The following is a 121,896-nucleotide window of genomic DNA, read 5'->3' as shown; positions in this document are numbered from 1 at the left end:
CAAAGCCCAGGCTGACACTCCAAGCACAAGTGGTGTTATCGGCAGCACCCTCAGCTGAACCAGGACTCTGCAGTCTAAGCAGTTAACATAAGCTGTTAAAGAACAGCAGGGACAGTTGGGCTGAATGGCCATTACCACTGTGAACAAGGTCTTTATTTGCATAACCCCACCTCCTCACTTTGGTTTGCTCTTTTTAGAAAAGCACTTGTCTACACGGTGAATTTGCAGAACAGAGAGAGATGAACTTCCTGCACCATAAATAGTTGTCCTGAGCTGCCATCAGCCATCTGTGTCCCTGAGGTTACAAAGCCAGAAGGGTAACTGTGTCACATCAGTTACTGAGCTTGTTTGTCTGAGCTTGCAGACTCTTCACTAACCAACCACTCACCGCTGGACAGCGAGAGTGTTCCGTCTCCCTGGGTCCACAGCAGTTCTGTAATGACAAACTGGTATAAGGAGTCTGCATGTAGTCTGCAGAACATCCCACAGACCACAGGATGTTCAACCACACTTTGTGCCTAAGCAGCTTCCTTTTCAGTGTTGCATTATTACTGCTATTCTTCACCTTGAGAACAAGCCAACAAGATTAAGACAGAATTTAAAAATATACCTAACCTGTCTTTTTCAGAAATGTACCTTGTTCACATTATCTACACAGTAAGTCCAGGCAGGACATGTCGTGCTCTATGTTCAATGTACCAAAAATTCAATACGTTCTCTCAAAATGAGTTCATGCCACATGCTTCCTCCTTAAACAATGCAGCCATGAAATGTTTGAGCGGCTGTGACACAGTGTTCCAGTCTCATGTTCTCTTCATCAGTACAACTTACTGGAAGAAGTCAAGTAGAGTTTATTGTTGTGTGCACAAGTACAGAGAGGTACAGGTACAATCAAAGACTTGCAGCAGCATCACAGGCACGTTGGTACAGACAACACACAGAATATAAATTACACGGAAATTATACAAGACAGCGAAGAGAGAGAGAGAAAAAACATCCTGTTTTGCACAAAGACACAATCAGAGACTTGTGTGTGTCGACCTGGTGTTGTGCAATGTGACTGAATTAATTCATGGCCTCACAGTGAAGGTATCCTGGGTTTCAGTGATCATAATGTTACATTCAGATTGTGGGTCCAAGATTAGTATTTTAAACTTGAGTGCCACTGTGAAAGCATGGAAATGGGTAGCTAAGGTGAACTGGTTAGTTAGGTTAAGGGATCAACCAGTCGAGATTGGGGAGACAGTTAATTGGATGTTACAGAATAGATACCATCCAATGGGAAAGAAAGATTCCAGGGGGTGGACCCAGGGTTTAAGATAATTTCAAACTTAATTAAAAAATTGATAAAAACAGTAAAGGCTGGAAACACTCAGCAGATCAGGTGGCTTCTGTGGAAGGAGAAACAGTTATTGCTTCACCTTGAAGATGAAGCGTTCTGATGAAGGGTATCTGATCTCTACAGATGCTGTCTGACCAGCTGAATGTTTCCAACATCTGCATTTTTAACTTTCAATTAAAGAAAAAAGTATAGAGTTGCTCAAAGACAGGTTGAGGGGCGGAAGATTATAAGACATATAATAGGACAGAATGTAAAACACGGCAAAGAATGACCATAAGATATAGGAGCAGAATTAGAGTCTGCTCCGTCATTCAACCGTGGCTGGTTTTTACCCAACTGCATTCTCCGGCCTTCTCCCCATAACCCTTAGGTCCTTGATTGATCAAGGGGTTATTAATCTCTGCCTTAAGTACACCCAGTGATTTGGCCTCCACAGCCCTTTGCGGCAACGAATTCCACAGATTCACCACCTCTGGCAAGAAATTCCTCCTCATTTCAATTTTAAAGGGACATCGCTTTATTCTGAGGCTGTGCCCTCGGATCCTAGACTCTCCTACTAATGGAAACATTCTCTCCACGTCCATTCTATCCAGGCCTTTTGGTAGGTTTCACTGAGATTCCTCCACCTCTCCACCTCCCGCACCCCCCCCCTCCACACCATCCTTCTGAATTCCATCGAGTACAAGCCCAGAGACATCAAAATCTCCTCATAGGTTGAGCCTTTCATTCCTGGAATCATTCTTGTGAACCTCCTCTGGACCCTCTCCAGGGCCAGCACATCTTTCCTTCAATACAGTGCCTAAAATTGCTCACAATCTTCCAAATGCAGTCTGACCAACGTCTTGTAAAGCCTCAGCAGTACATCCTTGCTTTTATATTCTAGTCCTCTCAAAATGAATGCTAACATTACGTTTGCCTTCCTTACTACTAATTCAACTTGCAAGTTAACCTTAAGGGAATCCTGAACTAGGACTCCCAAGTCCCTTTGCACCTCTGATTTCTGTATTCTCTCCCTAATTAGAAAATAGTCTACACCTTTATTTTTCCTACCAAAGTGCATAACCCCACACCCCTCCTCTGTATTCCATCTCTCCCAACCTGTCCAAGTCCTTCTGCAGACTCCCTGCCTCTGCAACACTACCTGTCCCTCCACCTTTCTTGGTGTCATCTGCAAACTTGGCCACAATGTCATCAGTTCCTTCATTCCAGATCATTAACATATAAAGTGAAAAGTTATCCCCACACTGACCCCTGTGCAACTTCACTAGTCACCAGCAGCCATACTGTAAAGGACCCCTTTATCCCCACTCTCTGACTTCTACCAGTCAGCCAATCTTCTATCCATGCTACTACCTTGCCTCCTAACACCATGGGCTCTTGTCTTGTTTAGCAGCCTCGTGTGTGGCATCTTGTCAAAGACCTTCTGAAAATCTGAAGGATTAAAATGACTAAAGGATTAATGTGGAAAGAAATATTAGAGTTCAAGATAAAGCTAGCCAGAAACATAGACAATAGGAGTTTCTATAGATATTTAAAAATGAAGACAACAGCAGTGAGTGTCATAGAAAGCAAACTGGGAAATTGCTAATGGAAAACAGGAAATGGCAGATATGTTGAACAATTATTTTGCATCTTGTCTTCACTGTAGACGATGCAAGTAAAATCTCAGAAGTAGCTGTAAATAGGGAATTGGAGGGAGGGAGGGAGGAACTCAAGAAAATTCCAGTCACCAGGGCAGTGGGACTGAGCAAACCACTGGAGCTGTGACTGGCCACTCTCCGGGACCTGATGGACTTCATCCTGGGTCTGAACAGAAGTGACTGGTGAAATCATTGATGCATTGGTTTTCATTTTCTAAAATTCCCTGAACTCAGGGAAGGGTCCATTAGTTTCGAAAACAGAAAATGTAACTCCTTCATTCAAACAAGGAGGGAGTCAGAGAGCAGGAAACTTCAGGCCAGTTATACGTCTGTCACAGGGAAAGTGTTAGAAGCTGCTATTAAAGACATTACTCAGGGAAGAATTCAAGGTAACCGGGCAATGTCAATGTGGTTTTGTGAAAGGGAGATGTTTGAAGTAGTAACCTGTGTTGTGGATAAAGGGATTCCTGTACTTAGATTCCCAGAAGGTGTGTGATGAGATGCTGCATCAAAGGTCATTGAGGAAGTAAAAGCTCATGGTGCAGGAGGTGACACATTGGTGTAAGGAGAAGATTGGCGGGCTAACGGGAACCAGAGAGTGGGCATAAATGGATCTGTTACTGGGTGGCAACATATTAACGAGCAGAGCCCCAGGGATGGGTGTTGAGCCGCAACTGATAGAAATACCGTGGATGAGAAACTGAAGGTTTGGTTGCTAAGTTTCCTGGTGATACACAGATTGATTGGAAAGTGTGCCATGAAGAGGAGATAAGGAGGCTACAAAAGGATATCAAAGTAGGAATTGCTGGAAACATCCAGTGGTCAGGTCATCTGTGGAGAGAGAAGCAGTTAACCCTTTCAGGCCGAAAACTCTTCATCAGAACTGGGGAATTGAACTAAGAACATAGAACATTACCACACAGTCCAGGCCCTTCGGCCCACGATGTTGTGCCAACATTTTATCCTGCTCTAATATCTATCTAACCCTTCCCTCCCACATAGCCCTCCATTTCTCTATCATTCATGCAGCTATCTAAGAGTCTCTTAAATGTCCCTAATGTATCTGCCCCCACAACCTCTGCCGGCAGTGCATTCCATGCACCCACCACTCTCTGTGTAAAAAAAAACTTACTCTGACATCCCCCTTGTACCTTCCTCCAATCACCTTAAATTTATGCCCCCTCAGATTAGCCATTTTCGCCCTGGGAAAAAGCCTCTGATTGTCCACTCGATCTATGCCTCTTATCATCTTGTACACCTTTATCAGGTCACCTCTCATTCTCCTTCGCTCCAAAGAGAAAAGCCCTAGCTCGCTCAACCTATCCTCATAAGACATGCTCTCCAATCCAGGCAGCATCCAGGTAAATCTCCTCTGCACCTTCTCTAAAGCTTCCACATCCTTCCGAGAATGAGTCGACCAGAACTGAACATTATACTCCAAGTTAGTTTCAAACAAACAAATTATTTGCAAATTGCATTGATTGTGGGGGAGGGATGGATAGGACAAGGGGAATCTCTCTGATAGGATGAGGCCATGATTGCCGAGTTTACAGAGATATCTGGGTGAAAGAGAAGCAACAAGCACAGGAATATGTTAAAACTGTGATCTGACCTGGGTAGCACAGTGCAACAGTGGGTAGAACTGCTACGTTACAACTCTGAAGACCTGGGTTCAATCCTGACCTCAGGTGCTGTCTGTGTGGAGTTTGCATGTTCTCACTATGACCCCAGATGCTCTGGTTTCTTCCCACATCCCAAAGACTTGCGGGTTTAGTGTAAATGGGTGGTTGATGGTTTCTGTGCTGTATGATTCTCTGATTTACTGAATTCAATTCACACTTGCAAAATCCACCTTGACTTTCCAAACTTTGTACTGCTTAGAGCAGAACTTGGATCCTCCATCTGCCTCCCATCCCTGAGGGATTTCTAATCCTTTGTAGGTGCATCAATTCTTCTCTCCCTCACACCTCCTTGTCTCTCCCTTTTTGCCAAGTCACTCAGGACCTCCAGCACTTCTCATTAGAACACAAGGTTGACTCCAGAAATGCAGAAAAGATCACAACCCTTTTCTTTCAAAAAGAGAATGTGTCCTCAGGGTTTGTTGATAAATCTGTGCAGAGTTAGGGAAGGTTTGATGGCTGAGATGCAGGGAGGATCCTTTAACTGATGGCAGAGTGCACCACAAATGGCAGATAGGCACCAGTATGTCCAAAGGGAATTCAGGAAAAACTGCCTCACCCAGAGAAAGTGGACACAGGGAGCGGTCCAGACAAACAGCATTGGTGTCCCCAAGGAGAATATTAGGGGCATGCTGAGAGGAGGAGAAACTCCAGCATGAGGAAGAGCAGTGAATGCCCTGTTCTGTGCTGAGAATCCCATGTTATCATTTCACCAACACAAGGCATCATCTCTTTTGGGTAAACAAATGTGACACTGGCAGCTGTAATGGGTTTGTGACAACATTAATTCACAAAATCTAAACATGCAGTTTCCACTGCAGAGCAATATAATCGCACAGTGAATCCATCAGCCTGCTCCACATACAACTGAATCGTGGCAGAGCTGAATGTTATGTCTGTCTCCGCAACTCTTTGATATGCTTTACCCAACAAAAATCCATCCATTTTGAAATTTCTAATTGTCCTTCTGCCAACAACCACTTTGGGAAGAGAAATCCCAAGTCCAGACCCAAGATCCAGTTAAAGAACATTTCAAATAAATGATCAGATCTGTTGGCAAATTCCAGCTGAGAAACTTAATGCAAACAGCAGACCAAGCATTCAATGCACAAACAGGAACAACCTGTTACAGAATTAATATATCATATTTGGGGACAATATTCCAACCTGCTGCAAAACATCTGCAATTTCTCAGAGCTTTAACAATCATGGACAATCACAGGACATCATAGTAATTCTGAGATTTTTTTTCTGCTAATTAAATATTTTAATCTCATTATCATACCTGCATTCACCAATAACTACAACTGCTCCCCCACGATTATAAAATACCATTTGTGCTGCTTCTGAAACTTTGCTCCCCTCAGCGTTTAGCAAAGCAGCCTTGTTTTCCCGGTATCACAGTCATCAGGTCTCTCCACATCTGGACATTGGGGAGGGAGGCTTTCTGCCGAGACAGGAAATGCTGAATTAAGACAGGAACCAGACATGAAGTCTGCCTCTCCCGCACTGTTCCTCCCGTTCTCATCCTCCTGTAAAATTCTTTCCATTTTGTCTTTTCTGATTTTTTTAATTTAACAAAATAATTCCTTACAAGTGAAAGAGTTCAATTAAAGTGGCAAATGAAATATTTAAAGTTGATTTCAAATCTAACCAATTTGTTTGTTAGTTAAAGACCAGCAGGCACAGGCAATATTTAATGCTAATTGTAACTGGTTAGTAATTAGCTACACTTCCCTAAAACACCTCTTGACAGCTTGTTGGATCAGCCCAGCAGCAGAAAACAATTCACCAAACAAGTTTTTGATAGATTTAAGTGATGGGCAACAGCTTTGAGGTCAAATATCTCACAGAACTGCCAAGAGGAAGGAAATACTTGTGGGAAGTTGCCAGCAGCAGATCTGAAGACCTAGCATAACTGCACTGGTGAACGTAGTTTCTAATATGAGCAAGGGATACTGGGGAGAGAACAGTACAGGCAGAAGTCAAAAACAGCCCATAGGGAGCAGGCTATTCAGCCTGTCATTCCTCTGCTAGCTCCCTGGATCAGGATTTACTCAGTCTCTGTACATCCAGCCTTGTGTTTGTCTCTCTCACTGACAGAAACAATTGAAGGGGGCCTTTAATGCAGAGAAACTGTTCAAGGTGCAGGACCAAGAATACATAAACCAAGAAGGTATCAGTGGCAAGTGGTCAGGGAGGTGGGTTTGAGGAAGAAGTCCAGCAGTTTCCAGAGCTCGGGGCTCAGAGCACCGACCCAGACACCTGGCGTCAGAACAAAGTTTGGGAGGGTGTCAGTTTGCAGGATGTCACAAGAAAGAGGGAAAACCAGGACTGCATTGGAAGATAAAAGGTGATAATTTGAAAATCGATTCATTCAGGGATTGAGACCCAGCACAGCAGGATATGGAGATGGAGGGGTGGGGGTGGAACTGGATTGCTAACAGGGGCAAAGTGCTCTGGAGGAGCAATAGTTTGCCCAAGGTGCAGGAGACAACAGGGTAAGGGAGAACAGGGTGTGGGTATAACAGGTGGAAGGGGTTGGTTTCTGAGCGAGCTGATTAGGTGGTGTTTGTATAGGTTGGGGGGAGGGGCTGTAGTCAGGGTTGGTGTTGAACATACGGAGCAAACAGTTTGGAGCACCTCAATACTGTAGCTGAGGAAGGAGAATGGGTATAATACTAGGAGAACACTGCAAGGTGAATGGGAATAATAAAGGGAGGAACTTGTACTGCTTCCAGGAGCGGACAAGGTGGAAGAGCCCAGAATAGTGGGTGAGGTAGCTTGCTAAACAGCAGTGATCATTTTACACCCTGAAGCTTCACCTGGCTTTAGAGAACTTCCCAAGGGGCAGCATGAAGAGGGGGTGTGACCTTAAGGATCCCCACAGCATGAGGGGACAACATTATTGGTCCTCTGTACCACAGGGCAGTAGAGACAAACCAGGAAGTTATAGGCCAGTTAGCCTCACATCAGTGGTAACGAAATTATTGAAGGTTCTTGGGGATAGGATCTACTCACATCTGGGAAAGCATAGGCTTATTAGGGATAGTCAGCATTGCTTTGTGTAGGGGAGGTCACACCTTAAAACTTTACTTTTTTTGATGGGGTGAGAAAGATGATTGATGAGGTTAGGGCAGTGGATGTTATCTACATGGCCTTTTAGTAATGCTCTTGTCCAGGTCTTTCATGGTAGGCTGATCCAGAAGATTGAGGCACAAGGGATCCATGGAGACTTGGTAGAATGGATGCAAAATTGGCACAGGATAGAAGACAGGGTAGTAGTGGAGGGGTGTTGTTCTGAATGGAGGTCTGTTTGTGATAGATATATATTGGAGGTCAAATGTAAGAGGAAAGCATACAGCAGATGGCAGGACCCTTAGGAGCACTGATGTACAGAGGAATCATGGGGTGAAAGTGCATAGCTGCCTGAAAGTGTCAACACACGTAGATAAGTGGTAAAGAAGGCATACATCATGCTTGCCTTCATTTGGGCAGGGGGGTAGTGGGATGGGGGTGATTGAGTATAAAACTTACAAAGTCATGTTGTAGCTGTATACATTTGGAGCATTGCGTGCTGTTCTGGTCACCCTATTACACTCTCCACCATCCCACTGAATGCCATGGACTTCTGGTGCTGGGTTGGTTTACCCACATTCCCAGAAAACAGAGTGGTAGGTGCCTGGAATACACTGCCAGTGGAAGTAGATACGACAGCAATGTTTAAAAGGTATTTAGACAGGCACATGAATAGGCAGGGAATGGAGGGATATGGACCACATGTAGGCAGATGGGATTAGTTTAAATTGGCATCATAGTCAGCACAGACATTGTGGGTTGAAGGGCCTATTCCTCTGCTGTGCTGTTCTATGTTCAGTGCTGGAGGAGCCTCTGTGATGCCTGCATTACCCAATAGGAGGAGAAAGTGAGAGGGGGAACCAAGCTGGAGGGAGGGAGAGAACTGGAGGAGGGAGTGAGCTGGAAGGAGGAGGAATTGGAGGGAAGGAGGAATTGGAGGGAAGGAGACCATGAAGAGGGAGGTGGGTTTTCAGGTGAAAGGCTGCAGAGATCATCAGGAGTAAAAGGGAATAAGGCCCTGGGCTCATGGGATGGGGGTGGGGGGGGAAAGAGGTGTTGGGGAATATGGGTAAACAAACCCAGCACCAGGGCTCTCCAACAGCAGAATCAGATCCTTTCGAGCACCAGAAGTCCATGGCAGTGGAGAGTGGAGGATATGGAGAATGTGGCCAGGATCAGGGTGGGTTAGTGGACTGGATATGGTTGGGGAGTCCACATCTGTGAGGGGACTCAGAGGTGCCACAACTACGACCATCTGCAAGAAAGGAGACATATCCATATGTGGTAACTGCAGAAGGGTCCCTGTGCCATCTGACGCAGGGATCATCGTCACCAGGGCCTCCACAACTCTTTCCTCCCATGGTCAAGGAGCTGCTCCTCCTCAAATATGCCTGGATTCCATCCATCCACAGGCACTCAGGACATGACTTTCACATCACACCAGCACCCAGAGAAGTGCAAGGAGCAGCACCAACACCAACACCACACATGGATCTGTTTTGACCTGATTAAAGCCTTCTCAAACCCACAGAAATCAGTCTGTCTGGTCCAGGACAGCAAGCAATCTGTGACCCCAACCACAGCTCTACAGCATACTTAGGGATAGAGGAATCGGGGGAGGGAGGGGGTAGTGGGACAAGGGGGATAGGTGGTAAGTGGGCTGGAGGGAGGGCAGGTTAAGTGGGAGGTGGGGATGGAGTCAGTGGGCCAGGCAGAGACAGGGAGCGGTAACGATGGGGAATTGAAGCAGACACTTACTGGGAAGGTAGACACCCCAGCCCCAGGTGGGGCACCCTGCTGCTAGCACCAATGCTCTGGGTCACCGACTGCTTTGTGTTCACATGGGCTCGTGCACAGCCAAACTTTGTTTCAACAGTAAATGAGTTTTGTGGGCTCTTGGTGGCCCTGCTGCTCCTTCTCTGACCCAAGAATGGCCCTCCAACTCTGAGGAACCCCCATGTTGTTGCCAGCCAGCACAGTTGCCAGTGGTTAGAAGTCCAGCGTTAGTGGGAATAGGGTAGAAGTGGGAACTGCAGTGGGTGAGACAGAAGGCTGTGGGTTCAATCCCAAGCCTAGAAAAGGAGCAGAAAATCTCAGCCAACACTCCTGGAAGCATTCTGAAGGAGGAGTACACCACAGGGGCTGCTCTTGATGAGATATTAACCCCTCTTACACAGACACAGGAAATCCCCAGCACCATCTCACAGAGGAGTGCTCGCCTGTGTCCCAGGTAAAGTTTATTCTTTTGGATCATCCTGACCGCCATACGAACATAAAATCATCATCATTAGGTCAAATGCGAACTCATTCTTTTGTTAACGTGGCTGTCAGAGACATCACATTGCAGGAAGAAGCACTGACGTCATCACAACATCATTTTATTATGTGACTCTGTACAATACAAACAGAAATACAGAGATGGGTAACGTGTATACAGCTACATGTGACTCCCTCCCTCCCCTCCCACCCACCCTTCTCCAACACCCAGAGGCCATGAATCCACTGAGCATGGAGATGCAAGCTTGACTGCCCTTATAACTGAAGGTGCTTTAATGGCTCCAGAGCATACAGGAAATGCAGCACTTTAGTCAGTTACAATAAAATGCAAGAGAACGCAAGTTCTTCATTCCTCCCCCACTTCCTAACATACAAAAGCTATGCTTTTTTTTTGAATTTTTCAGCATGTTGCTGGGCAATAAATGAAGTATCTAAATTAATTGTTACAATAAATGAAGCAATTACAAAAAGTTAATGTTTTACTAGAGAACATTAATTATTGAATGAAAACAGCAAAAATCTAAGACAACACATTACATAAGTGGCTGAGCCTGTTAGTTTAAATATTTCTGGAGGTTTGGGGACAAAACTGTGAAAGGTGGAAGAGGAACAGATGTTGGTCAAGAATGAGAATGAGTTGGACAATCTCTGCTCTATCTACATTAGATAGAGTGGTATAACTTCTTAAAGCACAGTATAACTACAACAAATTATCGCACTGTTTCTTCTAACCGCCTTTCAAAGTTCTTACATCTGTGGAAGAACAGACAATATTCTGTAAATGAACCACCAGAACATGATTGCATAACAGGAATACATTAATCTGCATAAAAAGGGAGGCATCAGGTTCTTAAAAAAAAAATTCAGATGTTGTGTCTCTACATACAATACACCCCAGGTAACGCGAGACTTGTCTAACTTCCTATACCAGAGACTACAAATAGAAATTAATGTACATAGTATTAAGTTGGCCATTTCACATGCTAATACATTAACATTATATAGAGATAATAGGTGCAAAGTTGAATCCTTTCAAAAAAAAAATTATGTCCAGGGCTGGCAAATTGGCAAGTACATAATTGGTGGCCTTCAAATGTTTAAAAGATCTTCCCTTTCTTCTTGTTCTTTTCCAAGGTCCTTTGAAAGAAAACAACACAAATATCAGCATGCTACAGTGGAACAAGCAAAAGAACCAACGCAGATTTGAATCAGGATGGCCTTGCCGATGTCTCAGGACCAAAGTACCTGACCTGGTCTCGGATTGGTGCAGACCTAGACATGTTCAGCTACAAAGCAGGCAGGGAATCCCTCCTCCTATGACGGGAGGTAGCAGGACCCAGCCGGACCTGCCAACTGGCCACATAATACAAAGCAAGTGCATTCACACTCAGTGGCTCAGTGAGCGGCTTTAGTTCTGCCAGGATATTGTGGGGTCACATCTCACTCCCAGGAATGCAGACCCATAGTCTGTTACTGGAACAAGAAGCAGGCTACTGGAGAAACTCAACATCTGTGGAGGCAGAGGGATGGTCAACACTTCAGGTCAAGACCCTGCATCAGGACAGAGTGTAGAGGGGAGATATTTGGTATAAAGAGGAGGGGTGAGCCAGGAGCTGGCAAGTGATAGATGGCTCCAAGTGGGGAGGGATTGATGGGCAGACGGGAGTCAGATGAAGAGGGAGGCAACAGAGACTGGGAGGTGATAGTGGAGACTATAAAGTGCTGCAGATGATGGAATCTGATAAAAGGAGGAAGGTGATGTGTGTCCAGATAAGGCAGGGATGGTGGACAGTGTTGGGGAGTCCAGTGGATGGAATGTATGGGTGATAGACAAATGGAACCAGGTGGGGGGGAAAAAAAAAAACTGGAAAACGGGGCTGGGGGGGCTGGAAAGAAGGGAGTGAGTGAGTGAGGAGAACCTGGGTGGATCAGGAGAGAGAAAAGAACAGGGGGTGTTGGTTACTCGAAATTGGAGAAGTCAATGTTCATGTTGCTAGGTTGTAGACTACACAGGTGGAATACGAGGTGCTGTTCCTCTAGTTTGTGTTTGCGGAAATGGGAAGGGGAATTAAAATGGCTAACAACTAGGAGCTCAAGACGGCCATTGAGGACTGAGCACAGTGCTTAGCCAAGCAGTCACCTAGGCTATGGCTGGTCTCACTGATGTAGAAAACGCCACATCGAGAGCACTGAATGCAGTAGCCAAGGTTGGAGGAGGTGCATGTAAATCATTGTCTCACTTGGAAGGACTGTTTAGGGCCCTAATGATGGTGATGGAGGTGGTGGAGGGACAGGTGTTACACCTCCTACAGCAGGGGAAAATCTGGTGCTGCTGTCTGAGGTGACATGGCTTCGATGAGATATTAAACAGTGACCCCATCTGCCCTCTCAGGCAGATCTAGAAGATCCCACAGACCAGCCTGGTCAGGAGTTTCCTTCAGCCAACACTTGGAGACAAATTCTTCTGTCATTTTCACACTGTGGGAGCTTGCTGTGCACAAATTGGCAGCAGTCCATGCTCCAGAATGGGCTGAAAGCCACGATCAACAGAAGACTTTCCACCTTTCATTCGTGGCCATTGGAGATGTGCGTAACCCATTCAATGGGAGACCATTAGTTCCTGTGTTCATTGCAACAAAGGGCAAAAACACAAAGAAACTGAACTTCTGCCAAATCCTTTCTCCCTGCTACATGTCAATAAACTCAATGTAAATATGATAATAAACTCGACTTGACGACATGTTAAAAAGAGCATCAAACTTGTAATCATAAATCATCAAACTTACAGTTCTGTGAAGGGCCTGTGATTCAGTGAATGCCTGAAGTCTGTGACCCAGTGATTTACTGAGCCCAGACCTGAAGACAATGATGATTAAGGTGTCACCACAAAGCCAATGGTCAATGATCAAGAGTTCGTTAATGGAAATCCAGGACAGAGAATCTGACAATCACCAAGTTTATGCTCCAACAAACACTGGCTGTCTAACTTTGACAGAAGCACTGTCATTTTATGGCTGTCACACAGAACACAACAGCTGGGGTGCTGCCTGCAGTCTCAATACCTAACTACAAGCATGATATTTGAGCCAAGGCCTATAGCATTCATTCATAGCATTACAGAGGGAACAAACTAGTAACTGGACAGATTCCGGATACTGAGGCCATGTCCACTGGAACTAAGGCCTGGATTTGATTTATTTTTTTAATTACTGAACGGTCTAATAGAGACAAGAGGACCTGTGTGGGAGCTAAGAGTTCAGAATCCAACAGACCCAGGTGCTCATTAGGAGACAAGGAGCAGCTCTGGCTAGACCTCCTGGAATGGCTGAAACAGGTGGTGACGTGGCTCCACTGGAAGTGGGGCAGTGGATTGTTTTGGCCTACTGGCCAAATTCAGTGCCCTGAACTGCCACACTCCAAGCACTGATGGATTGAGACATCAGTGGACTGAGCAGAGGGAGGGGCAGGTGCCCAAAAAGCTAACACATAAGAGCTGTGAGTGTGATAGTGTACCTGGTGGAATCCAGCTTTTGCTGCTCCAAGATGCGTTGCTGAGCCTCCCAGTTCTGCTTCTCGTCTTCAAACTGGCGGCGCTTCTCCTCAAGCTCTTTGTGCTGCGCTTCTAAATTCTTCTTCATTTGTTCGTGGCGTCGCTGGAGCTACAAGGCAAGGCATGTGAATTAAACGATGTTCCCTCGCCCCACCTGACAGTCAGTGACAGTTCACACTTTACTGAAAGCCCAGTCCTCACTTCCCAGACTGAAGGCACAAGGCCTAGTTCTTTCAGTGTTAGGCCCAATTGATGGGGGAGCTGAGGATACCCTACCCCCTTGCCAACCTGGAAAAATTACAATGTTATTTTAAACATCCTAATTAACAAACACAGCGACCAACTCTACAAACTGCAGTCTGGTACAGAGGCTCCAATGCACAGAATCGCAAGAGACTGCAGAACACTACCTCATTATTATTTTTGCACTGTTTATTTTTATAATTTATAGTAATTTTATGCCTTTGCACTGTACTGCAGCCGCAAAACAATAAATTTCAAATCATACAAGTCAGTGATAATAAATCTGATTCTGAAACACAAGTTGTTGGTTGGCTGTACCAACATGGATCTAATGATCCAAAACAAGGGTTACAGTACAAGTAAACATAACAAAAGCTGTAGCTTTGCCTACCCATTAGCTTTTAAACTGTTATCAACAATCGTACATGCGACTTGAACAAAGAACCTTTCCTGAAAGACCACTTCTCCAGTTATTGCACTTCAACATACTCAAAGTTTCATTTCAAACACCGAGATGTTCTCAACTCAAACAGCAGGACATACCGAGATTACTCTTTACCCTCTGAAGACAATAAATAGAAGGCCCGCGAGCCTGCTACATATTTATATCATAGCTTCTGACATTTCACCAAAATCATGTTTCTTTCTTCTAAACTCAAACTGAAATGTCACCTAAAATCCAGGATTGGTAAAAGTGCCTACAAAGTGGTTGGATTCTCAAGACACTCACTAGTTCACTGAGTTTAAGATCCCACAGCCACATCCTGTCTGCTGCCTTAACTGCCCTCTGAAGAGACCTGGCAAATACTCCATTGTATCAAAGCACCACAGAAGGCTGCACAGATTGAAGTATTTCGAGGAGGCAAAGGCACTTTACAAGGGGTGATCAATAAACACTGGTCTAAGCAGCACTCACAAAGCAAGAATTACTTTTTAAATATGTGCCGACAAGCTCACAGCTTGATGGATATTCCATCGGAATTGATGGAATCCGTGCATCAGACAAAAAATAATTCAGAAGTACAGAAACTTTACATGATCATTCCTTGGCAAATCAATACAGCAAAAGCTCTTCTGAAGTCTAGATGTGCACGTTGCTAATCGCAGTATTCTGAAGTGCTGTTACCTCTGCCTCGGAATCTTTCAGCTTCTGAATCTTCTCTTTGACTTTCATTTCGAAGACTTGTTCCATTTCCATCTCCATCTTCTTCATCTTTGCCACGTGTTCTCTCCGCTCTTCCTCCATCTGGGCTAGAGGGCTTCTGTAACCGGTAACCAGAATCAGTTAGCTTCTCAATGCACACAGCACATGCAAACCAAATGAAGCTTTAGGAGAGATGTGATTTCATTGTTTCAGAAGAAGCCAAATCAAGAAAAGGTTTGGTGCACCAGGCCACCCTTTCAATAGATACCACTGTGCCCTGACTTTACTCCAAACTCATAGGGAGTTACATACCTCTGGAGAAATCACACTTCTTCCCTCCAAAATCAGGCTGAAGGGTGGGAAAATCTTGTCCATAGTGAACAACTGATTAAGTGCATACGTTTACGGGGGCTTATTTAGTCCTTAAAGTAGCTTTTCCTTAAAAGAGCTGCCCCAAAGTTCACTGTCCTCTAATTTCCAGCTATTCCAAACTTTAACAAGCACTTGGAGACACAGAGGAGAGGGGGAGTCAGTCTGGTACAGGCTCATGATTAAACCGTCCCTCAAAATGCAGAAAGGGGAAAAAAAGAGCAGTTAATAGGAGGGAGATCAAACATGATCATAACTTCAATCAGCTTTCCCACTGAACTTAACTAGAATACCACACAGTATTCTACACTAAATGCACAACTGGTATGAAGACACAAGAGACTGAAGATACTGGAATCAAGAACAAAAATCAGAACTGCTAGAAGAACTCAGTGGGTCGAGCAGCATCTGTGGAGGCAAAAGATGCAAGTTGAAATTTCGGCTTGAACCCTACATCAGGACTGACGGGAAACAGGAAAGGTTGCCAGGATATAGCAGTGCAGGAGGGGGGTGTGGTATAGAGGCTGGGAAAGATAAACAGAAGATGAAAAAGGTAACCCACACCCCCAGTGCTCTCCTCCCCCACACACTCACCAGACCACCAAGTTCTCTTCTCCCTTTGTTCATCCCCCCCCATCCATTCACCCCATCTGGTTCCATATGCACAAAATCCCCTCCCCATCTGGCTCCACCTAACACCCAACCCCCTTCACACTGCTATATCCTGGCAATCTTTCCTGTTTCCCCTCAGGGTGCTAATGCAGGGTCTCAACATGAAAAGCTGACTTGCACCTTTTGCCTCCACAGATGCTGCTTGATGCTCTGAATTCTTCTAGCATTGTATTTTGTACTTAATTGATAGGGTCAGGATGGGAAGGGGAAGGAAAAATCTTGGATAACAATGAGCTCTCACTTGGCCAGACACAAAGAAAACCTCCTGATTTGTTTATGAAGATCAAGGTCAAAGTCAAAGTCACCATTCACTTTAAAACTGTGCCTTGAGGTTTTTCCTCAGACAACTGCTTTCAAAGTTAACAATCAGAAAACAAAAATCACATCATCCCCAACAGCCCACCAGTCAGACCTGATGAAGACAGAGGAAAATGGAATGCAAAACCAGTCAGCAGAATCCTGAAGACAAAGTCCCAAGCACATCCTGATGGAAGGACTTGGGTACAAGAACAGAACAGAGGTGACAGTAATAAACAGAATAAGTTGTTCTGGTTAGTGCTGGGATTACACCATCTTATGTCCTTTGACTAAAGTCACGTGATTTTTCTCTCTCCCGGATGCCCATTGGAAGAATGCAATCATAACACGGTCATTTCCATTCCAAATGCAGTAACTGCGGGATCATTTGCACCTCACTGAATCCATTCAACAGAAGGGAAATAAAAAGTAAAATCTTCAGAGTAGTGCGATACAGCAAAAGCAGGACTATTGGTTTGGCCACCGCTCCCAAAAAGGACTTGTCGAACTGTAGAAAGGAGCAGGAAAGCAAAAAGCAGTTCAAGGGCTCAGTGACACACAAGCATTCAAGTGGAAGCTTCCTCATCCTTCCTACCATGGATTTGATGGGAGTACACAGTTAACCAGCAGAGAGATTACATAGTTGATTGCTCCAAAAATAAGCCTGTTTAATTCCCACTATATAATTCTACAACACTTCAGCCTGAAGTAAGATATTTCAATTTTTGTATTTTCATGCTTGATGTTCGATTTGGATAATTCAGTTACTTTCCCTGCTAATTAGATATGTTTTGACAGAGGAAATTTTTGGAACAAGCAGCTTCCATCTTATTAGGAGATAACACCAACGAGTCCCACCCGATGTCGGAAAGTTTATACGTTCTTGTCCAATGGAACTGAAATTCAAGTTGTTGCTGACAAATGTTGAAAAAGTTGTTTCAAATAATTTAAACAACCACTTACATGCCTTCAACTGTGTCAAATCTAAAAAGAAAAACAGATACACAGACACTTAGGTTGAGGAAAACACAGGAAAACGTTAAATTACATGGAGAGGTTATAAAGATGAAATAAAACATTTAAAATCTGACCTTATGCAATTTTATTCGATGGTGCAAATAAGTTAATGGAGAATATAACTCATATCTGTAACATTCTCAGATTTTCCATGTGACGTGCAAGGTATCTGATGTGGATCTATTCTGTCCTGCACAACATACAACTCAAAATACATAGCTAGACTAATTGAATTTCAACTCAAACTCCTACTGGGACAGTAAACAATGGGAGAATACAACATCACAATATAATTTGCCTTAATAGTCTGCTGCGTGAAGCTTGATAGAAGAATGATTACACCTTATGACATTTATAGGACTTTAAGAGCTGTGAAGTTAAATTGCAGCATATTACCTTGCACATCAGACACTCTGAGAAGGTTGCTGCTTGGTTATTTAATTCACTCTTCTCATTCCAAATTATTACAAGTTTTGGTGGCTTATCAGTTTGAAAAAATTATTTCAGCTTTAAAAAGACAGTATTTCTTCTGAGTGTACTCATTCAATTTAAAGCCGCAGCAACCTCCAAATTGAAAACATTAAGAGTACTTGAATTATTGTATTTGTCAATATTTTACAAGGTCATGGAAATTTAGAAATACTGTCTTCAAACTCCATGTTTTTTAAAATGTGTATTTCCTTTACAACATTCATAAACAAGAAAATGGTTAAGATTACGGTTCAGATTGTGGACCAGTCAAAAAAAAATCTAAACAAGCAACAGTCCAAGAACTCAGTCCCAAGATGTATGCCATCTTAAAACCACAAGTGAAACTTACAGGTGCTTCAAGCGTCAGAGACCACAGGCATCACAATGCTGATCATGGGGCTCATTGCCTCCATTCAAAATGCCTAACAAGTCACAATGAATTTCAACTATAGCAACTTTAGACTGGTGTGATACAAATGGCGCTCGGTAAACAAATCTGATATTGAAAGGTGATTCAGTTTCAACCTCCCTTTTCTGAACTGTGAGGAGGAATTTGATATATTGGAACCACAAGGTGGAAAATGAGTCCATCCCAGTGTAGTCGTGTTCTCTGACCCAGGAAAAGCAGTGCTGATTTCTCCAAAGTTTGACTTTTGTGCCAGGATAACATTTTGCAGGAAGAACATAGTTAATGAGAATGTGGGGAGAATAGAAAATGGGATTAATGTAGGTTGAAGACAGGTGGTTGATGGTGGACTCAGTGGGCCAAAAGGCCTATTCCCATGCTGTGTCGCTATGACAATTAAAGCAGCATAGGTGCATTGACTGATGGGCTCAGACTGCAGTGCTCTCGGTAGGAATTTGCCTGTCCAGTGAATTGCTCTTGTTTAAGTAGATGGCAGAGGAGACTATGGAATGAAATGATTAAACATCTCAGTGGCTTGTGATACCAATAGATATCACAATGTTATTCTGAAGATTATGAATCCGTGCATTAATCCTAAAACTGGTAAGAGTGCTGTGTTTCATTTAAAAGTAACTCCACGTTTTGAATAAATGCAGATGGACAACACAAATTGAACTGCAAGCCCCTCCTTACAGGCAAGGCCAATGTATAAGAAATTTTATACTTGCTACTTGTACATAAAAAAAATTAAGCCAACAATTACCACGGATATATTTATCTCAGTGAATGATGCGAAGAGCCAAACTTTTGGGAAGCCATACTCTGGGTTAGAAAAATGTTTCTTGGAGGAGTGGAACAAAGACAAAAGTATTTTAAGCCAGGAGTTGCATAAGGTTCCCAGATGTTTGCTTACTGAAGACACCATTTTGTACACCATGAATGAACAGAAAGAATTTCCTCCAGATATGTAGAACAAATCCTGCAAACAGTTTCTGTAAAGAAGTTAGTTAAAAGGTTAAGTAAATGCACAACTGTAAAGAGAATAAAAGGTGTCTTACTTGGTTAACTGTCCTTTGTTTTTATTGTTATCAACGCCATTGTATGTAACTGCAGCCAACTTTCTGCTCCTATAGTTTTCATAATGAACATTGTTGGTTACATCCTTCAGGTCCTGCATGTGGGTTCTGTGTAAAGTAGGGAACAAGGTTATGTCTGATGGACAATTTATAACCACCGAATATCTTTGCAAACCAAGTTCCACAAGTACTGCCAATATTTAACCAAGGTGATTAAAACAGATTTCTTTTTACCTTGGATATATAAAGCATTCAAGGTCACAATAACAATAGATTAAAATTCTACTTCAACATATGCTACCCTCATTCAAAATGCTCACCCAATGAATCATATTTCATTCCAACATCCATTTCTGGTGGAAATATTTCTGAACAGCTGACAAGCTGAGACAAATTCCAAGGTACTCCATTGGTAGTTACCAAAATCTGTTAAAGGCTGGCAAGAGACTCCTGTTTGTCACAGAAGCTCCAGCAGTACTCATACATATCAGCTGGCTGTGAGTTACCCTACAATCAAAGTCTTAGGGTGTGTGTGCCAGTAGGCACATTTGTGCTGAGTTGCAACATTCACTGTTCATCCATAAACTCTTCATTTATTCTCTTTTAAAGATGAAGCAGGATACAAATAATGCTTTGACCATTAAAGACTTCAAACTTACAACAAAAAGGAAGCAAGACTAAAGTATAGAGGCTTGGTCAGAGCCAAGCATTTTAGCTGAGCCAGTTTTATAACAGAAGAGTGTTTGTTCTAACTCCCTATTTATACTACATTGCCAAAGTAAATTGCATCAATGTTCAAACTTATCCTTAGAGATATTCCCTCAATTATATCCACTCAAAAATAATGGGCATTGCTCGGAACAGACATGGCGCCTGATGAGCAAGGATATAATTTAACTTCCCAAAATATACACAAAGCAAAAAAAAATGCTGTCCTTTGCTTTCTGCTTTCCTTCCTTGTACTAAACAATTTTGAATCACAAAATCTCTAACATGGAAAGGATAAAAGCGTCTTTTGTGACTGTGTTCAACACTCCATTTGCAGGACACCCCTCATATTGAACACATTCTCACTCCAATTCTGAAATGTTGGTGAACATGTTAATTTTCAAAGTCCTACCTCCCTGAAACACTTGATACCCTCCCAGAAACACCACTATTTATCAAACACAGACCAAATGCAACTGTGAAATCAATTAAAGACCATGTTCAACTTGCTTATAAAAATATTCAATTCCAAAGTCTGAAGCCATTACCAATTTAGAGTAGAATAAGATATAACACAGAATTCCTGTCTGTCAAGGATCTAAAAAAAAGGTTGGATTTGGGAGACAACATTGTTCAACAATTTAAGCACTTCATTTAGTAATTCTTCATGTACTGTACAGTCACTTGCAGCAGCTTCTGATTCTCCCACATGTTGGGGGAGTGGCATGCTGCAACTGGTTAGAGTGCAATGTATTATTGAACTGGAGCATTACACCTTGGGATAAAGTTGAATGGCTAAATATAGTCCTTTCAGTTCCCCCAAACATGCCTTTCACCTCCCTCCTTATCACGCCACCCACTCCTCTCTCTACCTTTTCCCATCAAAGTATAGTCCTTTAAACTTTTATTCAGCATTTGTGCAGAGCTCCAACCCGTCTAGGTCACGTTGGATTAACTGCAGTCTGTGCCAAGACCATAGTAGTTCAATCCTGCTCCCTCTATGTAAAAACCTTTTTCACAACATAAATACATCCAAAAGTCATTAGAAAGTGACCAGAACCCCACTGAACAACCATTTCCATACATTAAGCTGTAACAAAGATAACACACACCAGTGGATTTGCAGACTGGAAAATTGCAGTAGAAATTCATTTCTTGGTCGAAGCTAACTTTTCCCTCAGACTGTTACCTTTAAGACTAAGACATTCAACCAACAATAAAGCACAACAAAAGTACAGCAGGTATATGAAATATGAGGGAAGACCATTGTATAAGGTTAATTCCCTACTGTTAATATAGCATGGCTTTCATAAATTGTCGGTATATTGCTTCTAACTGCAGAATTAACTGTTAATAAGATATAGAATACTAATGGAGTTTTCATTTGGAGGGTGAGCTATGGGTGGAAAACAACAAATTGTCTTTGTGCTAAAAATTACTTCACAAATATAGACTAACAATGATCCATAAATGTTAATCGAGCTTTTTGTACTCAAACATTTTTTGCATCAACATACGTGACATACTTGACTGCTTTTGAAATTCTGAAACAAAGAATAAATTATTGATGAGAGAATGTAAATGGATATAGCTGACGGAGGCAATCAGATGCAGTTTGATAGCTGTCAAAGTTACCCACTGTCATAGCAGACAGCCCTGAAAAACAGAATTGCAAAGGACAACCTAAGAGTCTTGAATTAAGGTCTTTAGAAATAACCGATTCAGGACAAATTCTGATTACATTTGTCGACAGAATTACTGGTATTATTTCAGATCACAATCTAGAATTAAGTCCTTTTTTTTGTTCATATGTTGCTGCTTTGAACAATACCGCTGGAAGCAGCTTTCAAAATGTGCATTGAGACTCAGTATTAGATCAATTCCCCCATAAATCTGGCCAAATAATGCCTTAAAGCTATTCTGGAGTGAAATAAACAAACAAGAGGACATATTATTGCATGTTGTTCACATTACTGTGCTCATTCTCCCAGCACGTGTAGAAGCCTTACAAAGCTACTACTTTTACAGATACAAACGCCCAGCCTCCCAAAACAGACTGAGAAAAACATGTTAATGGGAAAGGCACACTTTTGGAACTGCAAAACTTAAAACTGAGGTTGAGAGTAACAAATCATTTGCAAATGGTTACAGACTTAGGTTACTTTGGGTTTTCATTTTAATGAGGGTACAGCTGTGAAAGAAATACTGGGATGATCTCCTAGAGGCATCAGAAGACCTTATATGGGTTTGGGAATGTGTTTGCTACACAGCTTTGCGGCATAAGTCATAGCAATAATGGCTGACTGACCGTACTGCTTACGTGAAGAAGAATTTCCAGCTCAAACATAATTCTCGTCCAGGCACAATGTCAACTATTTAACATGAAACTGAAGTCACCTGTTGGCCAGATAGGCATGGTTGCTTTGAATTAACAGAAATAAATCTTAATGCTGTCAATCATTCTCTCCGTTACAGGAAGGCTGTTCAATGGAACGTAGCAATAGGCCACATTATGCTACAAAGCCAGAGTCTTTTTTCCCCAAATCAATCCTCTAATAAATTGCCCTCAGGTGCCAAAGGGACATGATTAGGATGCCACATGACATTTATGGTTGCAAGTTGATATTTTTGGTGGTTGTCACTGACTGCAGCTCTATGCCAGTGGAATGTTGTGTTCAGCTTCATATCAAGTAAGTTCTATGTTACATCCAGCAGAAGTGGTGACTCACAAATGCTGCTCAGTAATTGATGGTCATGGCTCTGGAGGCTAGTTCTAGTTGAAAACTTCACATAAATTGTTATGGTTCAGTTCTCGACCATGTTGCATTTTATGCGAATGAAAGACAATGTCCTGATTTAATCACCATCTTGAACTGGAACTAATGAAGCTTGTAGTGCCACTGGGATTACTTCAGTTTTCAATGACAAGCCTCTGCTGCCACACTGCACCATTTTCCTTTCATCATGTGGGGACAAATTTTAAAGAGATATAGGAACCTTTATTTTCCCACAAAGAATCAACTGCTCAACAGCTGAGGTTGCAGGGTATCAAAGTACGGAATAATCAGAATGAGACTGGAAATGCACTGCTGGGTGACCAGGAAAGAGTGACTTCTTGGTATTGAAATTGCTGTTCTCTCTCTGTCTCTCTCACACACACACACACACACCAGGAGGGGCATATATTTTATGAAACTAGGAAGAATCATTAAGAGTAACAATAAGTTATTTATAAATAACTCAGCTTTCATTGGAGGCAGGACTGCATGACTGCTCAAGAAGACCCTGTTCATGAAACAAGATGTATGCTGCCAGATTTAAGAAATTATTAGAATTGCAAGCCCTACCTGTAAAAGAGAATAACAGGACTAGCTTAAAAATTACAGACTGTTGATCCCAACACTTACTGCAGGTAAAATGCTGGAGGTTATTCTGAACGGCACCATAAATCACCTAAACACAAACCTAATAGGGCCAAGAGGCATGACCTTGGTGAGGAAAGGTGTTCAATGATTGTGTTAAAATGGCAAAGTCTGTGGCTAAACTAACTTGCTTTGATAAAGGAAAAACAGTAGCAGCTATTGAACATAGAACACTGTAGCACAGTACAGGTCCTTTGGTCCATGATGTTGTGCCAACCTATATAAACCTACCCCAGGATCAATCTAACCCTCCCCTCCTACATAGCCCATAACCCTCCATTTTTCTTACATCCATGTGCCTATCCAAGAGTCTTTTCTGTCTTTACAATATTTTTTATTGAATCCATGAAAAAAAGAGTACATGCATCGAGAATAAAAATACTTCTGAATACATTGTATTAAATCGTACTGAGATTACAATACCCTGAATTAATAATCACATATAGTAATTAGTTAATAAAGGAAGAAAAAATTGAAATATTTTATTATAAAAAAATCTACTTCCACTACCAAAACCCGAAGCTGTTAGATGGAAAAAAACAAGGAAAAACTTTTAAAAACGTAACCATGTCAGCAAATATCTGCATTTTAGTCTCCAAATCAGAGATTTTGAAAATAATTCAAAAAAGGTCCCCACAGGGTTTGAAAGTCTAGGTTAGGTCCAAAAACTAAACAGTGAATCTTCTCTAGATTTAAGTATGACATAACATCCTGTAACCATTGAGCATGAGTAGGCGGAGTAACTTCCTCCCATTTAAGCAATACAGCTCTCCTGGCTATAAGAGAAATAAAAGCCAGAATATGCAAGTCAGAAGCCTTCAAAATTATATTTTTTTCTCTAACAATCCCAAATAGTGCAGTCAAAGAATTAAGTTTAAAGTTTATTTTGAAAAGTACAGAAAAAGTATGAAAGACCTCTGTCCAATATTTTTTAAGACTCTGACACGTCCAAAACATGTGAATTAAGGAAGCCACTTCATTACTGCATTTGCCACAGTAAGGAGATATGTCAGAATAAAAATGGGATAATTTATCTTTAGGCAAGTGAACTCTACGGACCACTTTAAATTGAAGGAGAGAATGACGAGCACATAATGACAAAGTATGAACCAACTTGAAAATTTCATTTCAAGTTTCCTCAGAAATTGACATCTGCAAATCTTGTTCCCAAGCGTTTTTAATTTTATCTAGTGGGTCCTTACTCATTCCTAGTAATCTGTCATAAATATTAGATATTGAGCCATCCTGAAAAGGTTCCAAATTAAAAATGTTCCTATTGTATCAGTCTCTACCACCACCCCAACAGTGCATTCCAGGCACCCACCACTCTGAGTAAAAATCCTACCTCTGACATCTCCCCTAAACTTTCCTCCACTCACCCTAAATGGATGTCCTCTGGTAATGGTCATTTCCACCCTGGGAACAAGGTGCTGGCTGTCCACTTTATCTATCCCTCTCAATCTTATACACCTCTATCAAGTCACCTCTCATCCTCTGTCACTCCAAAGAGAAAAGCCCTAGCTCACTGAACCTTTCCTCATAGAACACGTTCTCTAATCCAGGCAGCATCCTGGTAAATCTCCTTTGCACCCTCTCAAAAGCTTGCACATCCTTCCTATAATGAGGAGACCAGAACTGAACACAGTACTCCAAGTGTGGTCTGACCAGAGATCTATAGAGCTGCAACATCACCTTGCGGCTTTTGAACTCAGTACCCCGACTCATGAAGGACAGGACACCATACGCCTTCTTAATCACCCTATCAACTTTTGCAACAACTTTGAGGGATCTATGGACTTGGACACCAACACCCCTCTGTTCCTCCACACTGCCAACAATCCTGCCATTAACCTTGTACTCAGTCTTCAAGTTCGATCTTCCAAAGTGTGTTGCTTCACACTTTTCCGGATTGAACTCCATCTGCCAATTCTCTGCTCAACTCTGCATCCTGTCTATATCCTGTTGTAACCTACGACAACCTTCTACACAATCCACAACACCTCCAACCTTCGTGTCATCTGCAAACTTACTAACCCATCCCTCCACTGCCTCATCCAAGTCATTTATAAAAATCACAAAGAGCAGGGGTCCCAGAACAGACCCCTGAGGAACACAACTAGTCACCAACCTCCAGGCAGAACACTCTCCATCTACTAGCACACTCTGTCTTCTGTGGGCAAGCCAATTCCAAATCCACATAGCCAAGTCTCCATGGATCCCATGCCTCATAACTTTATTGATGAACCTACCATGGGGAACCTTGTTAAACACCTTACTAAAATCCACATACACCACATCCACTGCTCTACCTTCAATTTGTTTTGTCACCTCCTCAAAAAATTCAATTAGGCTCAAGAGGCACAATCTGCCCCTCACAAAGCCATGTTGGACTATCCCTAATAAGACTTTGCTTCTCCAAATGCTCGTAATTCCTGTCCAAGAACTCTCTCCAATAGTTTATCCACCACTGACGTAAGACTCACTGGTCTATAATTACCAAGATTATTCCTATTATCTTTCTTGAACAACAGAAACACATTTGCCACCCTCCAATCCTCTGGTACCACTCCTGTGGCCAGGGAGGACGCAAAGATCATTGTCAGCACCCCAGCAATCTCTTCCCTTGCATCCCATTTTAACCTAGGGTATATCCCATCCAGCCCTGGGGACTTACCTATCCGAATGTTTTTTTGGGAGCTCCAAAACTAACTCCTTCTTAACTTCGACATGCTCCAGCACATTAGCCTATTTTATGCTAACCTCACATTCGTCAAAGTCCTTCTCCTCAGTGAGCAATGGAGCAAAGTATTCACTTAAGGACCTCCCCTACCTCCTCCACCTCCAGCCATGTTTCCCGCTTTATCTCTGAGCAGTCCTACCCTCACCCTAGTTATCCTCCTGTTCTTTACATACATATAGAATGCCTTGGGGTTTTCCTTAATCCTACTCACCAAGGCCTTCTCATGTCCCCTTCTAGCTCTCATAAGTCCCTTCTTAAGCTCCTTCCTGGCTACCTTATAACACTCCAAAGCCCTGTCTGATTTTTGCTTCTGAAACCTTAAGTATGCTTCCTTCTTCCTTTTGGCTAAATGTCCCACCTCTCTTGTCATGTGCATTTAAGTGACGGAAAAGCATTAGTGGCATGAATTGATTAATATTTCCAAAACCAGTAAATAATATTCATGGTGATTAAATTAAGTGACAAAGTGGAGAGTCAAGTTTTCAGGGATTAAAATAGCTTAGAATATTGGGCTGAGAAATGATATTCAATAATTAGGATGTAAACCAATGATATTTAACAGTTTTATTTGTGAATAAGAAAAGATGATCGTCTCTGTCTGAGGATTCAGTGTTAGGCAGTCAGTCATTTTATTTTCCTGAACTGAACTTTGGGATGGAAATGCACTGCCAGTGAATGGCTGAGGCAAAGACTTTTGGTTCTTTACAGGAAAAACAGCATTAATTTTTCAAGGTAGAGAAATAACTTGATCTTTGCCCAAACTGGGACCAAAGATGAATTACAGAAGTGAGATTAGGGTGTTGGCTGTTGACATCAAGGAACACCGGGTAAAACTGAAGTCAATGGGCATCAGGGGGGTGGCACTCCAATGGACAGAGTCATACCTCGCACAAAGGAAGCTGATTGTGGCTAAGAGATCAATCATTCTTCAGCAGTTCTTCATGGCAGTGTCTCAGTCCAACCATCTTCGTCAATGACCCTTCTTTCATCACAAGGTCAGAAGTGGGGGGTGGTCACTGATGATTATACAATATTCAATTCCATTCACAGCTCCACAACAAATGACGCACCATGGCTTGGTATGGCAACTGCTCTGCCTAAGACTCAAGAAACTGCAGAGAATTGCGGACACAGCTCAGCACATCACGGAAACCAGCTTCCCCTCCATGGACTCTGTCTACATTTCTCGCTGTCTCAGTAAAGCAGCCAAAATAATCAAAGACTCTACCCATCCCAGACATTCTATCTTCTTCCCCCCTACCATTGGGCAGAAGATACAAAAGTCTGATAGTATGTATCATCAGGCTCAAGGACAGCTTCTATCCCATTGTTCTAAGATTATTGAACAGTCCCCTAGTACGATAAGATGGACTTTTAACCTCACAATCTACCTCATTATGGTATTGGTATATTATTGTCACTTGTACTGAGGTACAGTGAAAAGCTTGTTTTACAAACCGATTGTACAGATCAATTCATTGCAAAGTGCAGTTACATTGAGTCAGTACAGGACTTGCACCTTATTGTCTGCCTGCACTGCACCTTCTCTAACTGTAGCACTCTATTCTGCATTCTGTTATTGCTTTTCCCTTGTATTACCTCAGTGTACTGTTGTAATGCAATGATCTGTATGGATGACATGCAAAACAGTTTTTCACTGTACTTTGGTATACGTGACATTAATAAACCAATTTACCAAAATTTACCAGAAGTAGTCCATGCCTACAAGCAACAGGACCTAGACAACATTCAGACATGTGCTGAGGCAAGTGGCAGGTAACATTAATGCCACGAAAGTGTTGAAATTACCATCTCCAACAAGAGCCTAATCACCAACTCTTAGCACTTAACATCATTACCATTGCTGAACACCCAGATTCAACATCTTCGGGGTCAGTGATCAGAGACTCACCTAAAGCAGCCCCATAAGTATTGAGGCTGCAAGAGCAGGTCCAAGGCCAGATAGCCCATGGCTAATGACTAACCTCCTGACAATACAAAAGGTTGCCCACCATCTCAAGGCACAAGTCATGGAATCCTCTCCACCACTTAAATGGAGGAATAATGCCATGCTAACTCTCAAGAAATATTTATCATTAAGGACAAAGCAGCCTACTTGATTGGCAAACAAACTACCACCCTCAACATTTAGAATCATAGAGTTATAAACCATGGAAAAAGAGTCCCTTCAGCCCAACTTGTCCATGCTGACCAAGGTGCCTTTCCGAGCAAGTCCATTTGCCTGCATTTGGGCCATATCCCTCTAAACCTTTCCTATCCATAAATCTGTCCAAATGTCTTACATGGGCGTATGTCTGACTGTCAAAGGCTACCTCCCAATACCCCCACCAGATATAATGATCAAAGGAATGATACAAATATACCAATTGTTAAAAGCATTGACAAGCTGGATCCTAAAACACCGCTTTCCAAGACCCATGTCTGGGATGCATCTCAGCATGGCTAATGAATGTTGGTCTTCACTGCAAGGAGAATCAAATAGGGAAGGTTTGATGCAACTTTACAGGATACTGGTGAGACTGCACCTGGAGTACTGCATACAGTTTTGTCTCTGTATTTAAGGAAGGATGTACTTGTAGTGGAGGCAGCGCAGGGAAGTTTCACTGGGTTGCTTCCTAGGATGAAGGGGTTGATGTTTCAAGAAAGGTTGAGCAGGTTGGACCTGTACTTATTGTTGAGAAAAATGAGGGGTAATCTTGTTGAGGGGGCTGACAGGTGATGCTGAGAGGTTGTTTCCCCCCAGTGAGGGTATCTTGACTAGGTGGCATAGTTTCAGAATAAGGTCCACTTCAGATGGAGATGAGGAGCAATTTCTTCTCTCAGGGGTTGGTGAATCTTTGGAATTCACTTTTCCAATTGAGGAAGTCAATGGATATGGGGAGTGCATGGGAGAGTGGTATTGAGGCCAAGATTGGATCAGCTATAATCTTATACGATGGCAGGTGAGGGGCTACTGGCCTACTCCTGCTGCTAGTACTCTGCTGAGATTACAGACATTTACAAAGAGTGAGGAAAACTGGGAATGAACTGCCCTAATTTTAAAATCAATCGAGATAAGAAATCAATGGAAGGATTTAGGCATGAGCTGTGTGTTTCATTACTGGAACTCTTGGGACAGCCAGCTGAATAGAAATCATCTTTTCAAATACTACACACTTATGAGCCAACAAAATACAAGCAATTCATAAAGCATGGTTTTTAAATCGTTAAGAGGATAATGAAGGAGGAGGAAATACTAAGATGCAATTGAAGGGAAGTTAATCCCCGTCACTAAATGCACCTGCTTTGCAGGTGGTTTAAAACCAATCTTGAAATTCTTTATAGTTTTATTACAACAGCCAGCAAAACCCCAAGTACAGATGTAAAATCCATTATAACCTTGTGCACTTTTAACAGATGATCTTCTCAGAGATTAGCACAAGGAAATTTTCAATGCTACTTTGGAATCCTTTTTAAGCAAAGGTTTTGCATGAGAAAATTACATTAGCAGGCTCCAAGTGACAATAAGCATCGACTATTATACTTGATTCTTACCTTATCAGCATGTTTCGTAGAATTGTGAAGTCACAGTGCTCACTATTTTCAACTGTAAGAGAAAAATTTGTTTTAGAAATTAAATACTGCACATTTTCATTGAGTTATATAGCACAGAAACAGGCCCTCCGGCCCAACTTGTCCATGCTGAACAAGATGTCTATCTACAGTAATCCTATTTGCCTGTACTTGGCCCATATCACTCTAAACCTTTCTTATCCAAATGTCCTTTAAATGCTGGAATTGTACCTGCCTCTACCAACTCCTCTGGCAGCTCATTCTACATACCCACTACCCTTTGCACTTATATGCAAATGCATTTATATAGTGCCTTCCACAACTTTAGGATGGCTTAGCATACTTTGAGGTATAATGTTAGAAGAACAGCAGCCAATATCCACACAGCGAGCTCCCACATGTGGTGTCTACAGTCATGTAATCTGTTTTAGGAACATCAGCTGAGACACAAGGATTGATGAAGGCTGCTGTGCAGATGGTGCCAAGAGATATTTTTCTGAGAAATCAAAGAGTCTCAGTTTAATATTTCACCAAAAGATAGAGCCTCTTCATTACCAGAACCATGGCAATACTCAGATATTTGTGTTTAAGTCCCTGGAGTAGAATTGTCCCTATAATTTTCAGACTCAGAGGTGAGATTTTTTTTACTCTGCAGGAATAAAGCTGTTGTTGTACAAATGCACTTTGGCAAATATTTGAAATACAGACCAAAATCAGTCATTGCCCTTGTACAACAATTTCCAATAAATGGTCATGCAAGGGACATTATAAAGAAAATGCATCAAAAGAAACTAGAATGGTTCTTGCCTAAGTGGTGTGCTTGAAATGGCACACATTGCCTACAAGTCCCAGGGAGCTCCAAGCTGAGATCTAACTAGGCTGGTGGTAAATCAGCCAGAATGATAGAGGTTTCAATGTTAAGCTCTCACTGAAGACAACAACATTTTATTGAAATGATGATGCTCTAAAAAGTAGCCCATTTAGCCCCTCATGCTTGCTGGAAAAAGCACTGATATCTACTATAACTGGTCTTGAACAATTCACCACAGCAACAGGACACATGAAACATTGGTCTGCAGAATGAAATCAAGAACCAAGCACTTTAAATTCATTTACATTTAGTCAATGCAAATTCTGACTCTACATAACTTAACACTTGTTTACCAAAACAAATCGAATGAAAGGTGACCCAGAATATTAATACACCTTCTCTCTCCACAGATGCTGCCTGATCTGCCAAGTATTACCAGCAATTTCTGTTTTTTTAAAATCAAAAGCGCTTTTAACTCAGTCAATAGAAATGTAGCTATCAAAGCCCTGTGTGCTTAGCTTGCTAGGCACAATTATGACTCAAACAATATTAATACAAGTTACGAAAAAGGGACCATGAAACACTTTTTTCCCCACAGAAATAGCACAAGAACAAGCAGAAATCCAAGGTCAGCCAATGAACAATTGTAAAATAGATACATGGTTGAATAAAGTTTCAATGATCAATAAATGCAAAACCATCAAACCTCCTTGGAACCAGCTCATGCCATGCTACCTGCTCAGTCTTTTGCCTTTTCAAAGCCACAATTCATTCAGGGTACAGTAACAGAGGCTGAAGTGCAGCTTATTAAAAGGATGCTAAGGCAGAGATTATTTAACTTTCCTCTGTGGGAACCCTCCAAACAATGAGACACCCCAAAATAAAAATAAACTACATTTATCACTGCAAAATAGAACTAATGTTAAAACAAAAATATGAATAAATAAGGAAGACAAAGTCCACAATACTTCTGGGATTAGCCAAGAAACAGAGGGTATGAAGCACAAAAAAAAGCCAGACGTGAGAGGGGCAAATGCTTAGGCAGTATACACTGGCTTGTCAAGAACCTTACCTCCACAGAATTTGATGACAGACACTGAAACCAGCACACCACAGCTGATCTGGTTGGAGAAAGGAAGCAGCCTTTTGCTCCTCTACCAATTACAATGAAAATTACAAACCAGATAAAATTAATACTGTGAGTCTCTAAACAAAAGTTCAAAAATGAATGAATTGCTCTGGCAAATTCAACAAGGTGAGAAAGCATTGAAATCACAGTAAATTTGAGTGAATTCTCCCTTGTCCAATCTTCACATGGAAGATTTAAAACGAATAAGCTCATCTCCTCCATACCATTCACAAACAATCTATCCGTGGGTTGCTGACAAGCCAATTCTTAATTGCCCAGAAGATGCTGGTGAACCACTTTCTTGAACTACTGTGGTGAATCTGGTGACAGAACTCCCATTGGGCTAGAGTTCTAGGATTTTGACCTAGCGACCATGAAGGAACAATATAACGTGCAACTTGGAGGCAAGTGATCTCATACATATGTCTTCCTCATACCACCTGTAATAATACAAAATTTCATGCATGGGTTGCCCTAATCTCACAACCATCTCCATCCATTAGCTAAAAATGAATCTTTCAGCTTAAAATTTCCAGTTATGAGTAAATCTCAATGCTGACCATGACAAAATACTTCACTTACTCAATTTCTAACAGGGCATTATAGAGAAGGACATTCTTCATGACCCTCTGCGACAAATAACTGCCATGAGCATAAAATCTTCACTGCAATTAATAACTTATGTACAGTGTAAAAATTAGTTTATTAAATCCAATTTGGATATAAAATGACACAAAAGGTATACAAAAATCAGCCTTTGGCGTTTGGTTAAAGTCAACACTAAAGATTCAATGAAAACCTCACTTCCACTAATGACAAAGGTTCTGCCAGAATAGAACTGGAAACAGAAACAACCCAGCTCCTGCTGGGTGCAGACCACAGAACAAACTGTCCATAAACCCAGCCTATGCTGTCAATATTACTCTAAAGGACAGATGATGTTGATAACAGAAATGCAGCTGAAGAGTAGGCTCACAGGAAGAGTTGAATCCCCCTGCACAACCTTCACAAGGAATACTTGCACCTTCTCAAATACAGATAAAGCATAACACAACAATTCCCTGCTGCATTTTGCAATTGTCAGTGCACTGTTTCTAAAGATGGTGAGCCTCGACACGACATTCTATGGCACCCTTCCCAAAGTGTCACTTGACTCAACCTGCAAACCTGGCAGCAAACAGGACCAATGAACACTGAAGACTTGAATCGTTCTTGATCTTTACTGAAAAAGCCTACTAAAAAAATTCACATTTTCACACTGATAAAATTGTTGGCAATTTGTTTTATAATGTCAACTATGCATTTTGTTTTAAGAATGTGGATTTTAAAATCTGAACATTATGCCTCGTCTACTGACCTATCGCATCTGTTTGTGGACACACGTCCACAATAACTGTTTAAATAACGTGGATGGGGGAATCTATGTTAATAAAAAATGCAGGCTGCAACTGACAATTTTGAGCATGTAGGTATTATTTACTGTGATTGTCAAGTTGGCTGCAATTTATAATAGAACTTGAAAGTTGACACATTGCCTAGATTGATTAACGTTGCCAAACAATGACAATAAAAAAACTGAACTGAACCAAAGATGAAACTGAAAAATTCAAGCCCTAGTTATAACAAAAGCTCAATTCTATAGCCACAGTGTTAACTCTGTACATCATAGAAATATGGGGTGCAAGGACAAGCCAAAGAACTACAGGGCTGGTGAGCCTAACATTGTGGTGGTAAGGTTACTGGATTGGATTGTGAGAGACAGGATCTACCTGCATTTGGAAAGGCAAAGACTGATTAGGTATAGTCAGCATGACTCTGTGCATAGGAAATCATGTCTTAGGGATTTGGTTTGCATGCCCACAACTTCCTAACCTGTACGTCTTTGGTACGTGGGAGAAAACCAGAGCACCTAGAGGAAACCCATGCAGACACGGAGAACATACAAACTCCTTACAGACCGTGGCCCGAATTGAACCCAGGTCACTGGCACTGTAAAGCTACACTACTGGAACTGGGGGTCTTACATTATAAGGAGAGACTGGATAGGCTGGGGCTTTTTACCCTGGAACACAGAAGGCTGAGGAGTGACTTTATAGGTTTATGAAATCATGAGAGGCATAGATAAGGTGAATGGTCAAAATCTTTTTCCCAAGGTAAGGGAGTCTAAAACTAGAGGGCACAAATTTAAGAAGAAAGGGTTTAGATTCCAAGGAAACCCAAGGGGAAAGTTTTTCTCCACACAGAGGGTGGTTGTTATCTGGAACGAGCTGCCAGAGGAAGTGATAGGGGTGGGTACAATTACAACGTTTAAAGAACATTTAGACAGGTATATGGATGGATAGATAGGAATAGTTTAGAAGGATATGGGCCAAACACAGTCAAAGTGGACCAGCTCAGGTAGACAACTTGGTTGGCACAGATGAGTTGGGCCAAAGGGCCTGTTTCCAAGTTGTATGACTCTAAACACAACTAGAGGTCATCAGATAGGTTGCTTGCAACTGAAGGCAGGAACTTGGGTCAAATCTTTCTCAAGGTTTACACACCCGCATTAGTTCTCGTGGATGAGATTAACAAGCCTTGATGTACAAGGATAATTTTGCTTTAGAACTGGCTCAGTATTAAATTGGGTGCATCTACTTAACAATTTATTAGATTAAGAACTGTTTGTTGCATATCAGCACCCAGCAATAACTGGAAGAATTTAACCACAGATTCACAAATTTTCTTTAAAGCAGATTTATACCACAGTCAACTAAACAAATTTTATATCCATCATGCTATTAGAGGTCATATGAAAGCAAATGATCATATGCAGGGCAAAGGATATGTGAAATTCAACTGTAAGTGATTATTCCATCTTTCCAACAGACTTAGATTTCCAACAACACAAGATTACTAATGGCAGTCCAATCACATCTCCATCTACCAGAAGTCTCGGTCACTGCCCTTTCAGTCCAGTCACTGCAAACACCAGGAAGCAACAGCCACCAGCCACTCTCTGAACTACATCTTCACTCCAACCTACAGATAAGATACAATCTTCCAATCTCATTTTGCCACTGGTGCAGCTACTTCTGCACTAAAGCCAGGGCATTCAATTTCCTGACAGCAGAACACTTCAAAGACTGGAAGTATTTCCTCTGCAGCTATCCCTGAAAATAATGTTCTTATAGCCACTACATTCAACTCCTACGTGCAAAGAGATTTTTGGCTGAATGAAGATTGTTTGCATTAAGCCAAAAGGATATGGATTCTTTGCCAGCCTTGCTTCTTAGCAGAATAACAGAATGCAACTAACATATGTTTTTTGAAACCAGATAACTTGTACAATGATAAATTAAACAATGTACAAAGTTAAATACAAACAAAATAAATCTGTTGCCACTGAACAAACATTTAATTTAGCTATATAAATAGGAAACTGACAGATCAGAACGTCGAATATTGTAAGATACAGCCACAAACACACATCCTCCACAATCCGCCTTTAATCTGAGAACAAGGCTCATCCATGTGTCATGTACGGCCCCAACTAACACACACATGCAAGATTTGGTACTGATATGGGGCTTTATCAATTGAAATGGCTTCTTTCATTTCCTGTTGCAGTTGGTTTAGTTCATTTGCTGCACTTCAAGCAAATTAATAAACTACGACACCATTAGCAAATTATTTGCAACTAGTTCCATTTAAGGGTCTTATATAATGTCATTCCTCACTTCTGGGAATCCACTAGTAATGAACAACACCCATCAGGTAAATTAGACCCACAGTCTTTAAGCAGAATCTAAACAGGCTCAACTGAAGCGTTAGAGATTGTTATTAAGAAGAACTGTTAGAAAATTTCATTTGATTTGAACACTTATCACACATATTTAGCAGCTATACTCTTGGATCACTAAACAGAACAATTTGGAAAACAGATTTTTTAAACTGAAATATTAAGAAAGCATCATGGAAAAAGGGTTCCATTAAGTCATTGAGTTGGAGATTGGTATACAGAATTACAGCCAACAAGAACATTTAGAACATCAGCTACAAGCCCTGTTCCATTTCCCTTCTCCCTCACATCTTTGTCTGGTTTTCCTTATTTATGCCATTCATCCCAACAACTTGTGGTGCTGAGTTCCACATTTGTGCATACTTTTGGGTGGTCCAAATTATGCATCAGAGCCTTATTTCATTTTGTTGACCTTGCAGAATATGGAGCTGATTAGCTGATTAAAATTTCAAAGCAGCTTACAATAGAATAATTACACTGGTACCCCTGCTTAGCGCTACCCAGGTTCATTATAGTGCTCTTCAACCTCCAGTCCCAACACTCAGGAGGTATATACTCTCTATTCTTTAACAAAAGACATCCTCACTGTTGTGGCAGGAACCTTGCACCAATCCCTGCCTGCCCCCAACTGCTGCATGGTGCTATGCTGGGAATCAGGGTTCAAACAGCAATCACTGCAGGATGAATTCTATCATATATCAATATGATAGAATTCACCCTGCAGTTTGAGAGACAGAAGATAAAATCGGATGTATCAGTATTATAGTTGAGTAAAGGTAACTATAGAGGCACGAGAGGGGAACTGGCCAAAGTTGATTGGAAGGGGACTGTAGCAGGGATGACAGTAGAGCAGCAATGGCAGGAGTCTCTGGGAGTAATTCGGAAGACACAGGATCAGTTCATCCCAAAGCAGCAGCAGCATTCTAAAGGGAGGACAAGGCAACAGTGGCTGAGAAGTCAAAGACAGCATAAAAGCAAAAAAAACGGGCATACAATATGGCAAAAATTAGTGGGAAGCTCGAGGATTGCGAAGCTTTTAAAAACCAATGGAAGGCAACTAAAAAAGCAATAAGGGGAGAAAAGATGAAATATGAAGGTAAGCTATCCAATAATATAAAAGAGGACACTGCAAGTTTTTTCAGATATATAAAGAGTAAAAGAGAGGCAAGAGTGGACATTGGACTACTGGAAAATGGCACTGGAGAGGTAGAAATGGGGAACAAAGAAATGGCAGATGAACTGAATAAGTATCTTGCATCAGTCTTCACTGTGGAAGACACCAGCAACTGCAAGAAATTTGGGAGAGTCGGGGCAGAAGTGAGTGTAGTCGCTATTACTAAGGAGAAGGTGCTTGGGAAGCTGAAAGGTCTGAAGGTGGATAAGTCACCTGGACCCGACGGACTACACCCCAGGGTTTTGAAAGAGGCAGCTGAAGAGATTGTGGAGGCATTACTATTGATCTTTCAAGAATCACTAGAGTCAGGACTGGTTCCAGTGGACTCGAAAATCACACGTCACTCCACTCTTTAAGGGAGGGAGGCAAAAGACAGGACATTATAGGCTGGTTAGCCTGACTTCAAGTGGTTGGTAAGATTTTAGAGGTTTTGCAGTACTTGGAAGCACATGATAAAATAGGCTGAAGTCAGCATGGTTTCCTTAAGGGGGGATCTTGCCTGACAAATCTGTTGGAATTCTTTGAGGTAGTAACAGGCAGGAGACACAAAGGAGAGTCAGTGGATGCTGTTTACTTGGATTTTCAGAAGGCCTTTGACAAGGTGCCACACATGAGGCTGCTAAACAAGATAGGAGCCCATGGTATTAAAGGAAAGGTACTAGCATGGATAGAAGATCGGCTGACTGGCAGAAAGCAGAGTGGGAATAAAGGGGGCCTTTTCTGGTTGGCTACCAGTGACTAGTGGTGTTCTGCAGGGGTCCACTACTTTTCACATTTTATGTTAATGACCTGGAAGGCAGAATTGATGGTTTTGTAGCCAAGTTTGCAGATGATACAAAAGATAGGTGGAGGGGCAGGTAGTGTTGAGGAAACGGAATGTGCGGAAGAACTTGGACAGGTTGGGAGAATGGGCAAAGAAGTGGCAGATGGATTACAGCGTAGGGAAGTGTATGGTCACGCACTTTGGTAGAAGGAATAATGGCACAGACTATTTTCAAAATGGGAAGTGAACTCAGAAATCGGAGGTGTAAAGAGACTTGGGATTCCTACTGCACGATTCCTTATAGGTTAACTTGCAAGTTGAGTCAGTAGTAAGGAAGGCAGATGCAACGTTAGCATTCACTTCGAGAGGACTAGAATATAAAAGCAAGGATGTAATGCTGAAGCTTTTTAAGGCGTTGGTCAGACCACGTTTGGAGTAATGCAAGCAATTTTAGGCCACATTTCTAAGGAGGGATGTGCTGGCATTGAAGAGGGTCCAGAGGAGGTTTAGGAGAATGACCCCAGGGGTCAAAGGGTTGACTTATGAGGAGCATTTGATGGCTCTGGGCCTGTACTTGCTGGAATTTAGAAGAATGAGGGGGTATCTCATTGAATCCTACTGAATATTGGTCTGGATAGAGTGGATGTGGGGAGGATGTTTCCCGTAGTGGGAGAGTCTAGGACCAGAGGGCACAGCCTCAGAATAAAAGGACGCCCCTTTAGAACGAAGATGAGGAGGAATTTCTCAAGTCAGAGGGTGGTGAACCTGCAGAATACATTGCTACAGACGGCTGTGGAGGACAAGTCATTGGGTATATTTAAAGCGGAAGTTGATAGGTTCTTGATTAGTAAGGGGGAGAAGGCAGAAGAATGGGGTTGAGGGGGAAAAATAACAGCCATGATCAAATGGCAAAGCACACCTGATGGGCTGAATGGCCTAATTCTGCTCCTATGTGTTATGGTCAATCACCCAGTGGCTCACTATGGAAAGGCTGTCACTTCAGGGCTGATGTTCCTGCCCCATCTGTGGGAGAGTCTGCAGATCTCAGTGCCATTAGCCACCTCAGAACCCACAAACCGCAGTGAAAACAAGTCATTCTGACCCCAAGGGACGGCTGAATTATTCCTCCCAGTTTTGAATACTGCATTCAGTGCTCTCAATGTGTTATCCTCCACAGTGCTTTACCACTTTGTAGAACACCCATATTCAGTCCACAAGGATGATCCGAACTTCCAGTTGCCTACCACTTCAATTCTCCACTCTGCTCTGCTCTCAATCTGACCCATGACTTCTGTCTTTCATTTTGTTTCAAAGCTCAACACAAGCTTGAGTACCACCACCTCATCTTCCCTCTGGGCATGTTTTAGCCTCCCAGACTCAATGCTGAATATAGCCATTTCAGCCATACATTTCACATTTCCAGCAGTTTCTTTCCTCTGCTCTGCTGATAAGTTCAGATTTCATTCACTGTATCCTACATGCATCTCCTCCAGAGCTTTGACCACAAGCTTTCAAGACTGCCATTTCGTCACTTGTCTGTTCTTGTCGCCAACCTTCCCTTTTGTCCTCTCTGCTTCTTCTCACTTTCTCTGCAATGTGGAACAGCCTCTTTTCCCTGTTCTGATGAAAGGTTATCAATCTAAAATACTGCCTAGAGACACAAGAGTGCAGATGCTGGAATACAGAGCAACAAACAAAATGCTGGAGGAACTCAGCAGGCCAGACAGCATCTATGGAGGGAAATGGATAGCTGACGTTTAGGGTCGAGACCTTTCTCTCTCCATACACGCTACTTGAACTGCTAACTGTTTCCAGTATTGTTTTTAATTTCAGATTTCCAGTACTGCAGCATTTTTGACTTAATTCAAAGCCAAATATAAAAAATTAGAATGTAAGCTAACATTAATCCAATCTTGAAGCTCAGTTATGTGGTGACCTTCTTGCCCCTCAAATATTAAATTAAAAGTTATTAGAAAAGGTTTGCACTACTGATAAAAACAGCCAGAAAAAAATTACATGGATAGGAAAGGTTCAGAGGGATATGGGCCAAAAGCAGGTAAATGGGACAAGTTTAGATGAATATCTTGGCTGGCATGGACCGGTGGGCCCAAAGGGCCAGTTACCGTGCTGTACGACTCTATGACTGATGCAAACCGAGTACAACCAAGATACAGAACTGCAACGTTAGATCTAGAAATGTGAGAAACTTTGAATACAAATCAAATTTTAACCACATTAGTATGGAAGCACCCGATGCTAAAAAGACATTAACTGAAAGTCATGAGCAATAAATTTTCAATTGACCTATTTTGTACAACAATTAAATTTAAATATTAAATTCTTCAATGTTTCTATTTTTTTTAATATTTACCAGTGATGCATTGAAGAGAACACCTCCACGCTATCTCCTGTAAATGGCTTTAAGGACAGCAAAACTGCTTTCTTTGAATTGATTTTCAGTTAATTCAGCTCACTTTTATCCCTAATTATGCAAGACACCACTCACACCTCCAAACCAGAAAATTAATGCCTGGGTCCAGTCCAAGGATTGGTGCACAGAACTCCAAGTTGACATTCCAGTACAGTAGAGTGAAAGTGTGCCAAATGTCCTGGCTAATAGTTAAGTTTCAGTCAACATCACTAAAAGATTTTCATTAACATATTACTACTCAAGGGAGCTTGGCATGTACAAATTCACTGCCATGATTCTTAAATTGCAACAGTGATTACTGGCTATAGTCCTGATGTTTGGCCATCCAGAGGTCATGAAATGTACTATAGAAAGGCAGGTTTTTCAGTAAATTACAATCTGACAGTACAAGAGGCAGAAAGACTTACCTTCTGCAACTCCCCAAGGATACTGTCGCCCCCTGACACGTTTTCCATTCACCTCTATGATAGTATTACTACCTACAACAGCAAGAGGTAAACGATCCTGGAAAAGATGAGCACAAAAATAGTCTAGAATAATTCATCATGCAAAACTTAAAAGCAGTTTTAAGTTGGTAGCTAAATAAACTTGTCAGACTTAAACCTCTGGGTCCCAATTGCCACCAAATTTCACCTTGTGATAAAATGAGCATACATAATTTTAAAACTTAAAAATGAAAAGAACAGATAAGGGTTACTGCAGGATTTTTATAATCTGCTGTTAGACGTCAGCTGAAGAATAGGGTCCCTCTTGGGTACCACTTTACGAAGGACATCAAGGTCTTGTGAATGCAGAGATTTAGTATGGGTGGGTGAGGGAGCTGCAGTTATGCAGCCCGACTGGAGAAAATTGAGCCATTTCCCTTAGTGCAGAAAAGGTGAAGTCTTAACTAATGCGTTATAAGTTATGAATTAAAATAAAGGGAAAGTGTTCCTACTGACAAATAGTCAGTAACCAGAGGACACAAGTTTAAGGCAGGCAAAAAAATGAGATGATTTTTTTTTACTTTTGACAAAGCTGGGAGCTCTCTGCCTGGGCACTGTAGAAGTAGCTGCAGTTTTAGATTTAGACAGACCCAGAAGAAAAGAGCAAAACAGAACAATTTCAGGTGGCTGAGTTTTATATACTTGACATACAATGAATAGCAGTTTCTAAAGGAAAAAAAGCTAATAGGAATCCACTTCTGAACCAGTGATTGCTGGCTTTGTATTGGTATTTTTCCATTCATTTATTCATATTATGCAAGTGGTTATTGAAGTAACTAGTAATAATTTTGCCCGTTAAAGTGTGACACACAGATGGAATGCTGTGAAAGTTATTTCTTAGAAGGCAAACTTTCAAAAAATATTGGCTTTTGAACTGTTAAGTGTTGATGTTAGAAGTGAATATTTTCCCAACAGAAAGGTGTTGCATTAGATTACAATTTTCAAAAGCAACCACTAAGAATGAATTTTTAAAACGATACAGGAAACTAGCCATTTGCCAGACTTTTGACATGCACACTGACCAAAGTAGGTGCTAAACAAAACAATCCTGCTACTCAACACAACACTCCCCTGTTTCCTCTGCCTTGGCACTCCAATCCCTCAGGCGAGGATCTCCCCACCTATCCATTTAACTGTCATACTCTTTCCATTCCAAACACCAGGCTTGTCTGCAGTACCAAGATCTGCGGCAGATCACATCCCTTCCCCCAGTGACATCACAGGCTCTCTTTAGATTAAGGGATCCATCCATTATTAATGCACAGATTTTATCCTTCCCACTGGAAGGCAAGTGGAAGATTTTTTCTCATTTGAAGGCAAGAACAAATCTGTCTACAAGCCACATGAGATTCTCCCGATAGATTAGAGAATGGTCTGCAATTCCAAATTAGACAATTGCAAACCAAGTGGCTACCAAAGCTGGAAGAATTTCTTCTAGTTGAAATGCATTTACTTGGACAGATTTTGCCAAACTTAATTTCAGTTTTAAATACCATTATTTGGCTTTATTTCAAAGCTTGCATGAACTAATTCTCTCTTCTTTGTATTTGTTCACAGCTCAGCTCATTTACCAGCCTTCTATCTTCCATATGGCTTGCTACTGAAAATGTCATTGTTACAGCTGCTCCTTTGGCTTCCCTCCTGTCACTATTCAGTATACCAAGGAGCCAGTCTCCTGGGACATGAATCTTTTACAAGCTCAATAGTTAACGCATTTCTATTTGGGCTGATTTTTAAGCTAATGAAATACTGCAGTTTTAGGGCATGCATGTGGATGGGAAAAATGAATTGCACATTTGTTATATTATTAAATCAAATATTCTGATAGTTTCTCTCAAATAAATGCAATTGCATTTTACAAGATCCTTAAGCCAGGTGTTATTTACAGCACTGGTTTGTGACCAAACTGCTCCTCCTTGGAAATTAATAAATCCACAAAGGCTAATGATTACCAATTGAAAACGTAAAACTTTCAAAACTTCTCCCATCAAAATCACTATAAAGATTGCAAGGTTCTGCATTCCATCAAATGTCCCCCTTTATTTTAGGTCATCTCTATGCAAGCTGTTGCACACTTCATCAACATGGTATAGGCAGGAAGAACCCTACAGTTATTGATATCCTACCTTAATCTTCTTTACCAACTTATTTTCTTCTTCATCATCAGTTTCTGGGAATTCATATATCTTTATTTTGTGCTCTTGGATTTCTTTCATCACCTGCAAAACAGTTACTGAAACATTAACCAAAAACTCAGTGAAGTTCAGATCTGTACCAGCATGCAAGTTGATTGGATAATTCAAAGAGCCAGCAAGACCCTGATGATCAAACGGCATTCTGCTGAAATGCATGTTTGAACAAAAACATACTCAGTGGGTCAGCCACTCTGTGTAGTTGATTAAGCTCATTGCAGCTTGCTAATTCTCTGAATGTTTGCTTTGCTACGTCTCTTCAACAGTACAATATTTTGACCCACTGGGGATTTCAGTGTCAAACTGCTCCAAGTTAAACTGGAGTGATTTGTCCCAGACAAAGAGGATTGGAACACCAAAATTACAAGAATCTCCACTGTACCAAAAGTCATTACTTTGAATTTGATTTTTGCTTCTTTGACTGGGAGGTCAATAATAGGTGTTCAGGTTTTATTTCCAAGAAAGATTTCTCTGAATTCAGTACTCTGCTTAATATGAGAAGGTTGACAGATGGTCCTTGCAGATGAAAACATATGTTACTTGATGTGACCATAACACTGTGAAGAACATAATTATTCAAATTTATGGCAGAGAAGTAGCTATTCAGCCCATCTTGTCCAGGACAGAATGAAGCACACTTGTGTCCTAGCTTACTTGGTTAAATTGCACACACAAAATGGTTTTGCCACAGCCTCCCGCACAAGACGAGTCTTAGCAGGCAAAGCAACTGCCTTGGCAATGAGGCATACACTGTGCAGATTGTCATTTTACACTAAAAAGATCCATATCCTCCAATAAACCTGGGTTAGGAAATGTTCTGAAAACCAGTTGAGCCTGTCTTCTCACCTGTCTCTTGAACTGTTGGCATTCTTCTGGAGTGAGGGTGTCGGCTTTGGCAATGAGTGGAATGATGTTAACTTTCTCATGTAGGCGCTTCATGAATTCAATGTCCAAAGGCTTTAGTCTGCAGAAATGTTACACCTAAATTAGTAAACTGTGGATACACCAACTGAGTACATTCAAGGCTGACAGAGATCAATGCTTAGACCCCAAGGGAATCAAGGGCTTTGGGGATTGAATAGGAACATGAAGTTGAGGACAAAGATCAGATCATGATCTTACATACTGGAGGGGTTACATAGCCTTCTGCTCCTGCAGGTCCATGTTATTCCCTCATTACCTGAGCAGATCAATTCTCCCACTAAACACTGAAGTCCAGTGGCAAAAAGATCATGGCTGACCTTTCATCCAAAGGCTACTTCCCTCTACTGACTCCAAGCCCCTTGATTCTTTGTCCTAGCTTGCATCAAAGTTCTTCCATGTTGGATCTTCATTCATCCGGTCAAGTGCAGAATATTCCATCATGCACCTGACCTGTGCTTTGTAGAAAGGGGAAAGGCTTAGGAATATTTGAATTTCCATACAAAAAGCCTTGACATTCAACTTTAAATAGAAAATAAAAACTTTTAAAAAATTAATTCATCTGCATTATTTTGAATACATGTTTAACTGTTCTGAAACTGAGGCATTTAAGAGTTAACTACCTTGTGGATCTGGAATCACATATAGGCCAGACTGGGCAAGGACTGCAGATTTGCTCCCCTGCAAGGACACTGGTGAACCTGATGGGTTTTTACAACAATTCAGGCCTATCACATGCACTGTTACTGAAGTAGCTTTTTTCTTTTAAATTGCAGATTTCATTACTTGAATTTAACTTCCTCAGCTGCCATGGTGGGACTTGAATTGGTGTTCTTCAAGCAATGGTCCAGAACTCTGGCTGCTAATAAATCCAGCTGGCCTGAGCTACTGTTATACTGAATGGAAAAGAAAACCACAGTACAATAGGTCATTTATCAACCATTGCAATGTGAATCTGTGAGCTCAACACACTGTTGGAGAAGGGGAGCCTCACCTGAACCATGCCCCATAATCCACATTTATCGATGATACCAAACCAGTGACCAGTAGGAATCTAGTAGGGAAAGTGATGAAAATTTGAAGCCCAAGTTAAAACCAATCTCAAGCAGTTGATTGTCAGCAGTACTGTGCAGCGTACAGAGACTGATTAAAGGCAGACGAACACAGGGCAGTTATCCACAAGAATTTGGAAGCGTTCCCAGCTACACCGATTTAAAGTCTTTGCAGTATTAAATATTCCTTTGGAAATATAACCTGGCAGAATAGTAGTGAACGAGAAGTTTGAAAGGAAGTGGGTAAGATCGCCTATTGTTGAGCTCCAAACACTCAATGGATGGGACTGGGAATAGGATGGAGGGGTTACTGTTGTAGTTCCAGCACAACTGATTCCACCAACTGGGGATCAGAGGCAAACCACCAGCCAGTTTCCTATCATGAACACCACCCAAGTGATTGCATCTGGAATACAATCTTCAGGAACGACAGTAGCAAATCAGGCAAAGAGCAACAAGCCTGCAGTACAAAGAGAAAATGAGGTTGTAACTGGCAGAATCAATAAGGGCTAATCAGTTCAAGCAGTGACTGGACTTTCAGAAGACCTTTGATACACTGCCATACAAGATGTCATTAAACAAAGTGCACAGTTTGGGAGAAGGGGGGGGGGGTGGGGGTGATGAGAATTCTGGTTAAAAGACAAATCAGCAGGAATACATGGGTCATTTTCTGGTTGGGAGGCTGTAACCAATGGGATGTAGCTGGGATTAGTGCTGTGGTTCCAGCTGTTCACAATCTATATCAATGACTTGGATGTGAGAAAGAAATGTATTCACATATGCTGATTAGAATCAGATTTATTATCACTGACACATGATGTGATGACACAAAGTTAGGTGGCAATGTGGGCTGACAGGAGGATGCAGAGAGACTTCAGTGGGGGGTAGAATGTGCAAGGCAGATATCATCCACTTCGGTATTTTGAAATGGTGAGAGCTTAAAAGGTGCTGATGTTGAAGACAAATGGGTGTCCTTGTACATAAATCACTGAATGTTAATGTGCAGGTTCAGCCATTAAAAAGGCAAATGGTATGTTGTGATAGGAGTGCAATGATGGTTCACCACATCGATTCCTGGGATGGCAGGTTGATCATAGGAGGAAAGATTGAGCAGATTAGGCCTGTAATCTCTGAAATTTGGTAGATTGAGAGGCGAGCTCATTGAAACGTTAAGAGCCTTGACAAGATAGATGCAGTGCTAACATTTCCCCTGGCTACAGAGTTCAGAATCAACAGTGTCTTTGGAATTCACTAACCAAGAGGCTGTGGAGGTTCAGTTGTTGAGTATATTCAAAGCAACATCCAAAAATCTATACACAATTTTATAAACCTCTAAAGTCATAACGCAGCCTCCTTCACTCCAGGGAAAACAGTCCCAGTCTATTCAATCTCTCCTTGTAACTCAAGCCCTCCAGTCCAGGCAACACCCTTGTGAATCTTTTCTGCACCATCTCTAGCTTAATGACATCCTTCCTAGAGCACGGCGATCAGAACTGCACACAATATTCTAAGAGTGGTCTGGCGAATGAAGGCAAGTATGCCATCCATATTCTTCACCATCCAATCTACCTCTGTTGCCATTTTCAAGGAACTATGTACTTGTAACCTCAGGTCTCTGTTCAACACTCCCCAGGGCCCTGCCATTCACATTCTATGCCCTGGCCTGGTTTAACTTCCCAAAATGCTTCACTTCACACTCACTCGAGTGAAATTCCATCTGCCGTTCCCTTGCCTAATTTCCCAGTTGATCAATATCTGGTTGTAATGTCAGACAACCTTCACTGTTCACTATACCACGAATTTTGGTGTTATCTGCAAATTTACTAACCATGCAATGTACCTTCTCATCCAAATAATTAATGTACCTGAACAAATGACACAGGACCCAGCACCAAACCCTGCTGCACACCACTGGTTACAGGCCTCCAATCTGAAAAACAACACGCCACTGCCAACCATGCCTCCCATCACCAAGTTGATTTTGTGGCTCTGCCCAACTTTCAGCTGATTCATGTCCCTCTACTTCTCTGGCTTATCCCTACCACCCTTCTTGACTATAGGAACAATAGTAGCTATCCTCCAGTCTTCCACTACCACACCTGTGGCTATTTTCTGCTAAATTTCCAAAGCCCCAATTTCTTCCCTGACTTCCCACAACAGCCTAGGATAGATTTCATTGGGTCCTGGGGATTTGTCCACTTTAATGTGCACCATTATCTCCAACACTTCCTCTTTATGTGTTGACATTGGTTAGGCCACACTTGGAATACTGCTTGCAGTTCTGGTCATCACATTCAAGAAAGGATGTGGTAGCCCTAGAAAGAGTACAGAAGAGATTCACCAAGATGTTGCTTGGATTGGAGGGCTTTAGTTCCAAAGAGATTGGATAGGCTCGGATGTTGAAGCAATGAAATGGTTCACTGTGGATTCATTCGTACAATGATCCTGGTGTGAAGAAGCAAATACAAAGACAGACTTTTTAAGAATACAGGAGATTAGCAACTGATTTGATAGAATTGTTTGAAGGTATGGAACAGACCAGATATTGCCGAGACCTGGGACTCAACACTTCCCTCTGTAACTAGATCCTTGACTTCCTAACCAACAGACTGCAATCAGTGAGGATAGGCAGCAATACCTCCAGCACGATTATTCCCAACACTAGTGCCTCACAAGGCTGCGTACTCAGCCCTCTACTTTACTCCCTATATATTCAGGACTGTGTGGCCAGATTCTGCTCTAACTCCATCTACAAGTTTGCAGATGATACCACTGTAGTAGGCTGTATCTCAAACAATGATGAGTCGGGGTACAGGAAGGAGATAGAGAGTTCAGTGGCGTGGTGTCATGACAACAACCTTTCCCTCAATGTCAACAAAAGAGCTGGTCATTGACTTCAGGAAAGGAGGCGGAGTACATGCACCTGTCTACATCAACTGTGCTGAGGTTGAGAGGGTTGAGAGCTTCAAATCCCTGGGAGTGAATATCACCAATAGCCTGTCCTGGTCAAATCACATAGATGTCACAGCCAAGAAAGCTCAACAGCGCCTCTACTTCCTCAGGAGGCTAAAGAAATTTGGTATGTCCCCCTTGACACTTGCCAACTTTTATCGATACACCATAGAAAGCATCCTATCTGGATGCATCATGGCTTGGTACAGCAACCGCTCTGCCCAGGACCGCAAGAAACTGCGGAGTTGTGGACACAGCCCAGCATGTGCCCTCTTTGGACTCTGTCTTTACTTCTCACTGCCTCAGCAAAGCAGCCAGCATAATCAAAGACCCCATCCACCCAGGTCATTCTCTCTTCTCTCCTCTTCCATCAGGTAGAAGATACAGGAGCCTGAGGGCACATACCACCAGGCTTAAGGACAGTTTCTATCCCACTGTGATAAGACTATTGAACTGTTCCCTTATACGACAAGATGGACTCTGACCTCATGATCTACCTCGTGACCTTGCACCTTATTGTCTACCTGCACTGCACTTTCTCTGTAGCTGTGACACTTTACTCTGTACTGTTATTGTTTTTACTTGTACTACCTCAATGCACTCTGTACTAACTCAATGTAACTGCACTTCCATACTGTACAATTGGTATGCAAGACAAGTTTTTCACTGTACCTCGGTACAAGTGACAATAATAAACCAATACCCTTCCTTTTAAGGGAGTCCTGAATGGGGAGGGAAAAGTGCAAGGTTAAACAAGAGTTAGGATTGAGTGCAAGATAGGAAAACATCAATGACTGAAGACCACATCAACACTGAGCACATTTCTGAAACAAATCAGAAAATGCAAGAAACACTCAACAGGTCAGACAGCACCTGCGGACAAAGATGCAGTTAATGTTTGGGTCTGAGACCCTTCATCAGAACTGGAAAGGGAGAGAAATGCAGTAAGCAGGGAAGATGGGGATGTGTACAACAAAGGGAGCATCTCTGATAGGGTTTCCAAATGACTTAATGGGGCAGTTATAAGCACAATAAGCTTGTCTGTGTAACGTATTGTAAATAGTGATGCCTTGCGACTTCCCAGCATGCCAGACTATACAGATAGAACAAGAAAACTGAGCTAACAGGATGACAGGCAGAAATGGCCAGTTCTGATATAGACAGACAGGCACAGTGATCTACATAATATAAAATTTTCCAACTTTTAAAGTCCAGGAGGCTGCAAGGTGCCCAGATGGAAGATGAGGTGCTGTTCCTCAAGCTTGAATTGGGCTTCATTGTAATAGTGCAGGACACCACAGATGCAGTGGGAAAGAAATGGTGAATTAAAGTCAAGCAAAAAAAAACTGCTGGAGGAACTCAGTGGGTCAAGCATCTGTTGGGGTTGTGGGGGGGGGGGGGGGTAAGGGAAGAGGAATGGCAAATGTTTCGGGTCGAGACCCTGCATCATTAGTGGCAGGCAAGTGGAAACTCAGGATCACCCGTGGACTGAGTGCAGGCTCTCCACAACATGATCACTCAGTCTGCATTTTGCTTCCCCAATGTAGAGGAGGCCACATTGTGAACACTAAATGTGTACACTAGATTGGAAGGATCACTGCTTCACCTGGGAGGAGTGTTTAGTCCCTGAATGGTGGGAAGGGAAGTGGAAGGACGGGTGTTTCACCTCTTTCAGCTACAGGGGATTTTCTTTCCTGAGCATCTTTCCATTGGTTGTTAAAGGGAAGATGGCAGATATGAAACCTGGTAGATACATGGGCTACAATACTTTTCAGGGGAGGATGAAAATCAGCATAGACTGGTTGGGTTATGGAGCTTCTTTACATTTTCCAAGTTTTAAGTTATTTTAACCCCTTTTTAAAGGGTTTATTATTGATTCTGCTGTAAAAACAGTAGAACCAGAATGGATTCAACACCTTAATTATTCAGCTGTTGGAAGTTATTGCAAATGCACAAAATATTTTACCAACCCGTGGCCTGAAGGAGCAATAAAGTATAAACAACAGTGGACTCTGCTGTCTGGCATTTGGCGTCGGTTCACACGGGATTCAGCATTAAGATAATCTTCAAATTTGCTGTCTATGTGATCGATGACAGGCTGCCAGCTAGAAATCAAACATCAATAAAATGATCAGTTAGTCATGGTCCCAAACACCAAAACAAAGACAGCTTGCTCAACAAATCACAGGCATGCTGTAAATTTGATGAAACTTGTCAAACTTGTACAGGGTACCCCCGTGTTATGGCAGTACAGGTAACAGAAATTCGCTCTTACAGAATTCACAAATCACTACCCAAAAAGTTGAGATACAGAATAAAATTCGCTCTTATGGAATTATCAATGAAAATAAACACAAAAATGAGAAAGAAACAACAAATTGTTACTTTTTGTCTCTCAATACTGTGGGGCTTTGGATATACCGTCACCATTGACTAGGTCGGCAGTCATAGCAGACTCCTTCCTTTGCCCCAACCTCTCCAGTCTGAGGACACATGAACAGACATCTCAGAGTGCAGCGCTGCCGTGCTCTTCATCTGTGAGGCACTCTCTCTGATATGCTGCACTGTGGGGAGCCACAGTAACCATGGCCAGTGATCCCTTGGCTTTTAATCCACTTCCAGTCACTGCACTCTAACCCATTATCCCCCAAACTCCTCCTACACCACCTTTTTCCAATGAACTCTGAATCCTCAAATCCCATCCCTTTCCCTGATATTCTCACTTTCTAAACCCTTTCCTAATACATTGGCCCCAGCTGTTAAATAACGGAGCTGGGTCACTTTATCATTAGCAATAAAATGACTTAATATGACAGAAAAACATCCTGTAGGGATGCATCTCTGCTTATAACATGGAATTCAACAGGAAAAGGGGGTGTGCATTATGGAAGCTGTGATACAGACCCTTCTCTAGCAATGCAACTCCTCTGTCATGTGCGTGTGGTGGAGTCGCCTGTAAATTTTACTTTTAATTTCTGGCAACTTTAATCAAGGGTCATTTCTTTAAAAATTACTCAGGAATTCATTGTGGCTTTGTCACCTCTAGTTTATTCTTTGTCCTATTTTTCACCCTGTAAACTTTGTGATCCAAAATTCTAATTTCCAATCTTAAACTACACCTAGCCCTGTTCACCTATCCCCTTCTGCTCACCTAATATCAGTGGCTCCAAGCTTCAGTTTTAAAATTCCCACTGTCACATTCAGTCTCTTCCCTCAAACTTCTGTCTCGCCGTTTTGTAATCATTACCAACCCTACAACCCTCTGGTGCATGCCTTCAGCTGCCTTGACCTTAAGCTCTGAAATTCCAAGCTCTCTAAACCTCTTCCTATCACTCTCTCCTTCTTAAAGGTGCTCCTCGTAATCTAACACTTTATATTTAGTGAAAATTAGACTAGTGTTTATTGCCCAACAATGCAAAATGATTCAAAATTAATGCCACAATTGATGAGTGTTGTAACAATACAGAAGGTCCTTCAGTGCTACATGAGTACATATGAGAAATCTTTCCCAGAAATAAAATTGACAGATACAGCAATTATGATCCAGGTAATCCGAGATCTCCTTTATAGGAGTGTTATGGTAGAGATCTGCTTTCTGTTTTATTTCACTGAAGCAGTTATTTTTAGCTTCAAGAACCTGAACCTTTCACCACTTCTACAACAGAGCACACAGATGGGGCCTTGGCTTTAAAATATTGACTTGGATTTGACCTTGAACATCATTTCATACACACTTTGAGCTTGAGTGCTCTCTGCTCTAGCAGGTCATAAGCAGTTGCCTAGATCACCAATGCCCCTTCAGAAATACATAAGCTGTGAAATGTTCCATATAAATGCAAGTTTATTACCTAATAAAAACAAAAAAAAAATGCTGGAAGCACTCAGTCCTGATGAAGTCTTGCATCTGAAACAATATTGCTGCTATCTTTCCACAGATGCTGCCTGACTTGCTGTGTTTCAAGCATTTTCTTTCTATTTCAGATTTCCAGCATCCATAGATTTTTAAAAAAATTTTATATATAAAGCTTACCAGTTACTGTTGTCAACAGCATCTCCAAATCCAGGTGTATCGACTATTGTGAGTAGTAGTTGAACACCACCTTCTTTAATGAATACTTTTGACTGTTCAACCTGTTAAAAACAAAAGGAGAAAAATATAAAAATCTACAAAACACTTCCATGTCTCAAGAGTTCTCAAAGGGATTAAGGATCTTGGTTAAGCTACTGACATTTGCTTAAGTAAAGTTAGGATTGCATCATCCCTAATCATTATAATTTTTATGGAAACCAGCTCATAATACCCTAATTTGACCAGATCATAACTTGAAGATGTGGACTAGAAACTCACTTCCTTTCGATGTGTTTAGTTATCTCATGAAGACTAAATTAGCCTAGGATGCAACAAAGGTTTGAAAAATGTAATTCTAATGAAGATCTTCCTTACTCCACAATCAGGCTGAATATATAGGAGGTAATGATCCAAAGTAGGAAATGTTCAATCACAAACCTACTCTATAAGCTGCCATCCTGCAATTCAAGAGTAGATCGTTCTCACTTTCCTCTCTTCTCCTTACTGACCGTGTAGTGCTCTGCTTCTATAAACAACAGACCTCTCTGGGACAGATTTCCTTTCTGTACCTAGAAGAACCACCATGCAGGATAACGGAAACTACACCAGGGTTAAAATGAATGCCTTGGTACAACTGTAAACAGTGAGAAAGTTACTTGATAGTTAAACTTTCTTCAAAACGACGATTTCAGATGCTTCTTTTGAAATGCAATAGAGATGCTCAAAGTGTTAAACTCTGAATTTGACCCCTTTAGGCTGAAGACATTGTCCTGAGGAATTCCACCAGGGACTGAGATGATTAGTTTGTACTTGTTGGAAGTTTCTTTTTTTCTCTGGCTGACTCTAGCCAATGGAGAGGGTACCCTGACCCACATTGGCTTTAATTGTACCATCTTGGGCTAATGACTGCTAGAATCCCAAATTGCTTATTGTGTGTTGTTTGGCAAGGTAATAGTTCATCAGGCCTATTTAAACTATTTATCAGACTATACTCAGGCAGCTTTCCATTTTGTCAGATACATGCCACTGTTGTAGCTGCATTGCAGCTTAGCTTGGCAGTGGAGCACCAGTCGACTTGTGACTTGGCTAAATGCAGCCAGAATCTTTGCTGGGTCAGTGCACAAGCCATTTCCTAAATGAATCAAGTTAGCTGGGGAGTGGCAATAAGTGGTGATGAAAAGTTCAAGAGAGCAGGTCGTGAAATTCTACTCGACATCTGTCAGAAAATGGTTGTGAACATTTGATATGGTGGTGGCATAGTGGGTAAATTACAGAACTATCAGATTGTCATAAAACCCTACTTGGTTCACCCATGTCCTTCAGGGAATAAAACCTGCTTTTCTTATCTCACACACCTTCTGATATAACCTAGTGAACCAGATGAACAAGGGCAAATAGGAATGGGCAATAAATGCACCTTACTAGCGACACCCAGATTCCCAAGAAACACACCACTGGCATCAATTTGCAATGGATGCACCCTTTCTTTTGTAAAACACTCAATGTACAGGCAATGGAGAATAGCGGTGAACTTTCCTTTTGTGGATACAAAGCTAAAGCAGTGATCTGAGAAAATGGAACTTGAGATCCTGGAAGTGTCAGTGATCACAAAACTGACACGTTAAGAAAAATTGCATGAGGCAAAAGAATAATAAGTCATAGAAATGTTATTACTCCAAATATTACAACTTTAATTTCCTGCTTATTTTCATCACATAATGAATGGATTAATGACATTTACAGAAGCAGCTACCTGCACATGGCAAGTCAGAGTTCAAATATTTAAAGACAATGTGCAGCATGTGAGTGCAACTTGGGCAAACCCAGTGATCTTTTAAATCTTAAAACTGGACATTTCATTCATAAATTCAAGTTTTTTTTTGTAGGCATTTTCCTTTCAGTCAGGCTGTAAACCTGGTCCAAAAAAATCAATCAAATAAAACTTAGTTCATTCAGGGAAATTCTTTACTAATATTAGGTCCACCTATCCAGTTCTTTTAAATGTTGACACAAGAGAGCAAAGGTAAACAAGTTCTTGGTCACTATAATTTACAGAACTCCTTAGTTCTGTATTAACGCACTCCATTCCACACAGACTACCTAAGCTGCATTTATTTCTAATATTCTAAATGAGAATATATTTAATGATCTGTTGGTACATTAGTTCAACTAATTTACCAAGAGAACTGAAACTATTGGTTCAAGTGATTCAAATAGTTTTCCAATCAAACCCAACTTGGAATTAAGTGAAAACAAGCAGTCAGATCTTCACTTCCCTCCAAGATATTTTTGTTCACAGTCTGCACCATTTTTCTCACTCACTATCACCTGAGTACAATCACATCAAATTGGATGACCAATTGCAATGGCCAGTATTCTGGAGGTGAGATAATCACAGATAATTGCTTAAAATAACATTTAAAGTCAGCACTACAGATGGCTTGCAGTACACTGCATTTCTGAATCAATACTGGTAGAACACAATGAGGACTCAAATCCAATGCACTTGTACACCATATTTGATATCCTCGGGTCCTCCACTTCAAAACGTTCACCATATGGATGAGGCTTTGTAAGAGCACCATCTTTACAAGGTTACAACTATTCAATAAGCAGGGCCACATTTTTGCAGGCGATAGCTTATTACTGAACCATTAATGAAAATTATTAGTGGCAACTACATGGTTATTGCACAATTCCGACAGAAGAATAGTCCGATGTAAAAATTGTCAAAGTAATGAAAATTTAACAAGCAAATTCTGTTCTTCAAAAGTTACAACAGAAAATTTCATATGCAGATGAAGAAATGAAATATCTAATATGGTTTTGCTGCAATTTCAATCCTTTATTGAAGATAGAAAAATGGTGATGGTCTGTAGTTGCTTCATTTGCTTAACATTCTGCAAGACAAACTTCCATCCTTCCCTCAGTATAGGCCAACCTTCCTGTTACCACAGCTGGAACTAATAAAAGTTGAAGTACAAATAATGCTTGCCAATCCTCTTACACTGTGACACACCACAAGGATAAAGTTATAACCAGTAGGACAAGACATCAAGAAGCAATGTGACTTGATATTGCAAAACTAAACATCCAATGCATCATTTATGGCAAATATGTAGTTTTAGATCTCCATGTAAACATTCAAAGCAAAAACCTCCAAATCCAATGGAGCTTGGTTGTCACACCATACCTTCTGCTGATAAAAAAATCAATCTAAAGCAGGAGCAGAATCAAGAATTTAAAAAAAAACTTAAGTTTCAAAAATCATTGTGCTAAATGTCAGTTTCTTCCAGAAACTATTCAAACACTGCAGAAAGTCAACGCATCAGAGATATGAACATAGCTTAAGGGCTGTGGTAACCAGAGATAGGCCACTAAGTTCTTTTCATGTACTGTGCAATTTAACCAATTGATTTCAGATGGCAATACACAAATTGGACAAACTCATTGGAGGGAAATGGACAGTTGATGTTTCAGGTCAAGATCCTTCATCGGGACTGGAAAGAGGAGAGGAGCCATATAAAAAGGTAGGGGAGGGAGGTTGAGCAAGAGCTGGAGGGGGTGGAGCAAGAGCTGGAGGGTGATAATTTTTCCCTTTTGATGCACTAGCTGCAGTTATTGCATCTAATTACCCTCATGAGGGAGAGAGATTGCTTGCTTGCTACCCATTATCTGATATGAAAGGATGCAATGCAATACCTACATTATTTTATCTTTGTGATGAAAGAGCAAAAACAAGGAATCAGGCAGGACATGGCCAGCTGAGGTGGGCCTTTCAGCACCTGCTTTGGTGAAAAATCATAGAAAGTGATAAGCAGTTAATGGATCGGAACAACCTCCATTTCATGTGTTTTTTTTACACCCTGAAGACGCTTATCCAGGAGAAACAAGATATATAGCATCGAAACAGTAGCCCATGTTCAAATACTTCACCATTAATCTTGCTTTAATGGATTTATATTATTGACAAGGAAATTTCCATAAATATAGTTACTGACCAAAACCAATTGCATAATTAAACAATTATGACTGTGGACCACATTAAACTCTTGACCACACAATATTCGGTGGTTACATCACTTGGATGAACTCCCTCTCAGGATCATTAGACTGGTCAACTAATCTCAAATGGACTTAACTGTTGCTCCAAACACTCACACAAACAAAAATGATCAAAATGTTAATCTGTCACAATATTAGATTACAACAAACTGGTCATTTTGGTTGAATTCTGGATGTTATTGTTGGATTCATACAGCAAGATGAAAAGGCAATGCAAATGAGTTTGTGTAATCTACAAATAAATCTCTGATACAATAATCAGTGGCTGAATTCAGCAGCACACAAGAGGGAGTCTTTGAACCATGAGTGCAAAGTCTTGCATCACAGATTCCACAAAGCTCCTTTATTCAGTGAATTCCAAGGTTGGTTCAACAACATGGCTAATGATGTTTCACTCTCCTCATATCAGGGTAGACAATTACCCAGATCTGTAAACTTTACTGAACATATGATTCAATTCATAGCTCCTGATTTAACATTTCCTTATCCTCCCTACCCACCCTTCAACAACAGATTTCTCACTACATCACTTGGATGAACTCCCTCTCAGGATCATTAGACTGGTCAACTAACCTCAAATGGACTTAACTGTTGCCCCTAGACTCACTGGTTACTCCATGGCATAAATCAGACGACACATTTCCCACAACACTGCAGTTTGATTTAAAATGATCAACACTCAAAAGGACTTCTGCAAATTTCTCACTCCTTCCCCACGAGTCAGCTTCTAAACAATTGTTTTGAATGTTGCTTGTGTTAGACTTTTCTCCCCCCAATCAATTTTCACAGAGGAAATTAAAAGAGTCCTACATTTATCAAGCAAGGCTTCTAAACCCCACATGCATTAGGGCCACCATACATGGGAAAATACGAAAAGCAGAAACAACTGGAAACAATCCAGAGAATGTTCCTATAAACAACAGATTCACATAACAATCCCTGACCATATTCCATCATCTGGTTTTCACATCATTCCCATGAGAATCCTGGAAACCAGAGTCCAATTCTTGGCATTCCAAGCTTACACTGTTCAAATCACAGCACTCTCCACTATCATTTTACTTTTGTTAAACTGACATTACAATTTTTCAGCCCTTCAGAATGCTTCCACTGCTAAAGCAAACAAACTTACATTTGAGATATTTTTAGCTAGTCAATAATAATCAAAGAAAATAGTTTAGTTCAGGTCAAAGATGTTAATGGGTTAGGCTGTGGGAAATAAATAAGTCTCTTTTTAAAGGAAAAATAGTTGACATTCATGTCACTGAACCAGCAAGACCAGAGAATTGCAAACAAAGTGCTATCTTAGTATTTCCAGATGCCATTACGTGCAACTCTGCATTTGCATCATGCTAAACCAAGTTGTTCAGGCAATATATTGAAGGCAAGATCATGTCACATTCTTTACAAGGGTTAACAAAAGGAGCTAAACAGCTGATGGGCATCAGTTCTTCATAAAGTTACTAACCAATTGAAGTACTGAATATACACACACGTCAACAACAACGCTGGGCAAGTTTTAAAAGAAACCCACAGACCAGGAAATGGCTCATCAAAATTTTGTTACATTTATCCAAGTGTTGGAGATTCATTATGGCTCAGATATGCAACTAGGTCAAAGGAACAAAGTGGCTCATTACTAAAAGGGTATGGGAAACTTGAAGCTTAAAATCAAAGTGTTTTACTACTGCAGAAACTTGGACTGATGTCAACATCATTACAGAATTTCCACTGGGGAATTTGTGGCTGTTAAGTAATAACAATTATCCTCAGTGTTACACTATCAAAGCTAGAGTGATCTTTATTTGCTCCCTCTGTAGACGTTTACCATTCTGTTTAGCCAAGTAATACAATGCTCTGATTGAACAGGCTGTAAACAGGAGTAAAACAGGCTGATAAACTGGAATATGTCGATGTTAAGGAGGAGGATGTGCTGGAACTTTTGAAAAACATTAGGATAGATAAGTCACCGGGGCTGGATGGGATATATCCCAGGATACTAAGGACTGTGAGGAAAGAGATTTCCGAGCCCTTGACAATGATCTTTGCATCCTCACTGGCCATAGGACTAGTACCAGATGATTGGGAGGGGCGGGGGGGTGGTGGCAAATGTTATTCCTTTGTTCAAGAAAGGGAGTAGGGATAACCCTGGGAATTATAGATCAGTGAGGCTTACTTCAGTAGTGGGTAAATTATTGGAAAAGATTCTTAGAGACAGGATTTATGAGCATTTGGAAGAGCATAGTCTGATTAGGGATGGTCAGCTTGGCTTTGTGAGGGGCAGGTCATGCCTTACCACCCTGATTGAATTCTTTGAGGATGTGTCAAAACCCATTGATGAGGGTAGAGCAGTGAATGTGGTGTATATGGATTTTTGTAAGGTGCTTGATAAGGTTCCCCAAGATAGGTTCATTCAGAAGGTCGGGAGGCATGGGATCCAGGAAAACTTGGCTGTGTGGATTCGGAATTGGCTTGCCCATAGAAGGCAGAGGTTGGTTGCAGATGGAGCATATTCTGCCTGGAAGTCAGTGACCAGTGGTGTTTCACAGGGATCTGTTCTGGGACCCCTGCTCTTTGTGATTTTTATAAATGACTTGGCTGAGGATGTGGAAGGGTGGGTTAGTACGTTTGCAGATGACACGAAGGTTGGTGGTGTTGTGGACAGTATAGAAGGTGGTTGAGGGTTACAACAGGACATTGATAGGATGCAGAGCTGGGCTGAGAAGTGGCAGATGGAGTTCAACCTGGAAAAGTGTGAAGTGATTCACTTTGGAAGATCGAATTTGAAGGCAGAATACAGAGTTAATGGCAGGATTCTTAGCAGTGTGGAGGAACAGAGGGATGTTGGGGTGCAAGTCCATAGATCCCTCAAAGTTGCCGCGCAAGTTGATGAGGTTGTTAAGGCAGCGTATGGCATGTTGGCCTTCATTTCTCGGGGATTGAGTTCAAGAGCCACGAGATAATATTACAGCTCTACAAAGCCCTGGTTAGACCACACTTAAAATATTGTGTTCAGTTCTGGCCACCTCACTATAGGAAGGATGTGGAAGCTTTAGAAAGGGTGCAGAGGAGATTTACCAGGATGCTACCTGGATTGGAGAGCATGTCTTAGGAGGATACATTTGGAATGGAGGAGGATGAGAGGTGACCTGATAGAGGTGTACAAGATAAGAGGCATACAAGATAAGAGGCATAGATCGAGTGGACAGCCAGAGACTTTCTCCCAGGGTAGAAATGGCTAACACGAGGAGGCATTACTTTAAGGTGATTGGAGGAAAGTACAGGGGGGATATCACAGGCAAGTTTTTTTTTAAACAGTGTGGTTGTGGGTGTGTGGCACACGCTGTCAGGGGTGCTGGTAGAGGCAGATACATTAGGGACATTTAAGAGACTCTTAGATAGGCACATGAATGATAGGAAAATAAGGGGCTACGTGGGAGGGAATAGTTAGATTTATTTTAGAGTAGGCTAAAAGGTCGGCACAACGTGGGCCAAAGGGCCTGTACTCTGGTGTAATGTTCTATGTTCTAAACTGTTTCACGACTTGTTAATTTACAGGATTTATTCCAGCAACTTTGTATGCCATATACATAGCAAATCATTAAAGATTTGTGGTGCCAGCCACAGGAATTGGAATGTAACTACTGTTTGAAAATCATGCCCATTTTAAAATCAAACCTCAGAGCAAACAATTTCATTCTAGTTAGAAGACATGGCTATAGTGGTACTACAAATTGAAATGGTACCCCAAACAAAAGTAGTAAAAACCTACATCCAATTTGCAAAAGATCCTAGTTAACTAATTACTAAAGATCAACATTAACTTTGTAATTGATGCACTACATACGGTGACAAGATTTAGAACCTGCCACTGCTTGGTTAACTCAGAATCATTTCAGGGATTTCCAATTATAATCTAGAGCCTTGCCTCATGCAACAGTGAAATACCTGATGATAAACTTCTTTGAAAATTAGTTTTACTTGTGCAATATAGACAGTTCAAGTGAGACTCCATGTGATGCCCATGGCTATGGGAAGAATAAAAATGGGATTAGCATAGGATAAGTGAAGATGAACGCTTGGCAGCCAGTCTGTGGACTTGGACCCGTTTCCATGCTGTATGACTGTGACTAGAGGTCACATGCAAATGCTGGTAGGTCATCTCAAACTGCGTTAGTAGCTCTCTGATAACATTCCCACCCTGTGATAACATTCCCACTATGCTAAAGACCAAGACACAAACCCAGTAATGAGCAAGAAAATGAAATCAAGATTGTGCATCTGCATGCAGCTGGTGTTAGGAGTGTGCTTGTGCATGTTAAGTCCATGCACCCAATCTTGCTTTTCAATCTTGGGCCTCCTTGCCAAGTGACTAAGACCTGGCCAGTCCATGTGGTAGTTGGTGTACAACATCCACTCCAAATTAAAACAAAATCAGCCAGGGGCATTATGGGGAATCTTTTTCAAACTTTATTATTCTCAGTAATTCAACACCATTCTACATCTGCCACAAAACTGTAATCCTAACCAACTGTTCACCATGGACCCAATCCCAGTGCAGACAGAGGTCAAACAGGTCTATATGATTACATCAACCTTCTCAGTCTTTCTCGCTGCAATTCTTCACCCCATCTCAAGCAAGCTTCCTGCTCAAGTGGAGTTAATCTACATGACTAAAGGTAAACTGTTTAACCTTCATCATCTCCACTCCAGAACAAAGATTATTCCAACTCTTCATTGATTTACAGATGTAGACAAAACCTACATTAGGTCTTGATCTCCAACTCACTGCTGACTCCTTCACTAAAACAAGGAGGATAGACTTTGCATAAAACACTAAGACAAAAGGTCCTTTACCAATCACCCCTCAATAATTGAAGCACAAGGCAGATCCCTGGAAAATGTGGATCATCCCCATATCTAGGGAAGCATCAATTCAGCACTGCTTCTGGTATGCCAATAGTCTGAACAATGTTCCTCAGTCAGCTGAAAAGACCAAGACCTCAATTAAGGATAGACAAATGCCAACATTGCCAGTAATGTCCATATCCCTTAAACGTTTAACTGAAGTGCCAGCACAAAGCAATAGAGGAGGACATGGATGCAGAGACTTGTGCCTCAAAGACTAGTCAAGCAGCTGCTGTAGAAGCTCGCTGTAAAACTGCTTCCCACAAGATACGTGACAAGTTATTCCATTCTCAAGCCAATAGGTGGTGGAACAGTGAAAATAAAATCCAAGGTCAGCAGGGCAGTACATTCAACCTCTGCCCCAGTCATGGCCACAATGTCGACGCAACAAGTCTGCATTTCTCAGGATGTGGGAGTCAGTGCAAGGCCGGCATTTATTGCCCGCCCCTAATTGTTCTCAAGGTAGCAGTACAATGATGCACCTTCTTCAATCACTGCAGTCCTCAATGAAGGCATTCCCATGTTGCTATTGGGAAGATAATTCTAGGTTTTGGACCCAGTGACAATGATGGAACAAGGATATATATTTCCAAATTAGGACAGTGTGCAACCTAAAGGGGACTTAAACTTTGGGTCAATGTTGATGGTGAAGAAATTGGCAATGGTGGTGACAAGGGGAAATAATGACCTTATTGCTCAGGACCTATTGTTGCTCCATCACAGAGACTGTGAAAGGAGCAGAATGTCAACTCTTGGTGACCAGCACCATGCCACATCCCTCAGTGAAGGGCTGCCATCTAATGAATCAGATCAACCATGACCTTATTTAGCAGGCATTAGGGGCCAAGTAGCCTGCTCTTGCTGCTAATTCATATGTTAGTGTTAATGTTCACATGAAGCAGGTGAAGAAAAGCACACTGAAGACTGTCCCCAAGAAGCCACTATTATCAGTTATTTTCCTTAATGCAGAATAAGACCTGCCCCTCAGGCTTTTGCTCTGCAGACTACTGAGCTTAGATTTTCAGGTTCCTTGGTCTATCCATTGCTATCTTTATACTGAATGTGGTTACCCTCACTTTGCTTCCATTTAACTCTTGTATCCACATTTTGATTAAGGATTAATTTTACATACAAGTATTTGAACAGAGAAAATGTTAGACATCCTTTGCCAAGTTTTAGATCCCATGTCTTTTCTACAAGTTCCATCTATGTATTGAAAGGACTTTTCTGTAAAATTAGTAGTCTCATTATCACATTCTTGTGCTTCTCTTAAACAAAAAATGGGGTGTCATAAGCTGGTCAGCTTTAATATTTGATTTGCAGCCAAACAGTGTCTGATTCTTGGACAGATAGAGCAATGAAGGAACAGTTGCCATGAAAGTTCAGATATTAAACATGATTTTTGAAGAACCACAATGAAGCTGAGAAGATCCACATCAACCCTCCTTCTATTCACCAATTGTAATATTATTTTATGAATTACTTCTAGCTCCTTCAGTGTGCAATAATTATGCAAAAGTCTTTTTCCCAATTTATAGCCAGAAGTTTATTGCCCACATTCTGAGTAAGGGAAGAGCAAGCAACAATTAAGACTGCTAGTAATTCACTGTGACTGATGTTAATATGGAGGTGGCAAGTTTGGGCAGGGTGTGGCTCAGATTTAATGTCTCAGTAGTGTAATTGGCATTTTCTATCTAGACTTAAACAGCTTGTTAAAAATGCATGTCTATTGATAAAATTACTCCTCCGCCTTCTTTGAAAGATGGTCCAACAAGTGTTTTGATCTTTTCATGTGTGATGTAGACTTCTTTACTAACTTCAGCTCATACAAAACTTCACAAATTATATGCATAACAAAAGGCACAACTTGATTTAATGCCAGCTTCATTTGTGTAAATTTTACAAAAATATTTCACTACAAATAGGCATTAATAGCATCATGACAGCTTTGGGCCCATTGTACTCCCCTGAGCACCTCAAGATAATTGGGAGGTCAGTCCCTCTTTCCACTTTATAGTAAGAACACCAACGTCCCAGTCCACATAGAGTTAGGAATTCTGTGGTTAGAAGTTTCTGCTGGAAGGACAAATCCAAATGGATTTATAAACAAGCTTCTAAAAAGCTACAAACTATAAATTGTTTGGGAGTCATAATTTGATGCTGCATTAAGTTGTGCCACTCCAAAAACTGCAAAATATTATTCCGCCAATGCTCTCAAATATAAATACGCAGACAATAGAAAGAGCCCATTAGAACACTTATACATTTATCTGCAGTGCAAGTTGAAAAAGGCCTGTTAAAGTGAGAGCACTTCCAGAACAGGATGGGAGAAAGGCCCCTCCAACTGGTTCAACAAGCCTGTTGCTTCAGAAGCCACAGCCAAATCGAACCTTGAACTCCACCCAATTCATTCAATTTCAAATTCACTGGCACCTAACAGAGCACCAATTTGCTCTTGGTTTTCCAGTCCAGACACTCAGAGGTACATATCCTCACAAATCTGTCAGTTTTCTTTTTGAAGAGGTAACCAAGAGGATTGATGAGAGCAGAGCAGTGGATATCGTCCATATAGATTTTAACAAGGTCCCTCATGGAAGGCTCGTCTGGAAGGTTAGATTGCACAGGATCCAGGGAGAGTTAATTAAGTGGGTACACAGGGGACACAAGAGACTGCAGATACTGGAATCTGGAGCAACAAGATGCTGGAAGAACTCAATGGGTCAGGCAACATCTGTGGAGGGAAATGGACAGTTGAGACCCTTCATCTGTATTGAAAGATAGAAGGGAGATAGCCAGTATGAAAAGGTGAAGGGGTGGAGCAAGAGCTGGCAAGCGATAGGTGGATCCAGGTGAGGGGTGATAGGCAGATGGAGGAGGGAGCATGGAATTGAATAAGGGAGGTGGAGAGGGTAAATGGGAAAAGTGTGTGTGGGGGTGGGGGGGGTGGGGGGGGAGAAAGAGGAACCAGTGGAAGGAATGTGTGGGTGATGGGCAGATGCAGTGGGAGGGGAAAGAAATGGTGATGGGGGCTGGGCACAGGAATGAACTGGGTAGATCAGGAGAGAAAACAGGAACAAAAGGGGAGAAGACTACCTGAAACTGGAAAACTTTCAAGCATCTCATATTCTGCCTGGGTAGTCTACAACCCAGCAACATGAACACTGAATTCTCCAGATTTTGAGGTCAGGGCAGGGAACAGAGGGAGTAATCCATATTGTGACTGAAGCCACACAGGTCAGACTTGCACCCACGTACTGGACCCTTGCCCCAATTGATCCATTTGTGGTGGCATTCACATTGTCTTGGGTGAAGCTGTTGAATAATTTGAGATACAGTCATGACTAATTCCTTGTGTTGATTACACAGTCCTGCCTTTCCAACAGCTTCAGCTCTACTTTCAAACCATTTACCCTAGTGTCTTGCATGAATTTTCCTCCTTTCAACAATGAAAGCTATCTGTAACAAACTCCATACACTTTTCACCCATTCCATCCCTGATCCAACTACAGTCTCAGATGAACCAAACTGTTCAATCTCTAACTCCAAACTGATCCAAAACATTATAGTACCCTACCCCAGACAGAGGTCTGCCTACTCATCATCTTTCTGCTCATTTATAAATACAATTCACTTTACAAATACACTTTTTGGAATTCTCAGAATTACTCACTTCTTGGCCTTGCCGTTATGTACCAACAGCTTCCTCCAAACAACTACCATGCCTTTGGATTTTCAATTGCTCAGACCTCCTCCTCTTGTATCATACCACTTTCACTCCCCCACTGGGAACTGTCAACAGGCAGAAAGGCACCAAGCTCAGCAGCTACCCATGTAAACAAATCCACAAGATCTTGGGATAATTTCTCCAGCTCAAAGGCTTTATTTTGCTCTCAATAGGATTGGGTATCAAACTTTGTTGCTTTGAAAAAAGACTATTCTTCAATCTAGAGCCATTTTATGCTCAGTCTTGTTCACATGGCCACTTCTTCTTAAAATAGTTGCAGCACGATCCAATGTCAGTTGATGCCATTGAGAATGTTGAATGATTATGGTGGGAGGGGAGGAAAAATTCCACGTCAACTGATCTTGGAACATATCAAAATGAACACTTGTATAGGGATCAGTCATTCAAACAGTGTAGCAAAATGCCTCATGAATGGTTTATGGAAACTATTCAAAAGAAACTTATGCAGTGCTTTTGAACAATGGCTGCATTTTCCATCACAAAAGATTGCACAACTCAGCAAGAATTTTGAAGATTACCAGTTACTTCCTGCAGTATTTCTCATGAACAAAAATAAAACAGGTCTCTTGTAACTAATATAAATGTGACATTTCAAGTATATCTCATTTGCAGAATATTTACTGCCTATCCTTAAATTCAGTAGGCCACTTTTTTAAGCCATGGGGCTCCCTCAATGTTGTTAGATTGGGAGTTCACGGATCGTGAGCAAGTAATAATCAAAGTTAGGAATGTTTGTGAAATGAATCAGAATCAGATTTATTATCACTGTCTTATGGTGTGAAATTTGTTGTTTTGTGGCAAAACAGTGCAAAGACAAAATTACTATGCATTGCACAACTTACTTACTCTATTAAAAAAAGGAATAATGAGATAGTGTTTATGGTTTCATGGACCGTTCCAAATTCTGATGGCATAGGGGAAGAAGCTGTTTCTGAATCGTTACCTGTGGGTCTTCAGGCTCCTGTACCTCCTCCCTGATGGTAGTAATGAGAAGAGGGCATGTCCCAGATGTTGAGGGTCCTGAGTGATGGGTGCCAGCTTCTTGAGGCACCACCTCTTGAAGATGTCCTCGATGGTGGGGAGGGTCGTGCCTGTGATGGAGCTGGCTGAATCTACAACTTTCTGCAGCCTCTTACGATCCTGCGCATTGGAGCCTCCATACTAGGCTGTGATGCAACTAGTCAGAATGGTCTCCACTGTACATCTACAGAAATTTGCAGGAGTCTTTGGTGACATATCAAATCTCCTCAAACTCCTAATGAAGTAGAGCTGCTGGCATGCCTTCTTCATGATTGCATCAATGTGTTGGGCCCAAGATAGATCCTCTGAGGTGTTGACACCCAGGAACTTGAAGCTGCTCACCCTTTCCACTGCTGACCCCTTAATGAAGAGTGGTGTGTGTTCTCCCAACTTCACCTTCCTGAAGTTCACAATCAATTCCTTGGTTTTGCTGACATTGAGTGCAAGGTTGTTGTTGCAACACCACTCAACCTGTCTCACTCCTGTGCGCCTCCTCAAATTTGAAGGCAGACTTAAAGGGCATTTCCTTTGCTGCCTTTCTCCTCTAAGGTATGAAGAGCAAGTCTTAGCAAGTCACTGCATCAGATGCTTACCTGGTACACACTGCAGCCTTAGGTGAAAGGAGTGATCTTTAAGGTGGTGGACAGGCTGCACATCAAGCAGATTTTTCCCTGAACACTGCTGAGTTTATAATATTATTGCAGCTTCAGACACAAACCAAGTATTCACTCAAATTACATGAATAAAACCAAACTAAATGCTCATCTGAAAATGTTGCATTTTAACACATCCATCAGTGCTGTTAATACATTTTGCAAAGTAAACCAGTCAGCACTTTTCTGGAGTAATCTCATGGTGGCAGCTTCCTTTCTTCACAATCTGCCAATAAAGAGCTCTGATGAATGATCAACATGAACCCTTAACTGTTTCCCTCCACAGATGCTGCCTGATCCACTGTTTACCATCCATTGTACATCTTATTTACTTTCTCCATTTGCTTCACAAACTTTAAGCGTGGTGTCCAGAAATGTAAAGAATGGAGTATGTATTGCTGAAGGCAGTTCTTAAAATGAGGCCTCCCACTCCAGGACATCTGACACGTCCTCCTTTAGGAAACTGCTCCCCTTCCACCCCTCCCACCCACATCTCCTTCACTTGCTGCACCCCTGCTCTTACCCCACCTCCCCTCAGACAGAACGGGGATAGAGATCCCTTGGTCCTTACTTTTCACCCTACCAGCCTCAGCATCCAGTACATCATTCTTTGACATTTCCGGGTGGTACAACATAATCCCACCATCAGTCACATCTTCCCCTCCCCACCAATTTCTGCTTTCCACAGAGACCGCTTTGTCTGTGACTCCCTGGTTCACTCACATCTACCCCCACCCATTCCCCCTCCCTCCCCAGGAACTTTCCCCTGCAACTGTAAGTGTAACACCTGTCTCAACACCTCCTCACCCACCTCCACCCAGGGACATAAACAGCCCTTCCAAGTGAGGCAGAGATTTGCATGCACTTCCTCCAACCTTGTCTATTCCATTTGGTGAACTCGATGTAGCCTCCTCTGCATTGGCGAGATCAAGTGGCAGACTAGGTGACCGCTTTGCCGAACATATGCACCCTGTCCACTGTGGCCATTTGGAGCTCCCCATTACAGGCCATTTTAACACCCCTCCCCTATTCCCACACGAACATGTCTGTCCTGTAACGCCTGCACTGCCAGGGTAAGGCCAATTGCAAACTAGAAGAACAGCACCTCGCATACTATGTGGGCCATCTACAATACGACTGCTTGAACATTGACTTCTCCAAATTCAGGTAAACCTGCTCCCCGCTGTTCCTTTCTCTCTCTCCTGATCTACTCAGTCCCTCTCACAACACACCCTTCTTTCCATGCCACCCAGCCCTCCATTTCCTGGTTTATTTCCCTTCCCCCATCTCCTCCATCTGCCCATCACTCACACACTCCTCCCACTGGGTCCCCTCCCGACACTGTTCATCTTCCCACCATACCTCCCTTATTCGGTTTGTCTTCCTTCATCATCAGATTCCATAACCTAATTTGTTTGTTGCCTCCATCTATCAACTTCCCAGCCACTATCGCTATCTTCACCCTTCTCTCCCCCACCTGACTCCATCTGGTAATCAGCCCCTCCTCAATTGGACCCACCTATTATTTGCCAGCTCTTGCCCCACCTATCCCTCTCACCTCTTTATACTAGCCATCTCCCCTGTAACTCTTTCAGTCCAGGTGAAGGGTCTTGAACCAAAATATTAACTGTCCATTTCCCTCTACATATGTTGCCTGACCCACTAAGTTCCTCCAGCAATTTGATTTTTGCTCATGAAGTATGAAGTCAGAGGACAAAGTAGCCAGCAAGGTCATTAAAAATGCTAACGTGATCCCAGGATCATTTCTGGAGGTAAACAATTCAACAGTGAACTTGTGGTAGAGGACCCAGATTGGGCTGTCCAAGATACAAGGTTCTTGCCTACATATAGTTTTAAAAAGACACAGAAGCACTGAAGAAACTGGAGGAAAAAAATTACATGAATGGGATCAGACTTGATGTTACACTATAGGGAAGACTAAAACAATAAATAACTTGCTGGGAAATGAATAAGGGTCCTAGATGCTTCGACATTCCAAATTATGGACCATGAAAATTAGATAGTCACTAATTAACACAACAGGGAAAGAGGAAGAAAGTCCTTTAGCTGGTAGTTAATAGCAGTTAATATGTGGAACTCATTACCACAGGATGTGGTTGAGGCAGATAGCTCAAACGCTTTATGAAGGAAATAGTGCAAGAGAAACAGGAATAGAAAGCCCTGCTGAAAGGCTGAGATGAGACAGATGGAATGCGAGAAGAGTCACAAGCATTTACTCTGAGACAAACTAGTTGATGAATGATGCACATTGTGCTGTGTATTCAATGTAAAATTTGAGAGAACACAGTGCAGTGGGTGGGAACAACCTAACCAAGATCTAATTCTTCAAGGATAAGAAAACAACAATGTTTTACATCTCAAATGTTTCTTGATACTGATACAGACTTTTTAATTATATGACATGTTAATTTATGTCAGACGTCAAATTTAATTAATTACCACTAGTATCTGCTACTTACTTGTTATGATACATTATAATCATAGTGATTATACACTGTCTGTTCTGGCTCTCTACAAAATTTGCACCACTGGTCAGGTACAGAATTTAAGCTGAACATGCAATCATGCACCATCCATTGAAGAATGCTAATATACCCACTACATTTAATCCCTGGACCTTGGACTCAGACTACACAGAGCAATCTAAATCTTAACTAAAAAGTAGATTGAATTAAGGGCCGACAGTCTGTTTAAGGGTCAGTCTGTAGTTATTGCTATTTGTCTCAATTTTGGATTCAAAAGGAACTTTAATTCCTTCATTTTTATCTAAATAGAAGTAACAATGCACATACAAACATCTTCCTCAATACATAGGCTATTATTAACAAAAAATTTTTAAAAAATTAAAAAAAAATTGATGGCCCAGCATTGTTGGACAATTAAACCAAAAAAAATAAATGCTTTGGTGCAAATGGTGCTCAAGTTGTTCCCTCAGGGACTGAGCAAATGCAAGGATATGCAAATAATTTATTACAGTCTTAGCCGTCGGAACAAGCATTCTTGCAGCTGCTTTTGTACCATCGCAAACAAAATATCCTAATTTTGCAAAGCTGTGCAACTTCTAATGTACTTAAAACTGGGCTAGTTACTGATCATTTCAAACGGACGGTGCACTGATTCACATTAGTGTAACAAATTCCAATGCACTATAACTGACAGAACTCAATGCTTAATAGTATCCAAAGCAAGTAAATTAACGGCAAGTGGAGTAAGATTCTCCAAAATCATTTCTCCCACATATCAATTCTTGGACACGCATTGATTTCACACCACATAGAGGCTATCAAAATAGCCAAGTACAGTTTTAAAACCAGGGTTAAGAACCTGCACACTGCATAAATTGAAACTTAATTTGAATACACTTCATTCCTGAACTCTTGCACACAAAAGATTAGTGAAAATGGTTTGCAGGTTTAACCAGAATACTTGAGTAGAATTTTGTGTGTTCAGTAATGGAAAATTAAGCAAGGGATAAGGTTGCTTGGCAGTTATGTTTACTTAACATCTCCCATGTGTCTTCAAAAATTTGTCGACCCCACAAATACCACTTCCGCTGGTCAGAAATTCCAAATAGAGGTTTGGCTGAATAGTTTGGCTAATAGAATTTGGCAGTATGGCTGAACAACTTTACTGCAGTTTTACAGCAATAATTTCCCAATAGATTTGCAACACATCACCCCAAATATTCAGCCACATTTTGTGCCATTTAAATTTCACAACTCAAATAATCAGTTGCCCTCACCCAAGTGGAAATTCAAAGGAAACACACCAAATATGGAAAAGCAAAAAAAACTGCAGATGCAGGAAATCTGATGAAAGGTAGTGGGCCTGAAAAGATCTCTCCATAAATGCTGCCTGATCTGCTGAATATTTACATCATCTTATTATAAACATTGTGTTCCTCTTAAACAAAATGAGATTTTCAAAAGCTTCACTTGTGAAACCACAGGCATCAATTTGAGTCATATTTTTCCATATTTATGTAATTATGATGCACAGGTAAAAGTTTGAGCCAAAATTATAATATGCCTAAATTTTACGGCATTGCCCCGGACATTCTCCTTTCCCCTCCCATTGTCAGAAGAAACAAAAGCTTCAGAGCATGTACCACCAGGCTCAAGAATAGCTTCTATCCTGCTGTGATCAGACTACTGAACAGTCCCCTAGTATGATAGGATGGTCTCTTAAACTCACAATCTAGCTTGTTATGGCCTTGCACCTTACTGTCTTGCCTGCACTGCACTCTCTGAAACTGTAACTCTATATTCTGCATTCTGTTATTGCTTTTCCCTTGTACTACCTCAATGCACTGTTGTAATGAAATGATCTGTATGAATGGCACGCAAAACGGTACCTCCACACGTGACAATAATAAACCAATTTACCAATCATTAAGGTGGATATGATGTTTCACTCATTCTTAGAGGATTATTTCGTTCCACAGAATAATTTCAACATTTTATACCAATGAAATTTTAATCTGTTTAAAAGCACATCACTCAAATTCAATTTCATACAATATGAAACTCAGCAAATGTAAAGATCAAAACAAAAAATACAACTTCATAAATTTCAAGACAATGGAGATGAACTGAGATTAACTGGAAGATACAACTGCTTTGAAGAAAAATGGAAAATGTTTCCAATTATACCACTTAAAATACATTTTACCCCAGGGGAAATACAAAAAAAACCAAAGTGAATGTGGAAGATAGTTTAAAATAAAGTTGGATTTAAAAAGCTGAGAGAAAAAAACTAAGCTTTGATACATATAGAAATAGCTTTAACAGAAATGTTCGGAATACAAACTGGCATGGTCTTTTGGTGAATAGAACCCTGCCATACTGGATCATTTCCTTGGTTGAAATACTGGTACAGAGCCAATGTTTCACAGTAACCTTGGCCAGCTTGTGCAATTATTCCCTCTGGGATCAGTTTTACCATCATGACTTTTTAACCTGTACATCAGTGGGCAGGCACGGTAATGTAGCGGCTAGCGTAACACTTTACAGCGCCAGCGACCCGGGTTCAATTCCAGCCACTGTCTATAAGGAGTTTGTACATTCTCCCTGTGTCTGCGTGGGTTTCCTCTGGATGCTCCGGTTTCCTCCCACATTCCAAATACGTACAGGATAGGAAGTTGTGGGCATGCTATGTTGGCGCTGGAAGCGTGGCGACACTTGCGGGCTGCCCCCAGAACACTACGCAAAAAGATGCATTTCATTGTGTTTCAATGTACATGTGACTAATAAAGATCTCTTATGTTATGAACTGCCAAAATTCAGACTGCAGCTATCCACTTATTCTGGTGATTGTGCCATTGTGACTCAAGCTTGTTGCTCTCCTATCCCAGAAATCATACTCCCCAACAATATGAAACTTAATGGATCACTGCCCAAAATGTATCATCAACTAAGTATCAAGACTGTCTTCCATTTGTACAGTTCCACTGATTCTCAGGAACTCCTCCTGAATGGTAAACCTCAGACGAGATGCATTACCTGGAACTGATCACCAACACAAAAAAATATTACTGAAAACTGTTGAGAAAGCTGGAAACAGAAATGACCGATCTTTAAACACTCTGGCTCTAATAAGTAAGCAAATGCTCCAAAAAGATATTGCGCTCTCATGAGCTTACTCATCACACACCAAACTAGCAGATACTCATCTGTACACTGTGTCCTTTTTCAGACATAGTACAACCTACCTGCATTATTCCCCCTCTACCTTGATTTTCCTGATGTTGTAGCAAGTGCAAGACAGCACATTTTGACAGCAGTTAGCTTGAAATCATTCACTACATGGCACTTTTTGAGACAACCAATAAGCCAGTCCATTGCCATTCCTTGGCCTTCGCTAACAGAGGCAAAAATAAGTGGATAGAACTGGGCTGATTTTTGGGCATGGGCAGGGCATTCAGTGGAATTGGAGAGAGAGAACAGGGCTAATTATCATGGTCTTCAATTGACACTTTATCATGTCATTGCATGGTCTATGCTGGAATTCACTACCTTTATCATTCCTGAGTAATTCCTGGGATGAGAGGATTGCCGTATCACGAGAGGCTAGACAGTTTGGGTCTGTATTCTTGGAGTTCAGAAGAATGAGGGGTGACTTTACTCAAACATAAAAGGTCTTAAAGGGGCTTGACAGGGTAGATATTGAAATGTTTTCACAAGTGGTAGAGTCACAAACAAGAGGACATGGCTACAAAATAAGTGGCTAGTCATTTAAAACTGAGGTGCATAGAAATTTCTTCTCTTACAGCGTAGTGAATCTCTGGAATTCTCTACTTCTGATGGTGGTGGAGGCCAGATCATTAGTTATATTTAAGGTGGAGATGGATAAATATTGAAAGATCGAGGAATTGAGAGTTATGAGGACTGGCACAGAAGAGGAGTTGAGGTCAACACAGATCAGTCATGATCATAGTGAATGGTGGGACAGGTTTGAGGAATCTGTTGACCTACTCCTGTTCCATTTTTCTTATGATCTTATCAGTCATTTAGACAAACTACCTTCAGTTACATAGTGCACTTAGCAAGACAAAAATATTTCAAGGCACTTCACAACAACATGAAAAATATCCAAGTTTGCTAATGATAAAAAGTTAGGTGGTATATTAGCGATGAGAGGAGGTACAACACTATAAAGGAATTTGATTTAATAAGAAAGTAGTTTATAAATTATGTGCTAGGAATCAAACACATTATCTATAATAATTAAAACTTTGTATAGCACACCAGAAATAGACTGGCAGTTTAAATGCACCTATGGTAAATAACAAATCAAAAATGTACACTTTTGGGTTGTCTCCAAGTGTGCCTTGTTTTTGCCGACAGCTACATTCATTTGAATAGTTGGAAATGTGTAGACAATTGGAGCTGCAATGAGGGTTGTAAGTGTGAGAGCAGTTCAGTGCAAAGTACTGCAGGCTGGCACTGACAAGTCTGGCTGGCGCAGAAACCAACAATTGTCTCCAGATAGACAAGTTTTGTTTGTTCTTCAATCAATAGAGAGGCCCTTTCTTGGTGGAATGTTACAATATTTCACTTCATCACGACCCAACTGATGAGTATTTCTGACATTTGAAATCCTCAAAATATAGGCTGGTATTCAGATAAACCATGGTCCTTTATTCAACTGATATCTTCAGATAAGCTGTATATTTTACATGCAGCTGTTTATCTTCCCAAAGAACCCATGTTCCATTAAATATAGCTTGCAAAGCCAGTCTTAAAAGTTGACAAAACAAAAAAAAACTTCATAAATGCAAGCATCATATTTGCAAAGATAGACTTTCACTGTTTTGTGAATTAAAACATTCATTTCACCAATGAATGCTCTCTATAAGACACCCAAGCAGGAACTCTAAACTGCAAGATGAACACAAATGCAATCACAAATGCAGGCATTACATATTGTGAAATAAAACTTCCTTTGCACTGCCCAAGATTTAATTCCCACCTTCCTCTGCTATCCCTATTGCACAAAGTTTGAATTTTCCATACCACTCATTAAACCACTTGAGTAGAACTGCCAATTCACACCCAATTTGGGTAGCATAATTCTCTTTTGTAACACCCTGAAGCTTAATTTCACTTTAACTCACTGTATTCAGACTCAGCAGATGCAAAACCCAGAAGATGAATGAAAACGATCACCCACTTCTGTAAAGGAAACCCTCAGATCTTTTATACTGCTTCATACCAACAAGTACCACTTTCAGAACAAATGAATGACTATCCAATCATAGTTTTAAACAATCAAATTCACCAAAAGCAGAAGCAACCATCTGCACTGAAGTTTTACTAATAGGAGTTTGAGGAGATTTATTATGTCACCAAAGGCTCTTGCAAATTTCTACAGATGTACAGTGGAGAGCATTCTGACTGGTTGCATCACCAACTGGTACAGTGGCTCCAATGTGCAGGATCAAAAGAGGCTGCAGAGGGTTTTAGACTCAGCCATCTCCATCACAGGCACAACCCTCTCTGCCATCAAGGACATCTTCAAGAGGCAGTGCCTCAAGAAGGCAGTATCCATCATTAAGGACCCTCACCACCCAGGACATCCCTTCTTCTCGTTACTACCACCAGGGAGGAGGTACAGGAACCTGAAGACCCACACTCAACGTTTCAGGAACAGTTTCTTCCCCTCCGCCATCAGATTTCTGAATGGTCCATGAACACTACCTCATTATTCCTCTTTTGCACCATTTAACTTTTGTAACTTAGTAATTTTTATGTCCTTATGTCTTCACTGTACGGCTGCCGCAAAACAACAAATTTCATGACATATGTCAGTGATAATAAACCCAATTCTGAATGGGCTGACTGGATAACGAAGGGGAATGCTGAAATCCAAACCACCCAACAGTTGATTGAGAAATGCAATGGGATCTGAATTACAAGATAGAACAACTCATATCATTCTGATATTTTATGAACAAGAGATTTATAACAATTTCAATAAAAGGTCACAAGCAGCACTAAGAATCCAGACGCGAGTTAACCTTTAGGCAGCGTCAGGGCTGACCTTCACTGTTGCAAGTAGGGATCAAGTTAAATTGTCCTGTTACTTAATTTCAAATGTCCTCTGGTTGAGCAAAGAAATAATTATTCATATCACTTATTTTTAAAGATGCAGAATTTTAAGTTGCTAACCATGAGCAGTTTATCATACTTCCTCCAGAGCCAATACATCACTGCCTAATTATCCTTCTTTAGGAATCATTAAGTTTCATTTTGTAGCCAACTGTCAACCTACAAATTATACCAAAAAAATTTTGCCTGACATTTTAGAACCAATGCACCAACCCTCTGGTTAATCTCATTCTCAGCACAAAATCAGCAAGAATCTACCTTGGATGTCTCCCTCAGACAGAACACAGGCACTGGGGAACTCCCATTTATTTGCTCAAGCTTGTTCTGCCCTTCATCATTGTCAATCCTCTGTACATCACAACCCCATCAACCTTCCTTGGCCATGTTATTGTCTTAGAAAATCCTGTCAAATTAAGCCAGCATCTATCGCTTTGTGTGACAAAATGTTCTACACATATATAACACTTCTTTTGTGGAGTATTTTCTAACTTCTTTCCTGAATGGCTTTGCCCATCTTTGATACTAAGGTTACAGCAAATTGAACTGGATTTCTCACTGTCATAATACTTCCATGCACCCCAATAATTTAATAAAATAAAATACTACAAATCCCCTCTTGAAGCCTTGTAATACCGCAGTCCGGACATGGTTTAACTAGGGTAATGCAATGCAGCAAAACTAAGGCTAACATTCTATTTTCTATTACAATCATAAACTTAGCATTAAACAAATATTAAACTTGCTCCTCTTTGATACAAGTAGAAATGCCCCAACCCTGCCATGAAATCTTTCTGCCACAATTTTATCTACTCCATCTCTGTAATCTTGTGCTGCCATTCACACGACTGAATACACCACTAACCTATGTGCTTATCTTTAAAATTGGTTGTGTCTCTAATGGTTATCCAAGTCATTGATATAGTGAATTGTTGCGGCTTCTGCACAAATCTGTGGTCACCTTTACTCACTTCCACAGTAAAGTCCATCATCCCTATTCTATGCCTTTAACCACCTAACTAATGTCTGTTTTAGGTAACAGACTCTTCTGTGCAGTCTTGCTAAATGCATTTTAGAAATCAACATCAGCTATGTCCAAAGCTATCCTTAACCATGACTTAGTTCCTTGAAATAATTAGGTTTCTGATTTATGGCTTCTTTATAAATCTACTTCAGCTCTTTCTAAGCAGCATTTTTTTTTGAGGACTCACTGAACGCTAAATTTTATTAACAGTTGTGTGACTTTTTCTTCCCACCTTTTCAAAAATAATGTGGCTACGTTTACTATTTTGTGAAATAAGGGGAGAATTCCTAATTTAAGGGCACAATAGAAGACTATTGTTTAGCATTTGTTACTTCCTCCGCTGTTCCTCCTAAAGAACAAGATGGAACCCAGCAGACCGTGGCAACTTGCCACTCTTTAGTCCCATTAATTTTTCTAATATTGTTTCTTACATACATCGAGTTCCAGTCCACGATTTGTCATTTGTTCCTCTGGAACATATATTAGCTTCCTCTTCTATTGTGCAGATGAAGTAATTATTTAACAAGTTTCCTTATTTTCGTTTGAAATATTACTCGCACCCGTCTCCAAAAGGCTCTACATTACCTCCAATACAACATTAAAATGCTAATTTTCATATTCATTGCATGTGGTCCTGTTTTCAAAGTTCTTGGTTGTCTGTCTCCAAAGTTCTTTATCCCTGTCCCAGTCCAAGTTTACATTTACTTTGTTACACATATCTTTGCAAAGTGGAGCTCTATCCACAAGTATTGAATAGTCTTACATTAAAGTAAATTGGTTTGTGAACACTTCCCGACATTTACTGTATCTATAGTTTCACCCAATAAAAGCTCTCACTAATTTACTTTCGTCAGCCTCCATCTCACCCTCAAACTCTGCTTTACCAAAATCTAGACTTAACAACAGTTAAGTTTTTCATCTTCAAATGTTAATAGATGCTGCTTCATTATCAGACTAATAACAGTCCGGCACATTATTCATCAATGCAACTAGTTTGGCTTGAGGTCCTTCTGGTTCCAGAACTCAAAAAATTCATTACATTTCTAACTTGTGACACACTGTTCCTCCCAGTGAGAATTTAGGTCTTCCATTAAAACAACTTTACCTTTACTACAAGCCTCTTTGATTGACATTAATATATTATGCCACTTAGTAGCTGCTAACAGGAGGTCTGTGGACAATTCCTATTAAAGCCTTTTAATGCCCTCCTTCCTATTCCTTAATCCAAGCCATTCTAAAATGAACAGCTGGTATAAAAATTGAACAAAGTGTGATACTTCAGTGAACTTCCCCCCTCCAAATTGGAGACCATTTTCTAGGTTATTATTTATTCAGCTAAAAAAAATCCCATCTCTTCATCTTGCCAAGTAACAAACTTGCCAGGCCAGATTTAAACCTGGTTAGAGTGCAATTTGAAAAGAGTCTGAAAATATTCCACATCCATTGGTTTACAAGTTAGTGAAAATTTGATATTTGGTTTTATTTTTAAACTACAGAGAAACCTCCAATGATATCACAGGCATTGGAATGAAGACAACATGAATAAAATGAATTTAATCTTTCTTGGGCTGAAGCCTACTTGTGCCAGACAAGACTGGAGTTCAGAGACTCCACAATGAGGCAATGTCTGGCAAATGCAAACAAGGGGTTTGGCGAATAAGAGACATCCTACTGAATTGGTGCAGTGACGTGTATTTTGACAACACCCCAAACAGACTTTGAAATCAGGCAAATCTATAGCACAAAAAGGAATTTCAACATATGGCGTCTTGGCATTCATTGCACCTCTACCCTTTGGATACATTTATAACTATTACGTCAAGTATAGAGTTTATGGGCAAATACCTTTTTGTCTGAGAGTCCCAATAGTACACTAAGTACTGGGTCTACATGAAAGTTCAACAGTTAATTTCTGGGCACTGCTAAATACTGGCACTTTTTCAATAATTTTTTAATGCCCAAATGGAGAACTTAGATAGCATTTTAAATCTACAGTGCAGCAAGTTTTCAACGAATATTATAATGGCATAATGTCTTCCAAACCTCCGATAAACTTGCTTCTCTCATTGTAGACACTGGAGATTTATATAAAAGACAGCCTGCCAACAAATTAAAACAGGGACACCCACCCCATCACTCAATGTTCTTAAGGACATAGGTCTGAACATCATTGCAAAACAAATTCAAAACAAGTTAAATACTTCCAACTCAATGTAACTGAAAACATTTTCTTTCAGTGTAAAAATAAACAAAGTGTTAAGTGTTTTACAGGTTGAGGACATACCATGACTGTTTTTTTGATCCTATGTGAAGGGCCTGGGTACTCTGAAGAATACAAGTCTGTCAGAAACAAAGAGTTGATGAGTGTCGACTTTCCTAATCCTGATTCACCTGCAACATAAAGAAAAGGTTCAGTATCATGCAACTCATGTTAACAACTTACATGCATTCCCCATAGGTCATTAAGAGTCTTAACCCTCTTATGCTTTTAACTCAAAAAGCATTCAGTTTGCAGTAGCGTGATTATTCAAGATCTAAGTTATGTGATCAAGTAGATGATTAGAATTTCATCGATCATCCTAAACCAGCAATTTAAACTAATCAATAGCCAAACTACTATTTACTTTACAAATTATTGATGTTTACCATCAACTTAAAGATACATTTCCTGTCAGACAAACCCAACTCAATGAAGGTTATCAACCCGAAATGTTGACTGTTTCTCCCTTCACTGATACTAGCTGATCTGCTGAGTATTTCTATTGGCCTGTTTTTAATTTCACACTTCCAGCATCTGCAGGTTTTGGCTTTTGGATTAATGCTCCATAAGAAGTGGTCAAACATCCAAAACACCTGCAGTCAAACATCCTAAATATCTGCACAAACAAAATCAAAATCCTCGTCATACGTCAAAGGTCTTCCAACTACCTGACTTCTTCCAAAGCCCCAATGAGTTGTTTGGTGCTTTACTTAGGTTATTTAACTTCAAAGTAAAGCATGGAAATGAAATAAGTGTTATTGCCAAAGTAAATTTCAGTGATCATAGCTATTCCACTGAAGACCTATTATTAACTTTTAGCCAGGTTATAATGTTGATAATCAATAGTGCCTGGAACATATTTGGGAACACCAGTGATTCAGTGCAGAGTTGGAGCAGAATCCTAACTAGGTTTTCCTTTGGTTTCCACGTGACAAGTTCCCATCAGGTCTGGCCATCCCCTTTCTCCCTAAAACCCTATCCTCTGCCAAGCGAGGAGCAAAAAGAATCACACCTCAGTCACTTTTTGCAACTCTCAAACTTGGTAAGATAAATCAAAGATTCAGCACATTGACAAAATAAACTTTCATTGGGCAAATTCATTTAAAGCTGAAGACTGGAAAAACTAAGGTAGAAAGATTTGATGAAAGGGTAAACTGCAGGCAGAATGGAAGGAAATGTGCAGAGCAGCAGACCCAACCCAGATTAGCAGGACCACATGGCTTCCTTCTGTAATCTACATTTATTTAGTGCTATATTAGTACCGCCAAGAGCTCTGAGTTTTTGTTTAACTCTTCAGCGCAAAAGAATACCCCACAAACACACTGGTAAGGGTCCCCATTCCTAACTTCTGATATAGAGTTAAATGCAGAAATAATTATAAGGTTTGTTAAGACTCAGCCAAAGCTTCACCATCTGATTATCAACCCCAATGTTTTAAATTACTTCAGCAAATTCAGTACCAGCCAAGCCCAAAGGGCTGCTGTTCCCGTTTTGTGCTGCACAACTATGACCAGCATCTTTTTACCTCTCCCTATTTTAAAAACCCTACCTTTCTATTTTTTCCCACTAAAGTGAATTTCACATTTTTCCATTTCCCATTCCATTTGTCATCTCCTTGCCCTGAACCACCAAAGCCTCTCAGCATCCTCTTCAAAGCCCACTCTGCCAACTAGATTTGCATCATCTGCAAACATTATCCAATCATTGATAAGGTTAGTGAAAAGCTGCACCTCAACACCAATCCCCTCAGGAATCCAGTGGCCACAGCCCACATCCTTAAAACACCTATTAATTTCTACTGTTTTTTGTCTGTTAACTAATCCTCAATCCAAGTCAGTATATTACTCCCCACCCAATGTGCTCTAATTTTATTTAATCTCCTCTTACGTGGCACCTTAATGAAGGCCTTCTTAAAGTCCAAATGCTTCATTTGACTGAAGAAATGTAATCACAACTATCATTTCAATTAAAACAGTTCAGTTATCCATATGGAATAATTAGAACAGGAACCTCAGCTCCAGCACCATATTAAATAAAGTTACTAAACTGTTCTGAAAATGTACCTTGCAATAACCTATGAATGAAAGTATAGTGCCACATCCAAGGTGAAACAAGTCCCCACACCTCCATTCTAATCTACCAATTACTTTAAAATGAGAAAATCAAGGAAATTTCAGAACTAAATTGTCAAGTGCCTGGCACCAGAAAATAAAACATTAAAATTTATTAAAAATAGAAATAAGTACTAATACTGAACTATAATGTGAGAAAATAAAGAAAGGTGCCTTAAGCAAGTTATTCTGTTATAGACTAAACTTCACGCACTTTATTTTCCCCCTTGTAAGCATACAAATTAAATATAATTCCTGAAAGCTTGGCTCTATAATTTATAAGCACTATAATTTATAAGCAGTTTACTTTCACACTCAAGAACACAAGAAATAGTTCTGCCATCAACTGAAGATAGCAAGGATGCCCACTGAATATACCTGCTCATTAATAGGATCATTCTTATGGACCAATTACAAAGTAAATGATTGAAGATTTGGTGATGCTGCTTGTTTTGGGGAGTGGGGGGGGGGGGTGGGGGTGGTGCTATACCAGCTTACACATGTACTCCCAGAAATAAGCTGCATTATGTGAAGATGCAACCTGAAATTGTATAAATGGCTGATCAATAGCAAAGCAGCATCAAAATAATCTTTAAAGCAATTCCTTTATTCAAGGAACACGTACATACAAGAGGCAAATGTTCACCCAGTACCCTTGCTACAGCACTGTTGTCAATTGCATTCCAAAAATTCTTTCATTTTTAATCGGTGCCAAAAACATCCATGTCTATCCAGCAGAAGTTTGCTGGAGACATTCCTGGAACAGATTACTAGACCAGATTGCGCCATCGATGCTTGAAAATCCAAACAAGGCTAACATTCTTGTGTGGTCAGCAATTTGACCTGAACCATGAAGTAATGACAAATGGTGATGCATTATCAAAAAACTGCCAACAACCCTCATTAGTCTATTGAATGTATTTCAGCAACTTCAGAAACTGTGTACACTCAGTCTCAGCATGGATCAACTTGTTAGCTTAACCACCAAACATATAAACAAAATCAGTTGAGCTATTTTAATAATGGACAGCAGTGATCTGCAAAACTTTGCATACGTAATTTGATACTTATGCCAAAACAGCTATCCTACCATTATAGAATTAATGAGTTTGAAGAGGTCAGAGAAACTGTACAGCAAGCATTACACTAAAGATAGGGCCCTATTTGCACCCAAATACATGGATATAGAATCAGGACACAAATCAAAATGACAACTTAGAAGAGTCTGCTTAGGCTTGAATATACTATATACCAAAATCTTCTCGATGTTATTATTAATTGATCTGCTACCTGATTAGCTCTTTACCCATATCAGAGACTCAGCACATCCAAGTTAGAGTTCTATGAGTCTCATGCCACGGACCTGAGTGCATCAACTTGAGCTATACTTCAATGACATGGCTCACTGAGTGTAGCTTCTTGTAAGCAGTATTACCTTTCACCATTCAAACACATAAGAGGTTGCATTGCGCTTTCCCCATACCCTGGCCAAAATCCCTCAACCAACATTATGAAAACAGCTTCATTGGTCATTGATGTGCACATCATGTGGAACCTTGTGTACAAAGATAGCTGCTGCATTGCCATGTACTATAACTGTGACTAGAATTCAGGAATAGTTTACTAATGAAGGATCCTTTGCAACATCTGAAGGGCATGAAAGATGCTACACTTGTACAAATGCCTTCTGTTTTGTAACAGACCCCAGGGCTCAGTCTAGGGCAGCGTATCACTTGTTTGGAGGAATTGATCAGGGTGATTATTTTCTAAATATCTTTATACTAGTTTATCTATTACAACTGTTAGTCCAAGAAATGGCCTGATAGAATCTTCAGTGGACTTGAGAAATGGAGGGAAACTATCTGTTTGTTCCAGGATTTAGAGTAATACTTTCCCATATGGCTGCATATTCCAGCAGATGGTTCATTACTTAGTCACAGTTGGGAGGGAAATATCCCTCTCATTATCGATACAAAGAATGAGGCAGTTGAAATAGACTGAAGTATCCACAGGCAGGAAGCTCAGGTCACAGGTATGGTTTCCAAATACAATAAGTAGTGCCAGGAACTCAGGCTGCTGTTCAGCTCAGCTACGTCACATCCAGTTGGCTTGGGAAAGCGCAGCTCTTCAAAAGGAGTTCAGCTTTTCCTATCATGGTATATATTTTCTGCTTTTTCTTAAGGTTCCATCAGTTTCCACACAAAACTATTTCATGAATGGATAGTTATAAGAATGGTTGTAAAACAGAACACATTTAGAAGGCTTTGTTGAAACACCTATGGTATTTCAATATCTTAATAGAATTAAACAAACAGAAAAAAGTTGAAAAATATCTCAAGTCAGGCAGCATGTGGAAAGAGAAAAAGTTAATGTTTCAGGAGCAACAAAATCTGCTGGAGGAACTTGGCAGGTTAAGCAACATCTGTGAAGGTGGGGGACAGATTGAACCAGGTAGAGGACGGGGAAGGGATGTGGAGGTGGATGATAGAGGCAGACAAAAAAAAGAGGCAGATGGAGCCGGTGGGGGTGGGGGGGGTGGTTTGGGGAGATGGGAATGATGGTGGAGACAACTGCTGGAGGGCGATAAGTAGGAACACAGAGAGCTACTGGTGCCAGAATCTGATAAGGAAGGAAGGTGATAATGGGACCGGGACCAGATGAAGGAGGGGGTGGGGCAGAGAGCCAGTTGGTATAATTTGTGGGTGGTAGGTAGATGGAATGAGGGAGGGGATCCCCGCACTGGTAGCCTTTGTGTTCCCACCTATCACTCTCCAGCTGTCTCCACCTTCATCCTTCCCACCCCTCGTCAGTTCGCCAATCACCACTGGCTTCAGTCTCACCACTCCATGTTTTTATATCGCTATCTTCCCCCTCCACTCAGTCCTGATGCAGAGTTTCAACCCAAAATGTCGACAATTCCTTCCCCTTCTTCCCCCACCCCCCCCAAACAGATGCTGCTCAACCCAGAGTTCCTCCAGCAGGTTGTGTTTAGTCTTAAAATAGTGTTTGAAGCAGTACTTTTGTAAATGCATCATTTAAATCTATATTCACATCAGTTTCAAAACTATTTTTGAAATGAACCACAAATGGAATCTCAAATAAATCACCATATGATTGCTTATATGGTTCTAGAGAGAAGTCTTACTGTAGCACTTCATGCACACCTTCAAGCTTTGACAGGATTCCCCTTGAAACAGGTTGAACAAGCCTCATATTGTGCTTACAATGCACAACTGTTTTTAAATGACCATTCTGGGAAGGTGCAGATCTAGAGTCGAACTCAGCCTTCGTCCTACCATGACTTTACCTTCAATTTAGGATGCTACTGAATTGAGTGACTTAAGCACCAAAACTGTCAATATCCATTACTCCAAATTGAAACAAAGCTGGGACGGGGATGAGGCTGGGAACACTGAGATTAGATGCTAAACTTGGAAGTCTCAAGCATTATTTCCCAATGCTAACACTTCCAGATCAGTTATTATAAAGTTAGATGCAGAGAAAGCTTCATAGATATTATAGCATTTCCTTTAAGACCAGTTACCCTGCTTGAGTGACAGTGAAAACTATTGCTGAATCAAGGCAATTTGCACTACAGATTAATGTTCACCAGAAATAGGTTAAGACAACTTCAACTCTTCACACAGGGCCTTTTGAACCACAAGGATCCTGGATCAAATGGGTTTTGATGTTTCAAACATGGTTTCAAGTATAGTCAGCATGCCAAGTCCATGATGTAATCTTTCCCTTAAACATAAACAGTACTTTTGTCTGCAATATACACATTCCGCAGAAAATTCCAGAGGGAAGAAAATGGATTTGCGTTTCAGCACAAACACATGTTCAACACCTTGGTTGTATTGAACGTTACACAGAGTAGAAAACTAAGGTGTAATTAACCCTCTATTAACAATGAACTACTTACTGGTCATTATTGCCTGAAATTCTCTATAGATAGTGGAGAAATCCCAACTGATTGGAAAACCAAAAATGTAACACCCAATTCAAGAAGGACGGAGACAGAGAGCAGGAAACATGGGCCAAAGTCTGGCATGTGTCAGTTGCAAAATGCGAGAATCATTGTTAAGGCAATAATAGCAAGACATTTAGAAAATCATAATGCAATCAAGCAGAGTCAACATGGTCTTATAACAGGGAAATTCTGTTTGACAAATTTATTAGAATCCTTTGAGAATGTATTGAGGAAGCAAATAAAGGGGAAAGAAAGAGGTCATGTTTGGATTTCCAGAAGGCATCTGATAAGCTGCCACTTAAGAAGTTACTGCTCAAGAGAAAAGGTGTTGGGAGTCATGAAGATGATTGTGTAATGAACAATAGAATCAGGATAAACAACTGATTTTTCCATGTAAGCAAGCTGTAATTAGCAGTGTCCCACAGTTCTGAGGCCTCAACTATTTGAAATCTATATTAATGGTTTAGATTAAAGGACAAGTGCATTGCTTATGATACTAAGGCAGGTGGAAAAGCAATTTGTGAGAAGAGTGTCTGCAGAGGGATATTTCTAACAAGCTTGTGACAGCTGGTATGTAAAAAGAAAATCCACACACAAAATCCACTTCACAATATGAAGATCTGGACCTGGAATATCCAAACCTGCATGAACAATCTCAACACCAACACACCTAAATACTGCTCTGCTTTCATAGCTTGGCCACAAAGGCTTTGACATCCACACTGCTGCATCGAGTGAGATACAGCCAGGGGATGGTCAGTTTTAAGAGCAAGGCAGTGGTACATCTAGAAGGGCAAACCAGAGAGCAACATCCTTCACGAAGTGAGCTTTGCCGTCAAGAACAAGCTTGTCCCGTGCCCCAGTAATTCTCCCTTGTGGAATTGGCAAATGCCTCTGACCCTTCAGCTCAATAAAATGGAACTAATTTGCTGTCATCAGTGCATACACCCCACCCTAAAACCTTTAGCCATGTTGGAGGCACAAGATGGTTTATAATTTAGATTCATATCATTGTGGACAAGGTGGGGCAGGGCACAGGGGAACAAAGCTGGTGACTGCCAAGCACATGGTGGGCAGCAGTAACCTTCAACACAACCAAGTTGTGGAGAAACCTACAATATGTGTGACGTACCAAGGAAGGAGAGGCTGCTGACATTCAAGTGCCCTTAAAGTGGTCATATTATTGTATTTGTAGGTTGGACAGTTTTTGGTGACTGGTGTAACCATAAAGTGGTCTATTTATTGAATATGCACGCATAAAACAATTTGCATATGATAAAAATCACTGGTGGATTTAGCCTTGAAACCTGCACACAGAAAAGCAGCAATGGATTAATGCGCACACAACTTGCTTATATGTTTAACAAGATACAAATTTTAGGTTATTCCCATTTTACAAAGCTTAACAGTAGCACTCTCTCAGATCTCTCAAATGCTATGAAATAGAGTTCCAAAATAGAGTTTTTAAGCATAGCCTTGGCTACTTCATGGCAACATAGGAATTGCTGGATGAGAAAACGCTAGAGTCCATCTGAATTACTGCCTACCACCTTGGTAATTCAAATACCAACACAGCAAAACTAGCAGACTTCAGAAACTGGTGATATTCAATACAAGATTGCTTACAATGATAAATTCCATTTCTCAGGATGGAAGTCTCACAGCATTCAAAGCCTAGAAGCCTATAGCAATTCTACTCATGTTTCTCACAACCTTCTGAAGTTTGCAGCATTAGCAAGATTAAATGCCTATCAATTCTGCTTACTCATCTTACAGCTGTACTGTTATTTTAGAAAGCTTTTTGTAGCCATAATAAAAATGTTGAATAAATCTAGACAACTACTCCATGGACAATTCCTTGCTGAAGACTAAAACTGTCATTCATGGACAAAATCACATATTAAACCATGATGCATAGACTTCAAACAGCAACATAAAAATGTGCATTCGGATCTGTCTGCCTGAGGTTGCAAGTTCAAAAGCTACGAGACTGCTTTCAAAGCAGAGAATCATGCTGGTTGGGGATGGATTAGAGAGATTTCCAGCAGATGCAGAAGAGTCATGAGGTCTCTGAAATAAATGCTAGAGTCATAGAGCACTACAGCATAGAAACAGGCCCTTTGGCCCATCTAGTCCATGCCAGCCTGGTTTTCTGCCTGGTCGCATCTACCTACACCCAGACCATAGCCCTCCATACCTTTCTCATCCATGCACCTATTCAAACTTCTCTTAAATGTTAAAATTGAACCCGCATCTACCACTTCCGCTGGCAGCTCATTCCACGCTCGCACCACCCTCTGAGTGAAGTAGTTCTCCCTCAGATTCCCCTTAAAAATTTCACCTTTCACCCTAAACCTATGACCTCTAGTTCTAGTCTTACCCAACCTGAGGGGAAAAGCCTGCATGCATTCACCCCATCTATACCCTTCATAATTTTCTATAGCTCTATATATATCCCCTCATTCTCCTACGCTCCAGGAAATAAAGTCCTAATCTATTCAACCTATCCCTGTAACTCAGGTCCTCAAGTCCCAGCAACATATAAATTTTCTCTGCACTCTTTCAACCTTATTGATATCTTTCCTGTAGGTAGGTGACCAGAACAGCACATAATACTTTAAGTTTGACCTCACCAACATCTTATACAACTTCAACATAACATCCGATTTTAATACTCAGTTTATATTTAGTCCAATCAAAATAAAATTTTGCTAACTACAGTAGTGTGAACCAGTTCTTTGCCAAGCAGGTCTCAATGGCAACTTCCAGTTTCAGATAGCTTTCCATTTCACATCAGAAAGCAGAACAGAAATGACTCTGCAAAATAAATCCCCAGAGCCTGACCGAGTGCATCCTAGGATTTTGTGGGAGGCTAAAGGAGAAATTGTGGAGGCACTTACAGAATTTTTGCTTCATTGCTAACCACTGGTGAAGTTCCCGAAGACTGGAAGGTGGCTAATGCTGTTCTTTTTTTTTAAAAAAAGAAAGGTAGCAAGAACAAATCAGTAAACTATAGGCTGGTCAGCCTGACGTCAGTGGTGGGGAAGTTACTGGATGGAATTCTGAAGGACAGGATCTATCAGCATTTGGATAGACAGAGCCTGATTAGGAGTGCTTGATTAGGTTCGTCAAGCATGGCTTTGAGAGTGGAAAGCCATGCTTGTCGAACCTTTTGCAGTTTCTTTTTGAAAAGGTAGATGAGGGTAGGGCAGTGGATGTTGTCTATTTGGATTTTAGCAAGGCCTTCGAAAAGGTCCTGCGTGGTAGACTGATCTGGATGGTTAGGTGCCATGCAATCCAGAGAGAACTAGTTAGGTGGATTCAAAATTGGCTCAAAGTAGGAAGCAGAGGGCGGTGGTTGAAGGTCATTTCTCAGAATGGAGGCCGGTGACCAGTGGTGTGACACAGGGGTCAGTGTTGGGACCCTTGTTATTCGTTATTTATACAAATGATTTGGATGCAAATGCACAAGGCTTGATCAGTAAGTTTGCGAATGACACAAAATTAGGTGCTGTTGACAGTGAGGTTATCACAGATTACAGGGGGATCTTGATCAGTTTGGGAAGTGGGCAGAGGACTGGCAAATGGATTTCAATACAGATAAATGTGAGTTGATGCATTTTGGAAAGTCAAACCAACGCAGGACTTGTATTATGAATGGTGGGGCACTAGGGAGTGTAATGGAACGGAGGTACCTAGGAGTACAAATGCATAGTTTATTGAATGCATAGTTCATTGAAAAAGGCATTCAGCATGCTGGCCTTCATCAGTCAGGGCACCGAGTATAGGAGTTGGGACAATACGTTGCAGTTGTACGAGTCATTGGCGAGGCCGCACTTGGAGTACTGCGTACAGTTTGGGTCACCCTGTTATAGTAAAGACATGGTTAAACTAGAGATAGTCCAGAAAAGATTTATGAGGGTGTTGCCAGCACTAGAGAGCTTGAGTTATAGGGAGAGGTTGGACAGGCTAGGTCTTTATTCCTTCGAGTGTAGGAGATTGAGGGGTGATTTTTAGAGGTTTATAAAATCATGAGGAGCACAGATTAGGTAGATGCTAACAGTCTTTCCTCCAGGGTAGAGGAGTCCAAAACTAGGGGGCATAGATTTAGGGTGAGAGGTGAAAGATTTAAAAGGGAGTTGAGGGGCAACTTTTTTTTTTACAAAAAAGCAGAGGGTGGTGAGTATATGGAATGAACTACCAGGGGAAGTGTTGGGGCAGGTACAATAGTATAATCTAAGAAGCAGTTAGATAGGGGAGTTTCACCTTGCAGGAGTCAGGACTTGGAATGAAATTTGGACCTGGCAATCTGAAAAGAGGTGAGTCTCTGTGCTTGTGCTTAGGAGTTTCACCTTGCAGGAGTCTAAAAGAAGCACATTTTGCAAGTTGTTAATAGTTGATTGGCTCATTGGCTAGTTAACAGCAGCCAATAAAAAGAAATTAGTGTCAAGTGGAGAGGTCATTTTGGAGCAGCCATTGTTGAAGAGTGCCAGTGTTAGAGTGGGGAGCTGAGACTTTAGCAAGAGGCAGAGGCTAAGGAGTTGGTAACTTGGAGCGAGAGCAGGACAATTGAAAAGGGAGCCTCCTTGCTTGCTGGAGTTTCACTTGCAGGAATTTAGAAGGTAAATCAGCTAACTGTTAATAGGTGATTGGCTAATTATCAACAGCTAATAAAAGGAAGTTAGGCTCAAGCAGAGTGGCCATTTTGAGAGGGGCTGCTGTCTGTCTAAGTGTGGGCTTTGTGAATACCAGGCTTCAGTGAGGAAGGTGAGTAATGCTAAGGCGAAGGTAGATTCTTATTTTTTTTCCTGTCTATTTTCCCTCAAAGCTTTTTAGTCATAGCAGGTGAGCTCAGGCCTGTGTCATGCTCCTCCTGTGCAATGTGGGAACTTGGGGAGGCTGCCAGTGTCCCTGATGACTGTCTGCAGGAAGTATGTCGAGCTGCAGCTCCTGATGGACCACATGACAGCACTGGAGCTGTGCATGGATTCTCTTTGGAGCACCTGTGATGCTGAGAATGTTGTGGATAGCACATTTAGCAAGTTGGTCACACTGTAGTTCAAAGGCCCAGGGAAAGAAAGGGAATGGATGACCTACAGGCAAAGAAGCAGCAGGAAGGTTGTGCTGGTGTTCTCTGTGGTCATCTCCCTTCTAAACAAATATACTGCTTTGGATACTGTTGGGAGAGATGGCTCAATAGCAGTAGCCAGGAACATGGCACTGTGAGTGGCTCTGCTGCACAGGAGGGCAAGAAAGAGTGGTAGGGGATTCCATGGTAAGGGGAACAGACAGGAGCTTCAGTGACCATAAACTGGACTCCTGGTTGGTGTGTTGCCTCCCAGGTGCAAGGGTCAGGGATGTCTCAGACCAGCTGCAGGGGAGGGTGAACAGCCAGTTGCCATGGTACATGGAGCTACCAATGATATAGGAAAAAAGCAGGATGAGGTCCTACAAGCTGAATTTAGGGAGCTAGGAGAGATTAAAAAGTAGGACCTCAAACAGTAATAATCTCAGGATTACTACATGTGCCAGAGTAGGAATAGCAGTATATTTAGGAATGAATATGTGGCTTGAACAGTGGTGCAGGAGGGAGGGTTTTAGATTCCGGGGACATTGAAACCAGTTCTGTGGGAGGTGGGACCAGTAAAAACCGGATGGTCTACAGCTTGGCAGGACTGGAATCAACACCCCAGAGGGATTGTTTGCTAGTGCTGTTGGGGAGGGGTTTAAACTAATGACAGGGGGAGGGGAATCCATGCAAAAAGAGAAGCCAAAGCTGAGACCAGAGCAAAAGTTAGCAAAGAAAAAGTAAGAGTGGAGTACAATAAAGAAACTCAAAGGACAAAGATTACTAGATTCTTAAAGGACAATGAATGTAAGAGTACTTTATCTGAATGCCCATAGTATTCGAAACAAGGTCAGTGAACTTCTAGCACAAATCAATACAATCAGTATAATTTAGTGGCTATTACAGAAATGTGGTTGCAGGGTGGCGATGAGTGGGAATTAAATATCCATGGGTATCAGGTAATACAGAAGGAAGGTAAGGGAGGTGGGGTAGCTCAATTAAGAATGAGATCAGTGTGATTGAGATAAAAGATCTAGGGAGCAGAATATTGAGTCCATCTGGGTAGAGATTAGGAATAGTTGGGGGGGGGGGGGGGAAGAAAAAAATCACTGGTGGGGGTTGTCTATAGGCCACTGAATAATAGTGGCACAGGTAATAAACCAAGAAATATTTGATGCCTGTAAGAATGGAACGGCAGTTGTCATGGGGGACTAACTTTCATATAGATTGGGTGAATCAAGTTGGTCAAGGCAGTCTCGAGCAGGATTTCATAGTATGCATCTCTGATAGCTTTCTTGAACAGCATGTTAGTGAACCTACAAAGAAAAATGCTACCTTAGATCTGGTCCTGTGCAATGTGACAGGTAAAATTAATGATCTTGTAGTTGGGGATCCTCTTTCCAAGGGGATCCCCAACTACATAATGATTGAATTTCTCATACAAATTGATGGTACAATAGTTTGATCTAAAGCCAGCCTATTATGCCTAAACAAGGGAGATGACCTCAGGATGAGGGAGGAGTTGGCTAGTGTAGACTGGGAACACAGGATATGTGTTGGGACAGTTGAGGAACTGTGGAAGAATTTTCAGGGATTTTTCAGTGCTCAACAAAACTATATTCCAGTTAAAAGCAAGGACAGTAAGCCTTGGATAACTGAAATAAAAGGCAGCATCAAGTTGAAAACTCATACATAATCACCAAGAGTAGTGGGAAACTGGAAGATTAGGAAAACTTTAAAGCAATGAAGAACCACCAAGCAATAAGCAAAGGGAAGATACTTTATGAAAGTAAACTAGCACAAAATATAAAAACAGAAGTTATTATATAAAGCAGAAAAGGGTGGCTAAAGTGACTGTAGGTCCCTTGGAAGGGTGAATTAATATTGAGTAATGTGGAAATGGCTGAGGCCTTTAACAACTATTATGTGTCGGTCTTCATGGTGGAGAAAACACCTAACATGCCAAAAAGAGATTATGGATGCAATACAATTAATGTCACTAAAGACCAAATTAGTAGGCCTAAAGGTAGATGTCCCCTGATCCTGGTGGGATGCATCCCAAGGTACTGAAAGAAATGGCAGAAGTTACAGTAGAGGTGTTTGATAATTTACCAAAATTCTCTAGACTTTGGGCAGGTCCCAGCAGATTGGAAGACAGTGAATGTCATGCCACTGTTCATAAAAGGATGTAGGCAAAAGGCAGGTAACCATAGACCAGTTAGCTTAACATCTGTAGTTGGGGAAAATGCTTGAAGTTATCATTAAGGAAGAAATAGCAAGACATCTGGATAGAAGAGGTTCCATCAAGCAGACAGCATGGATTCAGGAAGGGCAGATCCTGTTTGACAAACTTACTGGAGTTCTTTGACAATATAATGAGCACAGTGGATAGAGGGAAACAGGTGGATGTTGTATACCTGGATTTCCAGAAGGCTTTTGCTAAGGTGCTGCATAAAAGACTTGTCCGTAAGATAATGATGCATGGATTTGGGGGGTAAGATATTAGCATGGACAGAGGATTGGTTAACCAATAGAAGGCAGAACTGGGATAAATGGGTGTTTCTCTGGTTTGCAATCAGTGGCAAGCAGGATGCCACAGGGGTCAGTGCTGGGCCCGCAACTATACATGATATACATTAATGATTTGGAAGAGGAGACAGTGTATCATACATAAGTTTGCTGATGACACTAAACAATGGAAAAGCAAATTTGCAAACTCTGTATCCTCTGTACAAGAGATAGCTAGGTTAAGTGAGGGGCAAGGGTCTGGCAGATGGAGTACAATGTTGGTTAATGCAAGGTCATCCACTCGAAGGAAAAATAGAAGATCAGATTATTATTTAAATGGTGAAGGATTGCAGCATGCTGTTGTGCAGAGGGACTTGGGAATGCTTGTGCATGAATAGCAAAAGGTTGGTGCAGGTGCAACAGGTTATCAAGAAGGCAAATGGAATGTTGGCCTTCATTGCTTGAGGGATTGAATCCAAGAGCAGGGTGGTTATGCTGCAACTGGGCCACACCTGGAGTATTGCATGCAGGTCTTGTTTCCTTAGTTAAGGAAAGATGTACTGGCTTTGGAGGTGGTGCAAAGGAGGTTCACCAGATTGATTCTGGAGTTGAGGGGGTTAGCCTAAGGAGAGACAGTCACCTGGAACTATACTTGCTGGAATTCAGAAGAATGAGAGGGGATCTTATAGAAACATAAAATTATGAAAGGGATAGATAAGAGGCAGCAATGTTGTTTCCACAGGTAGGTGAGACTAGAACTAGGGGACACGGCCTCCAGATTCAGTACTGAGATGAGGAGGAACTGCTTTTCCCCCACAGTAGTGAATCTGTGAATATTTAAGACAGTTAGATCTTTGCACAGTAGGGGAATTAAGGGTTATGGGGAAAAGGCAGGTAGGTAGAGCTGAGTCCACAGCCAGATCAGCTATGATCTGATGATTTGTTTTCAAAAAGCTAACCTTTTTTTCATGTCAGATACTTTTCCTTGGTTAGGGATTTCAGACATCACTGAGGAGATTGCATTCCTTTGCAAGCTGACAAGAAAAGTTCAAATCTGGCCATGTAGCACAATGCAGAAGAACTGAAAAAGCCTTCCATAACTTCCTGAAAATGTACTGCATTTTCAAGTGAAACAAGAAGAGGCAGTACGTGACCTTTCAGCCATTTGAGATTGCTAAGCTATTCAAGATCATGCCAGTCTCACCATCAAACACCATCTCATTCACCCTTCATTTAGTATCCAGCAATCCATTGATCTGTGTCAATGACAGTGTCCACAGTCCTCCAGGGTGCAATATTCACCACTCCAAGTAAAGAAATTTCTCATTTCAGATCTCAATGGCTTAACCCCCATTTTGAAACTGACCCTTTGTTCTACACGTCTAAAATGTTGACACAACATTGTGGGCAGAAGGGCCTGTACTGTGCTGTAATGTTCTATGTACACTTCCTGGCCAAGTAAAACATTCTCTCCATAACTACACCATGTTGAGCCCTCAGTTTTGTCCATTTAAATGAAGTTATTTATTCTTCTAATCCCTAAAGAGGTCTACCCTACACAATCTTCAATTCCTCTTCCCATTCCCACACTCAGCCTTCTCCACTGCCAGGCTGAGGCTCACAAATTAGAGGAAGAACATGGTATTTATGAAAATGGAATCTTCCACTTTCAGGTAATCCTCACCTCTATTTCAAACACCCACCCACACCCCCAAAAAAATGTCCCCTTTGTCCTTTCCCAAAACCAATCCCACCCCCCCCCCCAAGCCTCTCCTTCAACCCCTATTTTCCCCACCCCTCCTGGTTCCATCAAACTACTACCCACATTTTGCCCATCAGCTCTCATCTTCTCTTCTCTTCCCCCCCCCCCCCCCCCAAATCTGGTTCTGATTCCTTCTCCTTTTCACCTCTCCTATAATGGTTCCCATTATCACCTTCTTTCCTTATCAGATTCCAGCACTTGTGGCCTTTGTGTTCCTGCTTATCACCCTCCAGCAGCTGTTTCCACCTGCATTCCCTCCCTCCCCCACCCCCCCCCCCCCCCCCCCCCAGCTCCATCTGCCTTTTTTTTGGACTGCCTCCATCTATTATCCACCTGCCTGTTTATCCTTCACCCCCACCACCCCATTTCATCACTCCCCCTTTCCTCATTATACTGGCCATCTGCCCTCTCCACTCTTAGTCCTGACATAGGTGTTTGACTCAAAACTTCAACAATTCTTCTCACCCCACAGATGCTGCTCAACCCACTGAGTTCCTCCAGCAGATTGTTTGCTCCTACACAATTTCCCCTTCCTTGACAAACCCGCTACCCCAGGAATCAGTCTTGTGAATCTTATGTATACCTTTAAGTAAAGCTTCAAGTTCCTGGGCCCAACACTGATGCCATCATGAAGGCATGCCAGTGGCTCTATTTCATTAGGAGTTTGAAGAGATTCAGTATGTTACCAAAGACTCTTGCAAACTTCTATAGATGTACAGTGGAGAGCATTCTGACTGGAGCTTCCATACCAGGCTGTGATGCAACCACTGCACAGGATTGCAAGAGACAGAGGGTTGTCAACTCAGACAGCTCCATCATGGGCACAATCCTCCCCTATCACTGAGGGCATCTTCAAGAGGCAGTGCCTCAAGCATCCATCACTAAGGACCTTCACCATCTGGGACATACCTGCTTCTCATTACTATCATCAGGGAGGAGGGTACAGGAGGCTGAAGACCCACACTATGATTTAGGAACAGCTTCTTCCCCCTCTACCATCAGATTTCTGAAAAGTCCATGAATCCATTAACACTTTCTTTTATTGCACTACATTTTGTAATTTATAGTTATGTCTGTCTTTGCACTGTACTGCCGTCACAAAACAACAAATTTCATGTCATACAAGTCAGTGATAATAAACCTGATTCTGATTTTTGAGACAAGGAGACCAAAATTGTATGCAGTGTTCCAGGAGCAGTCTCACCAAGGCCCTCTGCAAATTGAAAAAGTACACTTTTACATTTGTACCCATCATTTATACTGATTATTTCTCTTCCTAATTGCCTGCTGCACCTGCACATTAGTTTTCAGTAACTTGTATACAAAGAGACCTCAGTCCTTTTGAACAGCAACACCATCTCTTATTTAGAACATTCTCAGCACCTATGCTTTTAGTGAGGTGACAACCTCACATTTTTCCCACCTGGTACTCCATGTGGTGCAGTTGCCCACACAATTGTCTATATCCCATTGAAGCCTTTCTGCATCTTCATCATCATTCTCATCCCTAGCTTTGTCAGAAATATTGTGAATAGCATCCCATTTCCATATTTCCTTATGATAGGAGGCCATTTAATTGTTCAAGTCTATCCTAGCTCAGAGCATTCCCACTCCCCTAATTTTAACAATCCATCCTTTCAATTTTCCCCAGATTTTACCACTCACCTACAAAGTATGGGTGGATTACAGTGGCTAATTAACTTATCAATTCATGTCTGTTTGGAATGTGGGAGAAAACCAGAGCACTTTGAAGAAACAAAGTCACAAGGAGAACACCTTGGACAGCCCTGGAGGTCAGCATGGAACACTGTTGCCAGCAGTACTCATTCCTTGGGACACAAAGTCAAATCCAATTAGGAGACTGAGACAAATCGAACTGCACCAACTACAAAAGGGTTTCTCACTTGCCTGCCATAGATAGTGTCACACAAGGGTCTTCTTAACTGGCCTCTTCACAGTAGCTGAAGGATGGCTCCCTGATTCATCCATCCAGAGATATGATGGACATGGTCTTCACCACGTGTCAATCCCCAAAAGAAACACAGGGAGCAGTATCAAACTTTATGTGTGGTCTTTTCTTCACATTATAACCTAAGATTCTGTCAATCGACCCTTCTCAATTTTAGCTACCCTCAGAAATTCATCTCTACCCTATACATGCTGCATGGTAGATAGGCTATGCTTTCAACAGGTCTACAACAGAACTGATATCAGTGCATATGTCAAGAAAGCTGATTTCCTCAATCTTTCTTACACCGATACATACCTCAACTCCATTCCCATTGGAGTGAAGCTAAAAGACTGAGAACCCAATCACCTCTATTCTAAAACTAAAGTCATTACAACTTCATTCATTCATGTTAAGAGGCTGAGCTTCAAGTCATAATTGACTATTCACTGAAGCAAATGAGAGAATCAGTGTTACACTCAGTTTCCACAAAACCGAGCTCCTCCACCAGCCTGCCCCAACTTCACATCAGCCTTTGATAATAATGATGCAGGGAGAATTCCTGGAAAACAAACCTCTTCCTGTATCTCAAGAATGACTGCTCAGTGAAGATGGGCATCAATAATGAAATTACCCACCACATTCAGTGTGCCAGCACAACCTTTGCTCTTCTCAGGTAAAGAATGTTCAAAGCTCAAGACCTAGAACCCAACACACATCCTGGTTACTGTGCACACCCATCTTTGCCCTTCTGTACACATCTGAGATGTAGACTACTTACAGCATGCACTCCAAAATATTGAAGAGATAGCACCAACACCATCTCTGCAAAGTACTCCAAATTCACTAGTACAATAAGCAGAACAGTATCAGCATCCTCCCAGAGGTTGATATCCTGAGCAACAAATCTTTAATTGTGTTCATGTGTTCACCCAGCTCTCATAGGTATATCATGCCATTCATATTCCTGATGCCAGACTTCCAAATAGGACACTAAACTGAGCTCCAGTGTGGCGAGAAGTTCCCAGGAAAAATATAATTCAAGGATATTCTCAAAACCTCCTGGAAAATGTGTAATATCTCCACCAACTCACAAGAATCCCTAGCCCATCAGTATTGAAAATGGAGATATATTCAGGATAGTAGACAGAATCTCAAGTCTATTTCATTGGGAGCACATGGAAGCACCACAAAAACTGAAGAAAAGCACCACTTCACACAGCACCTAGCAGCAGCAGCGTCAATGGATCTGACATCGGCCTTTTCAGCCAATTGAGAACCCACTGAACTCGAGTGGGAGCAGGTTGTTCTCAACCCTGAGGGACATAGTTTACTCGTAATCTTGTCCTTTTGCTAAGAGTTGGAGTTTAAGCAAGACACTTCCCCATGTGAAAGTGTAAAGGAGAGGATAAAGCCAGGACCAGGATTAACCTTCATTACCCCAGAACCTAGGGGCAAACTGTCTCTTAACACAGAGAGGAACACCAATCTGCATTCTAGATTCCAATTGACCAAACTTGATATACAATACCCAAACCTTTATGAAAAAGGCCTTCAACAACATGCATCACAATAAGATACAAAACCACATTCAGCTGCCTTAACAGGTTGTTTCCAGAATTAATTGCCTCACTCTTCAAATAAGAACACCCAACTCTTGAAATACATTAAATAGCTTTATTAAAATCCCAAATGTAACAGTATGCTATAAATTTCATTTCTGCCATAAGATCCTGGCCATCTTTACAATGTGGACAAGCCACACATTACAATCCAATGGGTAAATGAAGGGATCAATGTGGTGTAAAGCTGTCCTAGCAAAAGCCAGTAGTGTTGTCCAGTCTGTTCAACTGATCTGAGCTATGGCAACAAGTATCGTGGTCACCCACAGGGAGACAGCGTTGTTGGAGGTACTGACCAGCTCTTCTGGTCGAGTCTACCAGCTGCTTGTGTTTGTTAACTTGGTCACTTTCTGCTTTTGGCTGAACCTTTAAACTGAGACACAAGCTGCAATATGTCATTTCTGGCAAAGCCGACACCCAAGAATGAAAAAGTTACAATTTCATAGAATAGAATCAGCTTAGGAGTTTATTCATCGCATCAAGTCTCTCCCAGCATTTTATGGACAGTTCAATAAAATGAAAGCTTAGTGACTCCATGTTATAAGTAGGACAGGGTTACAGATTTAATGTTCAGGCTCATGTCTGAGTGTGCAACAAAAATACCAGTTGGATTGGAGAAAATTTATGATGCAAGTGAAGGTGAAGAGGCAACAGTTTCCTGGATCTACTCTGTTGGTTTCCGGGCTCTGTAGCCTGCTCACTCTTGTCTGTCAAGATTCCTTGTGAAGTAGCAGTTTAAGAAAAAAATTGTTCACAGAAACAACCATTTGTGCCTCTTCCAATATCCCAAGTATCTGGCAACAAAACAAATATATAGAAACTAGATCACCAAGATGTGAGGTAGCAGCTCTACAGGCTGTTCTACTGTGTCCCGTGTTTAAATTATGTTACAAATAATGTTGGTGAATTTCAGAGTTCTTTGTTCTATTTACATCATACTGGATATTTTAAATTCTCTGTCATTGTTGAGGAGAGAAGGATTGAAGTGTAAACAGTAGTTACTGGAATGCTGCACTGCCAAACTTTGTATGTCAAATAAGTTGTTAAGCAGCAACTGTGCACAGAAACCAGCAGAGGAAAGCTTCATGCAGATATTAAAGATGCTGCAGAATTGTTTGAAGACCAAAGGAGCTCTACCAGGGGCCTATCAATTGTGCCCAAACCAACAGCTGAGACTCCCAGTCATTCATTTCAATGCTATACGGGAATTTGCTGTGGGACAAATTAGCTACCATCTTTCCCACATTTTTTTTTAAATTGGTTGCAATGCACTTTGCAGTGCCCAAGATTGGGGAGGGCATTACACAACAGCAAATAATATTTACTTAAATTAAGTTGTAACCACTAGATACAAATGCAAGGGATGTTTGTGGCGCAACATAGGAGCCATTGAAAAAATTGTAGTTGGGGTACAAGGTGAAATGAATTTGGGAAGCAGGGTGAAGAACCGGGTCAGATCATTGTACATCAAACAGAATGAGCAAATGGTTTGCCAAAAAGCAGTGAGCTTTTAACTTCAACACAATAATACTGAAATAACATTCCATGTTCCTGGAATTTCAGTGTTTAACACTGTAATAAAAACATAGCAATTATATAATTAGATAAAATTTGAAGAAAAACAGTTGGAAAAATGGACAGCTCTCCAACGTCATGTTCAATGTAAAATTAAAGGATGTTTTAACTGGACAAATTGGCACAATGAAAAATCAATACAAGAATAGCACTGGACAAAAATAAATACATTTGTATATACTCAGCAGCAACATTAAGTATGATTCCTTAAAGTGTAGATCATAGTGGACTATTGTAGGAAAAACATGTTGAAAGGTTTACAAATAATTTTCTAGCCACTAAACCAACCTTGGAGAGATTTTGATAACTGCAAAAAAAAGGGTCTCATTTACAGTGAGACCACTTCTCCTGCCCACCACCAAGTCTGGAGCGTGCCAGAGATTGACCCCTCTGTTCCACTGTCTGCAATGTTGTCCCCCATCAACTTCAAAAAGACATTTGAGAGATTCAGCTGTCATATACAGGCATTCCCCAGGTTATGACAGGGTTCTGTTCCTGAGAAATGCTGTTGGAAATGAAAAACTGTGGGAGAGGGTCACTGAAGTAGCTGTGATGAGAGAGCAAGTAGGCTTGAGAAGAGTGGCAGCCAGCTGGTCTCACTGACTCTGAGCAAGTGAGTCTGCTCAATGCTGCCAGCTCTGCTTGGCTCGACCTGGCGCCCAATTATTGAATTATTGCAGCTCTGTATTTGGGGGGGGGGGGGGGGGGGGGGTGCAAGTCACTTGGAAATGGCCCATTCCCAGCAGCCACAAAATCCATCCCAGTCTCCCAAACTTTCACATGTATGGGGCGGTCATTTGCTGGAGAGGACCTGTATCCAGCCAAATCAATTCCAGTCTCCATCTCTCTATTACCCACATTACCATCCAGATTAGGCAACAATGAACCAGTGAAACACCTCTGACCAAGTTGTTTTTTGCCTCTACTGAACATCACCTCAAGCCTGGCATCAGTTTTTGCCAATTACAAGCAAATTGCTTTGTATTTTCTTTCTCTGCAGAAAGGCATTATATAAATCCAAGTATTTGTTGCTGTAGTAGCTTTTAATGAACAAGCTCAGCATTTGTAACAAAGGGTGAACGTGGAAGCTCCAAAGCCAAACAGCTATGCCATTTTGTCAAACATCTGTACACTTGGCCTCTGGGATTTTTAAACTGCATGTGGTTTCACCACCTCTATGAATTTCTCCTGCTAGAGGAATGGGATAACAAACTAACAACCTCCCCTCTCCAAGTGAAGAGCAAACTTCCCAGAAAATCATTTACAAAATCACTTATCAAAACGTCTTCCAATATGACAGTGCTCAACGTAAACTGGTCATAGAAAATTAAAGTCATCAATAAAGTTTCAGTAAAACAATGGACAAAGTTTTTGACGTGTCCATAACACTGACGAGAGTATAGTTCCAAACAAGACAAAATATTAAATATTCCCATAATTGATTGGTGTCCAACCTCAAAACTAACTGATAGTCCCATAACTATTAAAAACCAAATGGCACAGTCAGGATCCAGGTTCCTGTTTGCTTTTTGGTCTCTCTGAATTAACTAATCTCAGTCAGGGTGAAGTAACAAGTGCCACCACTACAGGAGGTATTGCTGAACGAATACAGCTGTCTGATATTGCACACCATCAAATAATCTGCAGTGTTTTGGGGATTTTCAAAAGGCATAAGGTACCACAAAAAATTAGTCCCCAAGATAAGCACATAGTGAGTTAAGGAAATACAACAGCATGAATAGGAGGATAACAGAATAGAATCAGGATTTAGGGTCATTTTTGGATTAGCAATCAATAACTAGTCAAGAACCACAGCGATCTGTGCTGGGGCATCACTACTTTCACCTGGATTTGGTAAAAAGGACAGAGAATAGCAAAAGGTATTGATTATACAAAATAGGTAGTTTAGCAAGTTGCAAGGGCACAAAGAGCTCACATACAGTTTGAGTGGGCATGAATTTGGCAGATAAAGTTTAATGGGGCAATTGTTAGGTCGTTCACTTTGAAAGGAAGAGCAAAAAGTAAACTATTTTAGTCAAGTGAGGATAGGGTTGCTCTACAGTTGAACGTGAGGCTCCAGGCACATGAGACTCGAGGTTAGCTTACAGGTACCTCAAGTTAGGAAGACTAATGGAACTCTGGCTGTTATTGCAAGGGGCATGGAATGTAATAATAGAAAAGATTTTAAGCAACTTTACAGGCCACTGCCAAGACTGCATCTGGAGTCCTGTGTTCAGTTTTGGTCTCCATGTGTGAGGAAGGATATGCTTGCATTGGCAGAAGGTTCCCCAGGTTGATTCCTAGGATGAAGGGATTGGCATATGATGAGAACTGAGCCTATAATTATTGAGATTTAAGAAATTATCTCAAAGAAACTTAACACTCTGAGAGAGATTGGCAGGGAGGATGCTGAATAAATGCTTCCCCTAGTAGGTGCATCTCGAGGGCAGGATTTCAAATATAGGTCATCATTTCAGAAGGAATTGAGGAGGATTTTCTTCTCTCAAAGGACAGTGACTCTTTAGAATTTTCTACAGCAGAATCAAAGGGAATGAGGCGAGTAGGAAAGTGATGTTGAGGCCACTTTACCGAATGGTGAGAGAGACAAGGGGGTGACTGGACAACATGCTGTGTTCTAACCTCATCCACAAAGAGCAGCAACTGTCTGGTTTCATATACAAAAGGTACCATTTGAAAGTTGTCACGAGGCAATGGAATGGTTCCCCTAAGTGATACTGGACTCTCAAGGGAGAACAGCTGGAGAGAGAACAATATTAATGCTACAAGTAGTTTTACCTTTGGTCAAAAGACCCCAGCTGTGCTATTTGAAAACTCAGATTTAAAACAAATCTGAGTACCAAGTCATCATAACCATATTAAGTGCAATGGATACATTTCTAACAATCCAGTTTCTAACTGCCCAATTTGATCATGCAGCAATAAATCTGAATTATTACCGTTAAATATCAGACATCAGATTATTACAAAAAAATCAGCAAACTTTAGAAGAGTATGGGACAGAAAGTAGAAACTTTGTGGTGTTCAAAACGTACTGACACTACAAAATAATGCTCAAGCTCTATCCTACAATGAAGTTTGCTAAATTTGCCATAAACACATCTTCAACAATACAACATGCAAAGGTAAATAGGGAAAATACCACACTTGCATACAGTCTACTGGTATACAGAACTGGAACTTTTTTTCTATAACAAATCGTGCATATACACTTTCGACAAAGCACTTCCCAAGAGCACCATTAGACAAACTTAACAGGTTACGTAAGGCAGCTGATGTCCTGTTCATCAAACGAAGGCAGGGATGATTACATTTGAGGATAATCCACTGTTAGAATTACAGGAAGGAAAGCATGGTTACAGAGATAGAGAGACACTGCAGAATATTTAAGAAACAAGGATGATAATGTTAAACCTGGAGCCAAAATGCATCAGTGAGCAGAAGAGTAACTGGTGAACAGGACAGGGCACAGGCTAGGTCATGCCAGCCAAGATTTAGATGAGCTCAAGGCACAAACAAGAAATGTCAGCAAGGAATGGTTTGGAATAGTTGGCATGTCGAGGGCTGCAACTACAGCTAAGCAAAAAAATCCACCGCATAATAAACATTAAAAAATGGATATTTTTAAAAATATTTCAAATATGGCAGCTTCAGTTTTCTTGTTTCATCAACCAAGCGTAATAGGTTTCATTTCAAGTTTTGTCTTCAAACACACCTGGAAACTAAACCCTAACTTCCCTTCACATTGCAATATTGTGGCTTGGACTTATTCAACATTCAGGAAACACATCACAGGGCTCTATCTGCAGAAGATAGATTGCAAGGAAACATGTCACTTATGAAGAGCACACAGACAGACTTCAGCAGTGAAATAGGCAGATGTGGCTGCAATTCATTTGTAAAACGAAACATTAACTAAATAGTAAAATATTAAAGGGCTACAGGGACATAAATCAATGGATTCTTTCCTTGTTAAAGGTGATCACAACCTGTAACCTCATTAAACAGCTTAAGTGGGGCCTGGTTTGATTCACTGCCAAATGACTGAGAATATCGTAAATGAAAAGCAACAGTCCAGAAGATCAAAAGCTACATACTAATAATGGATAATTATTCACAAGTCAGACTAATTTTAAGATTAAGATACTTTCAAATGATCTATGTATGGACTCAAATCTGAAATTGCACAACAGAAAGCTTCAGGAAAAAAAATACTCAAACATTTAAATAAAGCAAAAATATGCAAGGGCTCATGCCAATGATCTTTGCAAAACTGTGTTTGTAACCAGTGCAAACTCTTTAAAATAGAGATTCCTATTTTAGGCTTTAAAATACTTTCATATTAACAATTCTGGATATGGTGGTGTAACTAAGAACAGCCTTTGCCATGTGGTCCCAGAACTAATCAGAGTTTGCACCATGATTGTTTTGCACTGTGTTAATATCACTGGAATGGCTTTGCCAAAGAGCTGGCTATCCCAAGCAAGTGAAAAATTAACCTATCCTGATGTGGTTTGGTTCTTCATATGACTGGACAGAGATCTTTAATTAAATATAAAAGAATTTCACAGACTCATGATGTGCCATGCAATTAAATTTAATGAAGGTTTTCCCCGGGTTTCAAACCCAGGACAAATGTCACGTTCCAATCAAATGTTATTATCACCCATACTAAAGTATGGCTACCTGACCCATGCATCAAGTTTGAGTGACAAAAAAAGCACAAACTCTTGGGCTCCAGGTCAGGTTTGGCTACACTTAAATTAGGTTTTAATCTGACACCCAGGCAGACGTTTACTAAAAGGTAACAGATTGATCTGAATCTGTCATGGTTAAATGAAAATATTTTGTAGCTTTTTGTGAACTACCTACATAGCCTGCAGTTAGCGTGGCTCATTACCAAATTTTGCAGAAGTCACCCTGAATGAAAATTAATGTTATCATATGCTCAGTTCCCTATCTGCTAAAAACCTAAACCAGTACTGGATTCCAGTAGAATTTCCAGATAAAAGTCACCACAAATTATTTTAACATGGAAGGTTGCTCAGATACAGATGTCTTATAAAAGGGATGTCATGGAAACAGAATGCCTAATACCTTTTTAAAGAAACCCCCCCCCCCCCCCCCCCCCCCAAGATGAATCACGGGCACAATCCTCCCTGCCATCAAGGACATCAAGAGCCAGTGCCTCAAGAAGGCAGCATCATTAAGGATCCTCACCACCCAGGGCATGCCCTCTTTACGTTACTACCATCAGGCAGGAAGTCCAGGAACCTGAAGACCCACACTCAATCTTTTTAGGAACAGCTTCTTCCCCTCCATCATCAGATTTCTAAATGGTCCACAAACCCATGAATACTACCTCATTATTACTCTTTTGCACTATTTATTTCCTTACATAGTCATTTTTATGTCTTGCACTGTACTGCTGCCACAAAACAACAAATTTCACGACACATCAGTGATAATAAACCAGATTCTGATTTCTCAAATTGATATGTTGTGAATTGGAATGCTAGTTCAAAACCTTGACAAGATTTCTTCTTCATTTCCCGAAAAAGGACCAAGCTTATTTATCTCATCTTTTCCCAATTTTAGTTTTTACAAAGAAAATAAAGTTATCATCTTTCTGAATTTACAATATTTTGATCTAAATTATTACAAACCAAAATACCTTTAACAAAATAAAACTGCAAGCTGTAACCACACAAAGTGAAAAACAAACAGCCAAAGTTTCAAGCAAGTGGTCCCCAAGCACATTTTTCTACTTCAGTAATCTGAGTTTAGATCTAGTTTAAGAGCTGCCCATGTCAAACAGCCTCTGATGAAAATTGATAAAGTTCCAACTCCCCTCCCCTCCAAGGATATCCTTGCTACAATTCACTGCAAGACCTTTCCCCAAGTCCTGAAAATTCCACAGTAGATATGGCATTTCATTGCCATCTTCCATTCATCTCAAACAACCATATGAAAGCTGCTACAGAAACAAAACTTTGTTTCAACAGAAATCTTCAACCTTCCTATTTAAATAAAAATAGAACAGATTGTTAGGGGGGGGGGAAAAAATCACTTCTCGAAAGAGAATATAATGAGAATGGCTTAATGTGAAACCTAATCTTTCTACTATCAACGGTCTTCATCCTGAGCTAAGTAAGGCAGTCTTAATTGGATGACAAATATTCTGCATATTTCCTTTAAAGGAAATTTCACACAGCAAAGGAAACCACAAAGCCTGGTGACTACTAAGCCCATTATTGCTTTAAGGTGAAAGGGGGAAGGGACAGAAGCACAGGAACAGCACAATGCAAAGCATTTTAGCACTTGTTTTCAGCATTTTCTATGTTTATTTCAGATTTCCAGCATCTGCAGTCTTTTACTTTTCAACTTAAATGCTTGTCATGAAAAATCACCAAGTACTTTTCATTCAAAACCTTAAGCTTCATACTGTTTCAGGACAACTCAGCCTTCAATATTTTTCAGAAGCCCACTGAAAGCCATCAAACTTTTTTTTTTAGAAAGACTAGCATGAGTGAAATATTGTTCCAAAAGCACAAAATTCTCACGGTGCTTATATTAACTGCTCAATTTACTTCAATCGTACTTTAAGATTTTTAGATTTTTGAATACTATGGGAAATGGCAGAAATGGGAATCAGGTGCAATGATGATCTAGAAATGTATGATCAACCTCTATCACACTGAATGGCAGAGCAGGCAAAGGTAGCAATTTCCAGGATTTGGACCCAGTGACAATGAGGGAAATGCTTTACATTTCTAAGTCAAAAAATTTGGTAGGTGGCAAAGTTCCCTGCTACCCTTTATTTTCTTAGTGCTAGAAATCACAAATCTGGGAGACACTGCTGAAGAAGCCTTGGCAAGTTATTGCACTGCCAGTTCAGATGGAGGGTCTCGACCCAAAACATTGTCCATTTCCCTCCATAGATGCTGCCTGACCCACTGAGTTCATCCAGCACCATGTGTGTAACTGCATTTCAGTTTGCAGATAATGCACAGTTACATTAGTGATGGAAAGACTAAAGGGTAGTGGATAGTTTATACTGTTCAGTTTCTTAAAAGTTGTTAAGAGTTGCACTCAAAGCTAATGAAAAACATTCCATCATACTCCTGACATTCATGGTGGAAAGGCTTTAGGACATCAAACTACTGTCTGCAGCACAGGCTCTGCCATTTTCTTCAGCCCTTTGCCACTTCCACCTATCACCTCCCAGCTTCTTGTATCATTCCCACTCTCCCCCTCCCTCACCTGCCTATCACTCCACTCTCACTTAGATCCACCTTTCACCCATCAGCACTTGCTCCACCCCTTCCCTCAACCTCTTTACACTAGCTATCTCCCCCCCATTCTTTCTAGTTCTGATGTAAGACCTTGACCCGAAACATCAACTGTCCATTTCCCTCCATAGATGCTGTCTGACTCATCTAGTTCCTCCACCAGTGTGCGATGCTCCAGATTTCCAGCAGCTGCAGTCTCTCGTGTCTCTGACCTATTCTGCAGCCTTTATCAGATTCCATAATCTGCAGCCCTTTGATATCTTCACTTATCACCTCCCAGCTTGTCACTATCTCCACCATTCCCTCCCCCACCTGACTTCATCTGCCAGCCAACCCCTCCTCACCTGGATCCACATATCACTTGCTAGCTCATCTCAACCCTCCCCTCTTTATATTGGCCACCTACCCTTTACCCTTTCAGTCCAGGTGAAAGGTCTTGATCCAAAATGTCAACTGTCCATTTCTCTCCACAAATGCTGCCTGACCTCTAGCAGCTCGTTTCTTGCTCAGTTCTGTAGCCACAATGTTTATGTGGCTAGCGCAGTTAAACTTCTGGTGAACTGGTTTATTTTCTGGAGAGTTGCAAATGGAATTGAACATTGTGTGATCATTGATCTTCCCATCCCCTTCAGGGCAGTGGTTCACCCTCACCCCCCACCAATGGTCACACTCCTTCTCACAGAACTTTCCCATCCAACACATGCAATTCTAACTCCCTTGCCACTTTTCAGAGACTTGAACACACTTTCTGGGCAATGCAGCAATTCACATACTTCTTCCAGTTTATGATGTGGTATTCAGCCCTCACACTGGGAAATCTAACTGCAGATTGAGCGACAACTCAAAGGTTCCAATTGCTGACCTCCATCTCTGGCCTCCTGCACTGCTCCAACAGTATAACAGCACAATACAAGCTCAAAGAACATATTTATCAATTCAGTACATTACAGACTCGATATCAATTTACCACTTACAGATAATCAGCCATTCATCTTGCATTTCACATTCTCAGCATTTAGCTTTCTCCCCCCCGCTCCTCTGAAGATCAGATTTTATTCATCTAGGGTTTACATCTACTCCAGACATAGCTTTTGTCCTTCACAAGCCTTTACTACCTTTGTTCATCACTGCTCGTCTCACTCACTCTCCAGGTCTTCCTAGTTTCACATTTTTTCCTCTCTGCCCCTCCCTAGTTTCTTTTGAATTTTATGCTGAATTTTAAGTTAAATTTTAACTTTACTCAGATCTAATAAAAAGAATAACCACCTGAAATATTAATTCTCTTCCATAAATACTGCCTGAGCAGTTGCAGCATCTGCAGTGCTTTGGTTCTGAATTACTGGCAAGTTCTCTTTATTGTAGCGTCAAAGACACCTTCCAAGTTGCTCAGTGTAGACCAGTTGGGTGGTAGTTAGCGAGACTGGACCGCTCCCGCTTTTTCTGTACAGGATGTAGCTAGACAAACATTATTAGCTAACATACCAGTATTGCACAGGAACAGCTTAACAAGAAACACAAATAAATCTTAAACAAAATTGTTGACTGGTCCCATGATCTTTTCTGTATCTTGTGCTCTCAGCTTTTGCTTGTTATCACATGCAGTTAGTTAATTGAATAAAGACTGGCAGCTGTGACAAGGTCATCAGGAGGAAAAGCAATGGATGATCCACTTGGAACTTCTGGATAAACATGGATGAAAATGCTTTAGCCTCACCTTTGGTAGACAGGGATGTCCTCGGAATTTCCAAGTTCAATTGGATCTAATGTAATATATCATGCAAAAAATTAAATCTCAAGACATTTAGTTGAAAAGAATAGAGAACCAAGAACTTTAGTACTTGGAAACAGGAATGTGCAGGATTGGTTAGGATAATTTTGATCTAATTGTACAGCCAAAGATCAAGTAGTTAGCATAAGGTCCACTATCAGTAGCCCAGTCTACAAGCACCTATGCAACTCCCTCTTAAAATTACAAAGTAGAATAGCTCAGTTCATTCCATAAGGGTTAACCTCCACTCCAGTCACCCATCACTTTAATTCTCCACTTCAAACCCACTCCAAGCTTGGCTGGGCCAGGTAAGCTCAAGATTAGTTTAAGGAACAGCACTCATCTTTCAAATGCCATCCTTCCTGGGTCAATAGAGTCAACATTGGTTTTAACAATTTCCACCTGATGATAATATTTCTAGCTTAATTTTGAGTGGCATTTACAAAGTGCCCTTTTGTTCCCTATTCCCAACTCCATTCACCTAGCATTTTCTCTTCTACATTTAATTTTTCCTGGCTTTCATCCCATCTATGAGCTGATCTTGCGCTATCTCTTCCTACACCACCCTCATTCTTTCTCTGCATCTTTAAGCTTCTCTAACAACTTCCATTTCTGGTGAACTAAAACATTAACTGTTCCTCATTGCACAGTTGCTGCCTGACCTGCACAATTCCAGAATTTTCTGCTTTTATTCCATTTTAATATTATTCACAAGCTCACTCTCCTTAGTAGCCAGTCTGTTCTATTCACCAACTTCTCACTAATATGATATTGCATCAAAGTTGCATTAATCACATGCTCATTGCCAATATCATGCCATCACAAACACCTTCTCCAAGACTGATTTTTAATCTTGCGATAGCTCTTCTCAGTCTTGCATCAAAAGGGAAGTTCATAGATATAGTTTAAGTGAGAGTAAGTTGCAGGAGGTACAGGAAACCAAGCAAAGCGAATGGGATTGTGCCTCCTGGAGCCTGCATGAATCTGATGGCCTCCTTCTGTTGTGCTACAAAAGTTAGAAACCAGGGAGCATTATTTCCACCAATTTACTGGAAATCTGGAATTGGCTTTCCAAAAAGTTTGCAGGAAATAGGAAATCAATTTACATGCTTAATATTTCTGTTCAGCCCGGCTATTGAACAACATGGCACAAATGAAGCCCAGATCATGCAAGATCCAATTAAATGGCAGAGCAAAGTCAAGGGCCAGAGAACCCACTCCTGCCTTTATTCTCATATGAGTACAAGACATTTTGCCTTTTCCTGCTGGCAACTTATTCTTATAATCACAGGTTATCCCTCCATTCTTCTAGCTATTGAGATTCATCTAATAGGTACAAGAGTTCGCAGAGTAGGCAGGTTTCCTGCACTTCAGCAATTACAATTATTAATGCACAACTAAAACAGAGTCAGGCAAAATATAACCAGCCATCTCAAACTGAACTTGTGAATGGATCCATAATCCACTCAAGAACCATTTAGCATCTATTGTTCAAACAGGAAATATTCCATGTTGTTTTGCTTCATCTAAAGTTATTTAACATCTGAAATGTGACATTTTACAATCTAAAAATGCAGGAAGTTTCTCCACCCAGAAAGCAGAAATCATTGCCAAAGGAAATATATCAGAACCATTGTGTTGGGGAAAAACTTCAGATTCTTACTGAATCTGAATTTCTTTAAGAAAAAACAAAAATGACAACAATGGACTTTGCCTAAATGTTTATAAGTCTTGCAATTTTGATCTTATCGTTGTAAAGGAAAGGTTATTACAATATGGAATAATATCACTTTGCCAAATCTTTCAAGTTCATTCTTTAAAAATTGAGATCTGGAATGTAGGTGGCTGTTTTAAGGCAGCATTGAGTAACCATGCTTGGCTACCCTGAGGGCACCTGAAAATCAGTGTGGGATTGAAATCTCAGACAGCTAGGTATGGAATGGTAGGTTTTCCTATGTCGAAATTGATTCAAATCAGCTTCACATGCCACTGGGAATTGCATGTTTGGTGTATAACCACTGGATTGTGACAGCCTATCCAAATTGAAGTCACAGAAATGTGACATATAGTACAGAACCGAACCTTAGGGGCCAGAAATATGCTTGGCTGAATGGACAACCTTTAGGAAAAATACTTCAGTTTATGATTAGACCTCATTTACAATTGGACTCAGCACACCTGGAATTTAGGACAATGACAGTGAATGTAACCCCAGGAACAAAAAAAGCTGCAGTTTTTAGTTTCTCTCCTAGATCTTTCCTTTGTGACCTCAGCTGTAAGTGCATCAAATATGCTGCTGGCATTCAAGAACACTTACTGTGAATGCTATTCACCAAGGCCACACATTTATCTAGCCTGCTTTCACATCCCCTTCAACCACTTCCTTCATTCATCAATTTAATCCAATCTCAAATCTGCTTTCACAGTCCAACTCAGTATCTCTTCCAGTTAATCTTCTACCAGAGGTCCCTTACTCTCCCCTCAATTGCTGGAGATGGTCTACTATAAGTCTCATCCTTTCATAACTTAATTTTTTTCCCCCCCACAGCTTTTTACTGTGTACTGAGCAAAACCCAGCAATTAGTTAGTTTCTTTTGATTTTCATAAACATCTGAATCTACTTCCATCACAACACACTGCTGCTTTCCACAGAGAAAGTTCCTTCTATAATTTGTCCAACATTGCTAGTCAAATAGCTGCAGACTGATAGCACCTTCCTGACTGGAAATCCAGCAGGGAGCCAAGGACCAGTCAGGTCACAAACTAACCTCAAGTATGTGTCATGCACCCAAATGCACTAATGCTAGAAGTAAACTAGAACTTTGTGTACAATAATAATATTTCAAGGAATGTTTATGAAATGCATATTTCTCACTCTTCCCCAAAGAATGCCCAATGGAATGTTACAAACTAAAATCACTTAATAAGGATCTACACACATTAGGATTGATATTGGCATTGCTCAGTTCTCACATAGAATTTTAGCTATACCATCATGCAGTGTACCGAATACCACAACATTTCTCCATTTTTGGCTTCAATTCTACATCATACAAATAGTATATTATACTGTGGCTACTGGCATGGTAGCAATGCTTAAACATTTTGTTACTGCCGCAATTTAAAACAATTGAATGAATTTCTCAGAAGTCCCAAAAATCATAATGCACCTTTTTCTACAGTGGGATCTCACTGATTACCTGGGAAATTGCCTGGCTACATCTTACTCACAGAATAGGTCAAATTCATCTCCACATCAACCTGAAAGAGGGGAGGGGAGAGTTCCTGTCCTTGACATGAAGGTATTATGTCAACAGTGTGGCATCAAGGAGCCCCAGTAAAATTTAGTCTCAGCATCAGAGTACAGAAGAAAGCCCTTTGGCCCAACTCATCCATGCCAACCATGATGCCCACCAAGCTAGTCCCATTTGTCTGTGTTTGGCCCATATCCCTCTAAACTCCTATCCATGTACTTATCCAACTGTCTTTTAAATGTTATTGTACCCGCCTCAACCAACTTCTCTGGCAGCTTGCAGAAGTTGGTGCGTGTATGGAGCATGAAGTTGTCCTTCGGGTCCCTTCATGCATCTTTCATCTCTCATCTTAAACCCATGCCCTCCAGTTTAGTTCCTCTTCCCTGAGAAAATGACTGTGCATTCATAATATCTATGCCCCTCATGATTTTCTACACATCTATAAGGTCAACCCTCAATCTCCTATGCTCCAAGCAATGAAGTCCTTGCCTGCCCAACCTCTTCCTGTAACTCAAGCCCTCAAATCCTGGCAGCATCTTCGCAAATCTTCTCTGCACTCCTTCCATTTTAATGATGTCTTTACTATAACAGGCAACCAGAATTGTATACAATACTCCAAGTGCAGTCTCACTAATGTCTTGTACAACTGCAACATAACATCCCAACTTCTGTACTTATTGTCCTGACTGATGAAGGCCAGTATGCCAAACACCTTCTTCACCACCCTGCCTACCTGTGATGTACTTGTACTCTTAGGTCCTTCTGTTCCGCAACACTCCTCAGGGTTCAACCATTCACTGTACAAGTCCAAGTCTGGGTTTGGACTTATCAAAATGGAAAACTTCACATTACCTTAATTGAAAGCCATTTGCCAATCCTTGGCCCACCTACCCAGCTGATGAAGATTTCCCTGCTGTTTTTGATAACCTTCTTCAATGTCTATGGCACCACCTATTTTGGTGTCATTCACAAACTTGCTAGCCATGCCTTACACATTCACATCCAAATTGTTTGCTCATTGCATCATCACTCATTCCCCTCACTTCTTTAGCATCCATCATTTATTCCACAGTAAAAACTGATGATAAATATTAAAAATCTCATCTATCTCTAGTGGCTCCACACGTAGTTAGCCAGCTGGTTTTTAAGGGGACCCATTCTCCCCTCAGCCACTCTTTTACTCTTAATATACCTATAGAATCTCTTGAAATTTTTTTAAAACCCTGCCTGCCAGATCCATCTCATACCCTCTTTTTGCAGGAGCAGCAGGAGTGTACCCTGCTTCCCACTTGCAAATTATCCCTTTACCAATAAAAAGTCCCACCCAATTGACCTCTGCAATATACTGCAAAATTGGCCCTGCCCTGGTTTAGAACTTAACCTGTGGACCTGTCCTATTTTTCTCCATAACTATTTTAAAACTAATAGAATTATGTTCACTGGTCCCAAAGTGCTCCCCAACTAATACTTCAATTACTTGCCCTACCTCGTTTCCTAAGAGGAGGTCTGGTGTTGTAGCCTCTCTAGTACAGCCCTCTTTGTTTTGAGGGAGGAAACTTTCTTGGACACATTTAACAAATTCCAAGCCCTTTGCACCTATGCGTGGCCCAGTCAATAGTAGGGAAGTTAAAATCTCCCACTAATGCCACCCTATTATTCTCGAGATCTGTAATCTCTCTACAAATCTGCTCCACTAATTCCCACTGACTATTGAGGGTGGGGGGAGGGGGGACTATAATGCAGTCCCAAGGTGAACATCCCCTTCTTGTTTCCAAGTTCCATCCATATGGCCTTACTGGATGATGCACATCAAGGGGTAAAACTTTCCGCAGGCATACTCGGCACATAAAATGATTGTAGTCTCATGGTCAATCATCCCATAAATTGGAAATCATCTACTTGCCATCAGTAAGAAGCATTATGATTCCACTCACAATGCTAGTTACAGCCAGGCAATTACCATCAATAACTTAGCAACTACCATATAGATTACATTTACGTGAATATACCACAGGGCATAGAAAACTGTTCCAGTGTTAAGTTCCCACACAATGAAGTCATTGTCCCATTTCAAAGATTAAGATAAACATGTCAAACACAAGAGACACCATTTATAGTTAAAGGAACAGGCCAGCCTGCTTAATCCAATCCCCTTTTCTCAGCTATTACACCATTACAATTATCTACTCCAGTTAACTTTTGAACTCCAATCAATATCCCACAAAATCAATTTCAACCTCAGGTGTTCTCTACATTCCAATAATACCCCAAACTTGCAGTGGTATAATACAGCCCAAAAACAGACCTCTTTACACCTAACTGATCTTTGCCAGTGTTTGTGCTTCACAAGAACCTTCGTTCACAGAAAATCAACAAAATACTAGAAACCAAAAAAAACCAGAAAATGCTGGAAAGACTCAGCAGATCAGGCAGAATCTGTACAAAGAGAAATGTCTCCGGTTCAAGATCCTTCATCAGAACCAAGTGTTCCTAGCATTTGGTTCCTCTTCCCCCCCCAACTTTTTAAACCCCTTTCTGTCCTTTTTCACTTCCACTTGAAGTTAGAAACATTAGACTGATGGAAATAATGCAAAGCAACATAAAACTGAGAACATATGGCAGATTAAAGATTATTCATATCTTTTGAATTTCAGAGGCAAAATGGAAAAACATATCATGAGCTTCATCAAAATTATGTGGCATGAGAAAGTGCAGTCTAGAAGTCAAGGCAATATGAAGTTGCCTTTAATTGCGTCTTTTCAGGATCACATCATCCATTCTGATGGGATTACCTCCTTTCTTTTAGCAGAGTCATCACAAATATCTGATACCATCTATTACTAGGAATGATCCAATTTCAGCGGTTTTTACTCCTGGAGCTAAATGTTTTCACCAATCTGAAAATACTTAATCTGACTTTACATGCAAGTTTTCTCAAGTACATTTGTTAGACTACCATCTTGCTTCAAATATAATGGGGTTTCCATGATTTGTCCCTCACTTGTCTCCATCTTTTCACCTTTTGTCACAAGGTACAACTCCTGCAGGCACTATTCAAGTTACAGGGTAATTCTACCTTACCATGAAAAGCTCAAGCAAGAATCTGCCCTCAGCTTACAACCAAACATGAATAACTGTAGATTCTTAGCTAAATTCATTCAGTGAGGAAATAAGATTGAGATATTCAAGTTTATGGTTCAGGATTACACACTGCACATAGCCACAAGACTTTTCTTTCCACTAGTTTCTCTTCAACTAGGTCTCTATTAATCAAATGACAAAGTAATGATTGCCATATTCAATATATTCTAAGTTACTTACCCACAACCATCAATGTGAATTCAAATCCTCTCTTCACAGACTTCCTGTACACTTGATTAGGAAGGTTTGCAAACCCCACATATCCTTCAAGATTCTTTTGTTGCTGTAACATAATAACAGCAATTAGTTTCTACAGCAAAATCAATAAATATAAGCACTGACACCAAGAACAAACTCAGGAGTAGAGAGCCAAAACTTAAAGTGATAATTCATATATAGCAAACTTTCTAATTTTAATCATCACGAGAGCCAGACGATTCAAGTTTAGTTGGTGAAAAAAATACTTCAGGTTTCAGATACTTACCGCTGTTGTAAACCCATAGGTCCAGAGTCCAGAGGTAATCATGAAATATCCAAGTAGCACAGCGAGAATTCAAAATAAGATGCAGTATAATAACCAGCATCATCCCCCAGAAGAGCATGAAACAAAAAGAAAAAGTGTTAGACTTCAAATAATAACTACATCACTTAAACAAATCAAAATCATTGATATATCAAATGATTCAAAGACAACTATTTACAAACTTTAAAATGCATTCACTTCCCCTTCATAATAATTCAGTGCAAATCAAATTAAAACTAATGAAAGCCAGCCCTGCCCCTCCTTTTCCTGTTACCCTCTTTTGCAATATTTACAATGAATTTGCCCCATGAAAGGGGTCATGTGAATTTTCTTTCCAGAAAGGACTCATAGCTCTGGATTTGGATGAAATAATTCATCAGGACAGCTAGATATGACCAATATTATGTATCAAAGAGTGCCTGCTCATAGCTGCCGCGCTTAAGCAGCCTTAACATCCTACCTTGTATTTCCTATGCCAACATGCTTGACATTCTATTCTGGAACAGCAGGGGAAGGCTTTTACAAACACCATGGTAAACCCTTTAAGGGCAAATGCCACACTGATTTTTTCCAAAGCACTATTTGTTAAGTGCATATAAAATGCTAATTTGCAAATTTGCTCAATTCACTCCAGGATGTTCTGGGCTTTTCTGAAAGGTCGAGCAAGTTAGGGCTTTTCTCTTTGGAGTGATGCAGCATGAGAGGTGACTTGATTGAGGTGTATAAGATTATGAGGGGCATATATAGAGTGGACAGCCAGCACCTTTTCCCCAGGGTGGCAATGGCCAATATCAGAGGACATCAGTTTAAGGTCAGAGGAGGTAAGTTTAGGGGAGATGGCAGAGGTAGTTTTTTTTAAATTTAAAAAAGTGGTGAGTGCCTGGAATTCACTGCTGGGGATGATAATAGAGGCTGCTACAATAGGGAAATTTAAATGACTCTTAGATAGACACAAGAAAAATGAAGGATTATGGGCTGGTAGGAGGGAAGGATTAGATTGAGCAAGGAGTAGGTGTTTACATCGTGGGCCAAAGGGCCCGTACTGTGCTGTACTATTCTATGTTCTAGGATGTAAAGCTCCAACATAGTTAAGAATGTAAGAAATAAGAACAGGAGTCAGCCATTCTGCAACTCAAGCCCACCATACACTACTATCAGAGCTGATCCAATTTCCTGTACTCTCCCATAAACAGAAACATGGAAGTTGGGAGCAGGAGTATGCCATTCAGTATTCAAGCCTGCTCCACTATTCAATGTGATTCTGGTTGATCACCCAAATTCAGTAGTCTATTCCTGTTTTTGCCCCGCAATCCTTGACCCCTCTAGCCATAAGATACGACTTCTACTACCCTCTGTGGTAGAGACTTCCACACATTCACCGCTCTCCAGTGAAGAAATTTCTCATCTTTGCCTTACTTGGTTTACCCCTTATCCTTAGGCTATGACCCTTGGTCCTAAACTTCCAGGCATCTGGAGCCTCCTTCCTGCATCTAGTCTGCCCAGTCCTGTTAGAATTTTGTAGGGTTCTATGAGATCCCCTCTCAGTCTTTAAACTCTGGTAAATACAAGCCTAATTGAGTCAATCCCTCTTCATACATCAGTGCTGCCACCCCAGGGATCAGTCTGGTTAACCTTTGCTGCACTCCCCCTGCAGCAAGAACATTCTTCCTCTTGGAGACTAAAATCAATTCCCAAGGTATGGTCTCAAAGTGCTGTGTAATTACAGTAAGGTAGGCTATTTCTCTCACTATGAAGGCCAACATACCACTTAGCTTCTTAACTGCCCGCTGCACTTCCACGCGTCTCACCATACTCTTTGCTTTTTCCCATTGAACCAATTCTTACTATAATTTGCTACCTTCCTTTGAGTCCCATGGGCTTTTACTAGTTGGGACATTGACTAAAACCAGTATTCCACACGGCCAGATCACAGGAAGGATTGCAGCACCAAAGAAATTTTAAAAATTTGAATACAAGTTCCTTAAAAAGGAAGGAAAAGTTCCTACATTCTGAATCACTGCTAATTAATTGGCCAGCTTCATGTCTACAAAAAATTTCTTGCACTCAGAAGTTTATATCATATCAAGAGACTTGTCCAGTATGGGTTTCTTTGGAAGCTAACTCTTAAAAAATTTTCTATTATTTCTCTACTTGGTTCTTCACTTCCTTTATCATTAAATAAATTAACTGATAATTTGGTAGTTAAACAAGCTTTGAGGATTTGGTTACAATTTAGAAAATACTTTGGTTTAGAGATTTTCTTTGTCTAGTCTAATTTTTTCTAATATTTTTTTAAACCTTCTATGACTGATGTAGTTTTTTTTTGAAGAGTGGGACGAATCAGGTATCACTTGTTTTCAGGATCTGTTTGTTGGAGGAAGTCTTTCTTCGTTTGAACAATGGTCAACCAAATATAGTTTACCCAAAACTCACCTTTTCCGATATCTACAATTAGAGATTTTCTTCGATCTCAACTACATTCTTTTCCTATGAGTCCTGATAAAAATTTACTAGATGCAATTTTTAATTTGAAGCCTTTTCATGATGGTTCAATATCTAATATTTATGACAGGTTATTAGGAATGAGTAAGCTTCTACTAGATAAAATTAAAAATGCCTGGGAACAAGATTTGCGGATATCAATTTCTGAGGAAACTTGGAATGAAATTTTTTAAATTGGTTAATACTTCTTCATTATGCACCCATCATTCTCTCCTTCAATTTAAAGTGGTCCATAGAGCTCACTTGTCTAAAGTGAAACTATCCCGTTTTTATTCGGCTATACATCCTTACTGTGATAAATACAATAACGGAGAGACTTCTTTAATTCACATGTTTTGGACATGTCAGAGTCTTAAAAAAATATTGAACAGGTGTTTCAAACTTTTTCTATGCTTTTTAAAACAAGTTTTAAACTTAATCCTTTGACTGCATTATTTGGGATTGTCAGAAAAAAGATACAACTTTGGAGACTTCTGATCTACACATTCTGGCTTTTATTTCTCTTCTAGCCAGGAGAGCTGTGTTGCTTAAATGGAAGGAAGTTACTCCGCCTACTCATGCTCAATGGTTACGGGATGTTATGTCATACCTGAACCTAGAGAAGATCTGTTGTTCAATTCTTGAATGTAACTTAGACTTTCAAACGTTATGGGGACCTTCTCTGAATTATTTTCAAACCCTTTGACTTGGTGACTAAAGTACAGATATTGGCTGACATCATCTCCTCAAGGGTTTTTCCTTGTCTTTTTTTTAAAACCAAACAGCTTCGATCTTTGGTAGTGGGTGCAGATTTTTTTTATAATAATTTTTTTTATTAATTAACTGTGTTTATTAATCTCAAGTATGATTTAACAATATTCTCAGAAGTATTCTTATTCTTTTTGATGTATGTACTTTTTGTGGAATTAATAAAAATATTGTAAAGAGAAGTTTATCATTTATGTTACCACACTGCTAACTTTAGCTTACATCATTTTTATGGACCAAAGGAACTTGGAGCTTAAGGAGAAGTCACTTCACCTGCCTTATCTGCCAGTTCTTTTTTCTGTAATAGCCTAAAATTAATAACATTTCATTGCTCTCTCCATCTTACACTATTATAGATGTTAATATAGATTACCTGAAAATTCTGAATAATTAAAATGCAATACAAGATGCAGGAAATCTTACCAACTCAATTTAGTCAGAAACCATTGATAGTTGAAAACTAATGAAATAAATAGAAACAGTGAACCGAACTGATCTGCCCAATTATTTTCCCTTGTCTTGGTCTACACAATTTTCTTAAAAATTTTCATAAATTTCAATTCAAGGTCAATGAAGGTAGGAGAAAGGAGGATGAATACTTGAAGGTGGGTTTGAGGCTACAGATTCCAATTACAAGCTAAATTTCAAATTTTGGCATGTCTTTCGTGTTCCTTTAGATGAAAAGGAAGTATTTTCTAGAAGATATTTTCATCAACATAAGTTTTTCATTTGTTAGCAAAGTTTAACAAAATCAGATCTTTCAACTACAGAATCTGAAAACTTAAAGACAAGCTCAAGTAGGGAAAGGGAGTAATAAATTACAACATGCTGTTGTTACCACTCCCGAGAACAGGCTTGAACCTAATGTATGCCAAAGTAAGTTTCCACAATTCACAAACTCGATACGTGTCTAACATTTCAGTTTATTGCCAGTTAATGATTTTAGAGACCACATGGATTGACCATAGGAAAAGAAACTGGTACTGTCCATGTGTTCTGATTGTGATTTTGGATCAGCTAAATGTCTGCCAAAAATTACCAAGCTTCAGACTCCAAACTGAGCTTCCTAGCAACCCAGACATAACATTTCTGTTTTGCCTATCATACAGTGCATATTCCATTTTATTAGGAACACATCGCACTTATCCAAAAGCCAAGTTAAAGTTTAGGGATATTGTTAACAGTTTAACAGACATTAAACCATACACATCATCAATGGAGATTTACTGACAAAGAATTACAATACCCAAAAGCAACAAAGTAGTTAGATTCCTGGCACTTGACCACTAAGAACTACCCTTGCAACTGGGAGCCCTGATTTTCAAGACATCTGGATTTGAGCACAAGACCTCAGACTAGGCTTTCCTCCACACTCCAGCAAGGCTGATCAAAGTACTGGCACACAACAGATCTGCACAATTCAGGGGCACAATTATTTTTGAGAGATTACTTATACAAACTTAGATCAGGTCCTCCCCTCAGGCATCCAACGCTCCAGAACAAACAACCCAGGTTCGTCCAACTTCCCCTTATAGGTCATACCCTCCAATCCAGTTAGCATCCTAATAAAGCTCTTCCAAAGCCTTTGACATCCTTCCTGTAATGTTTTTCTTTTTACTACCTCAATGTACTTATGTATGGAATGATCTGTCTGGATGGCACACAAACAAAAGCTTTTCACTTTATCTCAGTACATGTGACAATAAAAAACCAATACCAATAATACAAAATTATTGTTCAAGGGCATAATCAATGCCAACACTGTGCCCAAAATGTGCCAGGATTCATTTTACAATGTGTTTGTAATAATGAAGTGGAAATAAATTACAAAAACTTAAGGCAGAACATGAACTTATTTTCTTAAAGTTAATATGCTACAGAAAATTTTATAACTATGAACAATGCACCCTCTGCATTCAAAATCCTCTCTGATCATACCTAGATGTTTCCATGATGCATTTTTCCCCCAAGTCTCTCTTCAAAAATTCCACCCATCTTCTTTATGGTTATACAGGCAGACCCTGGGTTGCGTTAGTATTCCGCTCGATTAAATTAAATGGAATATATACTTTTTCCAGTCTTTAATGAATACCCCAAAACTTTTTATTACCATCTTGAAAACTGCTTTAAAAATGTATAGGAGAATTAGCATAAAATTGAATTTCCATAAGTCAGGTCTTCTGTAACCTGGTGATCCAAAATATTAATTGCAGAACAGTGGGACAGCTGGTAGTGCTACTGCCACCTCACAGCTCATGCGACCCAGGTTCAATCCCGACCTCTTTGCCTGCCTGTGTAGAGTTTATAAGTTCTTTCTGTGAAAATGTAGGCTTCCCTCGGGTCCTCCAGTTTCTTCCCACATCCTAAAGCTGCACTGGTTGGTAAATGGTTCCTATAGTTGTCCCCAGTGTAGGTGGGTGGAAGGAGGATCTGGGTGAAGTGAGAGAGAGCAGATATATGGAAACAATTGGGAAAGCAGAATTGATTGGAGTGCTGGTATAGACAATGGGTTGAATGGCCTTTTTTGTGCAAGCAACAATGAGAACCCTAGGTAATGTCACAGGATTTCTTAGTGCTGAATCTTATCTAACAATATTTAAATCTGGACTGTATATTTCTGTAGGAAAATAATCTCTCATATATAATTAGGCTTCTTTGGGTTTTGCCATTAGACTAACTACCTTAATACACAATGCAAGCCCAACTACTCTGTTGGGATATATGAAACCATTAAAATAATAACTCCATTAAGAAGTTATTTAACTGAAAGCTAAGTCCTGTGCAACAATCATCCCTACACTTCCAAGGTGATCTGCTAAAAGCATGGCCAGGGAAATTTTGTTTTTACAGTCAAAGAAAACAATTCCAAGCCATACATCGAAGGATAAGCAATCTACAACATTTAAGGGTTCTTCAGTACATACACAAAGTGCAACAAAAAGAAAATCCAACTGAAATCCTGTACTGCTTGAACTCATTTACTACTCACTCAATATAACTGCCAACTTAAACATTTATAGTCTGTGTCTTAAAACTAAAATTGACATTCTCTTTCACTAACAAACAGAACATGACCTAATTTCTAGAATAAAGATGAAAAACAGAATGTAATTTGCCAAACATCAGCACTTTGAAGACAAGGGAAAGCTCAAGCTGGCATGATAGACATGACCTGAAAGTTTTTCTGCAAGATCACAACTGAAGCATCACAAGAACTGATTATTCAAGGCAGATCTCCTAACTGACACTAGAACACAATTAGTATTTGGTCCAGCTGCATTCCTCATTCCAATGTTCTGCAAGAACTAGCTGCTGTCCCAGGTTTTCCACACTGCAACTCAGGACCTCTCAAAATACCAAGAATACTCTGCACTTCAGTTTGCCAGCCGCCAAAATGTGCATCTATTAGCATTGTAATGGGGTGCCACAAAGTAGTACACAAGAGAACATTGCCAGAATAAACTACCTCCCCATCTCCCACAAGAGCGGTATTGTGCAAATGTCAAGGAAATAACCAGCCTCAAGAGATGGCAAATAGTCAGGGACTAGGATCAAGAAAGGGAAGGAGAAACAAAACCAGCAAAAGGGAGGGTTGAAGGGGATTGTGAGAGAGCAGAATGGGAACAAGGTGGAAGTGGGAAAGAAGAATGGCAGGGTAGAGAAGAAGGATAATAGGGGTGGGGCAGAACAAAGCAGCATCTGTCACCCAGAAAACATCAATAAAACAATGGTACATTTGAAGGAATCCAGAGAAGCAGAAAGAAAAAGGAACAGAAGAGAAATGCTGCCAAAGTTAAATGAAGGGTAAAGACTTACATGGAGCATTAATATTGGCATATAGTGGCCTTTTTCTAATGTGCAAATGTTATTTTTAGATCATAATGGTTAGAGAATAGGAGGTAATTCGGCCCACAACGTCCATGCGAGCTCTCTAGTTCCACCCCTCACCACTGTCTCCATAACCTGACAAATTTTTCTCACCAGTTATCCAATTTCTTCTTGAAGGCTACATTGGAGACTGCCTCCACCATGCCTTCAGGCAGCACGTTCTATTTCCCCAATCACTTACTGCACAAATAAAAGTTTTTCCTCACGTCACAATTGTCTTCCCATTTATTTTATTTGTTTTGCTGTTCTCCACAGCACCCACGCTGATTATTCAGCTGATATTATCACTACAGTTCTAATATTTCAGAGGTCAGCCTTAGATTTGAGTTTAATTATAACCATTCAAATAACTTCAGCAGGGCTTTACATCCAAATAAATATCACTGTGATTACCCTAACCTACATTTACCAGCCACTAATTCTCTTGCCA

At 40.8% G+C, this 121,896-nt stretch overlaps 1 protein-coding gene across 3 annotated transcripts; it reads right to left on the bottom strand.

Annotated features, from left to right (window-relative positions):
* Nucleotides 1–10,216: 10,216 nt before the first annotated feature.
* Nucleotides 10,217–114,101, bottom strand: LOC127574687 (septin-7). 3 transcript variants are annotated; one of them, XM_052023958.1, is made up of 14 exons: nucleotides 113,987–114,090; nucleotides 106,910–107,098; nucleotides 77,791–77,897; nucleotides 51,426–51,526; nucleotides 49,366–49,500; nucleotides 43,317–43,434; nucleotides 42,405–42,497; nucleotides 40,201–40,297; nucleotides 29,687–29,738; nucleotides 19,244–19,369; nucleotides 17,255–17,275; nucleotides 14,936–15,071; nucleotides 13,530–13,675; nucleotides 10,217–11,153 (listed from the first exon to the last, which is right to left on the bottom strand). In XM_052023958.1, exons 2-14 carry the CDS (start codon nucleotides 106,956–106,958, stop codon nucleotides 11,114–11,116), a joined length of 1,221 nt encoding a protein of 406 aa, XP_051879918.1. In that variant the 5' UTR covers nucleotides 106,959–107,098; nucleotides 113,987–114,090; the 3' UTR covers nucleotides 10,217–11,113. The 3 variants fall into 3 exon arrangements, with proteins under 3 accessions (XP_051879918.1, XP_051879919.1, XP_051879917.1); XM_052023959.1 differs by lacking the exon at nucleotides 106,910–107,098 and having other exon boundaries at nucleotides 113,987–114,101; XM_052023957.1 differs by lacking the exons at nucleotides 17,255–17,275; nucleotides 106,910–107,098 and having other exon boundaries at nucleotides 113,987–114,098.
* Nucleotides 114,102–121,896: the final 7,795 nt, after the last annotated feature.

The sequence above is a fragment of the Pristis pectinata genome, chromosome 9 (assembly GCF_009764475.1).
Source record: "Pristis pectinata isolate sPriPec2 chromosome 9, sPriPec2.1.pri, whole genome shotgun sequence".
NCBI classification, from domain to species: Eukaryota; Metazoa; Chordata; class Chondrichthyes; order Rhinopristiformes; family Pristidae; genus Pristis; species Pristis pectinata.
This window is presented reverse-complemented; position numbering and strand designations above follow the sequence as displayed.

Bases quoted from the DNA above. Each gene is read 5' to 3' on its own strand.
- LOC127574687 (XM_052023959.1), bottom strand. From the start codon at position 114,098: ATGTTACAGCAACAAAAGAATCTTGAAGGATATGTGGGGTTTGCAAAC. The intron at 40,298-42,404 runs GTAGGATATCAA...CATCTTTTCCAG, and splicing joins AGTTGGTAAAGAAGATTAAG to GATCGTTTACCTCTTGCTGT. The intron at 15,072-17,254 runs GTAAGTGGTTGT...TACCGGTTACAG, and splicing joins TTTGACACAGTTGAAGGCAT to AAGCCCTCTAGCCCAGATGG.